Source organism: Saimiri boliviensis, chromosome 7 (genome assembly GCF_048565385.1).
Source record: "Saimiri boliviensis isolate mSaiBol1 chromosome 7, mSaiBol1.pri, whole genome shotgun sequence".
Taxonomy (NCBI): Eukaryota; Metazoa; Chordata; class Mammalia; order Primates; family Cebidae; genus Saimiri; species Saimiri boliviensis.
This window is the reverse complement of record NC_133455.1, coordinates 44,834,120-44,978,298: the sequence shown is the minus strand read 5'-3', so window position 1 is coordinate 44,978,298 and position 144,179 is coordinate 44,834,120. Positions and strand designations below refer to the sequence as shown.

Genomic DNA, 144,179 nt, shown 5'->3' with positions numbered 1-144,179 from the left:
CTGTAATCCCAGCTCCTTGGAAGGCTGAGGCAGGAGAATCACTTGAACCCAGGAGGTGGAGGTTGCAGTGTGCAGTGACCTGAGATTTCACCATTGTACTCCAGCCTGGTGGGTGACAAGAGCAAAACTCCATATCAAAAAAAAAAAAAAAAAAAAAGAAGGAGAGCATGATCTAGTTTCTTCTCCCCCACTGCCACAAACCAAGTTTAGGCCTGTATAGGTCATTTCTTGCTATGTAACAAACCAAAAACAGTCTCTTTATTATACAACAGTTAAGTATTTACTTTGACCTTTCACCAGTGAGTCAGTTGGGGTTCAGCTGATTCAGACTGGCTTAAGCTGGACGACAGTAATCCGAAGGTCCCATATGAGTCTGCTTCATTTTCTCACTTTCCTTAAAAATGTTGTATCTTTTTATTTTCTCTCTCTCTTTCATGTAGATAGCAGAGATGCAAGAGGGCAAATACATGATTTACCAAAGCAAATCACATGACCAGGCCCAAAGCCAAGAGGTGAGATCCACTTTTACTGGAAGGTACTGCAAGGTCAAATATCGGACAGATCTGGGGAGGGATGATAGTAATAATTGTACAACCATATGAATGTACCTAATCACACTGACCTATACACCTAAAAATGATCAAAATGTTAAATTTCATGATGGATATTTTACCGCATACCAAAAAAAAAGTCAACATTTACAGTAAGTGGAAAATTTCATCCTTTGCAGCATATAAACTAATGATAAAACCTTTTTAGATGCCAACATCAGTGTATGAGCAGATACCTTGTTTCACAAAACAGCTTTGCAGGGGTAGAGGGAAAGTACCTACACACAAAAGCAAGAAACCAGTGAATTAGATCATGGAGAATCTTTAACCTGTGAGAAAATGAAATAAAATCGTACTAAAGAGCAGCTGAGGAAATCATGAGAGAAAAGATAAACCATGAAATGTCTCCATAGATGAATAAACAACTGAAGTCACTGTTCATCATCCTTTAGCATCTCTCAGTTGGAGTACCCTCGTTAGCCAAACCAGTAAGAATGGTTTTGCAATTTAGGATTTCTACCCAGTCCATGAACTGCCTCTGAGAAGAGCTTTGTGGAAATCCCCTATGAAAAATGTCTCCCACACTTGCCTTATAAGTTCCAAGAGGTTGGAACTGGATCCAAATATCACTGCCTGTACGACCTAGCTGGGAAACCAGAAAAGGGTCATGCTGCCCCTCATCTGTCATGTCACCATGCTCCTCTCATGTCATCACTGTACATCTCTGTGTCATCTTGGCTACTCTAATGTCATCACAATGCCTCCAAGGCATAACAGCTCCTCTTACAACTTTTTGTAGCGGTAAGGACTGCCTAAACAAGATTGCCACATCTTTCTGGAACCCTTTGAGAATCCAAAGAAAAGATTTCAGCTTGCTCCCCGAGAAAAGCATACCTCATTTTGCAACAAATTCTGGATAACTGCACGACTGAAAGTTAAGAGCAGACACATTAAAATAGCTGAATGGGGCACCTCTAGGAGGTTAAAGGGCCAAAGGAAGTTTGAGCACCAACCTGTACCCCATCCACCCTTGCCAAAGCCAAGCATGACTGCCCAAGCAGGCCTACTGGTGACTTCTGCAGGCCCTACACATTTTCCCTTTGTGGGCCCCTTCCTCTTTATAAAAATTTTACTTTACAACTGCATTGGTGTAATGACAAATATACCGATATTTTCTGCTAAAATGTTTTTGCCAACCTAAAATAAATAGCAAAGGCCAAGGATATTGGAGGGAGTGAGAAATTGTGCCCGTTACTGAGTCTACTAAAAGGCCCCATTATCTGAGCTATATTGTCACTGTGGTCTAATGTAAGACCACAAACAGAGGTTTGATTACACTGTGCTTTTAATTACACTGTGCTTATCTGAAAATCCCTAAAATGCTTCCAATATACACAGATACATTTTGAGGGATTTGTTATGCAGCAGTCACCATGCTTGTGCCACACTGGATTGCTACCATGGGCATAGTTGCTAAAATCAGCCATGGACAACCATCCTAAAGATAGTGTGAATTGATCCAAGAGGCTGAATGGCAAGAGAGTCTGTTTAACTGAAGTACTCTGTAGTGGATAATAAAGGATTAATTCAATCCAATCAATTGTCTTGTGAGAATTTGAATTTGAGATGGAAAGGGGCTGGGTCATACCCATACAGATTATTAAAATTGTTATTAGGTCTGCAGACCTTCTCTCAAGAAAAAATATAACTACTGTTACAATCTTAAAAACAATGAATGACACTTCAGGTCTCCATGTGGCCTGGCTGTGCTGTAGTGACAATTTTTCCTGTCCTTGGGCACATGTCTTAACCAAACTCATACTTCTCCAATCTATCTTCTAATGTTCTGCTAGATAAATTTTCTTAAATTAAATGTTTTATAACCCACAGAACAAAATACACACTCTTTATTTCTTAAAGAAAAGAAACCTCAGATTACTGTGACCCTTAAAGAATTTCCTGAGCAAGATGCAGATTATAATGTTATTTATAAAATATCTCTAGTTTATAAACTTGAAAATCAATATGCAATTCTATCAAGCTGAAGAATCTATTATAGACTTTAGTACAAAGTGGATAATTAAGCAATGACCACCTTAAAGCTAATCAAATCTTCCTATTCTACTTATACATGTATAACAAACTATATGGAAAAATTTACCCCAAACCTAAGTCATTTTTTCTGTATTTTCCAATTACATTTTTTAAAATGATTCATTACTTTTAATGATAAAAATTAATTGAAGCTTTCCTTTACTGAGCCACATGTTTAATACTCTGATACTCAGGAAGTAATTGGGACAAATATTGTCCCAAAGCCTGTTCATACAGTGAACTTAGCTTGAAGTCTGAAAGGAGAGGAAAAGAAGACAACAAAGGAGAGACAGTATGAATGAATCTTAGTAACTATCAAGAAATATCATTTGTCTTTATTGTTTTTTAATTTTCTCCATTAGGTAAGATCATGTACTCAAGTAATACGTTATTGCAAAGGGTCATGCACTGGCTACACTTCAATTTGAGCTCACAATAAATTGAATTTTAACATAAATAAACTTTAAGAATTTAAATTTAAAATGTATTGTAGAAGATAAATTTGTACAGAACAGTCAAAAGTAAGATATGGCACTGACAGAATAAAGAAAAGTAAATATCGTTGTTTGATTATAAAGCTACCAGGCCTGACAAAAACTTCATCCCTTTTTCAGTATATGCAAATAGCATTCCTTTTAGAAGTATCTGTGATTGGCTAAACTGGCATGAAAACTATCATGTTACTGCATATACATACATGTGTGGCTGTGTGTGTGTGCAGAAACTTTAGTGAAATATACACTAGATTTTGTCATTTGACATTCTCTTAAAGTTTTGTAGGACTTTATGAATGATTCATGATTTTGTATTCACATATTTTTATTATGAATGTAACTTGTTTATTTAATTATTATATTTTACCTATTACTTTGGCAATAAAAAAAAATGGGCCCATTTAAGGAAACGTCTTTTATGAAAATTTGAAATGGGTCATTGGATTCTTATTTACAGTGGTGCCATTTAAACTTACATAACATTTCAATCTTTTTAATTTAAAAAAAGCAGCTATATCTGCTATATGACAAATCAAGGCAGTTATCAGCTTTGTCTTTATTCTAGCTGTATGTGATGCTAAAGGTAATATGTTACTGACTCAAGTATCCTTTACAGCATTTCCTAATTTTTCTTCGAATAGTATTTCAAACTCCTTGGTTTAGTACGAACTTTGTATCGAGGCATTCTAAACACTTCATAAGCAGGCAAAAGCCTTTCATTCCAGGCACAACTATAAATCTCTTATTTCAACACATTTTCTGGTGCTATGCAAAATATAAAAATTTGATGTTTCCATCTTTTTTCTTCTTTCTGAAAGTGACTCTCCTCAGTTGTCAAAAATTATCTCTAAGTCTCATGTTAAATATTCAAATATCCCACTCTTTGGGGTGAATTCCCTAACATAATTGCTTGTTTACAGTTCCCATGCTGAGAACCATTAACTATGGAGGCATCATGTTCAGTTGTGCAGTTTGTATACTGCACAAAAGTACTGAGGGGCAAGAAAGACAACATAAATCCAATCTGTATTACATTTGCCATGTCTGTATCCTGGCATAGGCCTACATCCTCCAGGGGAAAAAGGGGGGAGGATGAGGGCACCTTTTTTTATTTCAAAATACCATCAGTTTTCTAAACTATTTAGTGATAGGACTATTTCTGTTTGGAGGAAGAGCTTGTTCTTATATATGCACTCAGAGAGTAGTTCCTTCTAATTCACACTCAGTTGTCAGACAGACTAGCTCCAACCCTCACTAACTATAGTATCTCATAGTTAGCTCTGTATACAACATTTTTCTTGGGCAAATTGTGACATGAGGACAAACTAGATACTTAATGATCTTTAAATAAATATTTACCCAGTAACTACCCTAGAATGCAGCACATAGAAGATTCTCAGTAAGTGGTAGGTATTAAAGGCATTATTCCTACAGAGGACAAAACTGGGGAGAAGCTTGTATCAAATTGGAGATCCAGGAATGAAACTCTACTATTAGTATTCTAAGCATATATAGTTGGTTACAATTTAAAATTACTCATCATTATTTTCAAATTGATTATTATCATACCAATTCATATAAATGGCTAGGATGCCTTTGAATTCAGAAAATATCTACTCCAAAATAAAACTGATTTGTTTTCATTATGTCTACAGAATTCACGGGATAAAATTTTCTTATTAATTTCTTCACAGGGAGGACAGATGCTTCATTAATTTTAAACATATCAATCTAAGAATGCTATACACATCAAATAGAATAATGACTGACATTATCAGAAACATAATATGCTGCATACCAAAATCGAATTGCTTATTATTCACTCAGAACAAATACACACCTTTATTTGTACTTTGTAAGCCTCATGAGGAGAAATTCAATTAGATATTTAACCTGAAATGGAGGCTGGGAGATATTGTGTGGTAAGATTACCATTCTATTATTAACAATACTATCTTTATGTGTCTTAGTGATATTTGCTATATATGTAAGGATCTCACTTGTAAAAATACTCTTTTATATTTGGAAATTGTTTAATACAAATATGTCCTTATATCTAACTCCTAGTTTGAGACAATACCATTGTAAAACACAGTTCATACACCACAGATGGATTCTGCATTATCTGAAAATGTATAACTGTTTTACCACTACTGGTTTCTATGATTTTGTCTGCGTTAATGGGGTTTTAACCATGACTGCACTTACTTACTCATTTCAATACTGACAAATCTTGAGCATCAAGGAAAATGTTAAGACATTAGCAAACAAAATTCATAGGGAATTTTTATCTATAAGCAAATCTGCATTAGAATATTTTTTAAACTGCTGGTTGCAGCTTTGTTTAGCAGGTGGAAGTAAAAGGAATTAATGATGCTGACATACATTTCACTTCCCCTACTTTTTAAAACAAAATTTATAAAAGCCACTATGTTTATTATACCTAATTCAATCCAGGTGTAAAATAAGTCCTTACTCCAAAATGAGTGTCAATTTTTAGGTTTGAAGAAGGGAATATCACTTTTTGGCTTAAGTCCATTTATTTACTAAGCAAAATTACTTGGAATCTATTATGACTGATACTGTGTTGAGTGCAAGAGCACAAAGATTATTAAGAGGCAGTTTGTGCCTTACAGGACACAAAGCTGAGTAAAAATCAGCTTTAGAGTCCCTACTCTAAAGAGTTTACAGTCCAGTAGGAAAGAGAGGCATATAAATATAATTATCACAAATATTGTAAGTGGAGCAATCATAACATGCACAACATATTTTAGGACCTTGGAGAGCCTGGAAACTTTAGGAAGGTCTTTCCAAGGAAGGTGGTGCTTGTGATGTCTCCCTAAGAGTTATACAAGTTAATAGGTGAGAAAGTAGCTTGGAAGTCCATTTCATAGAATACTTCAATGAATCATCATTGGGGGAAAATGAGGCTAGAGAGAACACAGAGCTCACATCAGGAAGGTCCTCATAATACCACAAGGGATCAGGTATTCAGCAGGTGATTGGTATAATCAATGTATGAATGAATGAAAGAGAGACATGAAGGGGCACAAGGCCAAAAGCAGAAAGACCAGTTAAAGGACTTGAGTAATTTGTTTAAGAGAGAGATAATGAGGGTCTGACCAGGTTGGTGTGGTCAAGACAGAACAGGAGTGGTTAAGAAGAGAACAAATATATGCAATCATCAGGACGTTCTGGTTTATTGGAGTGGAAAAAAAAGAAGGTAAGAAGATAGGAAAATGAATAGATAATGAGAGAAATTGAACAGAAACACAGTTAAAGAAATGTCAAAGCTGACTATTTTAAACAACCCAGTCTGTTTAAAATAGTTTAAAATAGTCATTCCTTACTCCCTCTGGGTGAATCATCCATTACCAATTGTTGACACTCACTTTTGCCCTGTGACTTGCTTTAGCCAATGAAATGGGGACACAAGTGAGATGGCCACTCCTAAGAAGAAATTTTAAGAATTGCAAGGTTCTTCTATGTTCTGTTTTACCCCAAACATAAGATCAACAATGTTTCAGATAGAGGTTATTCCTTTAGCCAATGTCTCGGATGAGGGTTCTGGATAAAGACAATGTAGGGAGCATGAGCCAGGGAGCTGCTGCTGGCCCAGAATGCATACATAATATAAGAAACGACTAACCATTTATGGTCATAAACCACTGTCATTTGAGTTTATTTTTGAGCATCACTTAGTCTCATTACTTCAAAGCTATCCTAATATTAGTCTGAGAATAAGTAACTGCCTAAACAACTTACTGAGGTGGAAATGAAGTGAACTTGATGGGAGCTTAGAGTACATGAGTGGTAATATAAGGAGCTAAATTGTAAATTATTATAAGACAGATAACAGAGTATAACAACTAAAGATGAACTCAAGTAGCTGCAAGAAAAAATATTTTGCCTTGAATCCAAAGAGTGAGCTTAAGATTCAAAAAGAAAGGGTTTTATTTTCTGTGATAGCACTGGAGTCTAATGCGCAGCAGCAAAGTGGCTAAAGGTCAGCAAAAACCTACAGTAGGTCCTCTGGGAAATGCTGAACTGTCTTAAAGAAGATTCTGCAACTTGGATACAAGCAGAACACAAAGTCCAGGTGGATACTCATTAATGGTGAAATTATGCTTAAGTAATTTCACTTCATGAGGCTGCACTTGCAATCCACTGAACATTTACATATATACATATATCCTAACATTCCCCAAAATACAACTAAAGGTACTCTGGCATTTTTAAATGGTCTAATGGCATAAGCTACATTGCAGTGAATGAAATGGAAGGTGTCCATAGAGAATGAATGAATGTAAAAATCCTTGAATATACACTTGACCCTTGAAAACCAAAGGTTTCAACTATGCTGTTCCATTTACATGTAAATTTTTTTTATCAAACATGGATGGAAAATGAAATATTCATGGGATGTGAAGCTAGCATATTTAGAAGGCTGACTTTTCCTGTTTCCACAGGGCAGACTTCTGTGGGATTTTAGTATGTGGAGAATTTGGTGATTAAAGGGTGGTCCTGGAATCAATTTGCCACATGTACTTAGGGACTGTATCCTTTCAAGGACAGTTTCCACTTCTTTGTGTTTCATACTTCTGTATAGTAGCAATAAACATTTATGCAAGATAGAATGGAAGCTTTTTTAATATGTGAAAATCAATGAAATATGTGTTACCTATACCTTTGCTTAGGAGGCTACCTGAAGATGGTGCTTTTAAAAGGAAGGAATAGGGTTGCTATGAACATATGCATGCATGCATCTTTATAATAGAATGATTTATATTCTTTTGGGTATATACCCAGTAATGGGATTGCTGGGTTGAATAGTACTTTTGTGTTAGGTCTTTGAGGAATCACCACACTGTCTTACACAATGGTTGAACTAATTTATGCTTCCACCTGCAGTATATAAGTTTTCTTCACAGCCTTGCCAGCACCTGTTGTTTACACTTCCACCAACAGTATATAGGTTTTCTTCACAGCCTCACCAACACTTGTTATTTTTTTTTTTTTTTACTTTTTATAATAGCCATTCTGACTGGTGTGAGATGGTATTTCATTATGGTTTTGATCTGCATTTATCTAATGTTCAGTGATGTTGAGCTTTTTTTCATATGATTTCTGCTGCATGTATGCCCTTTTCTGAGAAGTGTCTATTGCAACATTATTCACAAAAGCAAAGACATGAAACCAACTTAAATACCCATCAATGATAGACTGGATAAAGAAAGTATGTTACATATACACCATGGAAAACTATGCAGCCGTAAGAAATGAGATCATGTCTTTTGCAGGAACATGGATAGAGCTGGCTTAGTTTGCCCTTATCCTTAGCAAACTAAGGCAGGAACAACAACAAAACAAAACAAAAACAAATACTGCATGTTCTCACTTATAAGTGGGAGCATAATAATGAGAACACATAAGGAGAATAACAGATACAGGGGCCTATTAGAGGGTGGAAGGTGGGAGGAAAGAGTGGATCAGAAAAAATAACTAATGGATACTAGGCTTAATACCTGGATGATGAAATAATCTATACAATAAACTCCTGTGACAAAGTTCACCTATGTAACAAACCTGCATGTGCATCTTTGACCTTAAAATAAAAGTTAAAATAAAAAAAAAGAACTGAAAATTAGGAAGATGTGGAACCCAGAAAAAAAAAATAAAACTAAAAACCATCCAGAAAACCAGTGAGGGAAATGAATAGGAGCTATGTGACAGCCCTGTATTGTTGGTTGTAACAGAAGGGACTGGGAGCTTGGGAAAAACGGGTTCTGGTTAGGATTTCTAACGTAGTAGAGAGATGTATGAAAAATCACAGGTGTCCGTTGGGGGGAATTGGGGGAGGGATGGGGGGATGGGGAGGTGGGAAGAGATAGCATGGGGAGAAATGACAGATACAGGTGAGGGGAAGGAAGGCAGCAAACCACACTGCCATGTGTGTACCTATGCAACAATCTTGCATGTTCTTCACATGTACCCCAAAACCTAAAATGCAATTTAAAAAAAAAGAAAGAAAAAGAAAAATCACAGGTTAAACACAAATAGAATAAGGAAAAATAAAGGCAATTAAAGCTAAGAAAAATACAAATGAGGAATTAAATTCATAATACACTACCTGGTTCTGCAAGCAAATAACATTTACATAGCAACAAAAATCATTAACATAGCTTACTTATTTTCTTTTTTAATTTTGTGTTTAACTTTTGTTTTATTTGTATGCTACTGTTTTATGCATTTCACCAAAATCGTGTAGCTTTTTTTCAGGGATGGTCTATGGAAGTAAACTCTTACAGCCTTTGTATATCTTTATTTTACTGTCACTTCTGAATGGTGATTTAATTGGGAATTAATTCTAGGTTGAGAATCATTTTCCTTCAGCTCTTTGTTTTCATGTATGTATTTCTGTGGATAAGAAGACTTCTGTCAACTTAATCTATCTTCATAAATTATCTTCATATTTACTTGTTTCTTTTAATATTTTCTTGATTTATACAGATAATTGTTTTTACTGTGTATAAATTTATTATTTATCCTATTCAGCTCTCAGTAAACATTTTCAATCTAGAGTTAAATATTTGTTTCTGGAAAAAAGAAATTATTTCTTCAGTTATTTATTTTCCCTCATCCTAAAAATAACTTTTGAAAAATGCCTAATAAGCATATATTTGCGTTTATCAGTCTCTTTTCTGTTTCTTAACTTCTCTTTCATGTGTTGCATTTCTGTGTGGTTTGCTTTACTATACATTTAAATGTATCATTTCTCTTTAACTGAGTGTAGTTTACCATTCATCTCTTATATTGCTCACCCTCTTGTCCTGTAAGAGAAGAGTATTTTTTTATTTCCAAGATTTATTTAATTTCTTTCACCCATCTGCAGACCCTTGTTTCGTAACTTCCTGTTATTGTTACAGGGACGTTTTATTGCTTTAAAAACTATATACATATTAATTCTAAGGTCTTTTCAATATAGTTTCATGATTTATGCAAGCTTTATCGTGTTTAGTTTCTATGCAGACATTTGCATTATATCTATACTATCTATATATTTGTATACCTTTCATTTTTGTCAGCAAGCTCATCACATTTAAGGCTTTATCATGAAAGTGTTTTCTGGTACGTGATTTCCATTTGCCTGGATCCATCTCTCCAAATGGAACTGGTAATCATACATCGGTTCATAATCCTGTGCCAGCATTGGCCAAGTTTCCAGTTCTGAGTGGCTGCCTCTCTTTCTTCCTCAACTCTTGGAAGGTTATGAAAACCTCCAGCTCTATTTCCTTTCTGACCAAACTTTGAGATTTTTTTTCTCTTCATTCTTGAACTTAATCTCTCTTTCTGATGAGCCATATGGTCACTTCTTATTTAAAATGGTATGATTTGTCTTCTTTTCTGGCTTGTTGAGATGATTTTCTTTGTTTTATGTACACCTGTGCATTTTTAACTGATATGTGTTTGTGTATGTATGTATGACTATGAACATCTTTTTATTCATTCACGAGAGAGAAGGAAGATTAAGTTTCTTTTCACTCTGTTATCTTAAGCAAAAATTATATTTATTGATTTATAACTTTTAGGTTTAATTTATAAACCCCACCCCACCTTCTGGGACTTTCTACAAATCTCATTATTCTTTCTTTTGTTCAGTCACTGTATAATACTTAATACCATCTGATATACTGCATATTAATTGGTATATTTGTTGTTTAAGGTTTATCTTTCCCTACTTAAAAAATAAAAGTCCTGAAGTTGAGAATGTCGCTTACTGATGTCTGCCTACCTTGTTTAAAAAAGCACTTAAACATAATAGGGTCTCAAAAACTATGCCAAATGAAGAAATATAAATTAAATCACCATAAACAAATTCTGGTTATAAGAAATAATGTAAATGTCCTCCACATTAGCATTATAAAAGTATAAACCCAGAAATTTGGAAGAAAGGAGAGTCAAATAATAAGGAAAATGGCAGATGCATTAATTCCCTCATTGTATAAATCGAGGATCAAAGCTACTGGCTACAGTTAAAGGAACCAGAAAGAAAGGCACCAGTATAGTCCTTCATGTTGACAATTAACAGAGGAAAATTTTATATCATGTTATAGTGGTGACATTAGGAAGATAGGATATATTTCCTAAGTCAGCTAATTTGTCTTCTATTATAGTAAGAAGCTAATGTATAAAAATCAAGAAAGTAAATTACTAATAGAAATGGAGAAAGCCACCTGAACAAACAGTTCCAGGAGACTATTGCTTAGACTATAGCTCACAGTGCTTCAGGTGAATGTAACTAGTAATTGGAAGTAGTGAGACTATGAAATACTTGATTCATTTTTAACATGTGCATATTTTATTTTGATAAAAATAGAGCAATGTTGTTAGATATAAGGATGCAGCAGGAGAGATTGTGGAATAAAAAAGAAATGAAAAAATAAAAGGAAGAAAGACTCTAAAGTATCTGGTTTTGTATTCCTTTTTGTTCTGATTTTCATGGTTAATACTCATGTAAAAACCTCAACAGTTTTATTTGTGATATGCACGGTTAAGCAGCCTAATAGTAATGAGGAAAACATCAACTAAGCAAGTAGAGAAGTAAGCCTTGTTTTCTCTTACAAGAAGGAGAGAAAATTCATGGAGCAATTAAACAGTTAAAAAAGCACAATGAACACCATTATATTCTGTACATTAGTAGGCCAACAACAACACAGTAATATTGATTCTTTCCTAACAGAAACCAAAGATCAATCTCTTGCCCTAGAATAAATAGATTTATTTTCAACAGAAAGTAAGAATTAATTTTTGCATACAACATTTTCTTGACGCGGGAACTATTCTTTATTTTCCTCAAGTTCCATGATCAATGGCTATAAATTTACTAAACAGAGAGGCAGAAGAAGTTTGCTAAAAGCAGCTTTGAAGAGGAAGAGAGATAACAAGCCTCTGAAGACTGCTCCTCTGACTCCCATACATCACACTAAAGAAGGAAACGTTGCGGGGACAACAGCCAACTAGATCAACCCTAAGGTCTAGTGATTCATCATCATCATCAATCCACTAAAAAAGTCTGTTCTGGAACTTTCTGACTGTATTTCTTCTGATTCTTCTAAATACTGAGGTGGTAGGTATTCACTGTAATCATCTTCATAATTGATTTCATTATTGAAAGCTTTAGCAGTATCATGAATATTTAATGACACTGAGAAAAAAAGGCTTTAAAATCTCAACATTGACAATGAAAATGCTTAGATGGCAAACAATAGTTTCCAAAGTGAAAAGTTTTATTGAATAAATGCAGAGACAGCTGTTTTCAGAAAATCACATTTTCTCCAGTCCCGTGTGAGACATGTTCTTACACATCACAACATTAATAGTCACATTGTGTTACTTGATTTAGTGCAACATAATGCAGTGTGACTAATGCAGCCCAATGGTACAGATTCATGTAAGAGAAAAATCTATCACCTAGGAAATGTGGAACACAGATTCGCTTTTCTGAAAACAAAGGTTAAATAAAGTTTTCTGAAGAAGGAAAAGTCATGCAAAAGAGAGTTTTATTCCAAAACATATTTCAGTCACCTTTGCAATGATCCCTGGAATCATTAGAGAAGGGGATAGGCATCAAACATGAAAGCCTTTAAGCTGTTTGAACTCAGCTGTACTTAGTGCTTCTACAGTATTTTCCTGTGTAATACCAATCTTCTAAAGCAACAGCTACTTCATCAATCTTATCATGCGTTGCCCAGATGACTTCTACACAGGCCTAGTTGATAAGGTAGTGTCCTTTCTCCATCAGCATCCCTAAAAATATATCTGTGCTATTGAGCAGATAACAGAAAACCACTTTTAAAGTCCACTTTTCATGGCCTACTAAAGAGAGAGAAATATAGAGAAGAGTCACTACAAGCCTATGTTTGGTTTTGGTTATGTTTATTTACCCATATTCTTTCCTTGTCAAGAATATATATGACTCCTCTCCTATCTAATAATACACATTGGACAGGTAACAAGCTACAAAAATTGGACCTCTCAGTAAATATTTTGAAACAGGAAGAATTTTTATTTTGTCTCACGGGAAGTTGTATTAAGAAATGTAAAAGGAAAAAAGTCCCACATGGGTATTTGGACTTTACTATCAGCACCAAAGTCATTATATTCTAACAAAATGAGGTCATTTTACTATTGTCACTTCAGGTATGCTCACTGAATGTCTTCTTTATTGCCTTTATCTCAACCTGCAATATTGCCAATTAACTTAGAGAATATTTTGAGTCCAAATGCTAAGTAATTGTCTTTTTAAAATGTTTCCTAATTAGACTGTATGCCCTTAAGCTTATTTTTCACAATTATTGAACATTTACTTTTTTGCTCATCACTTTATGTGCATTATGCTATTTGATGCAGGAAGGCTGAAGATATTTATTATTATTTTCACTTTCCATATGAAGAGGTTAAGGCAAATAAATCAAATGAGTTGGCCTTTTAACATAACTAGTAAATGGTAGAGTTGGTTTAGTACAAATTTGTCTGGCTTCAAAAATATACTTTTACATCATCTACAATAGAGTGCTTCCAACATTAGAAATATTCAATAAATAGTCATAGTCTCTAAAAGTTGAAAGGGACTAAAGTCTTCATTTACTTCAATGTCCAAACAAGCTACTGAACATCTATAATAATAACACTTTGACAACTAATGATCCAGGCACAGTGGATGATTTCATTGTTAGAATCTTATTTATTCAAGATATCTGTACTACTGGTGGGCAATTCCAACCAACAGAAAGTTTTTCAAACTGAACAGAATTAAGTCTCTCCAGAAAATATCTAATGACATTTGCATGTTAAGTTCAATGCAGTCACTGAGAGTAAATTAATTAATTAATTTTATTTATTTATTTAATTTTTCTTTTTTGAGACAGAGTCTCACTCTGTTGCCCAGGCTGGAGCACAGTGGCACGATCTCGACTCACTGTAACCTCTGCCTCCTGGGTTCAAGCTATTTCCCTGCCTCAGCCTCCCATGTAGCTGGGATTGCAAGCACGCACCACCACACCTGGCTAAGTTTTGTATTTTTAGTAGAGAGGGGGTTTTGCCATGTTGGCCAGGCTAGCCTCCAACTCCTGACCTCAAGTGGTCTGCCTGCCTTGGCCTCCCAAAGTGCTGGGATTGCAGGTGTGAGCCACTGCGCCTCACCAGGGAGTAAATTAATTTAAACAAGCACTGCCTGCACTAGATTGTTACACTGACAGCTTCTAATGAACCACGACTCCCAGTTTTCACATTCTTATATAGTCTCCTCTCACACAAAATCTCAGCTTGATCACGTTATTTGATTTAGCCAAAGGATTAGGGGAAAGCATGATGAAAATGGAGGGTTAGGACTTTGAAGCTTATTCTCTTGGAAGCCAGGGACCATGGTGTAAAAAACTTGAGCTCATCGCTGAATGAAGAGAGGTTGTGTAGCAAGACACCTTGAAGGATAACAGGTAGTCTTGGACATTGTAGCCTTAGCCAAACTCCCAGCTGATTGCAGCCTTACGAGTGGTAACAGCTGTATCATGAGAAATAATTTGTTTTTACTTTTCACTACTAAGTTTGGAGATGGTTTGTTACATAGCAATAGATAACTGGTACACTGCTCTTAAAGGCTCTCGCATCTATTAAAGGAACAATATTTGCAAGTAACCGAAACACACGTACACAAAAGAACAAAACATATATGCTATGACAATAAAATTAGCTTTGCCTTCATCAAGGCATCCATCCCAACTTCCGTCGTGAGATTTTCAGATCTTTTGACTTCCTTAGATGGTGTACCCAGAGTGTGTTATTGAATCAGTTGCATATGTAAGTGGTTCATTTAATAAAATGATCTTCTTAAAGAGAATGTTGATGATAATAATATTATCTATCACTTATTGAATGCTTATTCCTATTAAGTACTGGGCACTATGCAGATTTATATAAATTCCTTTAACAGCTTCCTAAGACATGTACTATTATTTTTCCTAGATTTTAGTTCTGAAAACTGGAGCACAGTGTTATTTTGTAAGTTTGCACGAGATTATATAGCTATGATTGGCACCATAAATTCAAACCTAGGTACATCTGGCACTGAAATTTGTATCTTTATCTACTATATTCTCCACAGATCCACCTCAGGTAGTACTTTGAGGATAAATAGTAAAGTAACCTCAATAACATATATATAAGTAAGACGAATTGTCCTCTGTGGGTTAAACTATGAAATCAATACATATGATATAAAAAGTAAGCAAAGATATATTAAGGAGACAAGAAGAATTTCAGGATTGAGCAAAATACGGTTGATAATTAATGTCATTAAATATACTTAAGGACAGAGTGGAAGCAATTTAAAGAACAGACACATTTAGAAACTGAAACAGAAGTGTCAAAGAAAAGTAGTGGCAGAGCTAATTTAGTAACTGTTCCCGAGGAACGTATCCTGACAGCTGCATGTTCAACTGATGTTCTAGGTATTTTTCCATGGGGAGATTGATTCATAAAGTGAAACAGAATGATTCAAATATTGATTTGATCCATTCAGCTAATTTTCTTTGTTCTTCAGACACCCATCTGATTATAATATGACTTTTCATGACCCATGGTATATCTGTAATTTGGTGTCCCAGTTTCTGTGCTTCAGTCTAATTAAAACTAAAACACTAAGAAAATCTTTGCTGACTCCATCAAGGTCATACTGCCAGGAGGTCTCTGGGTATTTAGCCAGACTTGGCATAGACATTTGACCTCTTTAAACGTCAAATTTGTCGTAAAATTAAAAGGTATTAGTCTAGCCATTGCTTGTCTCAGCTACACCCACATTTGAGGAAATCTCTAGCCACTGCTCCTATTAAATGAGCAGGTAACTATATACCCCTAGCTTCATTCTTTGCTGAATGAAATGAGGTTGCACAAGTCACCTATATATAATATAGTATAATATAGAGAGGAAGTGTCTGGGCTCCAACAGCTAACTCTGGGATGCAAATATCGGCTCTGCACAAAGTAGCTGTAAATTCCTTTTTTTTTTTTTTTTTTTTTTTTTTCACTTTATTGCCCTTCACAGATACTGTGCTGTTTTGTTCTGGTTTTACAAATTAAAGGTTTGTGGCAAACCTGCATCAAGCAAGTGCACTGGCATGATTTTCCCAGAAGTATGTGCTCACTTCATGTCTCTGAGTTACATGTTGGTAATCCTCACAATATTTCAAATGTTTTTACGATTATTATATTTGTTACGTTGATCTGTGATCAGTGATCTTTCATTTTTTCATTTATAAATCATTTATCATGTATTTTTTTAACTTTCATTTGAGGTTCAGGCATACATGCACGTTTGTTATATAGATAAATTGTCTGCCGTGGGGTTTTGGTGTACAGATCATTTCATCATTCACATAATAAGTGTAGTATCAGATACATAGTTTTTGAGCCCTCAACCTCCTCCCACCCTGCAACTTTATGTAGGCGCTGGTGTCTGTTGTTCTTTTCTTTTTGTCTATACATTTTCATTGTTTAGCTCCTACTTACAAATGAGGACACGCAGTGTTTCGTTTTCTGATCCTATGTTAGTTTACTTAGGATAATTGCTTCCAACTCCATCTATGTTGCTGCAAAGGACATGATATCATTCATTCTTCTTTAGGGCTGTGTAATATTCCATGATGTAGATGTACCACCGTTGTTTTTGTTTCTTTGTTTTCCAGTCTACCATCAATTGGCATTTATGGTCTTTGCTATTGTGAAGAGTGCTGAATGAACATGCATAGGCATGTGTCTTTATGGTAGAAGGATATATATTCCTTTAGGTATATACCCAATAATGGGATTGCTTGGTAGAGTGCTAATTCTGTTTTAAGTTCTTTGGAAAATCACCACAGTAGTCTTGTGTGATCAGTGACTGAACCAATGACTGACCTAATTTACATTCCCACCAGCCATGTATAAGCACTCCCTTTATTGCTGGGACCTCACCAGCATCTGCTGTTTTTTGACTTTTTAAATAATAGTCATTCTGACTGATGTGAGATGGTAATCTCACTGGGATTTTGATTTCCATTCCTTTAATGATTAGTGATGTAGAGCATTTTTTCGTATCCTTATCAGCCATGCATATGTCTTCTTTTGAAAACTGTTAGTGTCCTTTGCCCATTTTTAATGGATTTCTTTGTTTTTTAGTTACTCATTTGTTTAAGTTCCTTATAGATCCTGGATATTATCAGACCTTTGTTGGATGCATTCATTTGCAAAGATTTTCTCCCATACCGTAGAGTGTCTGTTTACTCTGTTGCTGGTTTCTTTTACTGCAGAATTTGTTAGTGCCATTTATCAATTTTTTGTTTTGTTGCAATTGCTTTTGGAATCCTCATCATGAAATCTTTCCCAGGGCCTATGCCCCAAATGGTATTTCCTAGGTTATCTTCCAGAGTTTTTGTAGTTTTAGGTTTTATATCTAAGTCTTAAGTCAATCTTGAATTGATTTTTGTATACGGTGTAAGGAAGGGGTCCAGTTTCAATCTTACACATATTGCTAGCTAGTTATCCCAGGACCATTTGCTCAATAGGGAATTTTTTTCCCCATTGCTTGTTTTTGTTGACTTTGTCAAAGATCAGATGGTGGTAGGTATATGGCTTTATTTCTGGGCTCTTTATTATTTTCTGTTGTTCTATGTGTCTGCTTTTGTACCAGTACCATGCTGTTTTGGTTACTGTAGCCTTATAGTACAATTTGAAGTTGGAGACATGATACCTGCAGCTTTTTTCTTTTTGCTTAGGATTTCCCTGGCTATTTGGGCTCTTTTTGGTTCCATGTGAACTTTTTAATAGTTTTTTTCTAATTCTGTGAAGAACGCTATTGGTAGTGTGATAGAAATAGCATTGAATCTATAAATTGCTTTGGACAGTACAGCCATTTTAACAATATTGTTTCTTCCAATCTATGAGCATGAAATGTTTTTTCATTTGTTTGTGTCATCTCTGATTTCTTGGAGCAGTGTTTTTTAATTCATTATAGAGATCTTTAACCTCCCTGGTTAGCTGTATTCCTAGGTATTTCATCTTTTTGTGGCTTATTTCAAATGGTACTGCATTCTTGATTTGGCTCTCAGCTTGGAACTTGGTGGTGTATAGGAATGCTACTGATTTTTGTACATTGACTTCATATCTTGAAATTTTGCCCAAGTTGTAAGTCATCAGATTCTCCAATGATGAAATGAAAGGAAAAATGTTAAAAGCATCTAGAAAAAAAGAGGTAGATCATCTACAAGTAACCCCATCAGGCTCAGAGTGGACCTTTCAGCAGAAACCTTAAAAGAGGAGTCTATATTCAGCATTCTTTTTTTTTTTTTTCTTAAAGAAAAGAAATTTCAGCCAAAAATTTCATTCCCAGTTGTGAATTTCTCTTTTGTTTATTTACTTATTTACTCACTTATTTATGTATTTATTTTTGAGACAGAGTCTCGCTCTGTTACCCAAGCTGAAGTGCAGTGGTGTGATCTCAGCTCACTCCTGACCTCAAGTGATCTGCCCACCTCAGCCTCTCAAAGTGCTGGGAGTACAGGTGTGAGCCACTGCTCTCGCCCCCAGTTGCCCTAGTTCTCATGTCTACAAAATAGAAGTAATAACACAATGCCTAGCACAAATAATTGTAAACCTTAAATGAGTTAATGCACATAAAACGTTTAGAATAGTGCATGGCAGGTAGTAAGAATTCAATGTTAGTAGTGATTATGGTGATGTTAATGATTATATTGATGATGATATCTGGTTCATCTTGGCTCAAGAAGATGAACCGTGCTGTAAGAATATGTCTTTTATCATTTACAAAGGAGACATGAAAAAGATCCACCAGCTTCTGGTCTGAACTAGATCATGTCAAGCTTACCGTTTCATTAGTAGAATGAGAAAGCAGAGATATGTGGTCAAGAAGGTGAGGAAAATAAATCACACAAATAGAGACAAGCAAAAATGAAAGGAACCATGAAACTCATGAGGCCTAAAGAATGTATCGTTTGTTTCAGATTTTCAGTTTTTGGTTAGTTTTAGTGCTCTTGAGGTAAAATTTAATGTGTTTCTTGTTTTTCGATGACTATGAGCCAGTTGTGTCCTTACTGTACACAATGCCCTTCTCCCACATCCACTTAGCTGGCTCTCTCATTCTTGCATCTGCAAAATGTACCCTTGTACCCTTTGAAATCTGTATCGCTAAATTTTTTTTGGGCAAATCCAGCCTTTTCCATCTTGTTCTGCTTCTCTTGGCATTCACCATTTGAATCTGCCAAATCAATAATGTGAACAGTGTCATAATTGGAAATAAAAAAAGATCTGAAATCCACAGGAAATTAGATTGAAGTGAATATAGGAAATACAATCACCTCCCAGACACAGAATGGATTTTTATGGGCTCAATAAGATATGCCACAACCCCCACCAGGACCTAAACCAGAAGCAATTAATTACTTAAGGTTATCATTTCATTAACACAAATTCTTGACCTTCACATCCAACAGCTGATCCGCAGCTTTCTATTTATTTCTCTCTTTTTGCCGGCCCCTCTCTGTTCTCCGCCTCTCTGCCTTATCTACTTTGTTTCTGTTTTTCTTTGGCTTCTGTCAAAGCTACCACTTCTAAAGCACTGAATTTTAAACTCCCTCCTCAAATCTCTAAGGAGTCTGTGCACACTTTCAGAAAAAACATTAAAGTGTATATCATACAGCTTAGATTCTAATGGTTAAAATTTTATTAATGAAAGTAGATTGATGGTATATTGCCACTTTAATTAAAGAGGGTTTCAGAATGGCATTTTAAATAGCAATGTCATTTTCTAAATTGACATAGCTCCATTATAAGGAAAAAATTCTTAAATTGACCTGAAGTCAAACAGTTTCTCTTCCAGTAAGATAGGATATTTTAGTGTAAATTTTTAATCTGCTAACAAAATATTCACTACCAAATAAAAGGATTTTCCCGATTTTATTATTTTTACCTGAATCTTAGTACTAGAAAATTTCTAAAATTATTTCCAGATACGTCGAAAAATAAATTCTAAGTGTTACATGATTAGAGGAAAGCAGGAATACATTTCTGGACAAATCTAGTGGAATAGCTACAAATTACATGTTTCTCAAAATGGCTGCTTCTATTTCTTTTGACAGATACATCACACCTTTCCTATGAAGTCTCTTGCATCTTAGAAAGGAGCCTCGGGTCACTGAATTGTAGCACTAGAGAGAATTGTTTTGAGATTTACCTAGCATCAAACAATTTGATCTGGCAAACTAATGAAGGAACAACAACAAACAAAACTTAAAAAAAAAAAAAAAAAAAAAAATTCTGCATGTTCTCACTTATAAGTGGGAGCAAAATAATGAGAACCCATGAGGAGAATAACAGACACAGGGGCCTATTAGAGAGTGGATGGTAGGAGGAGAGAGTGGATCAGAAAAAAATAACTAATGGGTACTAGGCTTAATACCTGCGTGATGAAATAATCTATACAACAAACGCCCGTGACAGAGTTCACCCATGTAACAAACTGCACATGCACCTTTTAACTTTAAAAAAAAAAAAAAAAAAAAAAAAACTGGACTGAAAATTCCAAAGATGTGAAACCCAGAAAAAGAAAAAACTAAAACTAAAAACCAACCAGAAAAGCAGTGAGGAAAGCAAATAGGAGCTATGTGACAGTCCTATACTGTTGGTTGTAGCAGAAGGGACTGGGAGCCCAGGAGAAAAGTGTTCTGGTTAGGATTCCTAACTTAATAGAGAGATATATGGATAATCACAGGATAGAATAAGCACAAATAGGATAAGGAAAAATAAAGGCAATTAAAACTAAGAAAAATATAAATAAGAAATTAAATTCATAATACATTACCTGGTTCTGCAAGCAAATAATATTTACATAGCAACAAAAACATTAACGTAGCTTACTTTTCTTTTTTTAATTTTGAGAATTTAAAACATATATAGAAGTACAAATATAACAAACACACATTGCTGCACCCCAAATTCTTTCATATCTATCTCCAAGTGTTCTATTGTAGAAAAACATAAAATTTTATGGGAGAAATTGAAACACTCAATGATCTTTAGATTGCCTTTCTCTATTTTCAGAAACTGCCACTATCACAAGCCTATATATCTTTTGAAAGTTTATAATTTATATAAATATTTGTTTATAGATTTTCTAAATTTTTACATAAACATACTTATTCTTTACAAATGCAAGCTTTTCACGTTTAATGCTGTATGTGTGCCTGTGTATGCATTTGTGTGAAATGTCTTGCATTCTTCGAGATAGCAGTCTGTGCAAATGAGACTCTAAAAAAAACAGGGCTTATGGGGAAAACAGGGCTGGAAGAAACAACTGAAAATCCATGCAACTTTGTAATCAGAGCACCAACAAAAGCAATAATAATTTTAATTTTTAAAAAAGTGCAATTAAATATATTCCCAGTTATTACTTCCCTTTAAAATAGAAAGCAGCTTAATAAAGGAAGATGCAAAAGAATTCAGACCCACAATGCTGGTCCTGGCCTTTAGTTAGCAATCTGAGGCATTTTTCACCCATATCTTGCATTATTTGAAAATCAGCTCCAATATCTTATACTACTCATACAAAGTTCGTGACTCAAAAATCTTAAAATGTGGAAGTTTCATTACAATTTTGGCAAGGGCATTATGCTATTTTTAAAATCCTCTCCTTTGCCATTTTTAAGATTGGTGTTCTAGAACAAGTCTAGGAACATACTTTTTAAAGGAACCTCTTGAATTTGGGATTTGCTGAAAGAAAGAATCTATTTTGCTTTGTTTTCAAATTATAAAACAGTTCAAATATGTTACAAAAGTAGAAAATAACATAATACATATATGTTTACTAAATATCCAGTTTTATTAAATTTTAAGATTTCAGTGTACTTCAGCTTATTTTTAAGATATAAAACACAGAGTGAACCCTCTGTGTATTACTCTGATCTCTTTCTGTCTTTCTCTGAAGTAGCTACTATCATAGTTCTCTCATTTATCATTTTCATGAATATTTTATTTGTTTACTGAATGTTTATGTATCTACAGAAAATATATAGTGCTTATATGGTAACAAATATAATAATCTAAATAGCAGCATGTTGAAACTTTCTTGCAACTTATTTGTTTTTTCTTTGTTGGTAAGTGTAGCTCTAGTTCATTTGTATGAATGGCTGTCATTTCCCATTTTACAAACATGCTGCTGTTTATTTCTTCTACTACTGATAAACATTCTGGTTCTCAATTTTTCTTACAAACTACTCTACAATGAACATTTTTATCACACCTCTTTCTTCACTTGTGTAGATTTCTCTGTGCTCTGTACTTAGTAAAATAATATTTAGGTTGTTTGGAGTATTTTCTCTCTAAAATGGCTATACCAATTTTAGACTGTATTATATTTTTTCTGGTCTTTGTTTTATTTTATATGAAGATTATATTTGTCTACATTCTCTATTTTATAAAGGATTGTTATGTAAGATAAGGATTCTCTGTTCTTAGAATAACTGGCAAAAAATATTTTGTATCACAGTTTGGTATTAAGACAGCTAGGAAGATAGCTAGTTAGCTAGCAAGATGATAGACAGACAATAAATAGGCTTGAGAAGAGGGATTTGATTAATAATTCATTTCTTCAATGTTGATTTATTGACATTTCATGTATTCTTCAATCAATTTTTGTAACGTTTTTCTACAAAATATCAATTTTGCCTAGGTTTTTAAATATTCATAGTACTCTCATTATTTTTTAACCTCTCCTGTACCTGTAATTATATCCCTTGTCTTTATGTTCTATTTTTGTACCTCAATTAGTCTTTTTACGGTTTAGTATGTTTTTGTTTAGTTTTCCTTTTCATAGATTGCTCTTATACAACAGTTTTTGTTCCTGTTTAACTCTGTATTTCTGTTTTTTGCTTTGCTAATATCTACTATTACTTTTATTATTTCCTTTAAGCTACTTTCCTTAGGCTTATTCTGTTGCTTTTCCCCAGCTTCTTAAATGGCATATGTAACATATATCTTCACTCTTTCATGTCCTTTCTTTGCTGTAACCCACATATTTTGTCATATAGCAATTACCTTTAAGTTCAGCTCCAAATGCTTTTAAATTTTCATTGAGTTGTAAACAAAAAGCTACTAAAAAGTGCAGTTTGTCCCCAAACATATAGTTTTGTTTGCTATAAAATCATCTTTTATCGATAAATCCTGATTTCACTTTTCTTTCTGATGAGAGTATACAGATAGTTATGAAAACACTTTTTTGCAAACTAATATGTAGTCAATTATTATAAATGTTGCATAGTATTTGGGAAAAATATTCCTTATAAGTGTTAGGTGTATGTTCTAATAACTAACTGATATGGTTAGGCTTTGTGCCCCCACCCAAATCTCACCTTGAATTGTAATCCTGTAATCCCCATAATAACCGCATGTCAAGGCAGAGACCAGGCAGAGGTAACTGAATCATAGGTGGCAGTTTCCTTCATGCTGTTCTCACAAGAGTGAGTAAGTTCTCACAGAATTGATGCTTTTATAAAGGGCTCTTACCCCTTCACATAGCAATTCTCCTTCCTGCCGCCTGGTGAAGAAGGTACCTTGCTTCCTCTTTGCCTTCCATATGTTTTATAACATATGAAAACACACTTAAACACCAACTTACAGTACTATCTTGCTACTTTGGCAACTAAAGTATTGTATTCTTGCAACAACTTTTATTTCTTGTTTCATTGAATCATTTTTGATAAATTTGTGCTATTTTTAGGCATAACATGGAGTATTGTATTATCATTTACTTAAATTTAAGTAACAGTTAATCATTTTGGGTGATTGTGTATTACTTTATTATATACCTTGCCTCTGAATTTTCTTTTCCCACCCTGATGCTAAATAATCCTTAAACATTCTGTGAAGGTCTAGAGATGGTATACTTTTTTACTATTTACAAGTCTGAAAAATAACTTCATTTAACTTTCACTCTCATATAATAGTTTAGCTGGACATATTATTAGAGGGTGATTGCCATTTTTCCTAAACATATTGACTATATATCTTCATTCTTTTTTCAGTCTTTACTGTCCCTGCTGAAAAATTTGATAAATTTTTTACTCCCATCTAGGTAATCTAGGTAATCACTCTGCTCTTGTAGCTTTTAAAATTCTAGAAGGGTATCTTTCCTTTGCCCCACTTGTCTACCATCAAATATAAAAATCAACTATAAAGGGAATTTTGATGAAGGGAAAACAGACCACAAGGTTCAAACTTTTAAACTTGTATTTAATAATAAGACCAAACCTAAGTCAAAACATCCCAATTCACTTAATAAATAATTATAGGAGGCGTCCCCAAACTGTGGCCCGTGGGCCACATGCAGCTTCCTGAGGCCATTTTTCCGGCCCCCTGCCGCACTTCAGGAAGGGGCACATCTTTCATTGGTGGTCAGTGAGAGGAGCACAATATGTGGCGGCCCTCCAATGGTCTGAGGAACAGTGAACTGGCCTCCTGTGTAAAAAGTTTGGGGACGCCTGAATTATAGAGCATTATATTTGCCAGACAAGCAGCTAGGTACAGGATATACTATGTCTGACATCAGTTTATCAAGATACATGGAGGTGGAGGCATAGGCACACAGCAGTTACACTTTATGGTCCTGAACTGACAAGATTAGTATACGCCATTCCTTTCTTTAATACTGTTTGGTTGAATAATTTTTCAATTTAAAAATTTTTTTACTTACTTACATTATGTGATAAGGTTTACCGTGAAAGCTCTCACTTAATTTGGCCTAAACACATCACTGAAGAAATATTTTCTACTGTCAAGGACATTACAGTCTAATAAGTGAGTAAAAAAATATGAAGAAAAACAGAAAATATCTTAAGAATTATGTAAACTTTTCTCTGTAAGCACTGGCATTCGTAGAGCCCATATTTTCTAAAAAATTTCATTTGCCCAAATTAAAGATTCTAGCCAACATAATACATTATTTGTGAGAGCTTTCTTCATGGAGAAGAAAATAAGATAAATTTTTGTTAATTTAAAATAATATCTCCTTTACTCTGAACGCCATTACTTTTATCAAAGGCTATTTATTTATATATACCTTCTTAGTTAGCAATAAGAATAATACCATGAGTAAATTACTTGGCCGATGAAGACTTTACTGAGACCCAGTAAGGTTAAGTGAGTGGCTTGGTTACACACCCTTCCAGTCAAACAGTTAGGCTTACTTCTATGACTTCTGTATGTAAGTGTAGTTCTCTCAAGCAATTTAGGCAGAGTTTGTAAGTGGTTTCACCTAAAAATTTTCCTACTCTTTTACCTGTTAAGAACCATATGCTCCAGACATACTTAAGAGTTTCACATCCTCCTCCTCCTCATCTTCTGACTCTGCATCTTCCTCCACAGCTACTAAGTGCTGTCCACTGATATGCACTGGCCCTGAACCACACTTTAATCGTAAGACCACTGGTGGTGTTATTTCAAAGCCCCCAACTTAAGTATGTCTGGAAAGCGATCTGCCCCTGGAGGTGGTAGCAAGGTTCCACAGAAAAAAGTAAAACTTGCTGCTGATGAAGATGAAGATGATGAAGATGATGATGATGATGATGAAGATGATGATGATGATGATTTCGATGATGAGGAAACTGAAGAAAAAGTGCCAGTGAAGAAATCTATACGCGATACTCCAGCCAAAAATGCACAAAAGTCAAATCAGAATGGAAAAGACTCAAAACCATCATCAACACCAAGATCAAAAGGACAAGAATCCTTCAAAAAACAGGAAAAAACTCCTAAAACACCAAAAGGACCTAGTTCTGTAGAGGACATTAAAGCAAAAATGCAAGCAAGTATAGAAAAATGGAAGCCAAGTTCATCAATTATGTGAAGAATTGCTTCCGGATGACTGACCAGGAGGCTATTCAAGATCTCTGGCAGTGGAGGAAGTCTCTTTAAGAAAATAGTTTAAACAATTTGTTAAAAATTTTCCGTCTTATTTCATTTCTGTAACAGTTGCTATCTGGCTGTCCTTTTTATAATGCAGAGTGAGAATTTTCCCTACCGTGTTTGATAAATGTTGTACAGATACCATTGCCAAGAATGTGTTGTCCAAAATGCCTGTAGTTTTTAAAGATGGAACTCCACCCTTTGCTTGGTTTTAAGTATGTATGGAATGTTATGATAGGACACAGTAGTGGTGGTCAGACATGGAAATGGTGGGGAGACAAAAATATACATGTGAAATAAAACTCAGTATTTTAATAAAGTAAAAAAAAAAAAAAAAAAAAAAAAAAAAAAAAAAAAAAAAAGAACCATATGCTCCCAAAAAGGGCAATTATTGAAAGAGAAAAAGAAGTCATTAGAACGATAGCATATATCCACATTAGTTTTCAGTTTTACGGTCTGATACCTACACTGCTCATTGGCTGTTCACCAAGGTCTATTTTAAAGTTTTTGAAATATTTACTTGTTTCAACTAAGTTTGTTACAAACTAACCAAAAAGTAAATAGGAAGTAAAAATTAAGTTTTCAGAAAGGGATAAGTAGTAAACTTATCTTTTGATAACTAACAGACAGAATAAAGTTAAGATCATATTCATTACTTTCACAATATTCAGTGAACAGAAACAGAAACTATTTTCCTTGGACTTGAATCACACTCTTAGAAAAGCATCATGATACCTTTTTGTTGTTGTTGTTCTCAGGGGTAAGTTTAATGGTTCAGTGTATTTCTTCTGACTTTCTTGAGGATAATTTGTATAAACTAAAAGTCTAAAACAATAAAACTTTAATAAAAATTTTTGGTGTCAATAACCTTAGGTAATTTGGGCTCATCAATAAAAGAAAGACATTTGTAAGTACAAGAAATACATTTATATATTACCATCCAAATGTCTATTCCAAATCTATTATAATTTTAATAAGAACCCATTTTTATCTAGATTTATCCTCTGTAAAGCATCATGAAAAATTTTTTAAATGCTATATGCTTTGGTGCAATTTTTAAGTTTTGATTTTGCCAAGGTATATTTTTTCCAGAAATAATGTAAGGTCAAATATTTCTGTTGAAGATAGAGATACTTTTTAATGGAGCAATATATTTAAAACATAAAACACTCATTTTTATCAGTAAAACGTTGTCCAAGTAACCCATTAAACAAAAATGAAAAAAATTAATAAGGAAAACTACAATTGGCTTTTAACGTGGTCTAGTGTGCAAAACTAGTAATTACGGAGACTTATGTAGCCAAGCATTTCTGTAACTTCTGTTCCCAGAAGTTCAGTATCTCAGAGTTCTCAGTATCCTGATGACCACTTTTACTAATAAAACTCTCATAACTATTTCTTCTACTAGATCTACTTTTTTCAAAAAAAAAAAACAAAAAACAAAAACCATTTCCTTGTCATCTTCAAGCATTTGGTTTATACTTTGGCAAAGGGCAATCAATTAAGCACAAATATCTCTTTACTGTTATCCTTTTCATTAGAAACATTTCTTTTCCATTCATTCTCTATCTTTAACAAGAAGTTGATGGTAAATTTGAACTAAACGAGTTCCACAGGGAACTCCTTCCCTGTGGTGATAATCACCTAATCTGTTGTTGCTGGACGTATAATTTTTAGGATTATACTGTAGCATCGTAACCCCGGCAGGGCGCAGTGGCTCAGCTGCTGAGTCAAATCAGATTATAATTGTAAGAACAATCTAACTGTTAGTTCTCACTTTCTTCTTCTCCTACCACCGCCTGCCCCTGAAACCCGTATATTATAATGTACTGTCAAATTGATTGTATATGCTCACACACTGGTACATCATGAGTTCCTATTTCTCAGAATCTCAGGACAAAGCCTTCTTAATTATTATCCCCTCCTTCCTTGTGGTTATATCACCTAATCTGTTGTTGCTGGACGTAATTTTTGGGATTATACTGTGGCATTGTCACCCCGGCAGGGTGCAGTGGCTCAGCTCCCTCCCCATGCTACCCAAAGATGTAATGGAGGACAGGAGCAGAGCTGCGGGGGCGTCCCAAAGAGCTTCCAGTTTTCTCCCATGTTTTCCCAGATGTGCCCAGGTCCTTGACTTCTCTCATCCCAAGAATGGGAGAAGCAGTCCTGGAGGCGCCATGAGCTAACCATTGCAATAAATATCACGGACCCAAAGAGTTTAGCAGAGAAGTGATTTATGAAACGCAGAGAGAAAGAGAGAGGAGAGAGAGGAGAGAGGAGAGAAAGCTCCCACTGCGGCCACAGGAAGAGATCCACGGAAGGCATCTGCACAAGGAAGGCGCAGAGGGATTTTACCTGGCAGTTACTCCTGCCTCATTCACGTTCTTGTCCAGTGAGAGGAGCTCTTTCAAACTTCCGCTGGGGTGATGGATCTTTGACTTCCATACAGGATTGGCTCCTAAGTCCGCAAAGGAGGCCCTTCCTCCCAGAGCTTTTCGGGGCTTTTTTTTTTTTTTTTTTTTTTTTTTTTTTTTTTTTTTTTTACAGAATCTTGCTCTGTCTCCAGGCGCCAGGCCTGGACTGCAGTGGGGGATCTCGGCTCCCGGGTTCAAGCAATTCGCCTGCCTCAGCCTCCCGGGTAGCTGGGACTACAGGCCCACCACCACGCCCAGCTAATTTTTATATTTTAGTAGAGATGGAGTTTCACCACGTTGGCCAGGAGGGTCTTGATCTCTTGACCTCATGATCCGCCCTCCTCGGCCTCCCAAAGTGCTGGGATTGCAGGCGTGAGACACCGCGCCTGGCCTTTCCTGGCTTTTTGAACAAAGAAGCACACCTGGAATTTCTACATAGCTAGCTCAGGAAAGTCCAAGAATTTTACATGGATGGAGGCATGGCATTGGAAAATTCCTGCCTTAGAAACCCGCGCCTTGTGGACTCGGTTTTCCTTAACACAGTCCTTCAGCAGCATTATGGTTACAGATGTATAGTTTACAGAAAATCCCAAAAGATTGCATATGTATGTATGTTCTCTGTGTCGTCATTGACACCAAAGATTTGGCTGCCTTGGTAAACTACGTATAATTCTGGAGAATGTAAAACTGTCAATATATTTCCACTATAGCCAAATGTGTTCTGTTATTGGCTCTACATGATTAAATAACCTCTGCAAAAGTCCTTATGTCTCTTTGACATTCCACAGGTCTTTCAAAAAAAATTATCATTCACTACTATGCAGCCATAAAAAGGAACGAGATCGTGTCCTTTGCGGGGACATGGATGGAGCTGGAAGCCATTATCCTCAGCAAACTAATACAGGAACAGAAAACCAAACACCGTATGTTCTCACTTATAAGTGGGAGCTGAACGAGAACAAATGGACACATGGTGGGGAACAATAAACACTGGGGGCTGTCACGGGGGTGGGGAGAGGGAGGGCATTAGGGTAAATAGCATATGGAGCTTAATACCTAGGGATGGGTTGATAGGTGCAGCAAACAAGAATGGCACACATTTAACTATGTAACAAATCTGCATGTCCTTCCCATGTATCTTAGAACTTAAAATAAAATTTTAAAAAATCGTCATTTGCATCTTACATTCCTATCCTTTTTCTGTTTCATTAGTTATTGTAATACCTTTAAGCTTTCATTTTTGAATTTTCAATCTCTTTATACAATTGTCAGAAATCATTCTAACTTCCGAACATCTCTAAAATAAGAGACCAAGTATATATAAGAAGCCTTAAAATATTTTCAAGATGTCCTTGAGATTTTTTCTTCTCTATATTTAAATAATGAAGTGAATTAAATACAGAATGTGATATCTATTACATAATATTTCTTCTTTTAAAAGTATATATATTTTACTAAAACCTCATGATTTATGACTGCAATAGTATACCAAAATTCACCTAGCAAGAAAGCTTCTAGAAATTCTATAGCAGAGTGGCCAACGCTTAACCTTAATCTTCAATTTTAAATTTTAAGCTGTTTTTGAAAAGTGTAAGTAGGAAAATATGTAAGTTTTTAAAAGCCATAGAATTCTCAAAATAATTAAATAGTATTAGGTCAGCTATTGGCAGTAGCCAAAGGCAAAGAAAGCAATATGCTAATAAATTCATAAAGCAAACAGTAAAGTCAAAACATTTTGTGAATGAATATAGTCTGTACGAAGGAAGTATCAAAGAGGCTGGCAGAGAAATACAGAGAGCAAGATTTACTAGGATTCTGGAAGCCTAAGCATTGGAAAAGAAGAAACAGGTCAGCCTGCAGGGGATCTAGAAAATCTGAAAAAAAAAAAAAAAAAAAAAAAAAAACAGAAAAAGGAGAGAGAGACAAAGCAAAGAGCCAAAAGAATAAAAATTGGGCAGAAGCTGAAAGAGCAGGTTTTGCATGAAGCATTTTTTTCTTTGCTTGTTGGGATCTTCAGAAGAAAAGAGCAAATGGCTTTCAGCCAAAGATTGAGAAGCCAGAGGTTATTAATTCTCTGCTTTATAAGCTGTACTCTCATCATTTTCTTCAAAGGCCTAACATCTTTGTCACTTTTGTAAATCTAAAGACTTATACTACAAATTCCACAAAGGTGTCCAAACAAACTCATTAAGGATGAAATTATTTTTTATCAGTAGAACTTCACTGCAGACTATAAAAGTAATGTGAAGGCAAGTGGAAAAAGTGTCTACCTAGTTGCTTTTCTTTCTTTCCCATACTTGGGTGAGGAAATTTCTTTTAAACCCACAACTAGCTGTGAGCTAGCAGCTAATATTTGGTTTACGGTATGGTGGGAGAGATCCATTTTATAGATGTTACTGCCAACTATAGGGAATATAGGATTAATTTTTTGTTTAGAAATGTCAGTTTCTCAGCTTCTTGGGGCTGCTATGAATTCTCTTAGCTTCTGCAGTGATATTGGTGTTGTTTATTCTTCCTTAACAGGGAGGGAAAAGAGCAAGGACACACGATGGTCCCCAAGAGTCTTTATAATTGTGTCTGCAAACAAAGAGCCAGTTTGCTCAGTTTCCTCACCTGTTTACTCTTCCACCAGGTCAGCTAGGAGTTAAACTAACTCCAAGAATTGTCTTTCCATATTACCCTTGTTAAAGTCAAACCATCAGGGAGTCAAAAATCTCCTAAGAATTACTTCCTCAGACCACTGATATTGACAGTAAATAACATATTCGATCTTCGGAAAAGGTGTAATTTTTTTGTATTTCTTTTACCATCTGAAGTTCTATTCCTAATATTATACTTGCAAAGGATGTCTACAGTGCCAATTAGTCAGAGAAGTTGTGAACATAAACATTTACCTTTGGTAATACATGATCTTCTTAAACTGGATTACACGAGAAAATTAATTCAGTAGGAGATTATTTGATTGGCTATTTTCTCAGTTTTCCACTTTCACATTCTACCATATCACATGCATAGGAGAAAAGAGAGTTCAAGTCACATAATAAGTGTATTGAAGGCCGGGCGTAGTGGCTCAAGCCTGTAATCCCAGCACCTTGGGAGGCCGAGGTGGGTGGATCACGAGGTCAAGAGATCAAGACCATCATGGTCAACATGGTGAAACCCCGTCTCTACTAAAAATACAAAAAAATTAGCTGGGCATGGTGGCGCGTGCCTGTAATCCCAGCTACTCAGGAGGCTGAGGCAGGAGAATTGCCTGAACCCAGGAGGCGGAGGTTGCGGTGAGCCGAGATCACGCCATTGTACTCCAGCCTGGGTAACAAGAGTGAAACTCTGTCTCAAAAAAATAAAAAAATAATAATAATAATAATAAGTGTATTGAGGCAACAGGGTTTAATTCTCCCACAGAATCCCTTTGGAGAAGGGCTGCACAAAGCTTCAAGATTCACATGATTTTCACAAACTGTGAAGGACAGATTTTACCCTACTTGCAAGCTAACAAATTCCTTTGCCACAGTCATTTAGATGCTGGAATAAGACATGAGACTCCTGGATCAGAAGCATAGGACTTTACTACTCATAGCACAGCAGGCAGCACTGGTTTCAAGTTTGCATGTGATCCCTTGTCCCCTAAATTTCATGGGGATAAGGAGGAGTAGTTAAAATGGGTGTACACATTCTCTAAGTTCATGTAACTGCTAAAGAACCCAAAGGTTCAAATACCCTGGTTTTTGAAAGGGTCTGCTTGTGTATCTGCCCAATCTTTTACCCAGAGAAAAACATTGTCTTTACTATCTTAGCTAGGGAAAAATTTAGCTTTCTACTCCACAGGGAGACACTATCTCTGTCTTCTGAAACTATATTGCTAGATAAATCTCCTTGAAAAAAAAAATAGTTCAGAGCAAAACACATCAAGGCCTCTTCACAAGACCTGCAGAAACTCAAGCAACCCACGGAGAATTGTTGCCCAACAATGATCAGACTTACAAAATCAAAGATGTTTCAGTCCCACGGGTATGCTTCCCCCATTCTCTGATAAAAAAAAAAGCTATAGAAAGAGGAGTAACTATGAGTGAATATCAGTCATGGCAAGCAGACACTGTGCAGGAATTGCCTCTTGAAATAACTGAGAAACAAATTAATCTTAGCAAATCACATGGCAGAAAAATTCAGGTTGGATGTAGATAGTGCACATTCTAAACTATGTGTATTTTTTTAACCTCTTCTTAAGAACAGCCACAGTACTATATGAATTAAGGAAACATTAGAGACAGTCTAGATTCTAAGGCTGCAGTGTTTAATTTCTTGATCTGGAGGACTAAGACACAGGATTAAAAACTGTGCTAGTCATCAAGTGTCTGAGAATCATACACAGTTTTGGCAGCCTCTGCAGGCCAGCGGTGAAAGAAATCAAGTAAAATCTCTTGTTACTAAAGGATTTCTGGCATAAAACTTGTCAGTTACACTGGAAGTCAGGGGAGAAATTTATTACAATTTCAGTTTCTACCGTAAAATCTTTTTTGTGGTTAATAAGTCAGATATCTGAGAGCATTCTGAAGCCTGGACCGTATGTCCCATAGTACAATGGAAGACACAGGAGCTGACCCTCATCACTAAAAGAATAAACAAATAAAATTAACACAAAAACTAACATATGAATATTAGTCCTTATGTTGAACCCCCAAATTAAAGATTTGGTATTTGAGAAACATATTTGCTGCTAACAGCCTGAACTATCTCACATATTCTCTCTAGAAAACAACAACACAGAGTCATTAAAAGCAGCCCTAGTTAAAAATTCATGTACCTCCTCCAAGCTCCTAATATTGGCTATAATTAAATATCATACAGAAAAGCAGCTGTCATTGCCCTTGTGAATCTATTAGTTTGAATCATTTTTTCATTCAGTATATAATTTTATTGTCAAGATCAGGTTAAAATAACTCAAAGGCAGTATAAAGTTGATTCAGCCAACTTTTTAAAAATAAATATAATTCTATTTCTCTAATATTTAGGATTAACTATCATTCTAAAATCACTTTCCTCCTAGAGTTACTGTTTTGAAATCAGAAACATATATAGGTAGATAAAATCCAAGGATAAGCTGTTTTATGTTTATATCAATATATTATTGATAAATTTGTCAAATCCGTAATTAAGTCATACCATTTGAATAATATCAAGAAATAGTCAAGAACTAGAAAACAAATAAAAATGGTATACAGGCAAATCATGTATATCTGACCTTATCTATGCAATAAACCATACATAGCCATATATATGAGCACACACTCATTTGGGTTTATACATACTTCTAACAAATTTAAATATGTGATTTTCAGGATTACAAAAAGATCAAAATATCAAAATAGCAACAGGGAAAATCATATTCCAATGGCAGACAAGTGAAAATGAAATAAAATAGGCCAACAAGCACATGAAAATTTTCTCAACATAATTAGCATCACACAGAATTACCGCATGACCCAACAATTACAATCCTTGCTATACACTGAAGATAAATGAAAATAGTCCACATGAAAATGTATACATGAATGTTCATAGCAGAATTATTCACAATAGTTGAAAAGTGGGAAGAACCCAAATGCCCATCAAATGCTGAACAGGCAAATAAAATGGGTACATCCACACAATGGAATATTATTTGGCAATAAAAAGAAGCAAAGTACTGATTCATAGTACAATGTGGATAAGCCTTGAAAATATTATGCTATGGGAAAGAATGAAGTCATAAAAGTTCACATATTGCTTGATTCCATGTATATAAATGTCTGCCACAGGCAAAGCTACAGAGACTGAAAGTGGATTAGTGGTTGCTAAGGAAGGACTAGGATAGTTGGGAGTAACCCAACAGACTGTTAAAAGGTTAGTACTAAAGATTTTCCTTTGGGAGTGGATAAAGTTGTTCTAAAATTGTTTGAGTGCTGGACACAGTGACTCACACCTGTAATCTCAGCGACTCGGAAGGCTGAAACCAGAGGATCACTTGAGTCCAGGAGTTCAAGACTGGCCTGAGCAACAGCAGAGTGAGACCCCATCTCTACAGAAAAAAAATAAAATAAAATTGACTGAGGTCATAATTGTGTATCTCTGTGACTATACTAAGAATCATTAAATTGTACACTTTTTAAGTGGGTGAATTGTATGTTATGTGAATTTATCCCAACAAAGCTGTTGGAAAATAAATAAAATAGATTACATTACAAACAACAACAAAGGGCCCCGTTAAGCTTTCTCTGTCCTTTGGCTAATAGAGTCTTCGAAGGCAGAGCATTCCTTCTATAATTGCATATTTCTGTTAAAGAAAATAATAATTATTCTTTGTTGTAAAATATTTCTAGCATCCCTTGTACAAGTCATGTGATTTTTAGAAACACCACCTTAATCTCTTAAGTGATTCCAAAGCAAAACACCTACACATTTCAAATAAGATATTTATAAATATCTCCTAAATAAACCATATATCCTCTACTTCTCAATAAATATAATAGAATACAATATTAATTATGCTGTTCCTCTAGCAGTAAAAAGCAACATAAAAAAATAAAAATATTTGATGATGGTATTGTGTACATTTTTGTATATTCCATTGTAACTCTTTTATTTGCTTCTCCAGGCTCTTCACTGAAAAGAATGCCAAATGCCTCTGAAGTAATAAAGAGACTGAACTAATCTAAAATTCTGTTTGAAACTCTCAAGTCATTTGGAACCAATATATGTTGTCATTATCCCATTCCAGTCTACACTCATTCCTGTCCATCCTCAATTACCATAAGTAAATGATACAGTGTTAGGAAAACTAGCCCTAGCAATTTCTGTAACACAACATGCTTAATGTAGTTCTCCATAAGCTCTATCCTTTAAACGTTTGTTAACTCAGCTTCCCTTAGTCTTTCTCTTAAGTGACTGAAATGGAACAGTAGACACAGCTACTGTGTATTAAAATGCACAGTGAAGTATAATTCTTTTACCAATGGTTTGCATTATTTAAGGATTGGAAACATGGAAGAAATTTGCATATTTTAGAGAATACTAAGTAAGGGTATTCTGAATATATTGTAGATACATCTGTAGGGAATAGCACCTTTAAACCTAATATACACAGCTCCACACACTCACACACACACAGACAATATGCTCACACACATACACATACACCAGTTAAAAAGAAGTAAGAATCTCAGAGGATGAAACCAGCGCTGAGAGCAAATCAGGCTGTTGTTCCCAGGCTGGAGCATTGAAAGAATCTGTGAAGTTTTGAGCCTGAAATAGCTAATGGCACCTGCAAACAGCTTAGAGCCTACAACTTATCAAGCACTTTTCTGTGCTCTAAGGATAAGACTCTAAAAAGGAGAATCAAAATTCCCTTGCTCAGAGAACTTTTATGTTTATCAGAAGAAAATGACATTAAACAAATGAATACACAATACACCATACAAAATCTCTTAGGAGTATAAAGAAATAATGCAAGGAAAGAGAATGGAGAATAATGAAAGTGTGTGTGTGTGTGTGTGTGTGTGTGTGTGTGTGTGTGTGTCTGTGTGTGTGTGTGCATATGCATACACACTAATGTATATAGGTGCACAAAAAAGACCACCTGGAATAGGCGTTATCAAAGTAAAAATCTGATTAAAATGAGAGAGTAAATAAAACAGCACTGGAGGAAAAACATGCTAGCCAGTGAGGAGGGCAAGTACAGTCTTTTCTTTTCTATAAAACATTGATATTTAATTTTATAATTAAAATGACATAGCAAAATAAGAATGTTATTTCTAATGTAAATATTTTAGTCAAAGTTCCATCAGAAATCAAATATTTCTTTGATCTTTTCCAAAAGACTTGTTATTCACAACCATTATAGTTGTTAGTATTAACACATTGTTTCAAATATATTATAAACCTTTCTCTTTATATGTGAAATATAAAATTATTAATTTCAAACATGATTCATATTTGAAACATTTTAAATGGCATGAAGACTTTCACAGAAAATGCCACTGGAATCACACAAAATGTTCCAGTGCTTGAAAGAGCCAAGTACAATGTTTGACACATATTAGGTACTTCATAAATGTCTGTTCACTCATTCTCTCATTTGCTCATGCACTTCTTCAAAGAAATTCAGGATTAAGGAGAAATTGTATCATAACAAGAATTACAAGCACAGTCTTTTATCAACACATTTGGCATTTCGGCAATGGAGAGTGGAGAATATGAGAGGATAATGATCAAGATTTCAAACTGCTTGGCTAAATTCTACCAAAATAAACTCTGGTTAAATATTCATTGCATTTCTAATCCAAACTCTTCATGGCAGAGACAAGATTGGATTTCTGAAGTGGAAAAGAAGGGCATTGTCACCAGAATAGAATCAGCAAGGAAGAAAGTAATTGAAGGTGAAATTAGTAAAATATCAAAAACCAAATTATGAAGCTATGGTTAAGATTTTATTTGAAGTATAACGACAGAAGAATTTTAAGAGCATTTAGAGGAGAACTGATACAAACTAAGCTTCACTTTTAAAATATTACTCTGGCAATTTTGTGGAGAATAGACTCTAAGACAAGACTGTATAAAGGTAGACCAGTTAGATGATCTGGGCACACTAGGAGTATAGATGAATTAGGATTCAGAGGTAGGATTGGCAAGAAATGTCAGGCTGGGTATATATTTTGAATGTTGATTCAACATTTCTTGTTAATGAATTGGAAGTGGGTAGATGAAATAATAAGAAATTATACCTTTTCTTCCATGGCTAATTGAATGAAGGAGGGTGCTATATACTAAAATGGAAAAAACAAAGAAGCATGCGTTCAAAGAACAAAGTTAATTAATAGTTCTTATTAGCAGATATCCAATTAACAGTATTGAGTAGGCAATTGGATACATGTCTGGGATCCAGAGTAAATGTTAGGATTCAAGACAGCTTTATAGGGCATCAGTTTATGGTTGATAACTTTGTTAGAGCATAATCTAAGCTACTATTACAAAAAGATCTAAAAATATAATAACAGAAGTTAATTTCACTTTCATTTAAAAGTCCAATGGCAAGGGACTACCATATAATTCTGGGAATTGGTATATTTCTAATGAGGCTACTTGATTTGACTCATCAACCCTAGGCAAAGCTGTTGCTATTTTAGAGAGAGTAAGTTCCTTTCCTGATTTAACCCACGGTGCATCTGTTTGTTTTTTGAACCATAACCACTTTTCACACAGTGAGACCCGTCATCAAATTCAGTATTCTGTTGTTACAGTACTTGGGTGTTCAAACTTACACATCTATAGAGTACCAGGCAGTGTGGTAGACTCTAAATATACAATAAATAAAAGAGATTTGGTACCTGCCTTAAAGAGAACGAAATCTGTAAGGCAAACAGCACAACACTGAAAAGTGATTCAGTCTACAGGAGAAATACAGTGTTTAATAAAGATACCTAGGAAAGAAATGTCCTTAAGCTCAACTTTCAGGTTTCAGCTTGTAGACTCCTACCTACTGACTTACGAAATCCTTTGCTTTCCAAATTAGGACCTTCCTGTCTAACCTGTATCTGGTAATTTTTTTAACAAATTTTACATTTTGTCATAGAATACCACCCAATTTGGCCCAAGTGAGTTTCCTTCTTTTTCTCAGAGTAGATCAAAAATTATCATCTTGTATTGAAACTTCAACACTCAAGAAGGAAAAGGGTTATATCATAAGGGGCCTACAATCTGTGTAGCAAGCAATGTCTACACACTGTATAAATACTGTATCTTATCTATATTTTGGGCTACATATGAGCTTCCATAATGATTTATTGGAGTATTATTTGCTAAATATTTTCTTTTTCTTTCTTTCCAACTTTTATTTTAGGTTAAGAGGGTACATATACAGATTTGTTACATACGTAAATTGCATGTCACGGGGGGTTGATGTACAGAGAATTTTGTCACCCAGGTACCGGATCAGTAGTTTTTCAGTCCTCACCCTCTTCCCACCATGTACCTCAAGTATGCCCCAGTGTCTTTTGTTGCCATGTTTGTGACCATGATTACCCAGTGTTTAGCTTCCACTTATAAGTGAGAACATGCTGTATTTGCTTTTCTGTTTCTGTTAGTTTGCTAAGGATAGTGGCCTCCAGCTCTGTCCATGTTGCTGCAAAGGACATGATTTTATTCTTTTTTATGGCTGCATAGTATTTCATGGTGTATATGTACCACATTTTCTTTATTCAGTCCACTGAACATTTTGAATATCAGCCCTGCCAATACATAGTACTTGAAAAATCTATATGAATGCAATTGTAATTGTCACATGAAAGACCATGTTAAAGCATTAATAAATTCACTACAGCTTCTTGATAGCATGTAGTTGTTCAACAAAAGGATGCAAAAAGGACAAGTATTGATTTTGCTGTTTATATTTGTGTTTCTTTTAGTCTATTCTTCCTATGGCAGTCAAAGCAAATGTATTAAAAATAAATCCAAATCATGCATTCCATTCAGAAAATTCAAATTTTCCCATCTCATTCAGTGGCCTACAAGTTCCCACATGATTTCTTCTTGTTCCTGCATTCCTCATCTCTTTCTATTCTCCCTCTTGTTCACATGATTCTAGTCATATTGGACATACTGCAGTTCCTGAAGCTAAGCAAGTTTCAGTCTTTTGAAGTCACTGTTCTCGCTCTCTGGAATGTTCTTCTCAAAGATATTTAGCTATCCTTCTCCCTCACATTCTCATTACCTTCCCAGATGTATAACAAAATACTGTTGGAGTCCCATCCAGACCCCTTTGACTGACTGGGCACCATCCTTAGCTGCTGTTGGCGCTTACTGAACAAAAACTTACAGCTGACCCTCATTTATCCCAGACCATTGATCTCAGCCAAAAGAAGGTGCCTTCCCTCTAGGTCAGGCCCCATGACCTCAACAAACGACCAACTGCCACAGGCTACAAAAAGAACAGAGGCTACCTCAAGGAAGGGCAGATTCTGTAGTACCACTGCTGCTCCAGAATTTCTTGTGGTTTATCTGAAAGTCTCCAGCAGAGCCAACATTCTCGCTGATCTTTCACCCAGCTCTCTCCTGTTTGTCTCACTTTTCTTGTGCTTGTAATCCTCTTCCTTCAAGTAAACCTTTTGAACATGAATCTTCATCCAGGCTGTACTTCTAGGAAACAGACCTAAGAGTTGCCTTCCTCAACCACCACACACCCAAGAACTCTCTGTCTCTCTTATCTTACTTTCCTTTTTACATGGCTCTGGTTGCCATATTTCATAATATGCTTTTATCATTTATTTTTATGTATTCACTTTTTCTTTCAGTAGCATGTAATCTCCATGAGATCAGGGACTATTTTTGTTTACTATATCCCCAAGCCCGCAAAACTACTTACCTTATTATAGTTATTCAATAAATAGGCATTGCTGAATGCATGAATAAATGACATGAGACAACGAATATATTTTACCATTACTTCAAGATGCCTTGGCTGGGCTCAGTGGCTCATGCCTGTAATCCCAACACTTTGGGAAGCCGAAGTGGGTGGATTACTTGAGGCCAGGATTTCAAGACCAGACTGCCCAACGTGGTGAAATCCGTCTCTACTAAAAATATAAAAAAATTAGCTGGGCATGGTGTAATCCCAGCTACTCAGGAGTCTGAGGCAGGATAATCACTTGAACCCAGCAGCTGGAGGTTGCAGTGAGCCTAGATCATGCCACTGCACTACAGCCTGGGAGATAGAGCAAGCCTGTCTCAAAAACATCCAAAAAAACAAAAATGATGCCTTGTTCTTGAAAACACTGGGAACCAATGGCCTGAATTAATTTCACTTACAGTAAAGAATGACTCTGTTAGAAACCACCATGTATTCTAAGCTCTTTCAAACTATATCAACACAGGATATGCTGCGAGAATTTGTTCATTAACATATTCTTCACAAGCCTTCTAGACTTTAAACTCAAAGTCTTTACCTTGCTGCATTGTCATAATTATTCAAATTTCCCTCTGGATTTCTTAATTAGCCTATGATTCTTAAATAAAAATTTATGTTTTCAATCAGCAATATTTTAAACTCAGATCCTAAAAGCTCATACTGAAAACAACTAAATGAAAATTTATATATTTTAACAATGAAAGCTATTAAATAAGGAAAGTTTTATAACTATAGAAGGGCCGGTCTGCACCTCACTCATATTTAGTCAGAGACAATCCCTAGAAGGAGTCTAGGGAAGTTTCTGAAAATTGATTTTAAAGTAAGGTAATAGTTATTTTATTACACAGATACTATTTGGCTGTAAAGCCAGCAAAAAAGGAATGGAGCCTACATCAGAGCTTTTATATGAAGGAAATGCTGAAATTAGATATGACACATCAAAAATATTTAAATATGAAACTACAGAGACTCTGGCTGAGTTGCAGCCTCTTCAGTTCACATGCTCTCTAACAGAACTCAGCCTTGATGAGTGTTTGCAGAAAATTGTCTTGATTGCCAACCACACTCCACAAAATGATGGGTAATTTGACTTTCACAGATTTAAAAAGTCGAAAAGGATTTGAGGTTGCCTGCCAACTCCACAGAAGTCCTTTCATTAATCAATAAATCAAGTTTTATTTAATTTTTTCACAAAGAGAATTTTGTGGTCATAAAGGCCTACAGTCTGCTCCATTAAAAATAAAGAAACCTTCTAAAGAGACTCTCTCAAACATATTCAAATACAGAACTTGGGAAGATATTTCATTCTAATTTGGGAGTACATAATGAATGTACTTCTTTGCAGCTAGCATTTAATGCCATTGCTTTTATGGTTTATGATGTAAAGTTTGTTTCTTTTTACTCAACAGAAAGGTCAATGTGACTAATAATTAGAACCATGACTCTGAGAAAAGAAGACTGTAATTAGACTATTTTTCAGTGAATAATGAAGTGTCAGAAAAAAAGAAAGTGAAACTTTTGTGTCAGCAAAACTGGTTTACATAAGGACAGGAAAAGTGATTATTTTATGGAGATGCACAGTTACTGACCTTCCAATAATCTAACTTAATAATTTAATAATTATAAATATACACAAAAAGCATCGTCTAGATATTCAAAATAAAGCAATGGTTCTCAACCCAAAGTGATTTTGCCCATAAGAGGAGATTTGGCCATTTGGGTTATTATGACTAGAGGGGTGCCATTGACTTTTAGAGGTTAAAGTCCAGGAATGCTGCCAAACATCTTACAATACCCAGATAGTGCCTCACAACAAAGAATTACCCAGTTGCAGTGTCAATAGGGCCAATTTTGAGGAACTCAAAACTTACAAAACCTTTTGATTTTGAAATTAACAAGTAAGCTTTAAAGTATCCCAGAGTACTTGGAGCTCCATGGTTAGATGGCTATCTATTGACATTATATTGTGACATACATTTTGTAACCAATGTTGATTGAAAGGGAGAAAAATGAAGGATAATATACTACTTAGAACTGAACATTCTGAGATAGCACTGGGATTCAGTACACTTAGATCACATGTAAATGCCCACTGGGGATATTCATTTATTGGGTAGGAGGCAGGTTAGAAGCACTCTACCACAAACTCCCTGTGTGGCAGAGTTTTAGGGGAATAGTTATGAAGATCTTCATATCTTCATTGATCCGATGACAAGTCAGTGAGCAAATATTTATTGAGGGCTTACTCTATGCTGGACACTGTTTGTGTTTTGGCCAATATGGTTAATGTGATCCCTACATAAAACTTCCTTTTCTAATACTGCTTTGCTTTAGGAAAATATTAGTTCTTTCATTCGAAGTTATTGTTTTTGTTTCTTTTGCATTCCTGTAAATATTTTCTACAAAGATTTGGAGCAAATTCCTCGTCATTGTATAAAAATTAAAAACTGATTTAGAAAAGGCTTGCTTTTCACCTTTCTGGTTCCCAACATAGCAGAAAGACTGGAAAGCATTTAGTTGGCCACCAGATATTTTCTTTCTCTGGAGAACTCCTGGCCCAAAGACAGGCCAATGTCCCTATTACAGACTGAATTGTGTCTACTCTATTCACAAATTGATATGTGGAAGTCCTAATGCCAGAATGTGTACCTCAAAATATGACTGCATTTGGAGATGGAGTCTTTAAAGAGGTAATTAAGATTAAATAAGCTCCTTGGGCATAGATTCCAATCTAATATTACTGATGTCCTTAATAGAAAAGGAGATTAAACCACAGAAGCAGGCACAGAGGTAGGACCATGTGAGGACACAAGGAGAAGATGGCCATCTACAAGCAAAAGAAAGAGCTCTGTAAAGGAGTAATATTGCTGAGCCCTTGATCTCAGACTTTTAGCTTCCAGAACTGTGAGAAAATAAATTATTATTGATTAAACTACCCAGTCCGTGGTACTTTATTATGGTAGCCCTACAAATAAGTAATGTTGGATGGATACTGAACAAGCAAGGACTGTGAAATTTTCTGGACTTAACCCCAGCTGAAAGCGTAGGCCTGGACAAGTTATCTAAACCATGTAAATCTCAGATTCTCTATTGGTAAAATGACAAAATTAACTGGATGATTCCATCATTGCTGAAGCTAAATTGCTACATTTTTACAAAGAAACAAATAATTTAAAGTATTATTTTATCAAGTTTTTAACTTGCTTTTAATTTTAAAAGATTATTTAAATACATAGCCAAACATCACCTTTTAGAAGTCAGTAGTATCAAAAAATGTAGAGCAAATGACTCGAGGTTAATTATTTTTATAAGCTAACGTAATAGAAAGTTTTACAAGCCAATCATTTATAAATTATTAAAAACATGATTTTTACTGAGAAACATCGCCTCTGAAAATGTTACATGACCAATGAAAGAGTTAAAATTTCATAAATATTTTGTCAGATGGATTGACATAAATTGATTAAAATAAGAAAATCTTTCAGGCATTTATGTATTTCTCTGTTTTTCTTTGTTTAATTGCATCTCAATCTACCTACTATTTTTACAGGCTAACAATAATTAGATGAGTAACAGCTGATGAGTTTTCCTCAGCAGGACTTTGAATAACATATTAAAGAAAAGTGTTAAATAAAGCAAATCCATAAAAGTAAGAGAGTAATCAAAGGGAAGATTGCAAAAGGTTGCAAAAACTCATGGCACTTGAATTATTAGACAACAATGTCAAAGGACTATGTGAAGAAAGTAATTGAAGAAAACAGATACACTTTCAAATTGTCTTACCCAGAATAGCAAATACTCTGGCCATTAGCTTTAAGTATGAAGAATATAAAATATTTATCTGCATAATGTTTTATATTTTAGTCATAAAATTAAAACTGAGCATCATATTTTAGATTTTGACTGTATCTGGGGGAGGGGAAACAATATGAAAAAAAAAAGAAAGAAAGAAAGAAAAAGAAAAACCATTGGCCTAAAAAGCCAAACCATCTGGTGAAGTCGTGAATGACTGAGTTGAACAGCAGGGGAGCCTACTGTTAATCATTTTTACAGTCAATTAAGAATTCTGTAGAGAATATATTGAAGAGTAGTATAAAACGTAGAGTGACTCAAATAAATTGCTTAAGAAAAAAATCAAAATCAGTTAACAGATATTGTATTACTTTCAAACTTGAATAATTTAAAACTTACCAGAAAAAAAGAAGTGTTTGCTTATTGCTGTGATGGAGCTATGTCCTCTAAATTTTAAGAATCCTCTCTACTTGATTATGTTGTTGATGACATTCCAAGAGGACTGGAAAATTTTCTATGTCCTACACTTAGTAAACACCAGGAGATATTTATTATTAATGCTTCAATTTTGAAACACAGAACAAAATCTATCCTTAGTTGTAGGTGATAAACTGTTTGAATACAATTAAATATTCTTTGTAAATTAATCTTTTATGTTGCTAGCTCTCCTCACAAATTCAATCTTTCCTTCTCCTCTTTCTTCTTTGTTTTACTGGGGTTTTTTTCTTTCATTTAAAAATACAAACTTATTTTAGCTTACTTGAGATTAGGATACAAAACTAAACTACAGACTTGACTTTTCATCCTTCCTAGAAGGACAGGCAGGTGTGGCCAAGGGATTAAGTTTAGTTCAAATAGGATGTGATCTCAAAAGACATGTGCAAGTATAGATTCACTGCCTTGAAAATGAAGCCAATGATTCTGAACTTCCTTTCTTCTGCCTCCAATCCATGTGGAAGAGGATCATACCCTATGTAATGTTGGAACATCAAGCAGGATATTATCCTATCCTAAACATGGATCTATGACTCTCTGCAGTAGACCTATTTCACTGGTCTTGATCTCTCTCCTTTAGTGAAAATGTAAGAAAACAGCCTTCAATTTCATGTCAAATAATTATTTTATTCATTTCTTATAAAGATTTATCTTGTATCCTACCTAATATAAAAATTTGGTAGAGATGTAAGATACCACAATAATAAATACTCAAAATATTTGTCATTGGCTGAGCAATTAGGTGGATGAAGTATAAGACACAGATATTAAATTGTGGGAAGCTAATAACCTATTTTATTCCACAAAACTGACAGAAAAAAATGCAACCTATGAGAAATTGGAAGTCCAGCAACATTCATGCTGATCTTATTGCTCTAGAAAACTGATTTGAAAACTCAGGATATTGTTGAGTGTTTATGTCTCCTTGCTTTTAGAAAAGTCCTTCAGGATAAAAATGAGCTCATGTATAACAAGCCAGTTTGCAAGAAGAGATTGAAGGAACTGGGTTTTCTTAATGGACACCCTTTCTCTCTGCAGCATTTCATCTACTTTGACTGGAGATGTGTGGCCTCACAGAACTAGAAAAATTAATTACTTTTGTGCTGCAAATAGCAGAAGCTAAGTCTATCCTTCAGAGTCTTTCTTAAAATCTTCTCAGTAAGAATTTTTAGTCAAATAATGAAAGCAACCTAGGTTTGAAGTTCAGGTAAACTTCCTAGTTAAAGCCTGTATTTTTAGATGAACTTTGTTATTAGTCAGGCTTCTCTAGAGGGACAGAACTAATAGGAGATATATATATATCTCCTATTAGTGTGTGTGTGTATATATATAATACTTAATAAACTCCTATATGTGTGTGTGTGTGTATATATATTGTATTAACTTACAAGATGGCAAGGTCCCACAATAGGCTGTCTGCAAGCTGAGGAGCAAGGATAGACAGTCGGAGTCCCAGAACTGAAGAACTTAAGAGTCTTATGTTCTAGGGCAGGAAGCATCCCCCATGGTAGAAAGATGTAGGCTGGGAGACTAGGCCAGTCTCTCCTTTTCACGTTTTTCTGCTTGCTTTATATTCGCTGGTGGCTGATTAGATTGTGCCCATCAGATTAAGGGTGGATCTGCCTTCCCCAGTCCACTGACTCAAATGGTAATCTCTTTTGGCAACACTCTCACAAACACACCAAGATCAACACTTTGCATCCTTCAATCAAGTTGATGCTCAGTACTAATCATCACAACCTTAAACTAGCCAGTATTAAATTGAAGTCAAGAGGGAGTACTCAAGCACAGAAGCAGCACCTAAGAAAAATATCTCACAGGCTTAAGAACTGTGAATAAAGGAATCTTTAAGTGTGGTGACTTTTACGTAAATTTTATGAGATGCAAGTAGGCTGGAATCTTACTGAGATTTTGAAAAAGGAGAAATCATTTCAAAGAAGCCCCATATCTGACCCATAAGAGCCTATGATTGTCCCTAAAGCAATGCTTATGGAGGGCATATTCTCAATGCATACTTTAGTTCTGTCAGAGAAAGGTAACAGACAGAATAAAATCTTATTCTACCCAAAAGGGAAGTGCCATGTGACTTAAAGGAAAATGGATCAGAGTTCCTCTCAGAGATCAAGGTAAGAGCTCAGCTGAAGAATTTAGTCCAGTGCACGAACAAATGTCTTTAAATTATTGTATACCAGATTTTTGTCATTTCTATAAAGCATCTGTCTGCACCTATTCTTTTTATTTTATTAGCAGGAGCTTATCACAGCAGTTCTTATGTTCTAGCTTCCCATTTCATATTCAGTTTCAGGGACATGCAGAATTTGTAAATTAGTGTATGAGTTATCAGATTGCAAAGGACAAAGTTCAAACTTGACAGAGAGGAAAGTGCAACACTCAAACAGCCTCAATTTTTATGTGAATAGGATAAAGAAACATTGACTAGCTGATTTGGAAAAAGAAACAGCATGCTTACATGTGGGGAGGGGGTACTCATGGAGTGGCCGGAGGAGCAGAATGACTCCGACAATTCACCAGTATTTGTTTCCTACATCTTTCTTCTAAAAGATAGACTCTGGGATTTTCACTGGCCATCTCTTCACCCATCATACAGACAATGCTTCCCAGGTTTTCTTGCGGCTAAGCAGGACACTGTGTCTACATCTGGCCAATGCGATGTGAGAAGTTACGTGAGTAGCTTTTGGATTTTCTTTTTAAAAACAAAGATACTTGCTTTGTATTTCCTTGCCCCAGTTATTGCAGGCATGGTGATCTAGCTTTGGCAAAGTAGACGAGAACATTCTAGAGGATAAGGGAGCAAGAGAATAAATGAAACCATGTACCTGAAATGACCTAGGAAGGCTGGCCACCCCAGCCAGCCTAGACCGCTCACTTCCGGATTGTTACATTTAAGAGGAATAAACTTAGGCTTCAAGTTTGTATCTTGGACTCCCTTATAGTAACATCTAAGTCTGCATCCTCACATAATTTTATATAAATTTAACCTAATAAACTCATAGCTACAAAGGACAGTTAGAATTGAGAAATAAAGCCAAATTTATAAAGGCATGTATCTGAAAGAAAATAGTAAACTTTTATAAAACAGGCATGATGAAAGACTATTTTAGTGGAAGCAAGGAAAGTATCAGATAGTTTCTGGAAGACCTGCTGTGATAGATGTTTTCCAGACAGATGTTAGACTCAGGTACTTTATTTAATTTCAAAAGGTGTACCATATGTACATCTGTCTCAATAAACGATCATATTTTATAATTATAAGACTCTTTAAATCATCTGTCAGACACATCCAGATGCCAAATAAGTCAAAATCTTCAGTGTTAAAACCACTACTCAAAAATAATTTATACGCTTTGGAAATGAAAATTAATGATTCTGAGAGCATTTCTGAATGTGCTCTTTGTTATATGCCCAAGATCGTTCAAAGTCTTCAGGACATGGACAAGGATAAGACATTGTACCTACAATCAAAGATGTTCTAACTTTGTTGAAGGTACAATAATCTACTTTAAAACATTTTTAAGTTGCTATTTAAAATGGTTCTAGCTATAATTTAATCAAAAAACTATTAGTATTTACGTGTAATATACCAATGTGTTAAAAACTAAATAACTAATGTAGATGATGGGGCAATGGACGCATCAAACCACCACCATGGCACATGTATGCCTATGTAACAAACCTGCACATGTACCCCAGAACTTAAAGTATAATAAAATAAATAAATAAATGAAATAACTAAGACATTGCTCCTCTCATAAAAGAACTTATGAGACAGGAGTGTGAAAGAGAAAGAAAAGATTCAAATACATATCACACAGACACACACAGTTACACACAATTACACATGTAAATAATATAAGGCAGATGTCAAAAAAAGAAACAAATAAAATGTATTAGTCCTACAGAGAGTCTGGTAAATTACAGGAACCAAGATTCCTAACTATCAGGAATTGGTTAGAAATAGAAACCTATGTTTTTAAAAAGGCATTTATTTTGTACTTGTATTATGTTCTAGGTACTGAGCTCCCGCTGATGGCCACGAGGGTGCCCCCTGAACAATAGCTTAGTTTTGCAATGCAGCTATTCTGGCCAGGTACTGGCTATGCCCAGGTCAGTGGGAATGCATGACCCTGCTCTCAAGGAGCTTACAGTCAAGAGAAGAAGGAGTAGGGGTAGGAGAGAGCATTACCTATGGAGATGAGATAAAATAATAAGCAAAGTCAAAGGAAAGGACAGTTGAGGAAGGAAGGTAGCATAACAATATTCTGACAAATTAGGGGAAAAATAGAAATACAATAGCAGTCAGTGCCAAACATTGGGAATAATATATTGTAAATAAAACTATAAATGATACTTGAGAAGCTCATAATCTAATAGAAGAAGTAGAATTGGAAACAAACTATTATAAAATACTAAGGTAAGTATTTTAATCAAAGACATATGCAGCATCATCAGAGCAGAAGAGTCACATGGCTTCTGCTTTAAGAGAATCAGGGGTGGGTGAACAAATTGTTTACTGAGTACTATACTTATTTTTGACTGACTGAATGAATGAATGAGTAATTCATATTTATGATCCTTCATTCTTCTCTGGTTTGCACCAAGGTGTGTGTGTGAGAAAAAGAGAGAAAGAAATTCAAGATGTTTGTTTAAAATGATAAAGCATACAATAAAAAAGGAGCCAAAGTATAGAAAAGGGCACCTACCTTTAAACTTTAAGACTGAATTTGTTTTTGTCAGCCCTATGTATTATCTTACCAACCAAAAATACCAATTAAAAACATGCTGTGCTCCAGATGTCAGGTAACTTCCTATTCTCTAATGCCTACAGCAGCTTGCACTACCTTTGTGTTGACTTTGGCTTAGAATTCAAAACTTCTTTGAGTGTCCCTGAAAGGACATACTAATGCATAAGTAAAATTGATTAGTTTACCGATGAGTCCATAAAAAACTCAGAGGAGAGCATTTACATCCTCTATAGTAAACAACCTAAAAATTAATACCAATCTTTCTGTACGTAAAATTTTTCTCCTGAACACTCTGCCATCATGAATCATATTGGCCTTCCTCTCACTCAGATCCCAGCCTAGATGTTTCCCTCTCTCTGATCTTCTTTTCATTCTGTTATCCCTTTTTCCTCCTGCCCTATCTCAAGAGCCTGAAAGTTCATCTCTATGTCTAATGCATAACAGTTAGCAATAGTACTTTTTTCTTGAGCATGTACTTGGGGTCTTATACTCTACCTTCATAGACTAAACAAAGTATGTTTTCTCAAGAAATGCTGATAATTTTTCTTAAGAGAATTCCATTGACCGTGATGAAGTTTTTCATCTTACTGCATTATGAATCATCTTATGCTGTTTACTGTTATTTAACAGGGCCTATGTATTATAATTAAAAAGTATTAGACATTCTTTTACATACATAACTTAAAAGTCCTGCTAGTACTATAAATGGATTAAAACAAATATAATAGATATTCCTCAGGTTCCTTCTGGCCTTTGATTATTGTCTACTACCCCACGCTATGAACCTTGACAAAGTGAACAACCATAAGCCTTATAAAAACAGTTCTCAGAATGTACTCTCTCTACGGTTACTAACATAGGACTGCACCAACAATTCCAAGCAAGAGGCATAAAATGAGACTAAACTTTAGCTGAAAGTTTTGCAGGAATTAAAGACAAAACTGTTTACCTGAGCCAAACCATAAGGACACATGCCCGTCTCTTCTCCTTTCCCTGTAAAACTCCAATCTTGTTTCAACTCAAGAAGCTACCTGATTTTTAGATATTTCGGATATGCATCAACTGTATCCTATCTTTGAATCACTTCAATTACAGTATTTTGATAGCACAGAAATACAGAGATAAGTTGCACCAAAAAAAAAATTATTTGTCATGTGATCAGTGGCTTACAGAGAAAAACAGAAAACCTTCTTTTCTCCATTTCTACAATAGCAGATGGTTGGTCTTGTGAAGAAGTCATTTGCTTGAAATAGCTGAAGATGAGGAAAGCTCTTTTCGTCTGAACTGCAATCTTCGCCATGGCCCACTTTCTGGTGCCAGCACATCCTGCTCTTCCATCCCCATTCCAGACATTACAGGCTTATGGCAAATTTTGGCTGCCTCCTAACTGTCATGTATAGCCTAAATCTCTAGCTCCGCACCCAGCAGCCCTCTCTAGAATCACAGGAGGGATCTTCAGAACTTATTTTTATTTTATTCTCATCCTGTTAACATCTTTTTCCTGTGAAACTGCCTCCTTTGTCTGCAAAGGATAACCACCAGTTTCTCTTGGATCTCTGTACTTACTCGTCATCAAAGATGAACTCTATACCATAATCACATTGTAAACTGGACTTAATGAAGATTTCCAAACCTCTATCATAAACATTAATGAGAATCGAGCACTATGAGGTTTAAATTAGATTTATCCACAAGGAAATTTAAAGAGAAGAGGTGGTAAGGCAGAAAGCACATCCAGACAAAGGAAGAGCACCAGCTAATAGACCAGGACTTAAAAGCCAGCAACACCCTATTTAAGAAGTACTTGACTTAGGCTATCCTACTGAATATTTATAGTGATAAAGGGAGAATAAAACATTGAAAGCAAGTTGTAGTCATATTTTGGAAGAATCATTATGTAGGATTGAGACTTTCCCTTATAATTTAGTACATGATAATAAACCATGAATGTGTTGAAAAGTGGGTAATAGAATCAGGATCCTCATTTGAGAAGATTAATCTAGATGTCATTTACAGAAAGGATTGGAAGAGAAAGGTTCAAGAAGAAAGCAGACCAATTAGAAGCTGTTGAAATTTTTTAAAAGGAAAAAAACCAAAGGAACATAAAAAAATGTAAGACCTTCAAAAGTTCACAACTTCGATGTTGAAAGAAAAGGAGAAACAGAATCAAAGATAATTCTGAATGTTGATCCTTAATGACAGAGAGGACATTAGTGATAGAGAGAGTGATGAAGGATGTTGGAGGGGAAAGGTAATATATGACAAAATCATGAGTACTCATCCTGGAATTTGAGACTGTGGAAAAAAAGTGAATTTTGTGAATTTTGCAATTTTTTTTTTTCTGTAAACTGGCCTTTCTCCAGAGCCCATCCATTCTTGGGAACAATTAAATGTGCAAAACAGTTTAAAGATTACTTTGAATCCAGTATCTGCTCGATAAAATGTTTTCAGATGATTAATTCCTGCTTCTGGGAGAAGAGTATGACTTATTGCCCTTATGTAAGAAAGAGGAAATATAGAATCCTCTGATGCTCATGGTTTCTTGCTCTTACTCCTCCAGTGGTTCAACAGTGCCCTTCGTCCTCCTGGATTCTGATTGCTTTGCTCTCTTCTGATGCTGAAAGCCTATGACTAACACATCTCAAAGGCCAAGCCTTGGCACAAACACTGTTGCTTGTGAGATTCATACCTCACTACTTTTACCTCAAATCTTGCTGTAGAAACGTCAGAGGTCTACCTGCAACACTTATTTGACCCTGGTTGGGTAGTCCTCCCTTCAGTCTTTATTTGGGAATGACTTTATTTCATCTACAGTGACCCACATCTGGCAAGATCTATAGGGAACCACAGATGCCTTAGAAAAGCCACACTTGGGACCACTTTTTACCTTAACAGGCTTCACTGGTCATCACATCTTGAAGTGATTCTGCATCAGTGTTTTGCAGACTCCCTGAAGTCCTGAAGTCCCAAATAGGAAACAGGGGTCTCCCTCTGTCTTTGCTAGTATTCTCTCTATTGTCCAGAGCCCAGAGAAAGGAAACTGTGCATTACAATTAGTTGTTTTATTCTACTTTCTCTGTCTCTTTCTTCCTTCCAGAATCCATGGGACAAGACTTCATGAAGAGCAGGGTTATGCCCTTTAAATTATAGAGGAGCTCTGAATTGACTGCTCCAAGATGGATTATTTATTTGCAAATATGAGGAATATAAAAATAATGGAACTTCTCTCTAGGGAACAGCTAACAATCTGATTTATCAATATGGAAGCAAACAGCCAGAATCAACCTCAACCTCCCGAACGTTTTCTTCTATCTTACTTATTTATTCCTTTTTCTTTTTTTATTTTATTTTATTTTATTTTATTTTATTTTATTTTATTTTGTTTGGGTGCTTTCTGTTTGTATTTCTACAGTAACAGATCTAATCTTCCTCAGGCATACTGTTGCCTCAGGCAAACTAAGACAATGGTCTTACACTGCTAAATGCAAAAATAAAAAAGTACATCAATAATTTTTTAAAGCATTACCCCCACTGTACATGTTTAGTTTATGCTACCTGCAGAACATTTAGGAAAGTAAATCCCCCTTGGTAACCTGGAGAGATTTGTTATCCCATTTTAACTTAAAGTCTAAGCAATGTTCTAGTTTTTATTCAGCTTCTCATTATGATTAACCATCACTAATAGAGCTTGGCCATAAACCAGGAGGCATTTTATATCTTTAAACTCAAGGAATTTAAAGAACACACTTGGTTTCCTGGAAAGGATAGTAAGAATTGAACATATCCAGTAATAATTACGGAGTACCACAAGTCCCAAGACAAACCTTTATTTAACAATGGCAATTATCTTGTAGTATCAGCACTATAAAACTCAGCTGAGAACAGAGATAAACAGGTCATCAGATGTGAAAAACTCCTGGAAAAGTCAAAGGAAGAACCACAGAAGAGTAATAATCAGATCACAGTCAAGAGTCAAATATCTCATAAATATCAAGGTCAAAGCAAACACAGGCCCAGGACCTACAAGATACAACAAAGTCAGAGCCAAAGGGTGCAGGAGGAAGACAAATGGTGCACTGGGTCAATTGGGAAGCATTTCGGGTAGCAAAAAGTTAAAAATTGCAAAAGGCTAGTAGGCACCAGGATAAAATAGTTTTAGAAAGCCATAGGGATAAGATAAAAATTTAGAATTAATTTCTAGTTTCTTTTTTCTCATAGGAATTGGTGCCAGATTCGCCTGTGGGCAGTTGAGGGGCAATGATTATTTTTCTTTTGGCTGAGGTTACTTCTGGTATTTGTCACACCCAAGAACTGGATATTCTAGGTCCTAACCAATTAAGTCAAGTTAGGAAAGAGGAAAAATTGAGAACCAAATACTGAGAATCCAGAGTGACTACAAATGGAGATTACTTTTGGGTTGGCAGTACTTTAATTCGAAGGGAAAATAGAGATGGGATCAGAGTTCAGCAAAGAATATGAGAGCCTTGGGTGATAGTCTGGAACACTAGGTGGAAACTAGGATTTCCCTGTGGATCAGATGATTCAAAATGTCTAAGTGAGTCAAAGAAAATGTAATGCAGACAGTGTTCAAGTTAGAGCAGTGGCAGTCAGGAATTCAGAGAGATTGGTAGGACATCTCTAAGTGGCCTTCGAATAAGGAGACTACTACTATTAAGCAGGTTATTATTTCATTTAGAATAATGAAAATAATTTATATCAAAATGATAGAAGTCCACGTTCTACATGATATGAGAACTGGACAGCTTTCACTTAACTAGGCATTTTCAAATCTGTGTATCTTAGCAACAGTAGCTCATTAAACTTCTTTTCCATGAGAGTCAATGTGAATTTAAATGTCATCAAAACAGCTGGGAGTGGCAGTGCATGCCTGTGATCCCTGCTACTTGGAAAGCTGAGGCAAGAAAAGGATTACTGAGCCCAGGGTTTCAAGGATGTAGTGCGCTATGAGCGTGCCTGCAAATAGCCACTGCACTTCAGCCTGGGAAACACAAAAAGGCCATGTCTCAAAAAACAACAACAACAACAAAAAATGCCAACAATAAGCAGTTAAAATCCCTCAAGTTAGCAGAAAGTAAGTTCTCAAGTATTTCAACATTTGCGTTAATACTTTTTACTGAGTTACTCTCAAAGACATGAAGTGAGATACTTTCCTCTACATACCTATTACTTTTTATTTTTATAAGCCATCATTTTATACAAAGTATAGAGCATTTAATCACAACTATCACTAACTAATCAACAACTAACTATCTGTGTCTTCTTGATGTATCAGTAGGACAAGCATTCAGTTCAGTGCTGTGAGGGATGTAAAGATATATGACATATGATCCTTGTCCTGAGGACTTTGGAAAAAGTATTATACTTTTGACTGGTTATGGAAGAGGATTACAGGGTTATGTTGCAGGATTCCATTTCTTCTAGAAAAGGTGATGTTTGCTAGGACTAACAGTAGGTTTAACAGAAAAACAAATCACACATCTTCAATCATAGCGGTCACAACTTCAAAGTGTCAAAACTGTTTACCTTCCCAGGAAAAGGAAGACGAAGAAAAGTAATGATCTTCTATTTGCAGCTCAAAATGAGGACTCTCAAACTACCAAGGAATCATGAGGTGAGGAAATACCAAGAGGACTTTATCATTTATTATACTTATTTTTCATGAAAGCATTTATAAATCACAATAATTGTTACTATTTCATTGTTTATGCAATGCCTACTCTTCCCATTTGACTGTCAGTCCCAGAAGAGTAGAGACCACATCTGCCTTGTTCATCGTTGCACAACCAAGCCTAAAAAACACTGGAACATGGCAAATAGCCAAGAAATATTTACGAAACAAATAGAATTTGGACTAAATTTCAAGACTGTCAATATGACATGAAGAAGGCCCAGATGAACTCTCCAAGTCGCTGGGGATTTAGTTAAGAACAATATTGTGTCTCACTGAGCTTGAGGTCATTCCAAATTGAAAGATGCCAAGAGACCAGATTGGTTTCACAACCTCTAGAAGACCTTGATCTTGTTCAGATCACCCATGCCAGTGAGAACACAGGCATTTCCTGAGGGACCTTTGAAATAAAGAACATTTCATGGCAGAGGGTCACCCTCGACATTCTGCCTCATGACACTGTAACAGAGCCATTTAGCCAGCCAGCTTTAGAGAGGGGCCTCAGCCCAGACTATTTTCTGTGCTGTGTCAGATTCAGCTCCTCCATGGATCAGCATATTCAGGTCAAGAAACACTGCTCTTCAACTTGTTTGAAGCATTTTCTAGTTCATTCTTGTTGGGGAATAATTGCATCCTTTCCATTTTAAATTAGTTTCCTTATTGTGTTTTAACTGTGAGTTTTTATGTAACATTCTAGTAAGATCCTCAGACACCCCAGCAGGGAGCTACATTACACATAAAATTGTTGCTTAACTGACATCAGTTTTGGACCCCTGCCATTTGGGTATAACTTCTCATTTTTGCCCTTCAAATGAACTGTATATAAATAGACTCAAAATAAACTCATTATGGAGATGGAAGTGGAACATATGTCTGAAATGTCACAGCATTCTTTGCAGCCACTGTAAGATTGTCTATATAGATTACCATTTTTATTTTCAATAATAAAAGCTTTCACTTTGAAGCTAAGTTCTAGAGTTTAAAGCACAGCTCAACAAATTTTTGTTTGATACAGAAACACCATTTTTTAAAGTCTATTTTCTGCCAGTGGGGTACCACTGGGAATTTTATAATAGTTAAATGACAAATTCATGTCACAACTCTCTTAACACAAATAGCTTTTTCAAGAGTTGAGCAACAATCTGGCTTTATTTGCCCACATTCCAGTATCAAAGATAATATAAATCAAACATGTTCTGATGTATATGTGTATAGAGTCAATATAAATGTGTTCAACAAATAACTGTAAATGGAATCAAATTTTTAGGAAAGAAGAAGAAACAAGTGTCTGGAATAAAAACTTTGGGTTAAGACCATATAGGCTCCAAGTTCAGGCTACTGATTAATCTATAAACTATAAACTCATATTAAAAGATGATTTGGGCTAGGCTCCACAGCTCACGCCTGTAATCCCAGCACTTTGGGAGGCCAAGGCAGGCAGATCATGAGGTCAGGAGATCAAGACCATCTGGGCCAATATGGTGAAACCTTGTCTCTATTAAAAACACAAAGATATTAGCTGGACATGGTGGCTCATGCCTGTAGTCCCAGCTACTTGGGAGGCTGAGGCAGGAGAATTGCTTGAACCCAGGAGGAGGAGATTGCAGTGAGCTGAGATCGTGCTACTGCACTACAACCTGGGTGAGAATGAGAGACTCTGTCTCAAAAAAAAAAAATGATTTTGAGTTTAAAAAAACTTTTATTAGTTATAATTGTCTATATTTTGCTTTAGTAACAAATATTACCAATATCACATGGTCATAATAACAAAAGTTTATTCCTCATTCAGATAAAGGCCACCGTCCAGGTGACTCTGATGTGTGGCATTTCCCTCTCAACACCAAGTTTCTGGCATCACTGGAACATAAATAATCATGGAGACGACCACATCAGCTGATCAGTAGCTAAGTCTCAAGGTAAGTCTTTTAACTCCCAGTCTTGCACTACTGAGCAAGACTAATTGCAAAGTCCCATGCAATGCTAAGGGGCTAGAAATGTAGTTTCCCTAAGTACAAAAAGGTGGGGAGAACTGGTGACATTGAACACTAATAATAATGTTTACCTCAAAATTCCACCAAAATAAGACAAGTTTGACTTGAAACTGCCCCTCTCTGTACTGAGTTGAATGATATTCCTCAAAATGTATGCCTACCAGGAACTTCAACATAGAATCTTTCTGGGAAATAGGGTCTTTGAAGACATAGTAAGCTAAGGTGAGTTCCTATTGCTTTAGGATGGTCCCTAAACCCAAAGACTGATGTCCTTATAAGAAGGTCATATGAAGATTTAGAGAGGCACACAGGGAGAATTCCTGTGACAATGGAGATAGAGATTGAAGGGATGCATCTACAAGTAAAAGAATGCCATTGATGGCCAGCAGTCACCAGAAACCAGACATGGAACAGATTCCCCTCAGATCACCCAGAATGAGCCAGTCTGTCAACATCTTGATTTCAGAATTCTAGCTTCTAAAACCGTGAAAGAATAAATTTCTGTTATTTTACGCCCGGCATTTTGTGGTAACTTGTTATGGCAATAATAAGAAATTAATATACAATCCACTCCAAAAAAAAAAAAAGCATTAGGTAGACAGTTTAATCACTTCTCACTTGTTTCTGACCTACAGGAAAGTACAGAAACACTGTTACACCAGCTCCCCTTAGGGGCTTGGCTTTGTTTTAACTCAGAAAAATCATTTTGAAGAAACAGTCATAAAATACATTACGCTGAACTATTTAAACTCAACGGGGCATCATTTAATGGTTGACCAAAGGATGCATCTGCTCTCCTTAGGTTAAAATTCTGTTAAAGTATTTGTTCTAGAACTCTGAAAATTTGTGAGGAATTTGAAGTCTGCAGGGAAACTAAGAGCATTTAGAATGGAACTAATGGTCTGTACATTTCATTGTATTTTTACTGCTTCTGTAGCAATGTAGAGGTTAGGCATATTGAGTTGGAGTTAGAAACTAGGGTTAAACACTTATAAGAATGTCAGGCATTCTGTGCCAAGGTCACCATTTAGCAATTTCACAAATAATTAAATGGAATGCCAAAAGTAGGTTACAATAAAAATCAGGTCAATGAGAAGATAAAAATGAAGAAATTAAATTCTTTCTTTCTTTTTGAGATATATCAGACATCTTATAAGATACCATCTCTCTTCTGGAAAATATTCTCTACTCCAGTTGCAGTCTTCTAGCAACAGATTTAATCATGCCATTTCCAGAATGTTTTTAGCCTATTTGCTTTCTTAGGATTACTCTCTCCTGAATGTTTGCAGTGAAGCAAAAAGAAACTACAAAACACTGATATTTTTATTACATCAATCTATTGACATTAATAGTTTCACTGCAAATGCAACCACCTTTGAAGCATGCTTATTGTTCTTTGCTGCATCTTATTTCAAGCTAATTTCTATCAATATAGGTATCTGAGCTTTTGTGGCATATCTAGTAAGATGGAAGAAAAATCACTGAAGTGGCCTACTGCAACAATGAAATATATCCAGACATTATCTGTGTAGCACTGCCATTTATACTCTAAGGGTCTAATTCACTTCAGCAGTGTTCCAGGAAGGGTACTGGCTGACAGAAAAAGTCTGTATTGGGGATTATAGTCAAATATGTAATTTTAACATATCCACATGGATGCATGTGTAATTACATTCCGATTACCTTAATAACTGATATCATCATATCTTGAAAGGTAAGATTTTCACGTTTATATCTTCAATAATTTGACATGGTTTTCCTTAAGAGTGAATTGATTTTAATATTACCACAACTAGACTAAAACAGACTGAAATGTTGTTTGCCACGATTGTCATTAAGTGAAGCAAGAACATTAAAATGAGTGGCTAGGCAAGAAAACAGGCCTCTTCTCTCTCTGTGGAATATAGTATTTGTTTTGGAATGTGAAGAACAGAATCAATATCAACTTTTTTGATATAATCCTAGGTGATTTATATTTTTCTAATTTGCAGAGAATTCTTTTATTTTTCCATTTCTTCCAATCTTTCAAGTGCATCCTGGATATTTTTTCATCATTCAATAGAGTCTAATTGTTTTTTAACCCATGTGTCAATATTACCCAAAAGTTTGTTAAAAACATTCCTTCAGAATTTGGATCTGCTGAATTGAAGAGACCTGATTTCAGCTCTGTCAGATGCAGATTTATGTTTTGTTTTCTGATTATCACTGTCACACAGCTTATAACATGTGTGCTTTTCAGAATGCAGTTGTCTAGACAAACCATCATATGTCTGAAATTCAATATTGGTATATGCAAACACAGTAAACTTTTCTTTAAGGAGTAAACGGGATAGTATGTTTAAAATATTAGGAATCCTAGACTATATTTTCAAGACATCTAAGCAGCTAGGATTCTCAAATGGAAGTACTATATATAATATGTTAAAAAAAATTTTGCTCTCCTGGCTAATGGTTTGTTCCTTTTAAATTCAAATTTGAATCATCTGTCATGTATGATGTTTTCTTTTAAATGTATACAGTATTTAAGATGGATATTTGGTGACTGTATTTGTTCTGATATCTTTTGGTCTAGATTATGAGGTACCAAGATTGTTTCTCTGTTTATTTTTTCAAATTATCTTTGGAAATACTGTAATAAATATGCGTTGTGATATAAAATTAAGAATTATATCAAAGATAATATAAAAGCCATTACCTATGAACTTATCCATGCCTCATTTTGTATGTTTTATTTTGTGATCTCTTGTTCACTTAGCATCTTGTTAAATGCTGATACCTCAGTCTTTCTGAAGTCCTGAAATGGTAATTATAGCATTTCAGAAAATGTCTTTCATTTAAATCAATAAAAAAACTTTTGTTAAAAAAAATTTTTACTCAATAGACAACTGTCTTACATTTATGTCTATTAAAAACTGACATAAACACAACCTGTACAGAAAATATCCCAAATCCCATGTTAGTTTGGAACAGTATTATCTTGAAAGACATTGTCGCCTAGAACCCCCTCTTCCTCTGCCACGGCCACGTTCTCTTCCTCTACCTCTGCCATAGCCTCTTCTGGCAACAGCTTACCTTTTCTTAGATTTCACCTTAGGTTCAGCAACCACAGTAGTGTATCCCTTAAGAGGTACACTGTCTGGTAAAATAAAATATCAAATGTTATTTCCTATACAAGTTCTCTGTTCTTCTGGGTCATTGTCTCAGCTTTAAGATGTACATTCATGCTGACATCCACTCCACCGGATCAGTGGGTTCCAGTGATTAATCTCCATGAAGGGTGATGGCATATGAATGAAAATAACTGAACCAAATTGCACTGAAGTTTTTGAAATACCTTTGTAATTACCCAAGCAGCTACTCCCTACACTGATGCAAGGATTACAGAAACTGATGTCAAGGGGCTGAGTGAGTTCAACTACATGTTCTGGAGGTCTGGAGATAGATGACTTTGCAGATGGGAGGAGGTGAAAATGCAAAAGAAAGCTGTGTTGAAACAGAAATACAAGTCAAGAGGAACAAAAATTACAAAGAACCATGCAGGAAGGAAAACTATGTATTGATTTAGAATGGTTGAGCTACATTAAAATAAATGAAATATGCTTTGTTAAGTTTAAATGTACAGCCATAGTTTGAGTATTTTTGTTTTATATGCCTTCAAGTAAAAGAAAAGTTGAAATAATCATATTTGAAAACCATATTTCATTGTATTTTGATGAGATATTAAATTCTCAGTTTTATTATAAATCGTGCTAAGTTATGTTATGACATGAAAACTTATTTATGCTGTATATTCGAACCACTATGGACTTCTCAGGTCCAACATTAAGCAGCTCTGCATTTTTTTACATAATATGAAATATTTATTTTCTGTAGACTGACTTTGGAGTAATTCTTGAGCCAGGAGGGAAGGGATTAGTGTTCGAATTGCTGAGATCTTAGGTCAAAACGCTACAGAAAAAAAAAATCACTTTGTTAAAAACAATGACTTAGAGGCAGTCACCCCTTGCCAGTAATTCCAGGGGTTGAGGCTTCATGCCTCAAGACATAGTGACAAGAGTTGAATGAACCAGAAATTGAGGCAGTGAAAGTTTTTACAGGGGAAGAAATAAGCTGAGGGTGTATGGGAGCAGGGGAAGAGGGTGACAGGCTGGGGAAATAGTAAAGTTCATTTTGGAAGCCCACAGGGAAGTGGTCTTGGGAAACCTGAAGACACTGGGAGAGTCAGAAGGCTAAGGGGATCCAGTTTATCCTGTTGAGGCAGGGTGCTGGGAGTGAAGGCAGGTAAGCCATGTCAAGAGCCTGGGAGGGAGGGGAAAACTGAAAGGGGGGCCCTAGGTGAAGAAGGGTATGGGATGGGGTACAGAAGTCCAAGGAGATGACTGGAAGATGGACTGTTTTTTGTTTTGGTTTGGTTTTTAATGCAAATTGACATTTTATTAATATGTTTTCATTTCAAACATGTTAGCATAACTGTTGTGGTTGTAAATGGTGTGACTGTCACCTTAAAAATATGAAGCAAGACAAAAACCTATGACTACTACTAGTTAACATTGTTCTGAATTTTCTAAATGAACACATTCAGAAGAAGAGATTTACAGGTTAAAAATTGTAAATATTGCCATTATTTTCTAAAACTGTTTACCTAGAGGATCACTTATAAATAATACTATGCTAAGAAATCTAGGAACAAAACAGTCACTCAAATAAATAGCTATAAAAAGAATACCACTACTTCTATGATGCAAATATTTATTAGAACAAAATATGAAAATAGAGGAAAGTATGAGAGGGCAGTCACCTTCAACTAATTTTCAAAGATACTAGTAAACTCAAATAATTAAAGCAATGTAGTAATGATGAATTCACAGACAGATCAGGAGAACAGTATAGTGTGTGTATCTACTTCTGCATCCCTTCTAGGTATCCAGGTATCTTTCTATATGCAAGATATATATCCATGCATCTTGTATCTGATGGAGCATGAAGGATCTGGAGCTTCTGCCCAGAATAAATACAGCAGACCCCACTTGGAGAAGCAGTGCCCTGCCCAGAGTCAAAAAACATTGATTCTGTGGAGAAGGTAATTCAAGTGAAATAGATAAATTTCTATTTTGAATTTTCATGTTTTTGAAATAAGTAAGAAGTTGCCTTGAGAGCTGAGAGTCAGATAGATATGTGGGATTTGTCCCAGGTGTCTGCAACCTACATCGCTCTGCCCACAGTCAGGCATGGAAATGGTCAAGTCCTTACTTCAGTGATAAAGTTAAAAACGTTTAACAGAAGTTTTTCTTAAATTTTTTTCGTAAATATATTTTCTTTCCATGTTACAGAAATGCTATATGCTAATATCTGGTTTATTCTATGAGCTTTCAACTCTGACTTTTATGTTTTGGGCTTATGTTTTGTCTACTTGATCATATCTCTAGATCATGTTCTCACTAAAAAGAATTCCTAAGGTCAAGAATGATGAACAAGATTGATTCTTTGCCTCAAGCATTATAGTACTATATTTTAAATTTCATGTTATTGACAATAGTACTTGAACTGATAGGGGTAAAAAATTTTTGATTTATCTGGCTCTTAGAAGATTTTATAGAATTATGCAACATGAGTAAATTAAAATATTTTTGAATGACTTCTGTACAACAGTTACTGAGGATGTAATTATAAAGGCAAACATAGTAGCTGCCTTCTTTGATTTTAGAGTCTAGGGCAAATTTTAAAACCCAAAATAAACCAAACATACTTATTTTCCATTCTTTGGAGAGAGATCTCTAAACTGCTCTATTTGTGCTACTTGTAGGTTAACTGAAATAATACTAAATACAATGTTTATTTCTTTCCTTTCCTTATCAGATTATCTCTTCTAGAATTTATTTCCACACCGTTTTATTGTATCATTTAAGTCCTTTTTGAGATTCAGTAACTAATACCTGACAGACGGTGTTAATATATACTGCACTATTTAATTTCTAACTTATCTATACTATTTAATTTGAATTGCCTTTAAGGCACTCACAAATAATAGACCACCTATCATTTAAAATCCATCTCAGTCTCCAAATATAATTAAGAGAAAAGTAAGAACAAAAGTTGATTTTCTCAGAGTCTGGGAACAACTTACAGTGCTAGCATTAATCAATATTAAACATGATACTATATTGTTAGCATTTACTTCTTTACGTTATGTGGCTGTGCTATGTATACAATCTGTTATGCTGCTATAATCAATGCAAAAGCCCCTTTATGCAGCCTTTCAAAGCATTAAATTTCAAATCCAAACCATTAAACATTATGTTTCATAGTGTTTGCCTGCTCTTAATCTGTAATACAACAATTAAAAACCATAAAATAGGCCGGGCGCGGTGGCTCACGCCTGTAATCCCAGCACTTTGGGAGGCTGAGGCGGGTGGATCACGAGGTCAAGAGATCGAGACCATCCTGGTCAACATGGTGAAACCCCGTCTCTACTAAAAATACAAAAATTAGCTGGGCATGGTGGCGCATGCCTGTAATCCCAGCTACTCAGGAGGCTGAGGCAGGAGAATTGCCTGAACCCAGGAGGCGGAGGTTGCAGTGAGCCGAGATCGCGCCATTGCACTCCAGCCTGGGTAACAGGAGCGAAACTCCGTCTCAAAAAAAAAAAAAAAAAAAAAAAAAAAAACCATAAAATAGTGATGTAAAATCTATAATGAAAAGTTATTTCCCCCTGAGATTTGACCAATATTATGACAATCTGCTTTCTTGTTACCATACATTTTAAATGAAGTGATGTGTCTTGTGCCAGTATTTAAAAACTCTCTTTTGGATTCCTACCAAAAATAGTACTTCAGGCTAAATCTCAAAGACAAAAAACATTTAGTAGATTTGTTGAAACAGAGGTTAATATTCACATTAGTTGAGGCACCTTTTTTGATAGTTGATAATATAGTCACACTAGAAACTTAGAGAAAAAGAGCATACCACAATTTGTTGAGAACAACAACTCAGAATATCATAAAATATTACACTTTTAAAAAATATTCTTGAGGCCGGGTACGGTGGCTCAAGCCTGTAATCCCAGCACTTTGGGAGGCCGAGGCGGGTGGATCACGAGGTCGACAGATCGAGACCATCCTGGTCAACACGGTGAAACCCCGTCTCTACTAAAAATACAAAAAATTAGCTGGGCATGGTGGCACATGCCTGTAATCCCAGCTACTCAGGAGGCTGAGGCAGGAGAATTGCCTGAACCCAGGAGGCGGAGGTTGCAGTGAGCCGAGATCGTGCCATTGCACTCCAGCCTGGGTAACAAGAGCGAAACTCTGCCTCAAAAAAAAAAAAAAAAAAAAATTCTTGAAAAAAAGAGTCTAATTTTAATGTTGGATAAGGAGGAAAGAACAAGTAGTATTTTACCACTGAAATTCAGAAACATATTAATTTGTTTATTTCTGTAGTAATAAACTAAAATGTAGAAAACCAAAGATTGTTAGACACATTCTAAAACTTTAAAAAAACAATTTTATTATGTGATTATTAAATTCTTATTTTTCTATATTAGGCATCTGTTTTGTTTTAAAAATTTTAAGTACATCTAAGTTCTAATTACTGAAGATACTGTCCTAAATATACCTTGTCCTAAATATAGCTAAATATACTTTTCCATTTCTGTGGATAAAAAGCACGGACAGAAACACTACACCAATAAGAAAGCACAGAGGAATACAAGCTTTCAGGTTGCTAGGACTGTTGCAGACACCTGGCACAAATCCTATCTCTTCCTGTGAGGACACAGAAAATGAGAAATTGATGTAGTTTCTTCCACAATCAGTCAGATAATTGAAGCTAGAGACCAGGGACAGGAACCAAGAAATCATACGCAAACAGCAAGCAACAGCCATTCCTCCAATATCAGCAATTAAAAATCCTAGAAGTTCAAACTTGTTATCTTTCTGTTAGGGAATAATCTCTTTGCCTGCTAGGTAATGGAATTTTTTGGAGAAAATGTGTACGTATGCCAAGTGCCACCTTTACTTGGCATACATATAAATCTCAACTACAGTATAGATGTCAAAAGTCTGCTATAAAATGGGTGTCCATATCAAGCCTCACCTTACAAATACAACGGAAGCATTTCTGGTTGAAGTTACAGCATGTCTTCCAAGGTAGCTTACGATATTTATAACGCGAACTTAAATGTGTCTGTCCTTGCTAAACCGTACTGTCTTGGTTACAAAGATACTGTAAATTCAATCCACAGTGAGTAAATGAAATGTCTGAAATAAATGTAGATGTGGATGCGCTGCAATATTGAATAAAGATGTTTAATCTTCTCTCCAAGAAGGCAAGGGCACATAATACTTAAGAGACAGATTCTAATCTTACCACATATAATATTCAACTAAATTAAAACAAACAAATGAATTAAAAAATTGTTTTTAAATAGTCAAATAGCCAATATTCCTGATAGAGAACAAATTATCAAATATTTATTGAGGAGACAACTACACTGAGAATAAAGGACTCTAGTATTAAATGAATTTCTGAAATGAATAGTAAAGGGCATTATTATAAATTTAAACATTTTAAAAATATTATAAAACATTAGCTTTTTAGAGCCAGCCTACCAGGACCTGCAGTATGTTCTTTAGTCTGACCCATTGTAACTGATTTGTTGAAATCTGAATGATGAAATAGATAAAGAAAATGTGATACACATACACCATGGAATACTCTGCAGCCATAAAAAAAAATGAGATCACATTCTTTGCAGGGACATGGATGGAGCTGGAGGCCATTATCTTTAGCAAACTAATATAGGAACAGAAAACCAAATACTGCATGTTCTCACTTATAAGTGGGAGATAAATAATGAGAACACATGGATACATATAGAAAGGAACAACACATACTGGGGCCCTTTGGAAGATGGAGAATGGGAGGAGGGAGAGGAATGAGAAAAACAATGATAGGTACTAGGCTTCATACCTGGGTGATGAAATAATCTATACGACAAACTCCTACGGCACAAGTTTACCTATAACAAACCTGAAATGGTAACTCTGAACTTAAAATAAAGGTTAAATTAAAATAAAATCTGGCTAGTCCAACCCACAAAGGCAAAAGAAAACCAGTCAAAGCATAAAAGCATAGCCATATCACTCTCTTGCTCCCTGTATTCCAGCTCATTTGTATTAATATTATCCCTTGTTTTCCAATTGTTCCAAAGTTCACTCTGACTCATTCATAGCAAGAGCACTATCTTTTGACAATGCAGTTTGGTCAAGTACTTTGTTTGACCTCAGATTCCTCTCAAAGATGATCTTGCGTCTCCCCTCACAACCAAGCACCACAACGACATGTGACATCTACAAAATCCTATGAGACTAACTGCCTGGAAATGCTCCCAGCCTATGAAATAGGATTAAATACTACTTCCCTGGATCAAGGTGACCCCAAGGGTCTCATTGCTCTGGGAGAAAAGACTGACTCAATAGTGTTAGTCCACACCTTGGAGCTGGTGCAATCACTTTATGAGGCCAAAGAAGAAGCATCTCTTCTACCTTTGTATTCTGTTGCAGCCTGTATAAGTAACACATACTGTTTCTCTCATGCAACAGGCCAAATCTAGGTGTGCTGGAGTTTGTAAAAGAGTATGTATCTGTAGAATCAGGTAACGCAAAAAGGAGAAAACAGGTATGGGGATAAGAAGAAACTAGCAAACTGTTCCAAAGGCATTTACTGTTTATGAGGTACTTTATATGCACTTATTTAATATTTGGCGTAACACTATTAAATTGAAACTATTAGTTTGATCATAAATAACTTGCTCAAAAATGCATAACACAAAGTGGCAGACTCAGAATTCAAACTCAAGAGTCCATGCACTCTGTATATGTCTGTATATGTGAGAGATGTAGTTGAGAGGGCATCATAGCTTATTACCCTCATGCTCAGGAAGATCTTGTGCTTTTTAACCCCTCTGAGAACATCTGGTAAGCCTGCCTTCTACAAAGAAGACAACCATGACATCTGATTCTGATTGAGAAATGGGATGTGGGAAGATTGGCGTCAGTGACTCGTTATATTAACAAACACCATGTCCCTGTGCTGAAGTTGTACAAGTAAGATCTTGCACTGGGAGCTCAATTATTAACCAAATCTACTGAGCTTCCCTTGGTTTGCAGATCTCAACACAAGGACAGCAGCAGAGCTAATGTCTTGCACATCTCTTTGTTGTCATTATTGAGATATTTGCTGGCCTTACTCAAAACCCTGCCTCCTAAATATTTAGAGATACAGAGCTCATTTTGGCCCCTGGAAGTCCATTCCAGAACTAGGCTTAAACATTAATGCATATACCACATGTTTTTGTCACACTTTTTTGCCCAGACCCCTTATCATAAAGAAGAATCAATTAGGACCCAATCACAAAATCTGATACTCAACCATGTGAAAGAATAAGAATAAAGCAAGAGTCAGAGAGAAAGTGTTCCCTTTTTCCTTAAAAGTAAAGATGATAGGATTTTGTCTAACAATTGAAAGAATATTGTTGGCTCAGTGTTATCTAGCAGCTTTGTGGACCAAGCCTTGACTGAGAGAACTCAATTGCTCTTTAACAACAAAGTTGCGAGAAGATAAACACCTGAGTCACTGGTTCTAAACCATTACACATTATTGCTTTCTTTCCTGCTTCTGTGATTCCAGCTTTATATCTCAATGACTGAGTCACATCTAAACTATGCCTAATTTTGGTGACTTATTTTAAATGGGGTACTCTGCTTCTCTTAACAAAACACCTTTTTTCCCCATTTCTCCTCACCACATAACATGAGTTCATCAGACTAAAATTATGAACTGTTTTGTTCACTACTAAACAACTGTTTTGTTCACTACTAAATTGTTTTGTTCACTACTGAACTGTTCACTACTAAACTGTTTTGTTCACTACTAAATACTCAGTGTCTATAACAGTATCTACCCCTCAATAGTGTAGGGGAAGAAAAAATACTTTCTTAGAAGAAAGGATAGACCCTTTTAGGTTCCTTGCCTGGGCTGGGCTGTGAATTAAACTGACATGAGACAGGTTAAAAGAAAAACAACAACATGAATTACATATGTATGCACAGGAATCCCATAGAAATATGTAGCTCAAAGAAGCAGCCAGATGATTGATGCTTTTATATCATCCTGAGCCATAGAAAGGAATAAAAATTGGGGGTTTCTGAGGGAGTGAATAGGAATTTGGGGTTTCTCACATAGTTAGGCAAACGATGTGAGAGTTGGGGCAAAATGTATAGTAAATAAAAGTTGTTTTTTATGTAAATAAAACTTTCTCTGGTGATAAACTTTCTTCACCTGAGAAAGAGTAGCTCTCCTCCTGGTACGTATACCTTTACTAAAGGACATTTCTTTTATACACGTAAATAAAGGGGGAGTGTTGCACTTCATTTTAGGTAGCTGAGGAAAGGTAAAGAACTTTTCCTGCTTTCGCTGGTTTTCAGTTTATTTTCACTCAAAGTAAGCAGTATGCTGAAGTGTCAGATTTTAAGGTGGCATAATCTGATCTCCTACAGTCATATTTTGGGGTGGTATGTCTTGAAACATCAATAACACTCTATAAATAATTGTAGAAAACAATGAAGGGTACCATCAACTGTATTTATGGATGGGGCTCTCCTCTAAGCATAGTCTCAGGCTTTTTGGATTGCCAGCAGGGATCTATCCATTCACGTATGATGAACAGTTTGTGCTCCAGAATTACTCAAAAATATCAAGCCCTGATGCTAAGCATATGGAAGTGAAATAAGTAAAGACCCAAAGACTGCTCCTGCATCCCTACCGTTACTTAATACGCCCTTTAAAATAAAAGGAGTGCCTGATTTTGTGGTGTTTTCTCTAAAAGTCTAAATGTGTTGCTGAATAAATAGAATGCATGAATTAATTGACAAGGAGTAACTTCTAGGCAGTTATACTACAATTCCTTTTATGAAAAATAAAAGGTGAAAGAAGCATTAGGTTGTTATTTTCAGAAGGAGAATGGATAATTGCCATAAATGGGAAAATGACAACTGGTCTATTTCATGTTGATTTATCAACTATTCAAATATTTTGCAGTTTTGACATTCAAAAACTGGTGGACAAGATTATATCAATTCTTAACATGAACACATACGTTATAGGTTATATTTTATACTTTTATTCCTTTAACCCAGTATCTCAATATATTTAGACATAGTTATAATACTTTACGGTAACTGATGTTAATGGTGACTAGCAGTCACTAAAAAATGTTTAAAATATTTTATTTTTATTGATATAATGTCACCAGAAAAATTAAAATTTAAGTATAAATTGTCCTTTCAGGTATCTGGTATAATTAATTATCCAGATAAATTCATTCTTGTAGGTTCGGAATAGCTAAAGTCATGCTTTAACATGAGTTTCCAAATATTTGAAAACACATGTGACCAGATAATATAAGAAAATGTTGATATAGGAAGGGGAAAATATTGATTCTGATACTGCATAAACCACATTAAAAGCGTGTGAACTTGGACAAATCACCTAAATTCTTTGAGCCTCAGATTTCTTAACTGCAAAAGTAAAATAACCCCTCAAGCTTGGTTTTACAGGAAGCTGTAAGAATCTAAAGCAAACATTTATATGAATGTTGTTTACAAAACATCAAAGAATAATTATTGGATTTTATAGCTTCTATTTAGTTTCCAATACTATTTCTCATTACCTTTATGCAAATAGGCAATTCTGTATTTCTTGCCAGCTTTAGTATTGTATGTTTCATATTTGAGACCTTGCTACTGCACAAATCAGTAATTATTATATTTGTTCACATTATTCTGTTGAGAATCTCTAGCAATCAATATCTAATAAGTCTCCTCCTAACTAGAATAAACTAAAAGCATGCAAATTATTGCTATTTTTTCTATTCTTTACCACCCTACTCAGGTAATCACCAGCATACTCAGAAGAAAACCTTCTAAAAATTACATTTTCAATGACTTTCTTTTAAGGGGCTCATATATGAAAAGAACCTCAGAAGCATCTAGAGTCTTGGAGACTTTCATACTTCCCTTGGTTGCATTCTGTTTCAGTGGAATTATTAACCTCTAAATCATTAGGGAAATTAGAGAGCTGAAAGCCATTTAAATAGATTTCAAAGAAAGACCAGTGGAATGGATGTAAATTAGTTTATAGTATAAAAGTAATTCTTGGTTGCACTAATGGAACTCCACTAAACTTTGAATTAGCAAATATAAACTCAGTGAAGATTTACAGACTTAACATCTTTATTTCATATATTTTGGTAGTACAGCTATGAAAATTAAAATTGCAAGTGGAAATAGATTCTGTTATCAGTACAAAAATAATAAGAAAGCTCCCATGAAAACCTGAATGGCAAAAGTAAAAAAAAAAAAAAAAAAAAAAAAAAAAAAAAAAATTAAACTGCTAAAACTATTTCCAAAGCATACTTGTGGATGTGATTGTGAGACAGGACCATAAGCTTGTGGCACTTTTAAATATAAAATCATAGGTGTGGACTGGTATGTGTGATTATGAACATCTGCATCTTGACCTGTACAGACCAATTTATTTATGAAATAGAAAACAAACTTGATAATCATCAATTTTGTTTATGATTTGCCTAATAAACTGACTGAATACTTGCTATGGAAGATAGTATTAAATATGATTGTCAAACTCATAGTAAATAGCAGTTAATAGAAAATAATAAAATGAAATGTGTAATTACATATGTTAGAAGTATGATGATACTCAAGACTGTGGAATAGTTTTAACTTTTTCCCCAATAATATAAGTAAAGCAAAGTTCCTAAAGACAGATTTTTCTTTCATTTGAATCAGAATTTTTCCTAATATAGAGGAACAAAACCTAGAATTATTAATTCAAACCATTAAAATTATCCAGTATGTCTAGATAATTCACTTCATAGATAACAGAGAAAAAAACCTAATGCAGGCAGGTCCAGGAATCACATTACCTCTCTTGAGTCCGTTACTTCTCTTGAGTCCAGTGCTGCTTCCATTACAATCTGCTGCTCAAATATGTATTTGTTAGTTTTTGTGTTGCAATGTCTAAGGTAACGATATTTGATATTTTTCCAGCTTTTTATACAAGAGTGCCTTCTAGACCATGCTGTAGGGAAGCAGAGCACAAGCAGAGCATGAAAATTCTTCTTAGGTTAGAAGGCAAAGACTAATGTCTGGGCTACTGCAGTGGCTGGAAGTTGTAGAGCAAAGTTTTAAAGAATGGGAAAGTGACAATGGAGGAAACAAAAACATTTGCATGGAGGTTCCTCAACAGGGCAAGAATCCACAAGGTCTGATGGAGAATGTTTATTTTATGGTGGGTAACTGAATACAGCTATCAGAGGTCATGCAATGTTGGGAGATATTGTGGTTCCTGCCAGGTGAAAATGAAGAAATCTCAGACAGCACTTTCGGCATCCAGGTGAGATTTTTGGAAGTCCATGTTTTAGAATGAAGGCTTAAACTCTAGTGTAAGGAGCACACATTAGGACAAGTGCAAAACCAAAACCAATTGCCTCCAGTAAAGACAAAATCAAACATAGAAGGATCAAAACTATTATCCATCATTAGTCAACAGGAACATGCAAACTTAAAAGCCGTAAGATGCCTTTCTACAGACTAGAATAGCCAAAATTAAAATGATTATCAAAAACAAGCACTGGCAAGGATGTAGTACTACTGAAACTCTAATTTGTTGCTAGTGGAAGATGGTATGATTTGGATTTGTGTCCTCACCCAAATCTCATGTCAAATTGTAATCCCCAATGTTGGAGGAGGCGCCTGGTGAGAGGTGATTGGATGATGGGGGCAGACTTCCCCTGGCTGTTCTCATGATAATGAGTGAGTTCGCATGCGATTCGGTGATTCGGTTGTTAGAAAGTGTATAGCACTTCCCCTTTGCTCTCTCTCCTGCCACCATGTGAAGACTTGCTTACTTCCCCTTTGCCCTTCTGTAATGATTGTAAGTTTCCTGAAGCCTCCCCAGCCATGGTACCTGTACAGCCTGCAGAACTGTGGGCTAATTAAACCTCTTTTCTTTATAAATTACTCAGTTTTAGATATTTCTTTATAGTGGTGTGAGAGCAGACGAATATAGAGGGTAAAATGGAAGAACTATTTTAGAAATAATTTGGAATTTTCTGAAAAGTAAACATACACAGTCTTATAACTCAGCTATCCCACTCCTATGCATATATCAGAAAGAAATGAACATGTGTTTTCAAAAGCCTTCTACGAGAATGCTTATTGTGACTTTATTCATAATTGCCATTCATATTGGCCCAAAAATGGGAAAAAGGTGGATAATAATAAATGGCATTAAATTCATGCTATATTCACTTAGTGAAATACTATTCATCAATTTTAAAAAAGAATAAACTACCAATACACACAAGCAATAACAGAAATTAACCACAAAACCAGTATATTGAGAGAAAGAATTCAGATATAAGTGAATACATACTGTATGGTTTTATATTTATGAAGTTCAAGAGTAGAAAAAAACTAATCTATGATCTAAGTATTATAGCCTTTCTCATGTATGGTTTAGGAATTGTCTAGAAGATTAACACAAGATAACTTTCTTGGGATAATGGAAATGTTCAGTATCTTGATGTGATATTCATAACTTAATAATATATTGTTAAAACTCCTCAAATTGTACACTTTTGATCTGTTTAGCTCAATGTATGTACATTTTACCTTAACTTTTAAAAGGGTAATATAGAAGGACTAAAGAAAAAATTTTCATTAGTCAAAATGCCTTACAAGAGCCCAGTGGTAAAAATACGCTTCTGTCTTGCTATTGAAACAAAATAAGTAAGAAATAAAAGGAAAAATTGGATATAAAATAATAGAAATAGAGAGGGAGAATTCCTTAGGAAAAATGTTAAGATCTCAGAAGACAGACTTTATATATGTGAAAGGAAAAATGACACCTTAGAAGCCAGAAGAAAAAGAGAAAGAGTTGATTCTTCTTCAAAGGAGAAGGAATAAAACAAAGGAAATGCAATGCCAGGGATATATCCCACTCAAAAAATAAGCAAAAGAAAGAAATGGCTCTTAAAGCCTAAAAACTCAAAAGCTCAGGAGAGATGAGCTTGAAAAATAAATAGCAACCTTAGGGTTCTAACTCAAATCCTGATATACAACAACTTCAGCTCAGGAATCTACTAGAATAATTCTGCAGTTAAAAAGTAAAATAAAGGAATGAAGGAAAGCCTTCCCTAAGATATCGGTTATGTATATATAAGCAACTGTACAGCAAGAACTAGTGAAAGCAGCAGTTGTGCACAACAAACGGCCAGCTTGCACTGGGTGCGAAAGCTACGGCATGAAAGAGCTCACGTTTGTCGTGATTTGGGCATGCCAGACTTCAAAGAGACTGTGAAAATAAATGGATCTGAATATGCTATAATATATAAGAACGAAAAGCACTTTAATAAATTCTAAAGGCTGGGACTTCTATTTTTACAAATATGTTAGTACCTCAAATGCCCCCATCTGAGAGAAGTATTTTTTCATTTGATGCAGTAAATGTACAATGCCACTGGGTTCTCCAGACACTAAGTGAAGATAAATCTAGAACTATATTATCTACTTTCCTTCCCTTGTACACACACAAAAAATGTCCTTCCTATGACCTTTCACCAGTGATAATGTGCCAGCTCTTTTTTGCTTTCTGCTCACAGCTTATTGACCAGAACTAGTCTTATGGTTCATACTAAATGTAAGGGTGGTTTTAGAGTTCTCCCAGAGGACCTATAGGACAGGACACAAAATGAATTCTAGTAAATGGAACATTTGTCCAATGCCAACAAATTTATAGCATGAAGACCAGCAGTGGTTAAGATCAACATTTGGGTTCAGAATGCCTGGGTTAGAATTCTGGATCCATCATTCAACAACTGAGTAACCTTAATTTTTATATGCCTCAGTTTCTCATCTATTAAATAGGAATAATAATAATAATACCTATTGCATACAGTTGTCATAAGGATGAAAAGAGTTTTAACACCTATAAAGCATGTACCACAGATCCAGTGATGTAGAAAGTGTTCAATATGTATTTTGGTTTTAACAACTTGACTGTCCTTCAGCTCAGTAATCTACCTAGAGTTGAAATGACCACTCGTTCTCAGCTGCAGTCTCTCAACCTTGCCTTTCTGCTCAACGTGAAAAATATTGAGCCACAAAAAAACATTTTTCTGAAAATATTTGATCTGATTCACTTAAAAGAAAGTTCAGGTAATAAATATAACGATTTAAAATAATAGATTTTTCTAAAATTGAATTCAAACCCATTTTAATAAAAAAAAGCAGCAAACATTTGTGTAGCTACCATATAGTAAGCACTTAACATAAATTATTTCATTTAATCTTTACAACCACTAAAGGAAAGAATTACCATCAATAAGAATAACTGCATTTTATAGATGAGGACAACTTTAGTTGGAGGACTTTATAAAACAAACTATTCAGTTCCTGGCACTATATCACAACTATGGTTATCATAGCTGGGTTGAGTGTCAGTGACCAGGGGTGTCGAAGGATCCTTATTTCTGCTGAAGAAATAGCCTACCAGAGACATGGTAGTGCTGTTGTGGGAAGAGTCTCAACTCACCTAACTGGTTTAGTGGAAATACCAGTAGTGGACAGAGTGGAGTTGAGCAACATATGATGAGTTGCTCATGCATCACAAGTCAGCAACTATTGAGAATGCAAACAACAGTCAGAATGTATTTGTCAATGCATGCAACAGACCCTTTAAGACCTCCCCAAGAACTAAGCAGTGGCTGGAAGGGATGGAGAAATATGTACATTTTCAAGAGACTGAAATTTGAACCAAAGAATTTAAATGTGATGTGGTCTGAGGACATTTAGGTCATAGATATTGTATGACAACTTAATCAGTTCTACTAATAAAGAATATATTCATCTACTGCATACAAGCTTATTGCCAGAGTGTGCCAGCCATCCAAGATGAAGAATTAAGAAACACAGTCCAAAATAAAAGCAGAATATTACTCAGCCTAGTGTAAGCAGCCCAAAAGCCAGCAGCATTGCTTAATGGGATTATGTTTAATCTGAAAGGACACCACTAGAGATAATGTAAAACATCCAAAGGGCTGAAGTGGCAGTGAAATTATTCAATTCCTGGACTGGAGGAGCTTTTAATCAGGGCCCCTGGAATGCTGCAGCAATTTAATAAGTTTACATTGGTTTTACTTGGGTAGATCCAGATTTGTGTTGCAGATGTTATCCCACCCAAGTGTCCTACACAGGTTCATCAAAAAGGGGATCATGCCTAAGCAATCTGTGAAAATTAAAAAAGAAGCAAATGCCAAAACTCGAAACTAGAAAAAGAAGAAAGTGTCAGATAGAAAATTTTATTAAAGAGTAAGCCTGTGAGTGTGCTGCCTTTAGGCTAAGTAAAATGTCTGTAATGCTAAAGTATGCTGATTCATTCTTTGTTTCAATTTATTAAATGTTTGTACAACATTTTAACATAAAAATATTAATATACACATGAGATAAAACTATAAAAATCAACACAGTCAAAAGTAGTAAATTGAAATGGATTCAATAGAGGTGCACAAACAAGACATGTATAGAGTGTAAATGTAAACATAAAAAGTTGGTCTTCATGCAGAAGAGGGAAGAAGTGATTTTTAGGGGTCAGAGGTTCTGCACAAGCAATCTCTGTCCTTAAGTTGTAGAACAAAAGCAATTCACATCTATACTCCTAAACTGAATTAGGATTTTAAATGCCTATTTCCATGTATAAAAGAACTCATCTCACTTCCAAACAGAGAACACTGAACAGGGCAACAATTAGCTGATTAATTATTCATCAGCATTGCCAATGTTCTTACAAAGAAGGAAATATACAAAGCAATAGCCTACATTTTCTCACTTTCACAAGGGCATTTGCTAAGTGCCTATTAAATGAATGTAACTAATCATGGTGTATCAGTGCAAACTGTGCATAAATACATCAAAAATCAAATCACCAATCCATTCAACCAATAAAATCCAGCAGGTGGTCTGAAGAACATTTAAGAACAACTAATCTAAGCAACCTTCATCATCCACTAAATAACCTTCGGCAAGAGCCTTAATTATGTGCAGGGGCAGATAATTGTACCCCAAATACAGTTAAATGGACACATCCAAAGATATTAAGTATACATAATTTTGAAATGAAGGATAGAAGGAAATAAAACTAACCTTTATCCCCAAGCTCTGTGACAAAAGACATTACTCCAGATAATAAACAACAATGATGGCTAAGGTATTAACTTAGGTCACTCTAACACCAAAGTCAAAATTCTCACTATCTAAAAAGCCCATTGAATCTACTTAGAAATATGCCTCTTCTTGAGTCTTGTCTTACCTCTCCTTTCTGCGTGTCTTGCTCAAAATCTAACAATTCTAGTTCCCCCAGTAACGACACTGTGAAGTAAGTTACCATTTGAAAGTACTGCAGTGAGGCTTCCAGATTCATGATGGTGTAATACAAAAATATCTCTACCTACTTCTCCTCTCAAAAATCACCCCCCAAAATAAATGACCTAGGATGGAAATACAAATCAATCTTTGAAAAAAAATTCTAGATGATGTCTGTAATTCCAAATTACCAAGTATGAAGACAGAAAGAATATAAGGCCAAGGTAAAGTTACTTAGCATAGAGGAGGAAGAGCAATCCTAAGTGCCTGGAGAATAGGTGTTTTGGTGGGTTTGACTCCAGATGTTCCAGTTTTTTTATCAATAAAATGAAAATAATAATAGTATATAACATTATTGTAATAATCAATTGAGAAAAGAAATGTGGCCTGGGCATATGAATGGGGCATAGAGACCCCTACAGAAAATCTTACTGCAGAAGTTTACTAGCTATCTCAAAGAAGATGGAAATGTGGCCCTTAAGCTCCTAAGGACCATCAAGGCTACTGATACAGATTTAGGAGCTACCACAATACAAATAACATTAAAGCTGTGTGAGTGAGATATGTGGGATAGGGAAAGAGTACAGCAGATGGAAAAAAAATAAGTACTCAATAAATTATAAGAATATTTAGGGCCAGGTATGATGGCCCATGCCTGTAATCCCAGCACTTTGGAAGTCCAAGGCGGGCGGATCATGAGGTCAAGAGATCAAGACCATCCTGGCCAACATGGTGAAAGCCCCATCTCCACTAAAAACAAAAATTAGCTGGATGTGGTGGCATGCATCTGTAGTCCCAGCTACTCGGGAGGCTGAAGCAGGAGAATCTCTTGAACCCAGGAGGTGGAGGTTGCAGTGAGTTGAGATAGTACCACTGCACTCCAGCCTGGGCAACAGAGTAAGACTCCATCTCAAAAACAAAAATGATTATTTAAAGTAACAATCACAGTAATTAAAGTTTGAGAACATAGAACCAGACACCAGGCTAGCCATCTTATATATATTTCTCCTTATTTCCGGCAAAAGCTACATTTTGGTGGATATTGTTCTGATTTTACAGATGAGAAAATTGAAGACTGCACAGTAAATTTTTGTTGCCATTGATCTTACTGTCTTTCTGAGCTATAGCTGGAATGCATGATGATGTGCCACTCAGGTTGTGTTGAGCTGTACTGTATTGTGCTGTGGAAGATACGAGGCATTTTAAAGTCAATTGACCAGTCAGATGGAAGGGTGCAGATAGTCAAGCACAGCTGAACAAACAGTACCTCAGTAATACCTGGAAAATGAAGGAAGAGAATATCTTGAGATAAGAAGAATTTGAGCCATCCCAGACTCCTCCTAGTAAGTAGTGAAAACCTCCCCTTCAGGAATATGACTTTAATAAATGACTACAAATAAACATAAAGGGGCTGGACAAAAGAAATGGCAAGAGACAATGGTATACATCAAAGTTGTCGACATAAAGGCTGAATGGGTGAAATAAACCAGAAATAAAACTAGAAAAAAAAATTGTTTGTTTAGAAAGGTAGTTCCCTCTGTCAGACCAAAGCCAAATGAATCTATTTTAGCAGAGTAAGTTTTAAAATAAACATATTAATATGAATGGAGTTTGAATCACTCTGTGTATTTTCAGGGTACTCAGAGGTAAAGATGAATGTTATCCAGGACCTTAGCATGTCAGAAGATAATGTCAATTAATAAGCCTATAGCAAAGCTATAAACTGTAACCCTTTCTCCAGACATGAGTTGTATGAAATGCATTGATCATAAAGAGGACAAATTTGGAAAGGTGTAGTTTTATAGCAAATGTCAGAAAACAATTCAGTCTCAGCCATGCTGAGAAGCCTATCAGAAGCCTTTTTTTTTTTTTTTTTTTTTTTTTTTTTTTTTTTTTTTTTTTTTTTTGAGACGGAGTTTCGCTCTTGTTACCCAGGCTGGAGTGCAATGGCGCGGTCTCGGCTCACCGCAACCTCCGCCTCCTGGGTTCAGGCAATTCTCCTGCCTCAGCCTCCTAAGTAGCTGGGATTACAGGTACGCGCCACCATGCCCAGCTAATTTTTTGTATTTTTAGTAGAGACGGGGTTTCACCATGTTGACCAGGATGGTCTCGATCTCTCGACCTCGTGATCCACCCGCCTCGGCCTCCCAAAGTGCTGGGATTACAGGCTTGAGCCACCGCGCCCGGCCTATCAGAAGCCTTTAAATGCTTACAATCATATTTCTTTCCCTAGTTTTTTCTATTTTCTCTACTTAATTTTATATAGACCTTCACTTATTTTCTCCACTATTCATCAAACCTGCTTTCAAGAAAGGATTAGTTGTTATTCACAAATTGTTCTCTAAAAACCAACTGTTTGACTAAACACAGAAGTCCTAAAATATAAAACATTTTAAAAGACACTTTTCCATGTAAACTAGCCAAAGTGTACTAGTCATGAATCACCATGTCACTTGAAAGGTAATTCAAACATTTAGTGTAAGTGGAAGTACATCAAAGATGGCTAACCAACTACCAGAAATTGGAACTTCCCTTGTCACAGGGAAGCAGAACCTGAACATAGCGTTACACAGCCTCCCTTGCATTGTGGCACAGCCACAGGGCTCGATTTTACCAGCAGAATAGAGCAACAGTGGTATTGTTTGTACAATATGATCTGGGATCCAACAATTCTAAGATGCTAATGAGGTTCTGGAGGCTGTTCACCAACCAGAAACATTTGCATTTGCATAGTTACTTAAAGGAAAATAATATTTGATTATTTTTTGAAACATCTGCATAGTTACTTAAAGGAAAATAATCTGATTTTGTTAACTACGTAATTTTGTATTTGATGTTCTTGCTGTTTCAGAAGTGTTGATAACTTGTTTTCTATGGTTCTAACGTTATTTGTTTGGGGTTTTGGTTTTGATTTCATTTTTTTAACAAAAAGGTTTGATTGCTATAGCAGAATCCCTAAAAGTATCTCAGAGTAGAAAACTTCAGGATATTGTACACATGTAAATATCCTTAGAGACAAATTATAATTTATCGGTTATATGCCACTGCTTAGCACATTTCTAAGCATTTTCCATCACCTCATCATAGCCTCACAGTAGATTGTAGACTGAACTAGTTTCTGAATTCTCCTAATTTCCTCTAACATTTGGCTACAAATTTCCAACTGAAAACAAAAACTGCTCTGTTCCTAAAGCCTTATAGGCCATAACCAGTTGAATTTTAAGGGACAAGTCTCTTTCTTAGTATATGGGTCACAGAGAAAGTTCACCAAACCACCTGATATCATAACCAGAGACATTCAAACTGCAAACCAGCACAAGGAGTTGACATTTTAACACAGTAGACAGCTTTTCCCAAGACATCAAAACAAGGCTTCATGTCACAATGAGACTCTAACCCCCTTTAATGCTACCCTTTTCACTTGACAAGATAATGGTATAATTGAAATTTCATAGTCAGTAGCTTCTGCAGATCACTTGACAGAACCTGACCTAAGAGATCTGTTAATATCTGTTGGCTAAATAAGGAAATATCTGTGTTATTGCTAATACTACACAAAATGCACCTGGATAAATTCCTCTAGGAAAGTTGAGACCCAAGTACACAGAAGAAAACAGGCCACATGGCTATCACAGGCTGCCCTAGTTTCCCATGTTCACTTGCTTTTTATCAATTGGTTGCCTTTAAACCTAGGTTCATGGCTTGAAACTATTATGCAAACTGGATTGTCATATAACCATTAGTTTATCTTTTGTATTTTCCCTTTTTAAACTTTGTATCTGTTACTTGGTAAATTTTCTCAGAAGTACAATTCTAACACAATAATGTTGGCCCAACACTTTGAGATGATAGGAAATGCCTATGAAACTGACAGAACTGAACATGAGGATGGACAACTCCAGGTAAACTTTTCCTCAGAGCCACTCCCTTTAAACCACCCTTGTTGCTCAAGTGTGGCTGAAAGAGTTTTAACACCAACTCCTAGTTGCCAATCACTTCTTGTAAAATAGAACCAGACCAGCAATCCAGGACAAGTATATCTTGGCACAAAGGGACAATCAAAACCTAACTATGGAATGATTGATCACTGATGCTTTCAGAGAAAGATTGTGAAGTGGGAAATGTACAAGTTGTTGAAATCAAAATGGAGTCACTTGTGGTTAGTTGTGGAGGTGAGAGGTGATCTGACAGTGCCAAGAAAGGCCATGAAGGGAGGGTTCTCATGTATAAATGCCTGATAGCAGAAACTATCACACAAGATGGCAAAACCCACAGTCATGCACTGAAGCCATCGCAACCTTGCACCAAAAAATACTTCTACAAGAACATCTGCCCTACAATTACCTGTCCAACCTCAGATTGGTGCCACTCTTGTTATTAATCCTTATAGCCAATGATAATTATCTTAAAACAGTTATGTAATCCTCCTCATTTTTTTCTTTAAAAACCTTAGTCCTTCTTTTCTTCCCTGAATGTGCACATCATTTATTGTGGCACAGGTATTAGCATCACAATGCCCTATTTCCCCCCCAAAAATAGTTTTCTTTTAGAAAGCCTCTGACTGTCATTTAGGTTAAAAATGTCAAGAAATCATGTAAGCTCAGTATCAAAACCTATATCTTGCACTCAAAAAAAAAATCTACAATTCTCTAGACTAATTAATTATTTAGTCAGAATGACCACCATTTACTTCAATCAAGCAAAAACCCATGAACTTAAAGGATTTATTAAGTATTCCTTCAATCACATGTAATATGCTTCCTGAGAAAATCTCTTTTAACTGCAATTCTCTTTATCCCCTTACATTTTCAGTGGTGCCACAGCATTCCACCAATATATTAAGGAACTCACAGACGAAGGATTCAGCCAGGTTCCCCACTGGTCACCCTTCAATACAGCACTGAGAGTTTAAGCCAGAGTATTATTGACATGTATGGGTCTAAATTGTTAAGGAAGCAAGTAAAAAGGTGATGAACTAGGAAAATAAAGAAGTATAAACTTCTAGGTATACAGTAAATTAAGAAGGCAAGAAAAGAAAGGCAAGTAAGAGTGAGGGTATGATGGCTTGCTTTCCCTACTAGGTGCAGTTAATCCCCTTAAGTTCTTCGTTTTTACCGCAGTTACAGCTTGCATAAGTTTTGCCTCAAAATACTGTTATTTGTGTGCTTCTCTCTCCTTTAGTATTATAGGTTATTAAAAAAAAAAAACAGGAACAGGTTCTTGTTTATCTTTCCACCTTAATCCATTTTGTGTGTGTGTGTGTGTGTGTGTCTGTGTGTGTGTGGTCGAGTTATTAATATATTTGTCGGGGTTTTTTTACTGTATTTTAGGTTTTGGGGTACATATGAAGAACATGCAAGACTGTTGCATAGGTACATACATGACAGTGTGGTCTGCTGCCTTCCTCCCCATCACCTATATCTGGCATTTCAATTTGTTTTTAACAATGTATATATTGTATAGAGTTACACTGAATGATTCAAATTGAATAAAAATTTCAATGTTTTCAAATTGAAAAACATTTAAGGTAGAAAGGAATTGCCAGAGTTCAAGATCTTAAAGGGGTAGACACCCATCAAACTAATCAAAACCCAAAGATGTTTATGAAGTGAATGGCTGATTTTTTATGTTGAATGTAATTGGGAATTTGAAGAACTCTGAAAACAAGGTATTACAGGGCTCGATTAATATTAAGGATTCTTAACTACTAAAATAATGTCTGAAGTTGGGAGAAAGAAGGAAATCATAAGATGGGTATTTATTGAAATAAAAATAAAATATAGATGCTAATAGACAATAGTCATAAGAAAAAGGACAAGTGTTATGATCAGACAGTGTGGACTTTTTCATGGTGAACAGGTGTAAGCAAATCTACCCAAAATTTCCAAGGCAGCTGAGAGGCTAAGGCTAAAGAAAAAGGCTAGCTAACAAATCCATTTTCTCAGAAATAAATATTCATTATGGTCTTACAAACAGAAGTCATGTTTTGAGCAGCTGCAAGGTGGTTGGATCCAACATCCCCCTTTAGAAAATATTCTTTATACAGCAAGATTTTAGGGTAAACATGGGCAGCTGGTCATATCTTCAGAGCTTCTTGCCAAGACTCATGACAACTGAGGAGTTCAGATAAGTATGTTTATAAGGGGTTATCTATGCCACAATCAATGTTTAATGACCTTACTGCAGACACCTTGGTAGGTAAAGGTTATACACCAATCATTACGGTGGTTTTGCTTCAAAACGCCATCACACTTGCCATGCAACAGACTGTTTTCCTACAAGAACCAATTTTTTTTTAATGGCCTGATCAGCGATGGTGCGATGTCAATAGTCTGGACATGATGGCAAAGAACACGGAAATTAACTGCCTTCATTTTAGTTTTGTAAGAGTTGAAAATTTTCTTTCTAGTAGGACACAGCACAATGACACTCAAATTGATAAAAGTTGTGTTGCATAAAACTCCAGTGTAGAGCAGCCTGCCAGTCCAGGCCACACAGGGATCGCTTCTCAGGACAGGGCAGTAGTTAGCTAAGCTGGAGCTGTAAGGGGCATGTAAAGTAATGGCAAGCAATGCCGAGTTAACCTAGTTCTCAGGGCTTCTGGCCCCATGGATTAGCTAACTGAAATAATTTTAGTTTTCAGGTTCCAGGGCATAGGGCTGTCTCTATGGAGAAGCAGCAGCTTCTTTTCATTCCAGGATTAAAATTCATAGCTGGTTGCTCCATGTATCTGATCTTGAGAATTTTGGAGCCACATCAAAGGAGAATCTAAAGAGCATTCGATCAAAGTCTGTATCATCATGGACAAACCTTTAACAAATCATACAAACACAGAATTAAAGTTATCTCTTAAAGTTTCAGATAAATATTTTTAGTACATAATAAAGTAAAACTGTTCAAAGTCAGGACTATAAAGTATGTGGAATTCTTAAATCTGAGTCCTCAACATATCAACTGCAGACCTACTGCCAACAGATCCCCTCTTAATTTAAGTGTATTGACTGAGATGAGGCATATCCTGATGATGTTATACAGGAACTCTGAAGAAATGCTCCTCTTTTCTAATTGACCTTTCAGAGTGCCGTCTATACACTCATACACATGCATATGAAAAAACTTACAAACCAGACTAATGCTAACATTTTTACTGGGGATACTATTTATTGTGGTAGCTTTGATCATCTATCCCCAAGAGGAGAGAAAAAGTTCATAATGGTTATATGTTCAACTATGGTGTTGATTAACTTGTGTATAATATTTCCATATGAATTCATGAATATATAGAAATGGCTGAAGTATATCTTAAATATTTGAGGTTGAAATTCATAAGAAAAACCACGTAAACATCCTTAATTCCACTATTAGAGATTTAACACTGACCTAAATACCCACTGATATTACATAACTTAGCATATTTTTATGTTCCGATACCAATTTTTTTTTAAATAAAACTTGTGCTCCAGAAAATTACATTGGACAAATTAAACAGCAAGAAAAAATTCAAAATGATTGTAATAAAAGAGAGAGATTGGACTCAACTGAAATAAAAGACTAGACAGTTTTTAAGTACTAGAGTGAGCTAATGAAAAAATACTGGAGGATATTAGGGAGGAAGCTTCATCAGTGTGATTAGATCCTCTGTGTTCTAATTGGCACTTAGAGAAGTTAGGCTCCGATACTCCCACAGAGAATGGGAGATAGGGGCCCTGTCTTTCTTGACGATTACATTTCAAAGCATGGCTAGGTCCTTGAGAAAGACATTCCTGGGTTGTAAAACTGGCAAGAAGATTTACATCGAAGAGACAAAAAATTTACACTTGCAAGCTTTCTAAAGTAAATGCTCTAAGAAAAGGAATGTTCAGGGACTTATAGTCAGAAAGAAACCTGTCTAGTCAAGCTGAGGGAAACATTTAGGCCATCTTGTCACTTGAAGGTCACTTGAAAAAGAAATTTTTATCCCTGTAACCACATTATAAACTTTAATTGTTTATTTTCTTAGCTATGTGAACTACTGCCCTTTCACACAATATTTATTCATCAATTTATTCACATATGTATCACATATTTACAACCACACACTGGACTGAGCCCAGGAGATTGCAAACTTTTATAAGGAATTTAAATACTGAAAAATCAAAGAGAAGAGTAATAAACAAATTATCCCAGGAGAGTAAGAAAAATATAGTTGCCAATACATGTGTTCTTGTAAGTTAGGTATATGTTTAATTTTCACAGGCTATGATATTTCAAGTGACTTTCAGTTATAACTTACTATTTAAAAAAAAAAATGAAAAAAAATAAAATAAAATAAAAAATAAAAAAATAAAAAAAATGAACTTAATCATTTTACAAAGAATACATTTTTTTCTAAATCATCTAACTTCTAAATCTACATTTAAAAATCAGATCAGACATGGATGAAACTGGAAACTATCATTCTAAGCAAGCTGACACAAGAACAGAAAACCAAACACCGCATGTTCTCACTCATAAGTGGGTGTTCAACAATGAGAACACACAGACACGGGGGAGGGGGGACATCACACACTGGGGCCTGGGGAATGGGGAGCCAGGGGAGAAATAGCAAGGGCTGGGGGTATTGGGGAGGGATAGCATTAGGAGAAATATCTAATATAGAGGACAAGTGATGGACGCAGCAAACCACTACCACGGCATACGTATACCTATGTAACAAACCTGCACAATCTGCACATGTACCCCAGAACTTAAAGTATAATAAATCGATTTTTAAAATTCAGATAGCGTATCCAAGGATGAATTAATATGCTGAATTTTTGAAAAATATTACAGATTTTGTAAAAATACAGAGGTATATTTTTCAGATATTTATTTCATTAAAGAAAACGTACTTTGTTTGACTTTTTATTTCCCATTTTTTTCTAGTCTCAATTTGAATTGCTACTGTTGTTGAAAACCGCCTTTAAATATTAGTTTCTTTGTTTTGGCCACAAGTCATTTTTTTTTTTCCTGAAAACAGGAATTACTTTTGTAATGTATACTTTTTGATCTTTGTCCATTGTGTTTCTGTAAGGAATGTCTGAGGCTGGATAATCTAGCTCATGATCCTGTAGGCTGAAAGATTGGGCCTCTGGCAAAAGCCTCAGCCGACTTCCGCTCATGGCAAATGCAAAGAGGAGCGGGCCTGTGCAGAAACCACAGGAGGAGAGAGCAGCAAGTCAGAGCAGAGAGGTGCCAGGTAGGTTCTTTATACCAACCAGCTCTCAGGGGAATAAATAAGGTAAGAACTCCTTCAAGGGAAGGCATTAATCTATTCATGAGGGTCCTGCCCCCATGACCCAAACACCTCCCATTAGGCCCCACCCCCTAACATTGGGAGACATATTTTTAACATGAGATTTGGAGAGCACAAATATCCAAACCATAGCAATTTGTTCATCGTATTTTCCCTTCTAGCTCAGCCAAGCTAAGCCACAGGTGAATTTGGTTTTAGGTTCTGGTCTTCTTGGTCATACTAGAAAAGGAAAAGTCACTTGGCAGTCTGACTTTAAAGGATTCCTGCTGTTGACTAACGTACATACATGTAAATGATTCATTATTTATTAATGAAAGCCAGGTTCCAAAAAGACCAAACAGAGAAGAGATGATAAATATCTATCTTTGGAGTGGAGATTTTTAAAAGAGATTTTTACAGAAAGTGTTTTTAAAACATTTATTTTCACTAAATGTATCTATAATTATTAGCAACTAATACACTAGGATGTAACAATGAAGATGCAAAGAAAACAAAAAAAAGGCCGTTTTCTACTGAATCTCAAAACAATAAGAATTTTCCTGATTTTCTTACATTTTTGAAACACTTTAAAACTTTATATCACCTGGATTCCTTACATTGTTGAAATACTTTAAAACACACTACAGTGTGATAGAGTACCAACACATTGCAGTGCTTGGAATGTGTACAATTCACTTTACAACAACCAAACCAAGCCAACTAAACATACATTGATATTGTACACCACACATGTATTTATTGAATTTTGCTTCTTGTTATATGAGACATAAAAAAGGCCTTATAAATTATTGAATGCCTAACAAAATAACTGAACTTGACGATTTTCTAAAACTACATATAAAAAATTCAAACGTTCTGAGAGCTAGGGTTTCATTTGAGTGGTAAGGAGGAACAATTTTAAGACAGAAAACAAGTGAAATTTTTCATCTATAAAGGCAATGCTATTGATTTTTAAAATGGTAGCTGTGCTATGATTAGAGTGCCACCTAGTGGTGAAGTATATTAGACCAGGTGTGTTTCTGCAGTTCTCAAAAGGTAGTTCCCATATTTTCCATTTGTCTTGTAACTGAGTAAGTTGCATCGCCTGAGTACAAGATAAAGCATTAGAAGATGGTTGTAGTTCTGATGGGAGTGCTTCTAGACAACACAGAGGAAAAATACATACAACCTGAAAGCTGACAATATAACTTTATAGTTTCTTCAAAACTGGCATCTGGAGGTGATTCAGAGAAGCCCCGAGGCCATCTGATCATCTCTCCCCATTACCTTCAGGCAGTGATTCTGGCTGTGTAGAAAGTCCAAGATTTCACTAATCTACAGAAACAATAGTTTCTTGGCTTTCCTTAGAAACACTTACCAATACTGAGTCACTCTCACTGCCTGGAAACATGTTTTCATTTCTAACTAAAACTAAGAATGTTAAAATATAAATTATTTTCTCTTGTTCTTTCCTCAAAGGGATTAGAGAAAGCATTAGACAAAGAATCGATGGATCATCTTGTTAGAGCTGAAAGAATGCTCAGAGATACAACAGGCCATTTTAAAGATGACAAAATAGAAGCTTATTTTTTTAAAAAGCAAATTGCCTAAATGGGAAAAGAAAATTAATGGCAGAGCAAGGTTAGCCACTAGACCTGACTTAAAATCTAGCAGTCTTTCTACTTCCTAACAGTATGCCACCCACTTTGGGTTGGTCATCTTGATCACTGCAATCAAAGACACAAGATGTGTGGTTTGCTCTCAGACTTTCTTAAGATGGTAACACTATTGGGGGTTGGGGGGGGTGTTGTTAAAAAAAAAAAAAGATTGTAACACTATTATTCTCTCCTCTGACACTTGTCAGAATTTCTGCCTCGTTATTTTTTCCAGATATGTAGTACGTAACACAACATGAGCACACTGCAGTCATCTAATATTTATGGATTAGCCCTTCCCATCTTAGCTACATCTCTAACCATCTTTTCTTCCTCTTGTGCTCATGTGAGATACACTCGACAGAAGAAAACAGCCTAAGTACATCCAGGACTTGCAACAAGCATTGTTTCATCTTTAAATAGGATAAGAGAAAATCATCCTCATTTTCACAGCCCATCAAGTTGTACTTAAGCAAAGTGCAGAGTAAAAGTGGCAAGTAATGATTTATTAATAAAAAAAGTGTAAAATCTTCATATTTTCTTATGGTTTCTCTAAATAAAAAGTTAAAACCCTTAGTGCCAGAAATTACAAAATCTATTTAGTGTTTCCTCTTACAGGGCATTAGCCATGTTTATTCCTACATCTGCTTTTAGCTCATTGACTTATAATATGCATGACTTTGTCATATGGTTTCTGGGTTTTGTTGTTGCTCCTAGACTCAAATTTCTAACTGTATGTTAAACTATTAATTCATTCAACCCAGAGTTTTCTAAAGATGTTGGCTGCTTTAAATGTTACGTAAGATCTTTAAAAGAATCAAGCTACTATTGGTTTTGCTGCTTTTGTTGCCACTTAGAATCACTGACCTGTAAGACACTTATATCTGGAAACAATTGTTCATTTTTGCCAATTCAAACACATGTGAAATGGCAGGTAAACATCCTGGCATCAAAGAAGAACAACATTAAAAAAAATCACTGTGCTTTCAAGAGATGTGTGTAAGAAAGCTTATGAAATTGAGTTATTTACAGCAAAAACCTGAGTAGGATGACATAAGACACCCAAAAAGTATCAGCCAAAGAAAACCTCATTTATATCTTACAGCATATTCTATGATGATTGTCTTCATTTCTCTTTGACTGAAAAATACATGCAGGGCACTGAGGGGTGGGGATGTGCTGATCAAAAATATATACAATTTTGGTTAAATAGGAGGAATAAGTTCAGGAGATCTATTGTTCAACATGGTGATAATAGTTAATAATATATTGTATTCTTTTAAAATGCAGAAAGAGTGAATGTAAAGTGTTCTCATTAAAAAATGATAACTCTCTGAGGTAACATGTAGTTAATTTGCTAGATTTACATATAGTTAATTCGCTAGATATATACTTTGAAACATCGTGATGTCCATTATAAATTCATACATTGTTATATGTCAATTCAAAAATAAAAGAGAAATACATAAAAATGGAGACCTAAAATAAATAGCTTGAGAATGAAATTTCTGGAAAGACTCCCCTCACCCCAAAAAATATGTTTAAAAGCCAATTCACAAAATATTCCTTAATATCTGTAAATCGCTTTTAAAGTCTAAAGTTAACTATGTTTTTAAAAAGATGTGTAGTTTCTTGTTCAAACAAAACAATTACCAAAACAAAAAAACCTAGAACTATGAGAACAACTTTTCTTTAACAATCAAATAATTCCTTATTGAACTGAAGAATAATTTCAGCTGTAAGGAAAAATATCAATAAGCATGAGCACATACGTCTCCCAGTACACGTAGAAAACTGTAATTTAATTATACCAATCTGTTTCTTCCACTATTCTAAGACCCTGAGGGACTATGTCTTACTTTTCTTCATATTCCCATCACTGAACATATTATCTGTCACAAAAATTCAATAAATGTTTGTCCAAATAAACTACACCCAAGTGTTTATTGAATTGGTGATTAGAATCAGAAAAGCCTTGAGTTTGTTTTTTTGTTTTGTTTTGTTTTGTTTTCTCTTAGAAATGCAGTAATCCACAGAAGCTGGTATTCACATTTTGTATCGGATAGCAAACCATATAGGCCTAGGAGGTAGACCAAAAAATAATCAAGACTTTTGTTTCATTTTGTACATGTTGAATTGAACATTACTTACATTAATAAAAATGGAATGAGAAGCTCCTTTTTATTCCCCTAATATGTCCCAGAAGTTCCTACCTCTGAGACTTTAGTGACATTTATTTTCTTATTCCACTACATATCACTCCCTGTCTCACCACGTAGTGTTGTCTACAACTATTATCCAACACTCAAGGCCCAACTCCAGTCGTACCTCACCCGTTAGGTATAGCACCGTGTCTGTAAACGTTGAAATCAAATGGAACTAAGTATAATTTTCCAAGTTTTACTTCTTGCATCTGCAAAATGTATGTCATTGTGAAGGATACATTTTAAGCCTCTAACACTGTAGCTGATAACATATATTTCTGACACTTTATGTTTTGGGGTATACGATACCAAAACTGATACCTATATATTCAACAAACTAGTATGAATTGCCAGACATTTGCCCCAGAATTCACCCTGCCAACCTTATTTACCTAGCTGTTAATGTTTCTGTCATAGTACCCTTGTCTTGATGTGTGCCTTCTTGGTGGGTTTTGGCTTGGCTTACTGAATTTTATTCCTACAGTCTTCTCAACACTGTCAATTTGTGCTCATTCTTGGCCTTAGGTGAAATACTTCTCCTCCATTTCCAACACCTTGTACGATTCCCTTCAGCTCCCATACTATTAGGAACGGAGAACTTGCGGAGTAAGCACTGATCTTGGAGCAGTCACTCTCAAAGCGAATCTAAAACCTTGCCCAAATTAGAAACCAAACCTCTCCTACTTACAGAAAGTTTCGATTTCAAGGTAGAAGGCATATACAAGCCAGGGGAAATCCCAGAAAGCTAAGACTTCTAGCAAGACAATCGGCCTCAGCACTGTAGGAGCAGTATAAAAAGACAAAAAGTAAAGAGAAGTACTACTTCAGATAGTCAGAAAAAGACCAGTAGAAGACAACATATTTGAGTAGAGACCAGAAGGAAGTCAGGATGCAAATCATGTGATTACCTGAAAGATAAACAGTTCATGACAGAAGAAAATATATAATTTCTGGACATGGAATCATTTTTTATGTTCAAAGGATAACAAGTAGACTAGCTGGCTGTAGAAGAGGGAGGCAGGAGAAAGGGTTTAGGAAAAAGGTCAGAAGAGTGAGCTAATATAAGGCCTTGTAGGTGATGGTAAAGACTTGAGATTTCAGACTAAGCATGATGGGAAACTTTTAAATAGTTGAACCCAGGAAAGTGACATGAACCAGTTTACAATTTGAAAATAACTCTGAGGTAAATATGTGTGTAGGGTTCAAAATTTCACAAATAAATAAATCATTCTGGTAGACACAGATGACAATGTGAAATCTATAAAAACCAACAGAATATTAAACATTATATTGAATATACATAAAAATAGGTTATTTTCTTTCAGTATTTTACTAAAATTGACTATTTCACCTTATGACTCAGGAAAAGCATATACTTACAGGAAAACTATAAGTATATGCTTATTACTTTACTTCTCAACTTAAGTAAAATTAATATGCATAAGCCTAAAGAAAAATATTTTTATTAACACTTTTGGAGGAAACTTTTAAATTTTTCTTAACCAACTCATTTAATACACTGTGTATTTTGAAAAAGTAAACTTTAAGTATGGGACTCTGAATGTTCTTTTCCACTTAAAGGAAAAGCAAAGGTATAAAAATGGATTAGTGAATGCTGAACAGGTATATGAAGAGTAGTAGAAAATGAAGAAAATCGGCCGGGCGCGGTGGCTCAAGCCTGTAATCCCAGCACTTTGGGAGGCCGAGGCGGGTGGATCACGAGGTCGAGAGATCGAGACCATCCTGGTCAACATGGTGAAACCCCATCTCTACTAAAAATACAAAACATTAAGTGGGCATGGTGGCGCGTGCCTGTAATCCCAGCTACTCAGGAGGCTGAGGCAGGAGAATTGCCTGAACCCAGGAGGCAGAGGTTGCGGTGAGCCGAGATCGCGCCATTGCACTCCAGCCTGGGTAACAAGAGCAAAACTCCGTCTCAAAAAAAAAAAAAAGAAAATGAAGAAAATCAAATGTTTTATCAAACATATCTAAAACTAGATGGTATATATCTGATAACAAAATTTGACCATAAAATATAAATAAATGGAAAGAAAAGCACAAAAGCTAAGGATCAGTTTCTCTGAGTCTATTATAAGATAAAGTAGAACTATTCTTATAAGAAATAATCATATTCTTAAAGCATATGAGCTAGAGTCCTTCTATTACCACTTCTAGAAGGCCAACCTCTGTTTATCTTTCAAAGGCCAGCTCAAACATCACACATCAAAGTCTTTCCTGCCTATCAGCACTCTGCCATAATAGCCCTGTTAATACTTTTTTATGTTTATTACAGCTCAGTAAGAGCTGAGAATAAGGCAGTAGAGCTCACAGAAATCCCTCACAAAACATTTAGCTTTCACTGTAGGGCACACTGCAGCAGTGATCTGAAGGCTGGGAGCTCAGCCTGATATCTGAGAGAAATCCCAGTTAGGAACTCTGAGCTTTCAGAGCCTCTTCCAAAAATTGAGAGCTGGTCAAGAAGACAAACAGGAAACTCATTGGGGCAGAAAGCTGCTTGATTAGCAATAAAGCATAACGTGATCTCTTTTGACTCCAGTGATGAGATTCCAAACCCTGCTTAAAGGAAAATTCCAATTCTGCCCTTAACATATTTAAAGCTGATGGTAAACTAAATTTAGCTGACATTGTATCAAAAGCTAAATCCAACTTAACCACACATTATGTTAATTTATCCCCACCAAATTAACAACCTAACAAAAAGAGAGGCATTTCTTTTTCTGGGAATAAATATTACTTACTTCAGTCTCTACTATTCTTTTTAACATAGCATTAAAGATACAATAAAAATTACAAAACATTCACATATCCAAGATACTGTCATCTATTATCAAGAGCAGAAATAGCGAATCGAAAGAGAACCAGAGATAAGTCCATGGCTGGTATCATTTGACAGAGACTTTTAAAACAAACTGATAAACGTTAAAGGTGAATGAAAAACGGATGTGAATAAATGGTAGTTTCAGCAAAGAGAAAAGAACTATAAAAATAAATTATATTGTAGCCAGGGGGAGGGAAGGGACTGGGGCATCCCAAAGAGGCTCCCAGTTTCCCAATCCAGTGTACCCAGATCCTTGACCTCTCTTACCCCAGGAATGGGGAAGGGGCCCCCAGAGACGCAGTGAGCTTACCGTTTGAATAAATATCGTGGACCCAAAGAGTTTAGCAGAGAGTCAGAGAAGGAGAGAGAGCTCTCACACTGCCGTGGGAGGGGATCCAAGGGAGCTATCCATATAGATAAGGAGCATCCGGGTTTTAACCCTGAACTTATTCCCACCCCATTCATGTTCTCACCCAATGAGAGGAGTTCTTTCAAACTTCCTCTGGAGTGATTGATCTTTGACTCTGATACCAGATTGGCTGCTAGGTCTGCAACAGAGCGCCCCTGCCCAACCCCACTCCCAGAGCTTTCAGCAGGCTTTTTGAGCAAAGAGGCCCACCTGGATTCCTCTAACTAGCCAAAGAACTCTAGGTTCCTGGATGGGGGCGTGGATGGAGGTGGGGCACTAGGAAAACTCTTGCCTTTGAAACTGTGCCCCTTGTGGACCAGGGAAAACAAGTTTTTTCCCTTAACACAGTCCCTCAATATGAGAAGGCTAAAAGTGAAAAAAACACAATACCAGAAACAAAGAATTATTTTCGTGAACTTGAAAAAAGACTTCACACAATGGAAGAAACAATGAGTAAAATTAAAGAAAAACTGCAAATTATTTAACTTGAAAGAGCAAATAAAAGTGAAAAAATAAAACAGAACGTCTGAGACTGTGGGACAACATCAAATAATCTAATATGTTTCATCAGATTCTACAATATAGGGAAAAATAATAGAATTGAGCCAATACTTAAAGAAGCTTATTATTGTAAAAGAATAAAGGTTTAGTGTCCATCAAAAAAATGGAAGTCCAGGAGACAAAGAAATTACATAATAAAGTATTGAAAGAAAAAAATTAGAATGCTATAATGAATACAAATATTCTTCACAAATGGAAATAAAGATAATTTCAAAGAAACCAAAAACAAGAGAATTGATCTTCAATTCAGATTTGCCCTGCAAAAGAAATGTGGAAAAAAAACAATTCTTCCGGATAAATAAAGGGAAATGATGACAAACGGAAATCTTCATCATAAAAAATAAAATCAGGCCTGGTGTTTTAGCTCATGCCTGTTATCCCAGCACTTCTGGAGGCCGAGCTGTATGGATCATCTGAGGTCAGGAGTTTGAGATCAGTCTGACCAATGTGGCAAAACCTTGTCTCCACTAAAAATGCATAAATTAGCCAGGTGTAGTTGCATGCACCTGAAGTCCCAGTTACTTGGGAGGCTAAAGCAGGAGAATTGCTTGAACCTGGGAGGCAGGGGTTGAGGTGAGCCAAGGTTGTGCCATTGCACTCCACCTCCAGTGACAGAGCGAGACTCCATCTCAAGAAAAATAAATAAATAAATAAAAATTAAAATAAAAAACACCACAAAGGTATGTCGGTTAAAGTAAAACGTGCTGTGTCACTACGCATATATTTATACATGTTTTTAAATTTATTTAAAATTTATTGACTACCAGTTAAAAATAATATCGTGTGATTTGTTGCCATAGAATTTAGATATATGACACAGGAACTTAAGTTGTCAGGTTTTGAAGGTAGAATGTGGTAAGATAAGATATGTATCGTGTAACCTCTAGAGTAAACATTAAAATACAACACGAGGAGGTGTAGCGAAAAAGGCTGCAGATAATTACCAAAATTCCAACACCACCCTGTGGGGAACATTCCTGTGTGAGATCTCAAAAGGCATGAGTCTCACTATACGGTGAGTTTGATCCCAAACACAGTTTCCTACTGGAGGCAGTCAAGCTAACCGGAAAAAGGAACTTAAAGATGAATGATCAGTTTCTAGTATCAACCACAATATCATTTGGGCCTAAAACTATGCGTTGCTGCTAGACCGAGTAACCCCCTGGCAGCAACTGGTTCCTGCTTTTAACTTTTTTATGACTCTTTAAGAATAAGCCTTAAACCTTTTCTTTACTTACCTGACTGCCTTGTACCCTAGATAATGGTTTAACTGTTGGGATATTTGCAAAGCAAATGCCACCGTAAGGGATGGCTTTGATTTCTGACTCAGAGACTCCTGAATAGGGAAGTTGAGTTAAGTTGAGTCAGGAGCAGACAAAGGAGAATCCGGTTAAAAGATATTCTGATGAGGAAAACCAGAAAACCTTTTCACATCTCAGTTCTAAAACAAGATCAAACCAGAGATACCTGCAGCCAGGAGGAATAATGTCTGGATGTAAACAAGCTTTGTGATCACAGGAAATTCTGTTACTTTTTACAGTCATTGATTGTGTTTCTGACTTCTCTATTGTATAGGCCATGTAAGGTATACATTTGGATTTCCTCTTGCAACCATTGTGTATCTGACTTCTCTATTGTATAGGCCATGTATGGTATACATTTGCATTTCCTCTTGCTATGACGTAAACCAGAGCAGAAGAAAGTGTATTTATTCCTGGCCTTTGAAAAATAAAATTTGCTGTTTAGGCATGGCCTATCAGCCCTCCGGATCCCCGCTCAAGTGCACTCTCTCTTCCAGGTATTGGGACCCTCTTGCAGGTCGAGAGACCCCCAGCACATGTGCCTACCCGTCCTGGATGGTACCCAACACCACCCACAATCTGTAACTTTCATTGTACTTAAAGTATAGCTTAATTTTTAGAAATCTTACACATATCTCTGCATTTGAAATCAGAAAACACAGGTAAATTTAGGCTTTTCTTGATTGTCAGAGTCAAGGTTTTTGTACAGGGCTATGCAATTGTGATACATCAAGAAGTTGCAGGTATAATACTGAGCTCCTGATCATTAGAGCTAAGTATTCGAGACAGGAATTTTTTCCTAGAACATGTGACTGTGTTTTTTTCTAGGACATGTGACTGTGTTTTATCAATTTAATCTATTAAAAAATGAAAGAAAGTTTTTACAAAAAGGCATCTATTAAAGTATTTTTTTACATGCATAACTGTCCTATTTAGCTATGTGTTCCAAGCCAAGGGAGGTAGAATTTTTTTATTTATAACTGGCTCCACAAATCTATCCCAATGACTTGACCTTAGTAATATTCAACAGATCTTTCATTGAAGAAATAAAATAAATGTGTAACTATGATAATGATACTCTTACCTTAGCAAGCTAACACAGGGTTAGAAACCAAATACCACTTATTCTTACTTATAAGTGGGAGCTAAATGATGAGAACACATGGGCACATCGAAGGAAACAACACACACTGGGGCCTTCTGAGGGTGAAGGGTGGGAGGAGAAAGAGGATCAAGAAAAATAACTAGTGAGTATCGAGCTTAATACCTGGGTGATGAAATAATTGATACAACAAATCCCCATGACAGAAGTTTACCTGTGCAACAAACCTGCACTTGTACCCCTTAACTTAAAATAAAAGTTAAAAAAGAGAAAACTAACCAAAGATTTTAAAAGAGATTCTCGTATCTTGGGAAAGATATGTATGCATACCAAAGGTGATTATGGAAAGAGCAAATAAATAGATGATGTGTATGCTATATGAGTACATCTAGATGTCCCATAAATTAAATAGCATTCTGAACTTAGTCTTATCACTTGATAATATATAAATCAAATTAAATAACTGAATGTCTTAGTTCAAGAAATCTGTGAAAAAATCAATAGCATTTGTTTAATATTTTAGGCTGAAAGGATACAATAGTTTTAGGCATTTGGCGGTTACAATGCTGGCAATGTCACAAATGAAGAGGACACTTATCCACTGAGAAGAGCTATAGGCCGTATTGCTTTTCCAGAGGATTAAAGAAATATCTTTAGATAAACTTCCCTGCAGTGATGGATTTATTTATAACCAATTCCTAGGTCATTAAATGTTCTAAAGTGATATACAGGGAGCTTGTATTATAACCCCCTTTCAGGTTATAATCTTTAGGCTCTACTGTAATTTTTCCCTTTTAAAAAAGAATGATGGCCTTGAGAGTACCTATCTATATCTCCATCCATCCAGCTATACTAATATTTTTGGAATGATTTTTAATGTATATGTATTTTTTTAAATAATGTTAACTATTTTTCCTTAAGTCCCTGGAAAAAAAGTAAAGGACATGGCATAGGGGAAGCTGGATCAGAAAGGAAAAAACAGAAAGCTGATCTTTTCCTCCCTCTCCCACAGTGGGAATATGGGAGGATACAAGAGACCGAAGTACTATAAAAGGGCAGATTCCAGGATTTTCATTTTTTCCACTTCTCAAGGCTTAGCTTTATATGGGTGGTGTTTCTATCCAATTATATATGGGCGTGGTCAAGAAGCAGGAAGTCCACTTCTGCCATATCTAGAGAGGCCAAGGCCTTTAGGAGAAATCTGCCATCCAGCTAAGTGTTATGTCTATCACAGTATACAAGTAGTAGTACCACAAATGGCAGAAAAAGGTATCTAATAATAGAAAAAAAGCCTACACAGTATCCTGACTCTTCATGGCTTACACAAGGAATATGAATGATTCAGAGATTCCATGAACCCTGCTGAGGGAACATGAAGGGTGAAGGAGATGTCAGAGGTTGCAGCGTGTGAGAGAAACATGAATGGCTTTGTCATAGGTGCCACCCACCAGTTTAAAATTGCCAGAGAACATCAGGATACAAGCCACCTGCAAAAGAAACACAATTTAGAGAATATCAGCTATCTTTCTCACTACCCAACTCACATAGGCTTCCTTTGTATTAGATGTCATGTTGGATGGAAGCGGATTGTTGAAGAAGAAAATATGAAAAAACAAATGTTTGCCCAAAGGAGACCAAGTCATCCAAGGGACACTATTTAAATCAGGAGAAGTGGGTAGCCTGTTAATTGGTATGTTTAAAGTTTCCCTCTCAACTTAATGCCCTGTTGGAGGTGAAAGAAAACAATTAGATATATTACAGAGGCAAAGTTTTGATTTTTTGTGCATTTGGATTGTAAACATGAGTAAATATTATCTCCTTACTACTAACAGAAAAGTGAAAAACAAATGGATAGATAGATGATGAGAGGCAGATAGATATCAGAAAAAAGTTCTGATATATAAGTATAGATGATTAATGGATACATGAAGTTAAAATGGAAATATAAATAGATGAAGAGGAAGGCATATTAATAGAAGTAAATATTGATATAGACATAGATATGAAATATCCCACCACAACAACAAAAAAAGAATCAGTTTTGCAAAGACAAAACTGGAGGACATTAGGCTAAGTGAAATAAGCCAGGCACAGTAAGACCAATACTGCATGATCTCTCTTATTTGTGATCTAACACGGTTGAACTCATAGAAATAGAGAGTATAAGGGTGGCTACCAGAGGGTGGGAGAAGAGAATAGGAAGCTAATGGTCAAAAAATACAATGTTTGCTAAACGGAAAGAAGAAATGTGTTTTTGATATTTATTGCACAGAATAGTGATTATAGTAAATAACAATGTATTGTATATTTTAAAATTTCTAGGAGAGTGAATTTCAAGTGTTCTCACCACAAAATGTCAACTCTATGAGGTGAAGGATATGTTAATTAGCTTGCTTTTACTCATTTCACATAGTGAATTATTTAATCAAACATCACATTGTACCCCATAAATATACATACTATTTTTATTTGTCAATAATTTTGTATAAACAAATATTACTTCACAGATATTGTTCATGAACACAAAATTTCACTGTGACTTCTCTACCCATTACCCTTCAAAAATAAAACTTAAAGGAAAGAAATTAACACCATGGAATAACTTTCTTTTTTTGAGACAGGATCTTGCTCTGCTGCCTAAGCTGGCCTGCAGTGACTATCACAGCCCCTGCAGGCTCAACTTCCTGGGCTCAGGAGACGCTCCCACATAAGCCTCCCAAGTAGCTTGGACTACAAGCATGTGCCACCATGCTAAGGTAATTTTTTAATTTTGTGTAGAGACAGGGTCTCATGATATGGCCCAGATTTGTCTCCAAGTCCTAAGCTCAAGCAATCGATCCACCCACCTTAGTCACCCAAAGTACTCAGATTAGAGGCGTGAGTCGCCATGCCCAGCCCACCACAGATCATCTTAAACATTCTAGGTTCTTTTCATATGCTATCTCATTTAGGATTTAAACAACTTTATGATATAGATAAACTATTAGTCCCGTTTCGTAGTTCAGAATACAGAAAAAAGTCAAATTAACTTAAATAACTTAAGGCTATAAAGCATAAAAATAGAGCCAATGTGAAAACCATGTCTGTGTAAGTGTGCTTTGTCAAGTTGACTACACCCAAAAATGCCTTTGAGGAAAATCAAGCAAACTTTTCTTTAGGATTCTGATATATTTATTCCCTTAGAATATCAGGATACAACCTCGAGAACTAGTCAACTTATTTTTTTTTTATTTCCTAGACAGTATTATTGTGAACTTTTGGGGATTAAAGATTCCTGTGTTCCCACACATGTTTATTGTGGCACTGTTCACAGTAGCAAAGACTTGGAACCAACTCAAATGTCCATCAATGATAGACTGGATAAAGAAAATATGGCACATATACATCATGGAATACTATGTGACCATAAAAAAGAGTAAGTTTATGTCCTTTGCAGGGGCATGGATGAAACTGAAAACCATCATTTTCAGCAAACTGTCACAAGAACAGAAAACCAAATACTGCATGTTCTCACTCATAAGGAGTGTTGAACAATGAGAACACATGGACACAGGGAGGGGAACATCACACAATGGGGCCTACAGGGTGGGGGAGTAAGGGAGGAATAGCAGGGGGTAGAGGGATTGGGGAGGGATAGCATTAGGAGAAATACCTAATGTAGATGATGGGGCAATGGATACAAAAACCACCACCATGGCATGTGTATACCTGTGTAACAAACCTGCACTATCTTCACATGTACCCCAGAACTTAAAGTATAAGAAATAAATTTTTTTAAATCCAATAAAATAAACTGCACCCATGAACAGAAACAAAACCTTGTTAAAAGATTCCTGTGCTCCTTTTTGTAGATACAGAGCAATTGCACTGCAACTTCTATAGAATAGGGAAAAAAAAATAGCCCTTCCAAATAAAGAAACAAAGTTTTAAGTTTCAGACTTATAAGTTTGCGTAAGTTTGCTTAAAACTGGAATTTGATGACAGTCGGAAAGTAGGCAAAAGTATTAATTTTAAGTAGAACATAAAATACTGGATCTTAGACACTAGATCAATAGCCAAAACAAAAAACAATCTTACCACTTTGGCAGAAGGTTAAAGATCATGAAGAAACTAAAGTTAATTGTCCTCTTTAAAAGAAATCAATTGTTAATGATCGTAGGGTAAGACAATTCTGAAATTGTGGCAAATGCTCTTCTAAGAAACAAATGCATTCTGGCTGTTTGTGTGTACTGAAAACAAACAAACAAATAAACAACAAATACACACACCTCCCCGCCACCGTATTAAGGACACAGAGGGAGAAAGAACTTCCCTAGGCTGATCTATGAAAAGACCTGTAGAACAATATGTTCACATATAGTTTTGCTTTATCTTGCGTTTTCTTCTGAGATTACTGAAGAAAGGGGGAATGTTTAAAATCGATAAATAACACAAAGTGTGATTTTTCTTTTGAAATGATAGAAAAAAATATTGACATAACCTCTGCCTGACTCTCCAGTCAGATCCAAGGATGTGTAATGCCACTACATACTAACAGAGAAACTAGGAGGTGTAAAAATAAAATCGAACTAAAAAGCAAATAGCAATCCCTTTTACAAAGAAAACTAATAATAGTCTCTAAATAATTGGAGACAAGGCAAGCGGGTCAATTCATTTTGCCTATTAAATCAAAGATTGTCTTAGAGCCTAAGATTCATCTGTAAGATGTCATTTTAAAATCCACAAGGCTGAATTAAGATTTATTTTCAATTTTTCTTACAGGTATTTTCTAATTTTTCTTAGCAACTTCCTGTATGGAATGTAAATAAGGTTACAGTTTTTTAATGTATAAAACTATCAACATTATTTCCTTGAATTGCAGAGTTCATTAAAAATTTTTGTTTCCTAACTATTTTAGTTGTCTGGAGCAATGCTACTCTTAAGTGTAATCCATGGACCTGTGTAAGTCTTTGAATTGTTACTGATCTGCAGTAAAATAATGTGGAAACTTAAAATAAATGTTTAGAAACCTTTATAGTAACTTAGCAATGTATTTGAAATTTTTTAAATGTCTGAATTTAACAATAACACACAAAGGCTTCCATTTCATTTTTCTAGCACTCCTATTTCATTTTGATATTGCACTTTATAAAATCTTTGGTCTGCAATAGAATCATTGGTCCTTTTAAAGAGGACAATTAACTTTAGTTTGTTCATGATCTTTAACCTTCTGCTGAAGTGGTAAGATTGCACTTACCACATGAAGGGAGAAAAACAGATACTTTCTCATAGGTAAGTTTTAAAAGCACTGCTTACAGATGAGCTTTGGCAACAAATAGAAGTTGTTTTGAGTACCAGCTCTAATATTAGCCAAGTTCTAATTAAATGACATTGGGAAAGTGACTTCATCCCTCCAAGTTTCCATTTCCTCCCTGAATAATGAGTATCTACTTTGCATGTTTGTTTACATGGTCCTGAGTAAGCAACATCAGCATCACCCCAGCACTTGTTAGAAATGCAGATTCTAAGACTTTTTCTAGACCTAGAAAATCAGAATCTGCATGTTAACAGCATCCCTAGTGAAGCGTCTGCACAAATACAGTGCTTGCCTATAGAAAATGACCAGAAACTATGAGCTGTTGCTGGTTTTATTCATCACAGTAATATGTAAATAGTATTCTCTGTAATGAAGGGTGACATTTAGAACTTGTGTAAACATAGACATAAATATCAAATAATTATATTTCTAATATTTTACAGGTACCTAAGAAGTTAAGAATATGATAGATTCTGTTGATATTAATAACAAAAAACACATACTTCTCACCCTCAAGAAACCCAAGTGATAAAATATAAGCCACATACATCTAATAGAAATACAAAAGTGTTCTGAGTTGGTACAGCCACAGAGAAATTATTTACACAGAAATGTTGGATAAATTGAGGCAATACTACTTTAAGATAGTACTCTTGCACAAAAAATAAATTTTATACTTGAACTGAAAAAGACAAAGGGAAAAAAAAACACTCTGTTCTCAGCCAATAATACTTGTGTCTACTCAGTGTTAAATCAAAAATAACCTGAATGTTCAAGGGTTGAAGTGTTAACTCCAGCCAAATTTCTTGTCCTTTAAAGTTACCCCGCTGTGCCTGGCAATACAGAGGTCACATACCATTTCAGCTGAAATAGCAAAGCTCAGTGGGAAGTAAAGAATGAAATTGCTTGCTACTTATCTCTGATTCTCTGTCCAGTTTTCTGAGAAACCATACCAGGATAGCAAATATAGCTTAGTAGTGATTTTTTAGAATCAACATATGAGGGTTAAGACAGGAAAGAAAAAGAGCACATTGACATTTGCCATTTTTACAAAATAAAGGTGATCCCAAAAATTTACATAAGAAATGTGTATCAGCCTAATACTGCCAGTGATACTCTGGAGGCCATGGTGGATACCTAATAGGACTAGTTCAATATCTAATGCATGTCTGATTGTTTTTCTCTGTTAAAGCCAAGTACAAGGATTGCCCAGGGCAAAGAGACATGAACACTGATAAATCACCATTTCACTTACTTTACTTTTATTTTCTGTTCAATTCCACATAGCTGACTTTTGTAAAAGCTGAACTCTCATAAAATGGAAACTTTACTTAGTCACAGTAAAGTATTTTTCTATGATGCCAAATACCAGGATATGTTCATGATGTAGACAGTTATCTGCTGTTCATTCTGTATCACACACTGTACTAGAGACTAAAAAATGGAAGAAACAAGAGGAATTTTCTCTGACTGAGATTTTCTGGAAGTACACAAGAGGCATATACAAAAATGCATACTATTTTTCAGTGAAAAACTGACTTTTCAATTTCCATTCACTTTTCATTTTATATTACATTCCAGCATAGCATAAACATAGACAGTGTCTTGAAAGTCTAAGCTTCATGAGATATATTCACAGTTTGAATATTTATATGACAGAAAAACAATTGATTTACAAGTTTTTAAATTTGAAACTGGATAAAATCGAGTCATTGTATTTCTTAAATGTATAGTAACAAGGTGTGTTTTCTCATAACTTAAAATTCTTTATATATTGCAAGGGAGAAAATCATTTGATTATATCATAAGACTGACCTAAAATGTATTGGCATTATTATTAGAAATATGAATTAAAAGCACACGGACACACCAATACAATTCGAAAATTAGTTTCATATGCCATTCTTATACTTGATAACATAGAGTGTCATTTTAGAAATGGTTCCACAGCCGGGCGCGGTGGCTCAAGCCTGTAATCCCACCACTTTGGGAGGCCAAGGCGGGTGGATCACAAGGTCGAGAGATCAAGACCGTCCTGGTCAACATGGTGAAACCCCGTCTCTACTAAAAATACAAAAAAATTAGCTGGGCGTGGTGGCGCGTGCCTGTAATCCCAGCTACTCAGGAGGCTGAGGCAGGAGAATTGCCTGAACCCAGGAGGCGGAGGTTGCGGTGAGCCGAGATTGCGCCATTGAACTCCAGCCTGGGTAACAAGAGCGAAACTCAGTCTCAAAAAAAAAAAAAAAGAAAAAAAGAAAAGAAATGGTTCCAAAACTCAAAATTATAAGCCTGTATTATCAATTCGTTTTAGCCCCAAAAAAGAAGTCATGGAAACCTTATTTTAGATATCATGATTTTGCCTAATTTTCATTGTAAGAATCATTCTAAAGTACATGTGAATAATTGTGTTAAATTATTCATCATGCAAGTTAATTTGACAGTTAATTATAATAAAGGAAAGAGTTTTCTGAACATAATTCAGGGCTTTAATGCCTAAAGGATAAACTACACTGACAGAATTTGTCCTTGACTGTGGTCTTACTGCTGCTATATGCTAAACCCAAAATTAACATTTTGTACTTTTGAGAGCTAAAAGAAATAAGGACTATGTTTTTTGACAATGCAAAATATGCTGATTTTTCTCTTGGAGAGAAGCATTAAATAGTGAAAGTTGCACAGGCTTAGGACTAAATTCCTCATGTTGCTTTTCATTAGCTGTGTGATTGTGAAAACTAGTTTAACTCTCAGAACTTCACGAGTTTTGTAGTGGTTTTTTTTTTTCAGCTGATAAAAAAAATGCAATTTTTGGCTTTACTGTGACAATTAAAAGCAGTTGCCTCTGTTCCTTAAGTATAGTAGGCACTCAGTAAGTGTTAGCTCTCGTTTTTTCTTTTCCTTTGAAAGGAGACGAGAAGAGGGTTTCTTTTTAATTCCTTCGGTCCCATGAATAGTATTTTCAAAAATTACATTTCATGACATTTATTAGCTAATAAATTGTTTTTGCATGCATTGCTATTTTAATGTTTCCAATAATATTATGCTGGAGGCAAAGCAGATAACTATTGTTTTTACAGGTCTAAAAGTTTGGGAAGTTAAATTAACCAAGTTTATACAACCAAAAAGGGACATAACTGGGACACCATCTCAGATTTGCGTGAGTTCAAAAACCCATTCCTTACCCCAGTATACACACCAGTATTCAACGGCACAAAAATCTTCTCCAAACTGCAGCAAAATTAGTGAAATTAGCATAATCAGAGAGTTCTTCATAAAGCAGAATATATTCCTATTTTTAAATTCAGAGATTATGCCTTTTTTCAGGATAAAATATCTTTTTATTATGAAGCAGTGGCAAGAATAGATGGTAAATGTTTTTCATATCTTTTTTAGCCAGAATCTAAAATTGTCAAAGCCCATTTGTCTCCTTTTTCTTTTTGAAATTTTACTGGACTGTGAAGTGCAGAAGTCTGATGATAGTCTACCAGGGCATGCTACTTTATTACTCTTCCCAGTAAATGTTCAAGGTATCAGATTGCTATTTGGTCTATTTTGATCATTCCACAATGTAAACTTGTATTAAAGCATCATATTATGTCCCATAAATACATACAATTATTTGTCATTTAAAATAAAATAAAATTTTAAAAAATTCTATTATCCTAAAATAGCATGGGGATTCCAAATGAAGCTACCCCTAAAAATATGCAATATTATGTAAACCCTATTCTTATAATATGTGGACTAATAATTCCAAAAAGTGTGTTTTCAACTTTTTAATAGATTATAGTGGTGGTAGTTTCCACAGAACTGTGAAGTTTGGTGGTGTCAAGCTATTCACCAGTAGCAAGTTAAATATTGATAGAATAAAAGAGACTCCAGTGACTGTGATTAACTATTACCAAGTAAGTCAGCACCCAGTGGAAGGATGGCTAGCAAAAAGCAGCAGCATTTAATGATGGCTTTCTGCAATGACAAGTCATAGGATTTTCAGAGCAATCCAACCATATCAGGGTTCTCAGAGCACTAACATTGCACTGTTCTGGTTTTTAGACTTGTTTCTATGTCAAGTTATTTTCCTCAGTATGAAATTCTCACTCCTCATTTATTCCTGGCCACTCCCTTGACATGTCTAGCTGAGAAAAAATAATGTTTCAGGAGTCTGAGATTTCCTGACCTGATATTAATGCTTGTGTATGTACCCTGGCCTCTTATACCCAAACAAGAATGGGTTGCCCTGACATGATGCTCCCTAAATATCCTGTGCATGTCACTGTCATTGCACTTCCATGTTATTAATAGTATCAGACAATTCCCTCATCATCATATATGTCATCAGTGCCTGTATGGTACCTGGCACATGACTGGCACTCAGAACATGGTAATAAATGAATGATGTCTATAGTACAGGTATATCTGGAGCAACTGTAGTAACTTTCCTCTACAGAGAAAAAACACTTTTTGAGAGTTCCTGCCGAGGGCAACCTCAAAACATTTCAACAGAAATTCAGAGCCACTGAAACACCACCAGAATTTGAAGACCCATATTCCAAATTTGGTCTACGTTTATAAAATTTGAGAGATCTTATATTGATATATGATCGTGCTATTTTTATAATTACATAATCTTTCAATGAAATAAAAAAGAGAAGAAAGAAAAATATCTCATTTGACCCACCCTTGCCAGTAGGTCCTCTCTCAGTAGCTTTCCTAATGATATAAAGAATCATATTTGATCAGGCTTTTAATAAAATGGCACTAAATACATTCACAGTGCAGGATCAAATGCTTGACATTGTTAAAAGCCAACTAGAGATAGCAGAGTGGATAAAAGCTCATATGGATTTAGTAACTACTTTAAACAGAATAATTTTCTTTCCAGAGGGAATTTTAAAGGGCAAACCTAGAAATGGCTTTGGCATTCTTTTAAATTAAGTGTAAATTAAAATGAAATATAAAAATCCAGGGCATGGGTTAAACGTCAAAAGGAGTCAACTCATTTAACATATGTGCTCATGACTGAATTTACCAGAAGTTTCTGAGACAATAAAAGAAGATGCAATATACCAAAAGGCAAAGTTCTGAACTTTGATAACCCAAATACTTTTAATGTGTGAAAGAACTTTCAATATAAATTTTAGGACAATTTTTATCTGTCTGAAAAAGATACACTAGAAATATTTTATTCAATTAAGCAAAATGACTTGAATATACTCTAAAAAAACATACTCATGAGAACTACATCTCTACTATGTAAAATGTACAAGTGCCTCAATGACTTGGACGCTTTTAAAATCACAATAATTTAAAATCATTAAAGTGTAGGCAGAAAGAGGATCTGTAAGTTATAAAATGTATTTAACGTCTGATGTATTCTCATATAATAAGAAAATTCGATATTCAAGAAACATCTTAAGAAGGCAGAGAGAGAAGTCTGTAACTCTGGATGAAAGAGTGCAACGGGATTGGTGCAATGCTTGGGGATAGGAATAGTTAGAAAGAAATTCACAGAAAACGTAATGCTTAAACTGAGTCTCGAAGAATTAGTGACAACTTTCCACATAGGCAGTGAAAACAAGAGCATTCTAGGCAGAAAGAATAGCATGGTATATTTTTCGTTATGCTTCTGTATGGCCACAAGAGGCAAGAACTAACCCAAACCAAACTGGCTTAAATAAAAAAGGAACTATTAGCTCCAAAAACAGTCAAGGTACATACAGAAAAACTGAAACCATGTCATGGATTTCAAATAGAATGTATTTACTACAGGGAATTGGTTACTCTGATATGGGTAGCAACGGGGGATGTTGAGTTTACTTAGATATTAGTAACTTCAGGACAAACCTACCATCCCTAACATTGACAGAACAAAAGCAAACCTGGGAAGGTACTCCAGATGTCTGGGGAGGTTGAAGGAGGTCCTCCACATGTCTGGTGCCCAGATCTCTGAGGGCACAGTGCAGTTTGGGCTGGAAGCAAATTGGAACACAGGTTAGTGATTCTAATACTGTTTTACATATCTGCTAGTGGGATATGTGACTTTTTTTCTGTTCAGGAAACTAGGCTTCTCACTATTGGAGTGAGAATTTACAGATAACAATGTGGAGAAGTATTGAATGATCAACATGGTATAATGGACTAGAGTTGGAGACAGCAGTAGAAACCCATGTTTACCTTGATATCGATAAAGATTATTATGTATAATATAACTGCAGATACGTGCATATCCACAGGTTAGTATACACATATATTTTTGTGTTTTGTTACCTGAGAAGGCCTGGAAGCAGGGATACCCAAGTAGCAACAAACCCACTTAGTATCCAAATCTTCGTGGTTTTTTTTTTTTTTTTTTTTTTTTTTTTTTTTTTTTTGAGACGGAGTTTCGCTCTTGTTACCCAGGCTGGAGTGCAATGGCACGATCTCAGCTCACAGCAACCTCCGCTTCCTGGATTCAAGCAATTCTCCTGCCTCAGCCTCCTGAGTAGCTGGGATTACAGGCACGTGCCACCATGCCCAGCTAATTTTTTGTATTTTTAATAGAGACGGGGTTTCACCATGTTGAGCAGGACGGTCTCGATCTCTCGACCTCATGATCCACCCGCCTCAGCCTCCCAAAGTGCTGGGATTACAGGCTTGAGCCACCGCGCCCAGCCCCCAAATCTTCGTTTTTAATACAATTCTACAATAAGAAGAACAAGGGCTCCTTGGAGAAATAGCTTATTCTAGGATTAGGGCAGGAATGTGCAAGATGAACCTGAGCCTGAAGCATCTCATAGTGCCAAAAAGTAAGAAAGTGCTTCACAAAAACAAAATCCTAATTGATGGGATTATATCAAAAAGACACAGAAGTAGAGTGAAAAGATGGCCAAAGCTGGAACAATTTGAGTAACGATATAAGTACTGCTAGATTATAACTCAAAGTATAAAATAAATATACATGAGTCCATACTGACATAAATAAATGACTGATATGAATAAATGACTTAGCGACTAAATAGGTAAATATGGGAGAAGAGACATATCTCTCTTCAGAAGAATTCCAAATAATTTATGTTTACAATCTTCTCTCGAGGAAGGAGCAAAAATTCCTTGTCCTTAAATGTGGGCAATGTATCTTCCTTCCAGAGTACAGTAAGACAGAGATTGGAGTGGGGAAGGGAAGGAGAGTAACTTGATGTAACTTGACAGTGGATAAATCTGGTAAGTGCTGCTGCAATCAGGTGACCAAGCCTAACAGTCACAATAAGTCCAGTGAATGGCATATACCCTTGATACAACGTGATGAAAGTGTTGTTTTATATCTGTGTTCTTCCTCCTAAAAACCCATAACAATAATTTAATCATGAGAAATACATCAGAGAAATTCCAATAGAGGCACATCATCAGAGAAATTCCAATAAAGGGGCATTCATACTTTTCAAAACTGTCAAGGCCATCAAAATAAGGAAAATATTTTGATGGAGATAAGAGGAGCCCAGGGAGATGCAAGTATGTGTGGTGTGGTATCTCGGATGGAAACCTAAAACAGAAAAAAATGGTAAAAACTAAGGAAATAAATTTTCAAACTATGGGTTTTAATTGGTAATAATATATAAATATTAGTTCATTAACTATAACAAAGTTACCATAGTAACAGAAAATATTAATATAATAGGGAGATCTAGGTAAAAAATGTATAATCTCTCTGTACTATCTTCTCTATTTTTCTGTAAATTTGAAACTATAGTTTAAAGAAAATCTGTTGAATGATGGAATTAAACATTGTCAATGTGGTAAATTTAATATTAAGTCTATTTGACCACAATAAAAGTCTATTATTAGATGTTAGTAATGCAGGAGGCTATGCATGTGGCAGGGCAGGGAGTGTATGGGAAATCTCTGTACCTTTTTCTTGATTTTGTTCCAAAGATGCTCTTCACAAAGACTTTTTTAAAGTCTATTTTAGAAACAAATAAGTGAATAAATAAATTGGATGCTAGAGCTGGACCTGTCTTCAGTTGCAGGAGCCATGCTGTCAAACATGGAGAACAGGAGGGAAGATCCTCTGCCCTCTTTGCTGCTGCCACTTTCACTCTCATGCCTCCAGTGGCAGAGTCTAAGGGGAAATTGGATGTTCAACGAGTCTGTGAAGTTAGTTTTCAGAGTTCCAGTCTCAGTTTAGAAGTGTGAGTTTAGAGCTGAGAGATATGAGGTAAATCACCAGCAAAGCTGGCAAGGATTCATCCAGGAACTTGAAGGGACTATCTTTTGACTTTTTTTCTGTTCAGGGTTGGTTTCATTCTTAGGTATGAAAGGCATAGTGACTTGAAGTTCACATTCTAGGTCTAAGATCATGAGAACAGAGTGCCTCTTTTTGGGCTCATGCATGTAATGTTCTGGGATTAGCTTCTATTAAACCAAAGTGACTTAGATCATGTGACATGCCTTTCCAGTAACGTTGCTTTGAGAAAGTTATGATTTGATTGACCATGCTGATGTCTCAGGATAGAGTCAGTTCCATCTAATTTCACCCAAAGCACATGGCTCAGTTAAACATAGGAATGTGTGAAAACATGGTAATGCATGTAGAGAAGACACAAACTCAAAAATTGGTTTCTAAACCACATAAAAATGTTTTTAACTTTAAATATAGGAGATATGTGAAATGATTGAGACATTTTGAGTACATTTCAGATTTGCCCTTTAAAATCCGTATTACAGCAGCATTGTGAAGGATAGTTCTAAAAAGGATTAGACTAGAATTGGGGCAATGAGATAGGAGGCAGTTACCCTAATATAAAAATAAAATGATGAGAGGCTGAACTCAGAGACATGTGTAAGAATGTGAGGGAAAAGACATGTACAGTCACAGCAATGGCAATGCCTATTGATTCATTGAGTGGGCAAGACAAGAGAAGAAAAGATCTAGAACAGGGATTTTCAAGCCTAGATAAATTTAGCGATTTTCCGGGAGACTTGTTAAAACACAAATTAAAATGCCTCATCCTCAGATATTTTGTTTTAATTGATACAGGATGGAAGGTTTCTTTTTTAATCTTCATTGTTAATTAGCACCCCAGAGGGATTCTGAGAACCACATTTTGAGAACACAGGTTTAGGATGATTCCTAGCTTTCTGGTTTAGGGAACTTACTTTCTGGTTCTGTTAACTAAAATTTTACAAAGAGGAAGAGGAGCAAGGTTGAAAAGGAGTGAGTGACCAATTATTCCATTTTGCCTAAGACTGTACCAGCACCAGCACTGAAAGTCCTCTGTCCTGGAAAATCTCTCAGCCCTGAACAAAACTGGACAGTTAGTTTTCCCCAAATTTAGAAGAGGAAAAAAAAAATGTATGTAATTGAGCAAGAGCTGCTTGCAGAATGTCTAAATATAGATGTCTAATTGGCAATTATAAATTTAGAAACTAAGAAAAGAAATAAAAAGCTAGAAATACACATTTAAAGTCATTATTATACAGGTACAGATGCTACAAGTAATAAGATTAGATGATGCCACTCCGAATTAATTCCATAAAGTCACGCATTAAAAGTAAAGAAGAGAAGAAGAAAAAGAAGGAGGAGGAGAAAGAAATTTTAATGAACATCAACATTTAAGAAAATGTAGAAGAAAAGATTGCAAAGAACAATGAGAAGATACTTTCAACAAAGAAAACCACTGAGAAGACTACCTGAGCCATCAGCGTACAACATTATGACGGGAACAAAGGAGTGATCCAGAATATTAAGCACCATGGAGAGGCAACCATTGACTTGGGTATTTAGGAGATCAGAAGTACATTTAGGAGGAGCAGTTTTGTTTATATAGAGTTTTATTTACAGTTTAATTTATGCAGAGCTGTGTTGAAATGGCTTGAAAAATTAAGAAGACAGAAAATGAGGACAATGATAATATTTCACACTGAAACTAGCAGGTGACAAGCTGAACGTAGCCTGTATAAATCTTTTAACAGAACTGCAAAGTGTTTTGTTTTTGTCTTTTCTTGGTTTTATTAGTTAGACAGTAGCATTTAACATTTAAGATATTTTAGAAAAGTTTAGATTTCCAGATTTTCCTGGATCTGTGCTCTCGTATGGCAGGAATCAATCATGGCCAGGCTTATAGGCACAGAATCTGTAATTTTCCACTGTTGCCCCCAGGTTTTGCAGCTCTCTTTTCCATCAACAGCCTGGTCCCTGCAGACATTTGAGTGTGAGACCCAGGTATAACACACACAACTCTGAAAGGAAGAAGAGAAAAGTATTTCTTTTCTTTTTTTTTTTTTTTTTTTTTTTTTTTTTTTGAGACGGAGTTTCGCTCTTGTTACCCAGGCTGGAGTGCAATGGCGCAATCTTGGCTCACCGCAACCTCTGCCTCCTGGGTTCAGGCAATTCTCCTGCCTCAGCCTCCTGAGTAGCTGGGATTACAGGCACGCACCACCATGCCCAGCTAATTTTTTGTATTTTTAGTAGAGACGGGGTTTCACCATGTTGACCAGGATGGTCTCGATCTCTTGACCTCGTGATCCACCCGCCTCAGCCTCCCAAAGTGCTGGGATTACAGGCTTGAGCCACCGCGCCCGGCCGAGAAAAGTATTTCTAAGGGTGATTAGGTCTGGTGAAACTTTTGGCTTTATTTTTCTTTTTAAAGGTGGGATTAGCTTGAGCCTATTTATATGCTAACTAGAAAAAGAAGAGGATAATTATTGAAGCAAAGTCAAAGTGTGAGAGGGGATGTGATGTAGAACAATAATGGAGAAATTAGCCTTGGATGAGTGGAAGGACTCCTCCAGAGAACCTAGCTGCACATATAATGAATCTATAATTTAAGAATATGACATTGAATATAAGTTAACTAGACTCACTTGAGATGGATAGTCACTAAGGCTTCATTGTAGCCCTATTCAGATCACAGGTTTGCAATTAAGAAGAAAATAAAAGCCTCAATGTTTTCAGTTATACCAAGAAACCAGTATTCAGTTCCCCAGGAGGCCCAGAGCATAGCTCATGCTTTCATGTTTCTGATGAATTACACCCAGCAGCCCTCTGCTGCTATACTGTGCTCTCATACAAAGGAACGAAGAAAAGATGTTTGTATAAAATCTAGAGAGTTTGTAAATCAAGACTCTGCTGCAACACAAATTGATCCATTTCCCAGCCTTGCCAAAAAGTATTTGTTTACATATACATATCCTCATGAAGTTAAAGATCATTTTTGTTGAGGTTGATGTACTGAGGCCGAATGTAACCACAACGAATATTACTTGAGTTGCAGTTTCATGTAAATTACATAAAGTAGTTGGCAATGGCATGATCTAAAGCATGAACTAGAATTTGCAAATGCTATAAACTAATTATCTGATGGTTTTTGCATATCACCCAGACTCCTCCAAATAAAACCACACATAGTATATGGCATATCACTGCTACACAGTTAAGAGGAAACTTCTCAATCTAACATTCAAAATCATCCACAGCACAGCTTGCATTAAATTAAATAGGTAAAAATTGAAAACAATCTACTATGGCCTTCCTATTTGGCAGATCAAATTGTTTTCTGGCACATTCCATTTGGTTCTGATTAGTTGTTTTTCTCCATAATAGTGATAGGCTAAATGTTACATTTGCCTTAATGTTTCTGCAGGATCCATATATCAGCAATATAGCACACTTATTAGTTCAGTCATTGCAATACTTAGGGATTATGAGTCTCATAGCTGTCCCATTGAAAACAATATCTTGATGCAAGCATTAGTAAAATACTGTTATTTTTCTACCTTAAGAAAAACTAACTTGTTTTATTTCTACAAGTATATTCAAAAATGGATATATCTTATGACCGCTCTGGCAATATTTAAACATGAGTGTATCCAAAATATCAGTGTTCCTTGAGACTACAGTTCCTCAATAGAAAGATTTCTTAGTAGAGAAGGAAAAACACACATTATAAGATGTGACATGAAAGTAAAAGAAGAAACTTTTGAACCAGTCACCTCATTTTCAAGCAATTCACTTCAGTTACATTGAAACCATGCAAGTTAGCCTATGTAATCTTATCCGGTAATTGATATAAATGAATCATCTTAAAATTTCTCTATTTTTTATGCAGATGCCTCTGAAGTTACCCTAAAAAGATTAAGTAAAAATTTGGACACAGCATGCACTTGTTCTTACTCCCTTTCAAGCTGATTCACAAAAGAGAATGCTAAAAAGTCTTCTATGACCCAGTAAGCACAGCAGGTCAGAAGTACTGAGAAGAAAGGTGAGATCAGACTAAGCCCCTTGCTCTTCTATGCACCTTTTAAAATTTTTCTCTCAGTTCATTTAAATTTAAAGAGAATTTGTTCCCATGTTCTTTTTTCAACACACTATTTCTTTACAAAGCTTTGATTCTTCTCAAAAGATGAGAGAGAAAATGAGAACGTTATTGAAATTGAGGAAGAATCATGACCAAGTTATACTTTCCTAGTCTAGATATGTTTTATAATTCCCCAGTCAAATATCCTAACTTCTAACCTCAAACATGCCATAATTTCCTAGCCCTCACAGAATCGATGGCATCAGTACATCCACCCATTTTCATCTCATGAGGCCTGACTCAATAAGAACTCACATTCTTTGTCTACTTCTTTTCTTCCCTCCCTGTTCAAGCTTTTGTCTCTGAATATAGTGTTTTGTTTCTGCTATAACAAATTACATCAAACTTTCTGTCTAAAAACAAAACAAATTTATTATCTTACAGCTTTAGAGGTTTGAAGCCAATGTGGATCTCACTGGGCTAAAATCAAGGAGTTGGAAGAACTGCTACCCTTCAGAAACCTCCAGGGGAATAATCTATGTCCTTGCCTTTTCTTTTCTTTTTCTTTTTTTTTTTTTTTTTGGAGACAGAGTGTCACTCTGTCACCAGGCACCAGGCTGGAGTGTGCAGTGACACAATCTCGGCTCACTGCAACCTCTGCCTCCCAGGTTCAAGCAATTCTCCTGCCTCAGCCTCCTGAGTAGCTGGGATCACAGGTGCATGCCACCACACCCAGCTAATTTTTGTATTTTTAGTAGAGACAGGGTTTCACCATGTCGGCCAGGATGGTCTCAATCTCTTGACGTCGTGATCCACCTGTCTCAGCCTCCCAAAGTACTGGGATTACAGGCTTGAGCCACCACAACTGGCCTGTCCTTGCCTTTTCCAGCTGGTAGAGACCCATGTTTCTTGGCTCATTGCCCGCTTCCTCCATCTTCCAACCCAGCAAGTCCTTCATGGCATCACTCTGACTTTGTTTCCATCACCCCATATTCTTCTTAGAATCTGACTTTTTACCCTTTTCCCCTTTTATAGACTCTGGTGATTTCGATGGGCCCACAGGGAAAATTCAAGATAATCTCCTATTTTGAGGTCAGCTGATTAGCAGCCTTGATCCTGTCTAGAATTTTAATTTCCCCTTTCATGCAATGAAACATTGTCACAGGTTCTGAGGATTAAGTTGTGGACATTTTGGCAGAACCATTACTTCACCTGCAGTCTTCTAAAGTTCCTTTAGTATTTCCTCCTGAAAATTCATATAAATGCAATCTTGACTCATTAGTACTCAATTTTACTTCATTCTATCAAAATTTTCCCAAGGTAGTAGCTTCTTGGCAACATTCTATTGTGAAAAGGTACCAAGTAAGATTCAAAAGTTTAAATGAAAGTCCTGGCTTTTACACTAATTTGATCAAGGTATTTAACATTTGCTGACCTCCATTTCTTTGCTTGTAAAATGAAGGTAGTAGATGTGTGATATTACACATTCATGATGGTACTAGCTCTCAGATTGTTTTGAAAACCAAAAGGTTTGATAACTTGGAAGTTCCCTTAAAATGCTTCCCTTAAAAGTTCAGTTTAAACTAGTTAAGTTGGATAAATGACAGGTCAAGGAACAGTGATATGGATTATGGAGATACATTGACCTGCATTGAAAATCTGGCTCATTCATGTGGCCTTGGGCTAATTTCTTAAATTCTCCAAGTAAGTTTTGCCAAATAATGCTAACTTGTTAGGGGCAGTGGGAGAATTATAAAATATAATATATACAAGTATTTAGAAGAACACTGATAGTGCTTTGTAAGCACTGGTTAGTTTTGATAATTAGTAAATAATGAACTAGTTTTATTGTTGCATTTTCCTAAATTTTAATGCTAAGGGAAATGAGATATATCTTATCTTTCACTCTAGTTACTATGTAGTTAGGACAATTTATTTATAAAAGTTCTTAAAATCTTTTTTGTCCCTTTTAAATCAGTAAAAACAGATTTTTAATGCATTCATGCTGGTTTTTATATATATATATATTTGAATTGTCCCAAATTTGGTCATGTGAGCTTCCTCCAGACAACAACTATTTTAATTTAAACATAATTTTGTTCCCATATTCTTTTCTCAGAACCAGCAGTATTGATTTCCAGCTTTCTGATAAATCAAAATGTTCTAGATCACCTGATACTTTTCCTGCCAAAAGCAAGGAATTGCCCATTTTTCAAAGAGCACTGACTTCTTTTAATGAGGAATATTATTTATAACCAAGATCTAGTTTCTAGGTCTCATTGTACATGGCTTGTCATTGAGCTCAACCCCATTCTATGCAAAGAGCTAAAAAATAAATACATATACATACTTTGTTTTCCTACTTAGACTTATACTATTTAATTGTCAAGTATAATTATGTCTTTTGATACATTCCATTACTCATATGACAATGAGCTTATTCAACTTGTCATATTATTTTACTCTTTCCCTCCCATTTTTAGTTGCATTATATCCACTTTGTAATTATATACTTTTTTTCTACGCTTTTGCCTCTTTATTTTTATTCTTGCATCTGCACTTAAATGTTTTCAATGTTCAACGTCTTTCTTTGTAACTAAGTTTTCAGAGTCAACACTTGGTTGGATGAAACCACCCTGCAGTCAGTTCCTTCAGAGAGACTCATAAGTATAGTATTCTCAGAGGTATAGCATGTTTGAAAGTGATCATCAAGATTTGAAAACTGAATAACAACTTTGTTGGATAAAGCATCTTTAATTCTCTTAAATTTATCAAAAATGTTTTACCACTATTGCCTTGTTTTGCATCTTGCTTAAGAGGTTTTATGCTAACTTGTTTTTATTTATTTCCTGCAAAAGTGATTTTTTCTTTGTTTTGTGTTTGTTCATTGTTTGTTTGCCTGTAGTACTAGAGGATGTAATATATTTAAAGTGTGACATATTTATTAGAGTATGTCACAAACATGACCATTCTTTATTCATGATTTCAGATAAATGATAGGCTCTATTTACATTAAATGTAAGCCTTCTATTTTCAGAAAATCTTATTTGATCATACTGTTAAATATTAGTTTTGCTTATTGGCTCTAATTTCTTCTTCAGACATTTTAATTATGACTATATTGGTTCTTCTTTGCCTATGCTCTCTGTATCTCTCTCTCACTCTCTGATCTTTTAAATTCTTTTTTATTCATTTTCATTCCCTATTTTCATTTATTTCCACATTGGACCTTCTCAAATATTCAGTAAGATCATTTTTTTTTCTGTGAGCTTTTCATACATTATTTTGAAATAATTTCTTTTGTATTTTTATTTCTAACATAATTTTGCCTTTTTTTTCATCTCTTTCCTAAGTCCAGTCAACTCTCATTCAACATCTTCTTTTTTTTTTTCTTTTGCCCCTTTCTAGGATTTTGTAATTCTAATGTAAATTTTTCATTTATATCTGCAGATACTTACTTAAAGCTATTTAATTAAAGTTGGAGAAGGTGGGGTTGTATTGCTGATTCTTCTGCCTCATTGTTAGTTTTGAAGAAAGAATATTCAGGCCGGGTGCAGTGGCTCAAGCCTGTAATCCCAGCACTTTGGGAGGCTGAGGCGGGTGGATCACGAGGTCAAGAGATTGAGACCATTCTGGTCAACATGGTGAAACCCCGTTTCTACTAAAAATCCAAAAAAAAAAAAAATGAGCTGGGCATGGTGGCACATGCCTGTAATCCCAGCTACTCAGGAGGCTGAGGCAGGAGAATTGCCTGAACCCAGGAGGCGGAGGTTGCGGTGAGCCAAGATCGAACCATTGCACTCCAGCCTGGGTAATAAGAGCGAAACTCTGCCTCAAAAATCATATATATATATATGTATATATATATATATATATATATATATATATATACACACAGATATACATATACATTCATCAGCTACAAATGTTTTTATTTTTATTTTTTAATTTATTTTGTGTTTGTTGTTTGCCTGCAGTACCAAAAGATGTGATATAATTAAAGTGTGGTATATTTATTAGAGTATGAAATCATGAATAAGGAATGGTCATGTTTGTGACATACTCTTCTTCATGATAGCCGCTTTGTATGGATAGTATACCCAATTTTCTGTTCTATTCAGTTCTGTTCATTTGATATTTTCCTGGACAAAAGTAACAAATTTATGTAGACCATTGTTGGAAGTATCAGGATTGTTAATTCAACACCCTCCTCCTCTGTTAACACAGCAAAGTGAAGTTGCTTTAATTAATGGTGTCATTATTTTGGGCAGGTTTTGAGGGTGAGGAATGATTGATATTTCTTCTGATTTTGTAAGTCTCTTTATTTCTGTGGGGTCTTTAGCTTTCACTTCTTGCTGCCTTTCTTTCCTTTACTGACAAGACTCCAAGGGAATTTTATCACTCCAAGTCTCCCCACTGTAACGCAAAAGAGTTGCCTTTGCAAAACTTTCACAACTGGTCTTTGCACTTCCATACTTTTTTCCGCCTTTTTATCCCTCAGTAGCCATAGATATGACCAATAAGGTCTCTGGCGTGTTCTTAGTGTTTCTCCACTGAGGATGCTAACTCTTTATTAATGTGCTTGATTTTATCCAGGTTTATTAAGCCCCTATCCATTTTTTTTTTACTTTCTGCTCAATCTCTGACTGACTCATTGGTTCATTTTGAGTTGCTATACCAGAATACTACAGATTAGGTAATTTACAAGGAAAAGAAATTTATTTCTTAAGAGTTCTAGAGGCTGGGAAGTCTGAGGTCAAGAGGCTCACAACTTTTTAGGACCTTCTTACTTTATCATCTCATGGTTGAAGGCAGAAGAGAAAGAGAATGTGATAGAGCAAAAGAGCAAGAAGGTGCCTAACTTTTTATAACAAATGCACACTTGAGAGAATTAATCCACTCCCAAGATAATAGCATTAATCCATTCATGAAAGCAGAGCCCTCTTTACCTAATCACCTCTTACTAGTTCCTATGGCCCCTATGGCCCAATAATATTTCTTTGGAGATTAAGTTTCTAGTACAAGAACTTTGTGGGGCATATTCAAACCACAGCACTCTCCCATGCAGTCACATGCAGTTCTGAGAATGAATCTGTTGGGGTTGCATGTTTATTTTGCTACTTATACAAAATTTGAAATCTTCAATAGTCTTGGTGTTCTAATTATTATGCAGATGTTAATTACGAACAATTTTGCTTTCTTTTCTATGACCTGTGTACATGATTTTTGGAAGGATATTAGAAATTTCTGATTTAGGTAGCTGCTATAATCTATCAAAAACTGGAAGTCATAATTATATTTTTTTGTACCTTGGACCTACTTGGTGTGGTAGACAAAACAGTATTAAGGAAACAACTGATTCTGAAGTCTAAGGATCTAGCTCTTCCTCAAGAAAATGTCTTAAACTGTAACTTGCCTTAAGCTTCCCATCTGGTGTATGTTGGCTCAAAGCTCATTCATTACTAATTTCCTGGCCCATTTCTTCAGCCTTTTAACTCCAAGTGCTGTTTTGGCATTTTCTCCTGAATATATCTTTCTATCCCAATCCTAATTTTTTGGACTAGTTTTACTTGTTCTCGAAATTGTGTCACTCAGTTTACCCATCTTATTACTTGGGAAATCTGCTCATACTTGCAACCCTTCTTACCCTTCTGTACTGCTGGAAAGCTTTAAGAAATGAGTTGATATTTGAAAATCAAAGTACTCTGTAAATAAAAGGGAATAATATTTTATCATAAAACTCACTTTATTTTAGAATAATAAATTTAAGTGCTAATTGGTTTATTAAAGGTCACACAACAAGTTTATAAGAATTGCTAGTTCTTTGTTATTCTTTTTACATGTTTTGCATATTAATATCTTCTTAATCTCAAGTATTTTAAAACTATAGATGAAATAGAGCTTCTCATGCTCTAAGACTACTAACTCTCAAGTACCTTTTCTAAACTTCGATGACTAAATATTTTAATACATTGTCAATCTTCCCAATTGGACTCTTCATCTGTCCACCCATTTTACTCTCATTTTATACTCTATTTTTTGCATCCATCATGTCTATTTTAGTGTCTGAGTGTTTCTTTTTTCTTTTTTAACAATTTTTAGACAAAGATTTTCTGCTTAGTTTTTCCTATCTTGCTGCCTCCTTTTTTTAACTGCCAACCTCAATCAGATATTTTTCATATGCCAGAAAAACTCATGGAAGCACATTTATAACTTGGAAAATCTCCTTCTCCTCCTTGTCATTTCTGCTCCTACACACTCCCCACATCCATCATCATGTCCCTCTTTCTAATCCTCCTATAAATTTATCTAAGCTTTCAGAATTTCAGTGCTCATTTTTAATAAGGATGTTAGAAGAAAATAAAAGGAAATAAGTAAATAATTCTGGATAAAAAGCCCATACAGCAAAATACATTTCTATTTTCTAGTCTCTCCTATATCCTGAGAATATATTCAAGAGCAAGAAAACAAAATATGCTTTCAACTTTCAGAAGTTTGGGATTAATCTTAACACCAGACTTACTTGCTTTAATTTAGTCATTTAGTCTAAATCAGGAAAAGACGTGAGTTCTAAGGCCAGTAAATTAGAGGAAACATTGGAGGTACAGTTGTACCCCTTGCTTCTGACTTTAGGAAACATACAAAAACTGGATAATGATAATTTGGGGTATAGCAGAAGCGTATTCAGTTGCTACAATTACGTTATTCTATTTTAGTGTATGGTACTCTTAAATAATTCTGGGTGGGGAATGAGAGGAAACAAGAAGAGTTTTCCAGTAGGTATTGGGATTTAGTGACGACTTGTTTCCACTTAACTCAGGCTCAGTGTAACTGTAGCCCTGCATAAGAAGAAAACAAATTAATATTCTCCCAGCAGTGAAAAGGAATCTAACACATTTAATAGAATTCCATTTTTTCCCAACATAATGCACATTTGGCAGAACTACTGAGCTGTAAAAATAATAGTCATTGTGGACTTTCTGCTTCTGTGTTCACCAACTGCACTAAGAGTTGGAGGCACATTAGTCCAGTTCAGTTTCAATTATTTTGACTTCTCATTAGCGAAAGGATTGATAACTACCATTTTGCTAACAGCATATAAAGCTTTCTGTGATCTAAATTTAATTTAGGCTAATTCCCAGCACAGTGTGAGCTACTGTATAGTTCATAGAATAAGACAACCTAATTTTCTCACTGCATGCAGTTAGCGACATAGAAGCTGTTCCACGAGCCGTTTGCCATTTGCCATTGACTTAGTGTGTCAATCTTAGTTCACTATCATTTATCAGTTTAATATAAATAATAATCTGTCTGTTTGTAGAGTCAACTGTTTAAATCAAAAGAAGTAAAGTTTTATAAATTGTTAGTCCAAATATTTTTGAACATTAAATGGAGCATAACCCCAGTTTTATGTTTTTTAATTTATAACAAGTTCATCATTAAATATAAGCATTTTAATCATCTGAGTATACTCCATTACTTTTCATCTAAAACAGCATGTTTAATTATAGGTTAGTGTATGCTACACAAAGCACAAGGGAAATATTAGGTTAAAATAAAATCAAGCTCTTTTTCTTTCTTCTTTCTTTTTTTTTTGAGACGGAGTTTTGCTCTTGTTACCCAGGCTGGAGTGCAATGGCGTGATCTCGGCTCACTGCAACCTCCGCCTCCTGGGTTCAGGCAATTCTCCTGCCTCAGCTTCCTGTGTAGCTTGGATTACAGGCATGTGCCACCATGCCCAGCTAATTTTTTGTATTTTTAGTAGAGACAGGGTTTCACCATGTTGACCAGGATGGTCTCGATCTCTCGACCTTGTGATCCACCCGCCTCGGCCTCCCAAAGTGCTGGGATTACAGACTTGAGCCACCGTGCCCAGTCAATCAAGCTCTTTTTCATAAAATTTCCAATAACGTTTAATATGATAAAATGTCTTATGAATCTCTAAGAGCAATGTAAAGTAATCAGTGTTTCTCAACTGAATTTGACAACAATATCTCTCTTTTTTGGTTTTTAATTACTTATCATCTCCAGGACCACCAGACATGAATTGAGAAATGCAGGGGTCAAATTGAAGTAACTTCATTTTAAAATATATGAGAATAGGCCAGTCCTGTCCTCTCTCATTCCTGCAACAGACAATAAACCTCCAGGTTCAAGAATAAGTGAAATACCCCAAACAATATCTAAATTGAACTTAGACATTTAGTCAAAAGGCATATGATGAAATATGATTCTCCATATGGTTACAGGAAGAATATGAACCATGATAGGCCTTAAAATTGGTGCACAATGCAAATACAGCATAATCTCAATTATATGTGAAATCTAGAAAAGTTGATGTCAGACAAATAGGGAGTCAAATGGTGGTTACCAGAGGCTGGGGAAAAAGTGAGAGAACATGAGATCTTGGTCAAACTACACAAAATTTCAGTTAGACAGAAGAAATCAGTTCAAGACATTTATTAACATGGTGACCATATTTAATAACAATGTATTGTATTCTTGAAAATTGGTAAGAAAGTAGATTTTAAGAGTTCTCATCACCAAAAAAAGTGAATTAATGCATATGCTAATTAGCCTAATTTAGTCATTCCACAACCTATTTTACATATTTTAAAACATGTACACGCTAAATAGATAGAATGTTTATTTTTCAATTAAAAAATGTAAAATAATGTTAATGAAACTGATCTACAATGAATGTAAGTGATAAGGTTATGTAAGATGTGCTTCTTATTTGAATCATTCTATTGTAAAGAGACATACACGTGTTATGTTCATTGCAGCACAAATCACAACAGCAAAGACATGGAATCAATCTGAACACCCATTGATGATAGACCAGATAAGAAAAATGTGGTACATATATACCATGGAATAGAATGCCACTATAATAAAGAATGAGGTCATATCCTTTGCAGGGACATGGATAGAGCTGGAAGCCATTATCCTTAGCAAACTAATACACGGGAACAGGAAACCAAATACCGTATGTTCTCACTTATCAGTGGGAGCTAAATGATGAGAACACATGAACACATGGAGGGGAACAACTGACACTGAGGTTTACTGGAGGGTGCAGGGTGGGAGGCTGGAAAGGATCAGGAAAAACAACTAATGGGTACAAGGTTTAATACCTGGGTGATGAAATAATCTGTGCAACGAACCCCAAGACACATATTTACCTGTAACAAACCCGCACATTCTGAACATGTACCCCATACTTCAAATGAAAGTTATTTTTTTAAGAGACAACAATGCAAAAGGAAAGAGATTGATGCAGTTTTTGGAAAGGGTAACATATTATTTAGCTAATGTTTCAGCTGGAATTTTTTTATGAATACATTCTAAAGCAACATAGTCTGACAAAAGGCAACATGATTATAAGAGATATGGAACATGGGTATGTTACGCTGGGAATGGGGTGGTAGCCAATGAATTGAAGATTGAGGGAAAATGTAAAGCATCAACTATTGTCTCAAAATGATGAACCCTGTAGCAACAGGCCTTATGAAGGCAGGAGCATCTCTGAAACGTTGGCTGCAGATATACAGCAAGGAACAGTAACAAACAGAAAAAAATTTAAAACTATCTGCTGCCAACTTCATAGGGTTGCTTTGAGTAGTCTTAAGAAACAGAAATGTAGAATGAAAATATTGTGTTTTTAATGCCTTCCAAAAGCCAGGAGCAGCCACTTTGCTCACACTCCTTCTTATTTCATTTTTCTGGATATACACAATTATTTCCCATGAGCACAGAAATTCATAAAGCAAAGGAAGATATTTAACAAAGACAATGTGAAAGAGTGAGACTTATAGTCACAAAAGGATCAGATTCATAGAAAAACACCTAAGAGTTTAGAAACAAGCAAAACTATAAAAACAATATATTAATCACCATATGAAAACTAACACATATAATATTTACTACATAACATGAACAGTTGTTCTAAATATATATATATATCAATTGATTTAACTCTTAAGACAGCTCTCCGAGGTAAGTACTTCCATTATTCCTGCTAAAGATAAGAAACTAAAGTCCAGAGATGTCAAGTATCATGTCCCAATTTGGAGTTAGGATATGCAGAAATAGAATGTAAACCCATCTGTTAGATTCCAGATATATTGCTGTTAACTACAACAACTCTAAAACCTTTCTGAAATTTGTTTTTTTTAATTATAAGGAATTGATAAACATAATAAAAGTAGCTCATTTTAAACTCCTAAATGAATCATTAATCATGTATCTTCTGTATACAAACAATGCATTATTTCCTGTTTTTTTTAAAACCAATTTCAAAATCAAAAGGTAATGCCCATATGCCATATGAGGATATTTAAGGCTCTCTCTTGCAGGGTAAAAAAAGCATGTATCTTCTGTCAAGATGAAGCTGAAATGGAAAGACAGTAAGGGAGAAGTTTGACTTGGTTTTTGTTTATCTCAGGAGTTCTCTGACAATCTGCCTAGCTGTTGTTTTATGCAGTGAGACTTTGCAGACCGTGTCAAGACAGCTTGCAGACAACTCATTTTTTATTTAGGAAATGTGTGTTTAATGGCTTCAGTGTCTGAAGTTCCCTTTGAATCAAATTTTGTGGTGTGCTTGCTTTGGTTTCATTCCACTTGGAATTTGGCAGAAGAGGAGTTGTGAATGAAGACTCTTCTCATTTATGTACTTTTCTCTGAACACAGGAGAGACAGAATATGAATTAATTATGATTCCAAGTGAAACCAGTACCTAGGTGACTGAAATCTTGATGTATCTTTATATATTTTATTGTAAAATTACATATTGTGATTGTATTTTCCTTGCTTTTTCTCCACGTATAGAGCTACTACAAAGAATTTATATCACTATAGTTTAATACTTTACAAGTGTTATGTAACTTTATGGTATGCCAATGGTATTTTCTAAATAAAAACATGAAGATACATAGTTTACAAAGCGAGTGTGTTTTAGATTCTAAAGTCAGTTTTTTCCTTTACTTTTCTCATGATGGATTTCCTATATTCATTAAGTCAATAATAATCATAGAATTTCTTAATTAATTATCCATCTAATGTCTGCTGATTAAATACATTGAATAGCCACACTTATGCCAAGTTCTATATGAATTACATGTGGTAGTAATGCTCTGGAGACATTTACAAGACCATCTCTTATTTCATCATCAAGACTGAAATTTGCTTTTGAAGTTAGTAAATTCTGTACTGTAAATCATTTTTCAGAACTATAACAATGGACAAAAAACAGTCTCAGGGACATTTGATATTATTGATCACAGCTTTTCATGACCATTCAATTACGTGAGTGAAATCTAACTTGTCAGAAAATATTTTCTTATTGTAGTTGATATGATTCTCTCACTGCAGTTTCTCAAGTTTTGAATGCCTAATGTAAATGCTGTGATTTCCTTTCAAAGATAGGAAGAATCCTTTGCTTAAAGCCATGCAGTTGTTAGCAAAAAATTTAATGATTTTTGAAAACCGGTAATTAAGCTCTATCATTACTTAACAATGTAGCTGTAATAACTGACCACAGCATTTACTCTGTCACTAATTTAGGGATGTTTATTATGAGCCTGAATACACAGAAGGTAACACAAAGCAAATGTGACAGAACAAGTATAAAAATATATTTCACATTTTATTCAACTTTGATCTAGAATAATAATCAAATCACATTATCCCCAGTTGATATCACATTGTTGATAACATCACATAAATTCTGCATATTTTCTATAATGTACTCAGAATAAAATTTTATCAGTTATCTTCATTTTTAAAAATAAAAGATGAAAACCTAAGATTCAGAATTAGAATATTCTATAATGCTTAGAGAAGTAAAATTCAAGAAAGGAAAGTCAGACATACGACAATCCCATAATTTATACAGGGCTCATATAACCTATTGAAGAGCAATTCTAAAATATTACAATTTTTTAAATAATTTAACACATGTTTTCATTTCAGGCATTTTATAATAAGTAAATGCAGCATAAATAATTCATTTAAAATGAAATTATTGTAGTACATCTATATAGTGAAGCATTGCTATCATATCTTTAGGTATATAAAGACATTTATCAATATAATAATAAATTTCAAAAATAACATATCAAATGCTGCATGTATTATGCCTCTAAATGATGGTAAGGTTCCAATGCAACATTTGTCTTTGATCTTGGAAGAAATATTTTGGCATTTCCCTAAACCATTAGACCTCTTGAAATTTTGCCAAAGTTTCAGGCCCCTGAATTCCAATGAGATTTATTTCCCACTTTCTGCTACATATTTTTCTTACCCAGGTATGTAGAGTAGTTGCTACTTCTTGCCTACCAAGCCCAAATAGAATGACATCATTGCAGTAGACCAGAGTAATTTAGTTGATGGGAGGATAATCAAAGTTCCTGTGGACCAGATGATGACAGAAGGCTAAAGAACTGATGTAATCCTGAGATAGGACAGCAAAAGTGCAGCTGTCCATGACAGCCAAAAGTAAACTGTTACCATTCTTTACTAACAGGTATAGACAAAGTAGCATTAGCCAGATCGGGAGTTGTATACAAGGTGCCAAGGAATATGTTGATGTGTTTGATCAATGAAACCACATCTGGAAACCACATCTGGAATAGCAGGGGCAATTGGAGTCACCAGCTGATTAAGTTTACAAAAATCCAGCTATTCTTCAAAATCCATCTGTCTTCTTTGATGAGATAGACTAGTTGAACAGAGATACAATGGAGATTGATATTCTTGCATTTTTCAAGCCCTCAACACTGACACTACCTACAGAGGTTCAATGTTGCTTTTGGTAACTATGCCAGTAGGTGACAGGGTTTCTGCTTTTCTATCCTAACATCCCTCACTCCACAGGACAACGAACAAATGTAGGGGTTCTGCTACTTTCTGGAGTGTGTTTTTTGGCCCATGCCAAAGACATAGGCAGTCCAGAACATACTCCTTTGGCTCTGCTGCCCATTAAAGTAGCTTTGCCTGCCCTCCATCATCTCTGACCAATAAGTATGACTATGTGGTCCCTGACTCCCCCTGACTCCCTGGGCTACCACCACCTCCTCCTAACTCAGCCTGTTTCAGTGGCAGTTGTTCCCAATGCTATTTCTTGCTTACAGAGAACACCACTACAGATTTTCTCTCAAGAAAAATAAAAATCTGAAAAGCGGAGTTGAAGGATCAAAGAATGTTAACTTCCTAGTCCTGCTATAGTTGAATGAGCAGAAACTTGGAGGGATATGTGGAATCCTGATACATACAGCTGCAGAAATACCAAAAATGGGAGTAGGTAGAAATCTGTCAAAGACACTTGACTTTCAGTAGCTGCTACCTTTTTGAGTTCACAATTAAGTATGTCATGGCAGGCCTAGCTGCTGTGTTATGGGGAGGGTGACAGTTTAAAAGATTCTGGACATTAAGGGTGGAAAAGGACAAAGTAGATCCTGCCCAGATCACTGCATTGATCTGACATATCTCTAATCGACAATGACCTCAAAGTATAAAAGCTGTAGCTTCACTTCTGCTTATCACATATCATGCAACTTCACTTTTAGTGGACACTAATCTGATTGTATATCAAGAAGGAGAATCTGGGAAATATAGTTTATAACATAAGCATGTTAACAACAGAAGAATCAAGCATACCAAATTACGGGGTTTACTATGAGGCAAACCTTGTGCTATACCTTCTATATTTAATATTCGTTTAATCTTTATAACCACTCTATGAAATACTAACACAAAAAATGATATGAAAATTATTCATAAATCTACCACTTATCATTACAAAGAACAGGAAAGCATGTCCCCTACCTCCTTCCAACCCCTCTTCCACCTGTGCACCCACCCTCAATGTAACTACTGTTAGCCTTTTGGTGTATATACCTCTTGGATCTTTTCTACTCTTAAGGGAGTATAAGGAAATCTGGAGCAATTTTGATGGCTTATAAATAAAAGATGCATCCTGAATTTCTGTGAACCACATAAACCTCCAAAATTGTTTTGTAGCTTTCAGCAAGGCAGTGAGAACAACATGGAATATGATTGTGATGTAAATCCCAAATTGCATAGGGATTCAGAGGCTAATGTAATCTAACCTAAAGAAATAAAGAAATACGGTTATTTACTTCACATCTGAGTTTATAGAGTAACATTTATCCTGGTTATTTTAGCTAGGGTTCAGAAATTAATTTTTTATTAATTCTCTTCCTCTGCTGAACCACATATATGGTATAAGAATTACTCTAGCCTTTGACATATATTAAAATCTGGCTAATCAGCTGCCTCATTGGACCCATGACTTGGCCAACACCTCAAGCTTAGCCTTCTTTTTCTTACACCTCTATTGTTACTAAAGATTGGTAAATAAAAATCTAAGAAAGGCATGTTCCATCATTATTCTTAGAGTTGATTGTTATTGTTGTACAATTCTTCCATCTTTGCTTTTGCCATAGTTTACTTGTGAACAGAATATACCCTTCTATTCCACTTGGGCTTGGCCATTATGAGCTGCTTTAACCAATGCAATCTGAGTAGAAGTGATAATGAACAGTAATGAGGAGACAGCTGATTTTGACCTATAGCCTGAAGAAAACTCCTCAAACTGAATTTCTGAATGCCAAATGGAAAACAAGTGTCTACGTTGAAAACTATCTGAGTTTGCAGTTGATTAATGTGCAGTATTATCAGAGTAATTACTATTTCTAACTACAGGTGTGGAGAAATAGATTCTTCTTTCTAATAGGTGGACAGAGAACTCAATACCATCTGTACATTAATGATGGCATGATATCACATTAGCGATAACATTCAGGGTTATAAATTCAATAATGAAGGGTCAGAAATAAAGATTTCTCATATAAACCACTGTTTTCCAGGTTTTAGTACCTTGTGAATACAGTGGCAACTGATAAAGTAACTATCAAACTGTAAGTGTTATAGTATGGAGTTGTACTGAAAGAAAATAAATAAAATTAAATATTTTTATTATTAAATGAAAATGAATAAAAGCAAGTAGTAAATAACTAGCCCAAAAAGTTAGAAAGAGGACCAGAAACAAGGAAAAAAGCTTAAGGAATACAAAAGGAAAGAAATAATAAAGATGAGAACAAATATTAATAAACTAGAAAACAGAATAAAGTATACATCTAAGAATCAAATATTTTGTGGAAAAAAAGCATAAAATAGTCAAATTTCTAATCAGCTTTATCAAGATAATGTGAAAATATGAATAGATAAAATTAAAAATGGGAAAATATAAAATTTATAATGATAAACTTAGAAATTATAAATAAAACATAAAGTCTGACATGAGATAAAATGAAAGTATCATTACAGAATCTCAAAACAAAAAAAATACACTTTAGCAAACAAAGTTCTAAAAATATTTTTTAACATAAAAAATAATATATGTCCAAAATCAGCCAATGACCTCATAATTAACAGCAAAGCACTAGAGAAATTGTCATTAAAATCAGAAGCAGTAAAAGTTTACCCAGCACCATCGGTATCATTTAACATTTCACAGAGGATCTTTTTTTTTTTTTTTTTTTTTTTTTTTTTGAGACGGAGTTTCGCTCTTGTTACCCAGGCTGGAGTGCAATGGCGCGATCTCGGTTCACCGCAACCTCTGCCTCCTGGGTTCAGGCAATTCTCCTGCCTCAGCCTCCTGAGTAGCTGGGATTACAGGCATGTGCCACCATGCCCAGCTAATTTTTTTTTCTTTGTATTTTTAGTAGAGACAGGGTATCACCATATTGACCAGGATGGTCTTGATCTCTTGACCTCGTGATCCACCTGCCTCGGCCTCCCGAAGTGCTGGGAATACAGGCTTGAGCCACCACGCCCGGCCTTCACTCAGGATCTTAAAGCAAGGCTGGACTAATTGGAAAACCATATTACGCACCCAGTTGAGGAGAAACTACATTTAAAATCTTCTGTAATTACTATGTAGGTTTAACGATCTTCAAATTATATCCCAAGTATTGCTTTTAAAATTCACAAACGTTTCCAAAGTTTATCAACAAGAGTCAATGGATTGAAAGATCCAGAAATATTTTTAAAGAAATAAGGAAGATTTTCTATGACTGATACTGAAAATTAAAACTGCAAAAATTCTAAGAAGATTATTATGAAAGAATTGACAGATAATCAAAATGTCATAAATTGTATAGAAATAGATTTTCATAATGATATTAGAAAACAATGAGAGTGGTATTATCAATCTGTAGGTGGACAGGCAGACAGAGAAAAAAGATTATTCAATAAATAACGTTGGGGAAAAAATGCTTACCACTTGATAAAGGAAATATATGCTCACCTAACATCATACCAAAAAGTCAATTCCAAGTTAATTTTAAAAATTAGCTAAGAATAAAATGATTACAACAGAAAATATTTGCTAGGTATTTGTCAGATCACAAGGTAGAAAAATATCTTTTGTTAATGCCCTTACTCTTTCCAGTTCAGAAATTTATACATCCGCAAAAAGCAGTGAGAATAGTATGACGAATTCCTGCATGTTCATTACTCAGCAACCATTATCCATATTCTACAACCTTCTGTGACATTCATTAGCCAAGTTATGCTGGAAAAATCCTACATGTTTGATATGTAGAGTTAGAAAAAAAGAAGCCAAAAGTAAAATGGCCTGTTTTTCAGGTTTTTAGCAAGTTAATAGAGAAGACATCCTGCAATAATTAGCTAGCTAATTATTATACTTTATACATTCAACCTGAAACTCAACAAAAACAAAAGAATAAAAAATATAGTATCTTGCATTAAATAAGAAAATAGCTACAAATTTAAAACACAGACTAACAAAAATATCTGCCAAACACAGTGCATTTCAGAACAAATTGGGAGAGGATATAACTCTCCAGACTGGGGAAAATTTATCAAGAAGTAAATGGTGCACCTCTGAAAGGTCCTAGTATCATTTACTTGGACTGGTAAGAATTGTGGGCATAAACCAGGACAAGAAGAATAAACAAGATCCTCATGGGGACTCAGTTTCATACTGTAGAGCAGCAGAGTGCCATTCTGGAAGTTCAGTGCACTTGGAAAGAGAAGCCGTAAGAATAGTGAGACAGAAAAGACAAATAACCATTGTTTGCAGTAGATATGACTCTATATTTAGAAAACACAAGAGAATCAATTAAAAATGATGTGAAACAATACAAAAAAAGACAATCAGAAGATAGATTTATATATATATAAAAGGAACAGCTTTTCAATAGATAAACCACAAGTTAGAAAATTTAATGGTTAAATAAATCTCATTTTCATCAGGAATAACAGAAGATAAAACACTGAAAAAGAAGTTTAACAAGAATTGTGTGTAGTGATACAAAGAAAACTTTAAAACTCTACTGAGGCATATTAAAAAGCCTTGAAAGATAAATGAAAACGTAACTTGTGGAAACCAAAATTTCACATTGTAAATATGTTCATTCTCTCTAAATGTACCTATTGAATCAATACAGCTTGAAACAAAATAAAGTAAAATGTTAACTTTGACCAGGTAAAATAAACATGCAGAAATGGTCAAGAAAATTAAGAAAAGAAAAATGAGGATAGGAGCCCTACAGAATATTAAAATGTCATTGAGTTACACAAATTAGAGCAGTTTGGTACAAGTGAAACAATATTCTCAGGGCTCTCAAACAGCACGTAAGAATCACTTAGGATGCATATTAACTCATAAATTTCCCTGTGGGTCAAACATCTAAAAATTCTTATTTTCTAGATCTGTGCTGGAGCATGAAAATATGGATTTTTAACAGGATGCCCAGATGATTGCAACACAAGTAAATTACAAGGATCCTTCCCATAACTAATCCACCAGTTTAACTGAGGACCTCTATTTGCACAATAAAACATACCATATGATGTCCCCAGAATACTAAAAACAGTCAATAGGTCACACTGTTGCACTTAATGAATTTGTTTTCATAGTTGAGTCCTTCATTTTCTTTCTCAGAACTTAAAATTTAAAAACTAAGAATTTTTTATGGCTATTTTCACCAAATAATTACCTGATTTAATACAATATTCTGTAAACCCATGAAATGTACAATGTACAAAAAGGTTTCTATTAAAACAAAATTAAACATTTTAGAAAAACACAAAGTAAATTGATTTTAAAAATTCTTTTGTTCTGTTGTGGATGAGAAATCTGTAACACACTGGGACACACATTTTTAAAAATTTCAGAGATTACTCACAAATATCTTTCTTTAAGATCTTGCCCATATTAATCATACAAGTATCTTTATTGCAAGATCGAGAACACAAAAATTAATAATAGATGCTTAGTCAAAAAACATGCTTGAAATCTAATTGAAGAGACTGGCAAATCAATGTGCATTTATATGTTTTAAATTAACACATTACGGGCATTCTGGTTTTGTTTGTTTGTTTGTTTGTTTTGAGACGGAATTTCGCTCTTGTTACCCAGGCTGGAGTGCAATGGCGCGATCTCGGCTCACCACAACCTCCGCCTCCTGGGTTCAGGCAATTCTCCTGCCTCAGCCTCCTGAGTAGCTGGGATTACAGGCACGCACCACCATGCCCAGCTAATTTTTTGTATTTTTAGTAGAGACGGGGTTTCATCATGTTGACCAAGGATGGTCTCAATCTCTCGACCTCGTGATCCACCCGCCTCAGCCTCCCTCCCAAAGTGCTGGGATTACAGGCTTGAGCCACCGCGCCCGGCTAGCATTCTGTATTTTTATATGTGTCTACCCAGTTTTGTTGTTTGTTTGTTTATTAAAAGACCAAATACTATTACCAATCATGTTGGCTAAGGGGACATCTTCTCGAATATAAGAACCACAATTGACGAAACGTTATAATCAACAAATCAATGAAACAGAATAGAATGTTCAGAAATCAATCAGTTAAATAGGAAATTTGAAAAATATGTATTCTAAATAAATGGAGAAAACATAAATAAATCAATAAACAATATTTTAAAAATAAAGTCACTTTAAAAACTTATAAAGCTAAATTCTGTTCTTACTCTTATAAAATATTTTAAAAGAAAAAATATAATGTAATGTAATAATTCAGGTCATAAAGATACCAAAAAATTTAATAATCTTTTAAATAAATTATATTTGTAATAGAATTAAAATGAGGGTGATCTTTTAAGCATTATATCATATATAAGCCATTAAAAATATTTACATATTGACTACAAATATTTTAATTTTACTGTAAAAAAAATGACAGAGGGCCGGGCGTGGTGGCTCAAGCCTGTAATTCCAGCACTTTGGGAGGCCGAGGCGGGTGGATCACGAGGTCGAGAGATCGAGACTATCCTGATCAACATGGTGAAACCCCGTCTCTACTAAAAATACAAAAAATTAGCTGGGCATGGTGGCGCGTGCCTGTAATCCCAGCTACTCAGGAGGCTGAGGCAGGAGAATTGCTTGAACCCAGGAGGCAGAGGTTGCGGTGAGCCGAGATCGTGCCATTGCACTCCAGCCTGGGTAACAAGAGCAAAACTCCGTCTCAAAAAAAAAAAAAAAAAAAAAAAAAATGACAGAGACAACACAGCTAAAAAAAACAAGCTAGGGAAAGTATTCTCAACATATATGACAGAATAAAACTTAATATTTTACTATCCTGCAAACTGTGCCAAAAAAACAATATTTTACTATAAAAATGCTCTTATAAATTAATAAAACATTCCATTTAAAAATAGACAAAGTCAGGAGATTATGACCAGTTTGGGTAACATAGCAAGACCATATCAAAAAAAAAAAAAAAAATGGGCAAAGGGGATTATAAATTGTTTACAGAAAACATAAAATTTAAAAAAGCAATAAATGTGAAGCATACTCAATCACAGTCATAACTAAATAAATCCACATTAAAACAAAAATTAGTTGCCTTGTTTCACTGGTTAAACTGGTAAGGTTATAATGATTACTAGTGTCCAGTATTCACATGAATTTGGGGAATTATAAATTTCTGCAACATTTTTGGGAACTAATTTGGATATATATGTTAAATTTAATATCCATGTGTGTGCTTATGTTTCAATTCCATTAAAAGGATTTGTTCTATAGATATAATATTACAAGTTCCCAAATAGTTATACTACTAATAATCTTTTTCTTGCTTAAATTAACTAAATTTGCAACTGAGAGTCCTGGCAAATATAATTTCTATTATATAAATGTAGTTAAATCACTAAGAAAACTGCTCACATTTCAATAATCTTAAAAATTAAGGGCTCTACAGGAACAAATAGTCTCTCGTAGACCATAAATTTCTCCACTACAGTTTATGCACAATAAGAATGAGAATCACATCCATCTGTTCACAGTTGTATCTCCATTGCCTATATCATTGCTGGCAGGTACAAAATGTTAAAGTCATAGTTATTAAATCAAACTGAGAAAGAAATAAACATTTCATTAATATAAGAAAACTTTCCAATAGAGCCGAAGTATATATACCCTTTGATCAAGCAATTGCATTTTTCAATTATTATTCCTATGGAAACACTCACAAAGGTGTGATATGGTGTGCACACAAATACCATTTGCAATACTGTATTTGGCAAAAGCCTATAACAAGAACAAGCATGTTCTGTAAGACACACTTCTAGGTTAAAAAGAAAACCCTTGCCGGGCGCAGTGGCTCAAGCCTGTAATCCCAGCACTTCGGGAGGCTAAGGTGGGTGGATCACGAGGTCAAAAGATCGAGACCATCCTAGTCAACATGGTGAAACCCTGTCTCTACTAAAAAAAAAAATACAAAAATTAGCTGGGCATGGTGGCACGTGCCTGTAATCCCAGCTACTCAGGAGGCTGAGGCAGGGGAATTGCCTGAACCCAGAAGGCGGAGGTTGCGGTGAGCCGAGATCACGCCATTGCACTCCAGCCTGGGTAACAAGAGGAAACTCTGACTCAAAAAATAAATAAATAAATAAAAATAAATAAATAAATAAATAAAATAAAAAGAAAACCCTTGTACACTGTTGATGGAATTGAAAACTGGTACAGCCATTACGGAAAACAGTATGAAGGCCCCTCAAAAAATGGAAAATTGAACTATTGCACGATCCAGCAAAGCCACTTTTGGGTATACATCCAAAGGAAATAAGATCCACATCTTGAAAAGATGCCTGAGTTTCCATGTCCATTGCAGCATTATTCCCAATAGCCAAGATATGGAAACAACTTAAGTGTTCTGCTTAGTGAATAAAAAAAAATGTACCACATATACCCAACGAAATATTATTCAGCATTTAAAAATAAGGAAATCCTGACACTGGTTTGCCACAACATGAAATAAGTGGGTATGACACTAAGTGAAATAAGCCAGGCACAAAAACACAAATACTGTATGATCTCCCGTACAGTTGGAACTTAAAAAATTCAAACACACAGAAACAGAGAATAGAATGGTGTTTACCAAGGGCTGAGCAGGGGGATATCAGGAATGTTGACCAAAGAATACAAATTTTCAAGATTAAGCGATAGACATCTAATGTACACGATGATGACTAGTTAATGATAATGCGCTATATACTTAAAATTTACTAAGAGATTAGATCTTAATGGTTCTCCCCAGAGAGGGAATAAAAAAGAAAAGAAAAGTAAATATTTGATGTGATGGATAGATTAATTAGCTTGATTGGGGAAATCATTTCATCATGAATACATATATCAAAACATCACATTGTGTACCTAAAATATATACAATGCTTATTTGTTGATCATGCCTCTGTAAAGTTGGCTGAGGGGAAAGATGCTGAGGGGTTTTTATAGAATATAGCTTGAAGTGGAGCTGCAGGGATCTCAATGTATCTAGGTAGTCTGTCAAAAATAGTGGCAAGTTTCCACAGTAATCAAATTACATAAACAAATCAAGAATTCTACTGAGAGGATCTTTAAGGAACCAAAGAGTGATAAGTATGGACTCATGAAGTTGTAGGGGTATAAAAAGAAAGGCCATTCTGAATACTGTTAAAGAAAAAAATATTAAATGATACTTGTTAAAGCATAGTAAGACAAACTTTATTCAGGACCATCATGATAGGTACAGGGACCACTATAACAGGATCTCACAGTGGGAGAAATTGGCCTTAACTCCGAATACAGCATGGGCAAGTGGGAATCCATAGCCAAGGAGCAGTGTGGGGGTCAACGGATGAAAAATGACTAAGAGAAAACATCAGGAGTAAGGGGGATTCTGGCTGAATTGACATAACTTGATTCTTGAGGAAAACAGGCCAGGGTGATAAGACATCATCTGGTAGATGGTGGAGGATGAAGAATTTGATCAGATATAGAGAATAGGAGATTCTTGCTAAACTTACTTAGCAGGGTTATTTGCTAAAACTGGATTTTATAAGAAAGTGTGAAACCACCTTTGTGAAAATTATAAAAGTGAGAAAATTGCTTCAGTGAAAGAGATCTGATCTAACGAACCCTGATCGTGCCTTTACCTTCCAAACTGCCCTTAGTCATTCCTGGGCTTCAGCCAAGGTAACACTGGGAGAAAGTTAGTGTATTATTTAAATGATAACAGCCCATCCCCATGAGATAGGGGCTAAAACAGAAGCCTAAGCACCGCCATCTTACAAAGAAGCCACCTGGATCCTGGGCAGAGGTATAGTTCTCAGAACTGTTATTGTACTGCAATTCTCAAAAGTGTTAAGGGTAAAAAATTCCACTGCTACAACCCTCCCCTTGCAACAAACCGCTCACATGAGCTTCTGTACAGACAGTTTGCCTTGCACACCCCCATGCCCCCCTAAACAAAAATGTGGTTTTGTAGCTTAAATGCCTTGCTCCCCCTGAGCTCGGGGCCATGAATTAAAAAAACATAAGTCCTCCGTGGCCACTGGCAATAAAAACCCTGCAATTTAACACACTTTTGTCTTGGTATTAATTTTCTGTGCTTGCGCCGGTGCAACACCCAAAACTAAACCACCTTTGTAAAACGAATGAAAGATCACCAGGTTAGGAGGATGAGAGGAGCCTGAATTATCTTGAAGTATAGAGATAAATGATCACCACGTCTTCTTCCAGAGATCACAAGACTTGCAACTTCTCCAAATACTCCTGCCGAAAACATCACTATTGTAGGACATAAGATTGGCCTTTTGAGATGTCTTTCTCCACCCAAATCTGCCAATGAGTCCTGTGACTTCACCCAGAGTGGACTCAGCATGCATGAAGACCATTTTCTATACTCCTATAGCAATACCTCTCCATCCAACCAATCAGCAGCACCCATTCCCTAGCCAACCCTTTTTCTACAAAGTCTATTAGAAGAGCCCTAGACTCCAAATTTTCAGGGAGGCTGATTTGAGTAATAATACAATTCTGGTCTCCTGTTTAGCCTGCTCTGTGTGTGATAAACTCTTTATTGCAATTCCTCTGTCATGGAAAATTGGCTCTATCTGAGCATCAGAAAAGAAGAACCCATTTGATGGTTACAAGTGCATACATGGGCCTAGAACAAGGTTGAGAAGCCTGATCAAAGTTGGCCAAGCAAATAATCTTTCTCAATACATAACAAAAACCATCAAAGAGATGTAATCCTGCTGATATGGTTTGGCTGTGTCCCTATCCAAATCTCATCTTGAATTCCCACATCTTGTTGTGGGGGAGCCTAGTGGGAGGTAATTGAATCATAGGGGCAAATCTTTCCTGTGCTGTTCTCAGATAATGAGTAAGTCTCCAGAGATCTGATGATTTTGAAAAAAGGAGATCCCCTACACAAGCTCTATCTCTCTTTGCCTACTGCCATCCATGGAAGACATGACTTGCTCCTCCTTGCCTTCCACCATGATTGTGAGGCTTCCCCAGCCATGTGGAACTGTAAGTCCAATTAAACATCTTTGTTTCGTAAATTCTAGAGTCTCTGATATGTCTTTATCAGCAGCATGAAAACGGACTAATACACCTACCCTACTCTCATTTCATGGAGGAAGACAATTGTTTGCAATCATAAGTAAACAACAAAAAAAGCTTTTTAAAAGAAAATAAAATATGCTTAACATTGGGACCCAAACATCACAGTTTTAGTATGCTGAGGAAAACATAATTTTAAGGGCTTAGATAGGCTTAGATAGAGGTCTTCTTTCTCCTTCCACCCAAAGTATAAAGAACGTTCATGGGCCAGGCGCGGTGGCTCAAGCCTGTAATCCCAGCACTTTGGGAGGCTGAGGCGGGTGGATCATGAGATCAAGAGATCGAGACCATCCTGCTCAACATGGTGAAACCCCGTCTCTACTAAAAATACAAAAAGAATTAGCTGGGCATGGTGGTGCGTGCCTGTAATCCCAGCTACTCAGGAGGCTGAGGCAGGAGAATTGCCTGAACCCAGGAGGCGGAGGTTGCGGTGAGCCGAGATTGCACCATTGCACTCCAGCCTGGGCAACAAGAGCGAAACTCCGTCACAAAAAAAAAAAAAAAAAGAACGTTCATACTTTGGGAGCTCCAGAGAGATTAGAGCTGCTGGAACCCCACAGGGGGAAGAGTAGGGTTCATTGTGAGAGAACGGTGCAATAACAGTACCTAAGGGAAGTGATTTTGATAGGTAATACCTAAGGGCTACTAAGGCTCAGGAAAGAAGCAGGTGCTGGATGCCACATAGTATCCTATAAATTTTTACCCATACCTTGTCTGGGTAAACAAGAGAACCTCCTTATAGTGCAAATGGGGAGAAAAAATCAAAAACACCTGGCTAGAAAGATATACAGTATGGTCCTATAGTGAGAAGTAAAACTGTGATTATTTATAATAATATGTTAATAGAAAATGCATAGAGAATACAAACGTAGACAAATATGGGCAATGTTAAGAGCAGTTAATACTAGGTGACTGAATTATGTGCAATTTTAGTATTCTTTCAATGATTTTCTGTTTTCTAATTTTCCTATCATTATGATATAAACATTATAGATTATGATCTTCATAATAATAGATTATGAAGTACTCTATTATAATATGTAATGCATTATAATAGAAAACATCAAAAATAGTAAGACAATTTTTATGCTTATTGTTATTTGGTAGATAAAAATCACAAAAGATGTGATGCATTATCCAGATCTACTGGAAAGACATCCAAAAATAATAACTTTAGAAATTCCAAAGTTCCTGAATTTTCCTATTTGAATTAACACTTTTCTATTTGAATTAATATAAGGTCCACGGTAATATCCAGCATTTGGCTTCAAGTCATAGATTAAGAGTTTATAAAGTCTTCCTTGCTCTTACTGTTGGAATGCATATTTACCTACTAATTAAACTTATTTTTTAAAAGAGAAAGCCTGCTTATTCTTTCAAGATAAAATTGTAAAAGTTTCATTTTAATCATATTATTGCATAAATTATATAAATAACTACTTCTGTAGATGAACTTTATCTTTTATTTACCATCCAGATGCGATGGGAAAAAAATTAAAAAATAAAACCATATAAAAATATTGCTAACACAACATTTATTCTCCATTTAAATAGCAATGCAGACACACTGCAGAGGAAATATTTCCATATGGCATGCATAAATGCCCTGGTTATTGATCCCTTAAGAGTTTTGGTGCTGTGATATGTTTGAAGCCTGGGAGAATATTTCTATAGAATTCCCCACATTATTACATTTTTCTTATTACTATAATTTTTTCATGATTAAATTTTAAATCATAGGAGGTTTTTATTACTACTTTTTGTATCATATACTATTCTTAACCACTATAGAAACTGCAAAATATCTTAGGCTAGTGAATGCTATTTACTTTTGAAACTAGAAAACTGATTTTTAAGAAGAATGAGATATATGTATGTATTTATGCAAGTAGGTGTGTGTTTGCGTGTGTATATAAATATACACATACATATGTATGAATGCATGTATGCTCATATACATATATAGATGTACATACACACAGGAGATTATGGGGGTTATGTTTGAAAAATAAATTATGGTAGAATGAATATCACATAGAGAGAGAGGTGACTAGGGCAAAACAGGATTTGCAAGGAGAGAATATATGTGGATTTCAGGCAAAACGGGTTAGTCTGGGTTTTTTTATTCTCCATTTTCCCTTTATTTCTTTTTCTTTTTTTTTTTTTTTTTTTTCTTTTGAGACAGTCTCCCTCTTGTTGGCCAGGCTGGAGTGCAGTGGTGCAATCTCAGCTCACCGCAACCTCCAGCTCCCAGGTTCAAGTGATTCTCGTGCCTCAGCCTCCCGAGTAGTTGGGACTACAGGCACCCGCCACCACACCCAGAAAATATTTTGTATTATTCCACCATGTTAGCCAAGTTGGTTTAAATCTTCTGACTTTGTGATCCATCCACCTCAGCCTTCCAAAGTGCTGGGATTACAGGCATGAGCCACCATGCCAGGCCTCCCTTTATTTCTTGATATAACTCTGTTAACGTACTACTTCTCATTATGTTTTTCAGAAGCTTAATCTCTGGAGATACTAGTAAGATTTTCTTTAAAAAAAAAAACCCTTATGGTGAAAACATCTGAAGGAAAGCTATATATTGTATTGCTTTCTATGAGTCACTGGATACCTTAGACTGTTAAAGAATCTGAGAAATCCTGATGAATTTTTTCCAAACCTTCATTACAATGAAAATCTTTCAAAGGTATTAATAATCTTCAACAGCATCTATAGAAATACATTATCCACACCTTGTCTTTCATACTCACACTTACCATTTAAACAATTCCCAAGTGTTCTCATTTTTAATATTACAATTTTTCTGTTTTGCACTCATTCCTTTTCAAAAAAATTATTTACATCTTTTACCTATATTTTGTTTCCTGTCACTTGCTTTCGTGCCTTTCTTTAACTATTTTACTCATTTATTTATTCACTGATGTATATTTAAATCATTACACTATGTTTATTAGGTTCCTTTAATATGTTTCTTATTTCCCTTCATTCCCTTCTTTGTTGAAGATTATCTTTTTTAAAACTTGGAGCATATTTGTGGACCCTTCCTTCTGTTTCAATTATTTTCTCCCCTCTTTGTTTTGCAAGTGTGTATTTATCCGTACCCCTGCCCGCCCCCCCACCACCAACCATCACACATACACACAGAGTTAGCTGTATGCACTGTGTGCTACCTTACTTCTGGTTGATTTCATTGTCACAGCACTTTTATGTAACTGGTCTTGCATTTATCTCCCATGCTGCAAGCTCTGAAAGGTAGGAACCATGACTGCCCTTTTAATGTTCCATGCTCAGAATCTATCATAATGTACAGAATATTTGGTTATTGAATGAAACAAAGGAATGACTGGATAATGCTATTAACATATGAGTATATTTTCTAAAGATGCTTGACCATGTTTAAACAAAAAGTTTATCATAAGTATTTCATTGTTTGAATACAGTTGCTGATGTAAATGTTTTCATTGTTGACAAGTCTGATATTTTTCATAATTGAATAGTGAATTGCTTATGGAGACCACTGATTTCATAGAGACAGGTAAAAGCACTCATTTGTTTGGTTTAACAATTTTTTTACAAATATTAATCTGGATCAATCATTTGTTGAGGAATAACTTTGTACTGATTGACATACCTAACTAGAACAGTGAAAACATTTAAATTTGGTTTTGCATAAAGGAGAAGTATTTTTGTTGTTAATACAGACACACACAAAAATATCCCAAAGATAAATGTAAAACCATTTAAATTTGAATAAGAAATGCATGATTATTAACTACATTATGTGCTTAGTTTGCTTAAAACAACAAATTGTATATGATATAAGAGGGAAAAAGCCTATTCACTAAAAGAATATTATATCTGATTGCAATGCAGCACACTAGAAATTTTAAACACACAGAAGAACAATATAATTTTTTAAATCTTCAAGAAATGAATACTTCATTATAAAAAATATTAAATATTTATTATGGTCTGATAGGTTGATTCATTTGGGTAATCAATAATTAATCACTCTGAAAGCTTCAGATCCTTTATAAATATCAAAGACTCTTAGTAATTGCTTTACAAATCCTAAGCAACAGAGTCTACAGACTTCATATATCAAGGGAAATGAATACAAGTTAAGAAGATGGGTGCTTTAAAGTGAATAAACTAAATTCCAAATGTTCATATTTTGAAATATTTCCTCTTATAAAAGAGATCGGTGTGATGACAGAAAAGTAAAAATCTAATACCATTCTAGGAATAGAGAGAGCAAGAGCATATGTATGAGTAATAATGCCAACAGAGCAAGTCCACTGCCAATTTGCTTTTTGAAAATATTAAATATACATCCAACACAATTAACCTGGATATATGAGGAAAAAATAACTTACATAAATAAATTTCACAGATTATCACTTCAGCCATTTATACTAACCTTATTTCTCAACTACATAAGAAATATTACTATTAAACATATTGAGCTTCAATTCCTTTATAGGCTCACCCTTTAATTATAATAGCCATAATTTTGAAAATAATAACTGATATCTATTTTACATTTATCAAGTATACAATCTGCTACACCAAGAACTTTACATCTATACAATCTCCTTTAATTTTCTCAATACCTTATTGGTAGTTAGTATTACAGTAAAATCCCATAACAATGTAATAACTGATGTATAAAAATTTCAGCTTCATAATAAATGAAATCATGTTATTGCAAATGTAATTAAAGGACTAGGTTGAAATTGCACAAGATTTCATGTGAGGGGGTTGTGTCAAGATGCAAGATGTAGCCATTCTGGTTTCAACTATAGCTTAGTGTCACCTGGTAACAGTTGTCAGCTCTAGCTGAAATCTCTCCATGAGCCTGACAATTCTGGGTCCTGTAGTTGGCTTAGACTTTTAGGTCATAGGCAACAATTTAAGGAATCTCTCGGGATCATTTTTGTCAATCAGATAGGGGTTGACTGAGCTGAGAAAATACTGGGGACTTGGGGATTTACTTCCTTCTTCCTTCTTCTCAAAATGAGGTAGCCTGCCACTCACCTGGCCTTTTGCTCCCATCCAAATCTCCAACATGGCTACCCTCCACATGGAAGTGGCCATGATGAATGAGAGCTAAACAGAGAAGAACCCAGCACTACTTGCATTATCTGTATTTATACTATGAACAGATATCAAAATGATATCAAATCTATTTCAAAGTGAATAAAATTAGAAATTAAAGAAGTAACTTAAATCACTCAAGTGACAACAAATTGAAAATTAATCCTAAGACTCTACTTTGCAGGTAGTAAACATTAACACTAGTTAACTTGAAGAAACACAAAAAAAGGAGAAAAATAGCTTATTGTAAGGATTCAGGTATCATCTCTTTACAATCAGAATACAGTCAAGAATAAACTGAAACAAGAAAATGGAGCACCACAGCAAACAAAGAAACTCCTCCTCCTGAGTCTTGATCTCTGCCTCTCTCTGCATGTCCATTCTGCTGTTGTTACAAACCAGATTTCTTTGCTTCTATTCCCTACAGCAGAAATACACATCCTCAGCTTTCAACTATTTTTCCCATTTAGGTGATCAGACAAAATAAAACTAGAATCTTCAATAACAATGTACTAAATATCTTTCAGGTTCCAAGTGCTTTTCTGTCCACTGCAGACACAAAAACTAGGTAAGATATGATTCTTACTCCGAGGAAACTACAGCTTAGTGGGAAATAAATAAGTATAAGCAAATAATGTGCACATAACATGAAAAGTACTAAAATAAAGTGTCCTAAATATTTCCTTTCTTCCATACTTTTCCCTACAACCAATATTTCTCAAAGCAGCCACATAGCTAAGGAATTTCCCTCTTTAAATCTTTCATAAATTTCTCATGTACCTTGAATAAAATCCAACTCATTACCACAGCTAACACTTTAAACAAGAGATAGTCATGCTTGTTTCCACTTTCATCTCTTGCTGTTCCATCCCTTGCTCCTCCCATAAGCCAAGCACATTCTTACCAAAGAATGCCTTTGCCTTCACAAATCCCTCTGCATGAAGGTGGCAAGCCTACATCTTGGCTGATTTCTTCCTGTAGTTTATATCATTTCAAATATCACCTCTCAAAGAGGTTATCCATAACCAAGATATTAAAAAGCACTCCCTCTTTAGTTACTCTTTATTAGCATGCACCGTTTTACTTTTGCATGGCACTTAACATGCATGTGTGTACTTCTTCACTGTCTGTGACTCCCACAGAGAGTCGGTTCTATGAAAGCAGAAATTTCATCTGTTTTCTTTACCACTATGTGCCTAGAATGTAGAATAGCTCCTGGCATATGGCAGACATGTTGGGATTCACTTAGGGTGGTTGGCAAAATATTAAGGGAAGTATTAGGGAAAGTTGTAAGATTTATAGTCTCAAACCTTTTGGAAGACCAAAAGGTTTTAATGGGACAGGTTGAAGTCAGCCAGTTCTTACCTTAGAGCATTAGGTCATAGGGTGAAGATCAAGAATAATAGTTGGGGAGATATAGCATGGGGAGAAATGCCAGATATAGGTGATGGGGAGGAAGGCAGCAAATCACACTGCCGTGTGTGTACCTATGCAACACTCTTGCATGTTCTTCACATGTACCCAAAGACCTAAAATGCAATAAAAAAAAAAAAGAAGAATAGAAGCTTCCCCAGTTAAGTCTGTTTGCCCCACATTCATTTGTCAGGACTCTCGCTATGTGTTTACTCATGTAAACTCTGTGCAGGGATAGCCCTCTCAGGTGGAGGTCGAAGGAAGATTACCCATTAATAGTGTTTATTCTGGGCCCCAGAACCAAAGCTTTTATCATTCGTAAAACCGTCACTCTTTTAACCATGTTAACTATCCACAAGCATGTTGACTTAGAACCTCTGTTATTAAATCTATACTGAATAAATGTGAAGAGGAACAGCAAGTAAGGGTCGGGTAGCTGCAACTGCCCTCTGAGAGCAGCTAACGACCTCCCGAGCCCACTCAATTCACTGTTCTTTGTGTGTTTGAGTGTATTTATTCACTCGCCGCTGAGTCAAGGTCTGTAGGACAGACCTCCACAGGTGGTGATCCACGTCTCAGGTGGCGACCCCGATGTGATCA

At 35.4% G+C, this 144,179-nt stretch overlaps 1 pseudogene; it reads left to right on the top strand.

Moving 5' to 3' along the window:
- Nucleotides 1-25,696: 25,696 nt before the first annotated feature.
- LOC101044509 (nucleophosmin pseudogene) lies at nucleotides 25,697-26,508 on the top strand (annotated as a pseudogene).
- Nucleotides 26,509-144,179: the final 117,671 nt, after the last annotated feature.